The sequence below is a fragment of the Epinephelus moara genome, chromosome 19 (assembly GCF_006386435.1).
Source record: "Epinephelus moara isolate mb chromosome 19, YSFRI_EMoa_1.0, whole genome shotgun sequence".
Classification (NCBI taxonomy): Eukaryota; Metazoa; Chordata; class Actinopteri; order Perciformes; family Serranidae; genus Epinephelus; species Epinephelus moara.
In genome coordinates, this window is record NC_065524.1 from 21,988,344 (window position 1) to 22,110,179 (window position 121,836).

The 121,836-nt window shown below is 41.7% G+C and overlaps 4 protein-coding genes across 8 annotated transcripts in view; 2 read left to right on the plus strand and 2 right to left on the minus strand.

Moving 5' to 3' along the window:
- LOC126407236 (peroxiredoxin-like 2A) overlaps positions 1 to 4,190 on the plus strand; it is a 9,648-nt gene extending 5,458 nt beyond the window's left edge. For all 3 annotated transcript variants that reach the window (XM_050071980.1, XM_050071978.1, XM_050071979.1), the window contains 5 exons: positions 31 to 207; positions 1,007 to 1,098; positions 1,221 to 1,361; positions 3,078 to 3,242; positions 3,330 to 4,190. In XM_050071980.1, coding sequence (XP_049927937.1) covers positions 63 to 207; positions 1,007 to 1,098; positions 1,221 to 1,361; positions 3,078 to 3,242; positions 3,330 to 3,425 — 639 coding nt within the window. In that variant the 5' untranslated portion in view covers positions 31 to 62 and the 3' untranslated portion in view covers positions 3,426 to 4,190. The remainder of the gene's footprint in view (positions 1 to 30; positions 208 to 1,006; positions 1,099 to 1,220; positions 1,362 to 3,077; positions 3,243 to 3,329) is intronic.
- A 1,847-nt stretch (positions 4,191 to 6,037) lies between these two features.
- Positions 6,038 to 18,576, minus strand: sfxn3 (sideroflexin 3). The gene is made up of 11 exons (XM_050071180.1): positions 18,488 to 18,576; positions 15,947 to 16,119; positions 15,389 to 15,559; positions 13,586 to 13,684; positions 12,926 to 13,001; positions 12,723 to 12,808; positions 12,497 to 12,624; positions 11,087 to 11,136; positions 10,861 to 10,910; positions 10,716 to 10,763; positions 6,038 to 10,044 (listed from the first exon to the last, which is right to left on the minus strand). Exons 2-11 carry the CDS (start codon positions 16,108 to 16,110, stop codon positions 9,948 to 9,950), a joined length of 969 nt encoding a protein of 322 aa, XP_049927137.1. The 5' UTR covers positions 16,111 to 16,119; positions 18,488 to 18,576; the 3' UTR covers positions 6,038 to 9,947.
- Positions 18,577 to 22,662: 4,086 nt separating this feature from the next.
- pdzd7a (PDZ domain containing 7a) lies at positions 22,663 to 47,853 on the plus strand. 2 transcript variants are annotated; one of them, XM_050071093.1, is made up of 16 exons: positions 22,663 to 22,708; positions 23,195 to 23,905; positions 24,420 to 24,557; positions 24,687 to 24,861; positions 25,340 to 25,516; positions 27,212 to 27,359; positions 30,189 to 30,249; positions 30,889 to 31,413; positions 34,047 to 34,202; positions 34,658 to 34,830; positions 37,029 to 37,120; positions 37,222 to 37,313; positions 37,476 to 37,544; positions 39,767 to 40,438; positions 41,976 to 42,076; positions 46,056 to 47,853. In XM_050071093.1, exons 2-16 carry the CDS (start codon positions 23,713 to 23,715, stop codon positions 46,230 to 46,232), a joined length of 2,949 nt encoding a protein of 982 aa, XP_049927050.1. In that variant the 5' UTR covers positions 22,663 to 22,708; positions 23,195 to 23,712; the 3' UTR covers positions 46,233 to 47,853. The 2 variants fall into 2 exon arrangements, with proteins under 2 accessions (XP_049927050.1, XP_049927051.1); XM_050071094.1 differs by lacking the exon at positions 22,663 to 22,708 and having other exon boundaries at positions 22,781 to 23,905.
- lzts2a (leucine zipper, putative tumor suppressor 2a) lies at positions 47,514 to 101,384 on the minus strand. Of its 2 annotated transcripts, XM_050071097.1 has the most exons (9): positions 101,068 to 101,384; positions 76,332 to 76,426; positions 55,018 to 55,671; positions 52,676 to 53,338; positions 52,131 to 52,253; positions 51,803 to 51,949; positions 51,066 to 51,581; positions 50,823 to 50,927; positions 47,514 to 50,591 (listed from the first exon to the last, which is right to left on the minus strand). In XM_050071097.1, the coding sequence occupies exons 3-9, from the start codon at positions 55,636 to 55,638 to the stop codon at positions 50,409 to 50,411; spliced, it is 2,358 nt and encodes a 785-aa protein (XP_049927054.1). In that variant the 5' UTR covers positions 55,639 to 55,671; positions 76,332 to 76,426; positions 101,068 to 101,384; the 3' UTR covers positions 47,514 to 50,408. The 2 variants fall into 2 exon arrangements, with proteins under 2 accessions (XP_049927054.1, XP_049927053.1); XM_050071096.1 differs by lacking the exons at positions 76,332 to 76,426; positions 101,068 to 101,384 and adding an exon at positions 70,884 to 71,171.
- Positions 101,385 to 121,836: the final 20,452 nt, after the last annotated feature.

Here is a 121,836-nt window from a genome sequence, read left to right on the forward strand (position 1 = left end):
TCCTCATGTTGCTGCATGTCTGTGCTGTAGTATTGTCCACGCTGGACGGGGAGCTGTTGGGGATGGGGATGTGGTCGTTGGGTCTGGGTGCTGTAGGAGCTGCACTTGCTGGGATCTTCCTTGCCAACACTGATCTGTGTCTGCCTAAAGTTGACCAGGCATCAATGCAACACCTTGAAGAGGCCGACCTGCGCTCCACAATAGAGGGTAGGTAGGTTTTCTGATTGGCTGTTTTATAATCTCAACACCGGCTGTCGTTAAACCCATTAGGAGGAGACTTAACATAACATCAGCACAATCAGCTGTTTGCAGTTTTCTTTACTGTTGCATGTTTGTATGTATTGTACATGCACTGAATGAGGTTTTGTGTGGCATTTAAGGCAAAGCTGCTTTCTCAAATCTGCTGGTATTACAGATTAGATCACTGTAAGGGTCTTTGTCGTAAGCTGAAGGTTCAGTTACTGTGCTATTTTTAATACATATAGATGTTCCATTTGATCATGAACATTTAGCCTTTTCTCCATTTGAAGGCTGCATATTTTATCTTCCACACTGGAGGGATGGCGTTTATTTGTAGATCAACAAGGAAGTTAGTATCGCCCAATGAGATTTTCCCATCAGCAGCCTCTGTAGACTTATTTAGCCACTTGTTAGCAACAGCATTTTTAAGACATATACTGTAGAAGCTTCATAATGTGGGTACATGGGGTATTTACTGGCACATTTTATGTCATAGACAAAACCTGGAAATCTCTTAATCTTGTGTTAACCACAGACCTTATTCTAGGCATCTAATCAAAGTTCAATCAAAAATAAACATTGACTTCAAGACGAGGGAACCAAAGTGCAAAAATCCTAACTCATTTCCAGGTGTTAGGACTCCTGCAGCACTCTACAGCTTTACTGAATGATTGCAGTAGTAAAACCCACGCCATGCTTGTGTTTTCTTTATCAGAGACATGTCAGATTGGAGCCTTTTGACAGTGTCTTCTTGTTTTGTCTGCAGATGACAACGTCATTAAAGCAAAGAGCCTATGGGAAACGAACGGGGCTGTGATCATGGCCGTGCGGCGACCTGGATGATTTTTGTGCAGAGAGGTGATGCTAAAAGTTTCTGAATGACAGAGTACAAGATGTTACTTACAACTCAGAGTTTAAGTGTATACAGTGTACATGAGTAATATGTCCCCTAATGGTATACTTTCTCTGTCTCTCTGTAGGAGGCCTCTGAGCTGTCCTCTCTGAAGCCCCAGCTTGAAGAGCTCGGGGTCCCTCTGGTCGCCGTGGTGAAGGAGAACGTCGGCACAGAGATCCAGGACTTCAGACCACACTTCGCTGGGGACATCTATGTAGATGAACAGGTTAGCAGTGGTCAACAACAACAGATCTTCCACAGTCACTGTAACTACATTACAAAATTAAAACGGCCCCCAGCAGCACACTCTGATAATGACAACCTGCCCCAACCTGTTTCTCTACATTTTTCTTAGTGTTCTATAAATGAAACTGAAATTATTCACATTAGCTTAGGCTCAGCTGTTAAACTATTAAATCATTATCAAAATTGTCACTATTTAATTTCTGTTTATTGAAGTGTTTCATCTTTTGTGAGGTTACCAGTTGTGGATCTGTGTGGTCCATTATTGGAATGAATATGGCCACTGGAGTCTTGGTTAACTAAGCAACCCTCATACATTTTTAATGATCCTTGAATGGGGAATAAGAGACACACTGAATTAATCCCTGAGTGGAAATTCTGTTGTTTTTTTTTTTACTCTGTTGTCATATACACACAGGCCCAAAATACACACACATGCACAAACAGGACCTTTACATGCATTAAATGGAGGGATGTCAGAGTGAGAGGGCTGCCTTGGACAGGTGCCCCCAAGCAGTTGGGGATTTGGTGGCTTGCTCAAGGGCACCTCGGCATTGCCAAGGGGGTGAATTGGCATCTCTCCAGCTACCAGTCCATGCTCCATATTGGGTCCGTATAAGCACTTGAGCTGGTGACCCTTGTTTCCCAAGCTAAGTCCCCATGGACTGAGCTACTGCCGCCCCCAATAGGTTAAATGCTTCACCCTCCACATGATTATTTGTATATCAGACACCTGCCCCGTGTTATGTTGAATTTGTGGAGGAAATGCCTCGAAAGTGAACAAAGAATCCAAAAAAGGTGAACTTTCTTGATGAACTAGATGAATTAGAGTGAATGGAGGCCGAGTTTAACAACAGCAAAACTATTTGGAAGAGTCTGTTTACAAACTCTCACATAACTTGTGCAGCATATCCAAGTCATATTTATCCAGTTATAATCACTTCACTAAAACCTTACTATGTAAAACACTTCTGCTTAAAAAGTCTCTTGTACAGACAAACAGTGTGTCTGTGCTCATTCAAAACCACATGCCCTGTGCACAGCGCTGTCAGTCCTCATAACTTGGGGCAGGTGATGGCAGGAAACCTCAGACTGATGGTAGATAAGCAGATAAACTGCACAGAAGAGGGCTGAATTGCTTCTTCTTTTAATTTAGTCTTCATTTGAAATGTTACAAACAACGTGTTTCGCCCATGGCTTCATCAAGTTCTGTGCCTGGGCTGTTTCTGCGGAAGTGTGTAAAACGTGAGGTTTTAGCAAAGATGCATGTGTTTAGCAAGTAATAAGCATAAAACTGGAAAAACAAGACTTGGATTATACTGCATGAGTGTGTGAGAGTTTGTAAACAGATGATTTGAAACAGTTTTGCTGTTGGTGAACATGGAGTGTTGTTTCTCTAATTCATCAAGAATTTTCTCAGTTTCTGGATTCTTTGTTTACTGGAGAGCCATGCAAGAAAAAAGAAATTTTCTTCATTAGTTCAATGTAACATGGGATGAGTAATTTACATACACAATTAAAATGAGATACATATCTTGAGAACTAGATTATAAGTGATCCTCCTGTTTCATCTGCTGCTTGAGAGATGACAAATGAGGTGATAGAGCAACTTAAAAGAATCATAATGTGAGATGATAAAGCACGAGGACAGTTCATCTCTTATGACCAGGCTGACTAAAACTAAACCGTGTGATTGTAGAAACACTTCTACGGCCCGCTGCAGAGGAAGATGGGGGGTCTGGGGTTCTTTCGTCTCGGGGTGTGGCAGAACTTCATCCGAGCCTGGAGGTCCGGTTATCAGGGCAACATGAACGGCGAGGGCTTCATCCTGGGAGGGGTGTTTGTCATCGGAGCAGGAGATCAGGTAAGCAAACAAACTGGACAATGTGAGGATCACTTGGCTCAATAGAGCTTCATAAAACTGTATTTTAACTGCGTGTTGTGATTGCAGGGGATTTTCCTGGAACACCGTGAGAAGGAGTTTGGCAATAAAGTGAAGATTGCAGATGTTTTAGAGGCTGTTAAGAAAATTGTGCCAGTGAAATAAATGTTTTTTATTCCTAACAAATGGCATTAGACAAAGGTACACTGTAATTAGATCAAAACTAGAACTAAGAATGTGCATTTTTAACTTGAGTCAGTCCATCACTGAAATACTGATATTATAATGACATCCAAGTCTGTGTGTATTAATATCACAATATACCTCTGTCTTTTGCACGTTAATTTATAGTGGGTTGTCAAAGTGGAGCTGAGCCAATATTATTACAGGATTTGACACTGATTATTCCTTTTTACCTCTGCAGACACCTGGAAGCTATTGTTTTTTTAAGACGGGTATTAAAAACAGATAGTAAGGGACTCAAGGCAGTATTTCCAATCAGGTACATCAGCCATTAAATTTACATTTGAAATCTGCCTTTTAAAAAAACACATACGTCCATCTAAAAGCTGCATTACACACTTGATTAATTATTCTATTAGCAGTCTGTTAGAGGTACATTTGTAGTAACGTTCCTCTGTGTTGTCTTTGTTTGCTTCTCCTGGTCAGGCACATGAACGGGCCTCCAACATGGCAAACGTGTGTCTGCAGTCTGTGTGTGTGATAATGACGACTTGACTCCAAACTCAACATTGAGACGGGCAGGTTTGATGCTCAAACACATGCAGGCTCAGCCATTGTCGCCATGTTGAGGAGTGTTAGTGCTGCCTGAAGCATGTGTGTGTATGACAGAATGTGTGTACCTGTACATGTGAATAATAGCTTGAGAAAATAAAATTAATAATAAATAAAGAAGACCTTATCACCATATGTTCACTGTGCTGTGTGTTTGATTTTTTAAAGATTTAATTTGTGTATTGGGACGACATTTTACAGTTACATAGGTGTTGATAGATTCTACCAACTCTCCCGGATGTCTTTTTATTTCTGGCACAACTTTGTCACATAAACAAACCACTGAAAATTCTCCATTCTGATTGGCCTAGTAAGCAGACCATATAACCAGAAGATGAATATATCCATGTTCTACAGCTGAAAACTGAACACTGTTGAAAGCTCAGGATGGGTCCATACACGTTGTTAAAAAAATCAGCTGTTATCACATTTAAATCACTAATCCTGTGCAGTATTTTATCCGAAACATATGTAACAGTTCAGATGACATTATCAGTTTAATCTTAGTTTTATCAGATTGCCTCATACTTCCCTGGTTGTTAACCAACCTTATCAGACCAGAACTGTTTCTCTCTACAACAGTGTTCACTTGTTAAAGTTTATTCTCTGACCTTTACTCAAGAGCAGAATGACAATATTATATTTAAAGGTCCAGTGTGTAGGAATTAAAGGGCATCTATCATCAGAAATGTTTATGATATTCATAGCTGTTTTTTTTTTAAGTGTATAATCATCTGAAAATAAGAATCGTTATATTTTCATTAACTTGAATGAGCTGTTTATATCTACACACGGAGCAGGTTATGAATTTGAGTTTCTCAGTATAGCAAAGGCATGACCTGTCCTACTTATGTATGATTGACAAGTACTCATTGCCTTCGTTGGTTAGGTTGAGGCAAGAGGAGTGAGACTGGTTGAGGTTAGGGTAAAAAGTCAGGGTAAGCCATTCAGAGACAGAGGAAGGTAAAGTAGGTTGGGTCATGCCTTTGATATCCTAGGAAATGCAGATTCACGAGTGGGTCCTCTTCAAGGCAATACATTAAAGGCTGGGACACACTCTTTAACCCCATGGGAGCTATGGGGTATGACACATGGGCGATGTAAGTGGAGCCACCATGTTGGAGGGTTACAGCAGACGTCGCTAGAAATAAAGGGACGGTAACAGCTCAGATGCTCAGTAGCTGTGCTCGGCTTGACAGAACTTTGAGGTACACTCATTTACATGGCTAATGATATTCAATGGTATGTTTGCATATAGAAAGCATTGGTTTATGATCTTTATTACAGACTTTTTAAACAAATTACAGGGTTGAAATTCTCACCCATGTCTTTATTTTTCGTACAAAACTATTCCAACCCAAGGCTGACTGTGGACACCTCTGCAAGTGTGTTGTACCCCACTGGTATGACTTCTCCTCTTTTTAACCTCCTTGGTCCTCTTCTACAGAGGCCATTCACGTTTTCGTGTCAGCCATCATAGATCTCGTACATGTATTGCACATGTGAGAAACTTTAGATTTAAACCACACCGCTAGATGCCTGTTAATCCTACGCACTAGACCTTTAAAGAATATTTGGAAGACTCCAGGTGACTTTTTTTATGCTGATCTGACAGAGCAGAGGAGTCTGGAGAGAGACAGAGAGGAGGCGTGTGCTTTGCGGGGAATACAGTCCGGTGTGTTGGTGGGAATGTGAGGTGCTGTCCCGTTCCTGCTGTGGATCACTGCTGTATGCCATGCAGAGTAGAGTTGCTGCCCATGTTTAGGCGAGGCAATTATACTGCTGTCGGGAACAGTTAAATCATTCCACAGACCAGAAACCATGGATTCCCAGAACCATCCGGAAATGTGGACAATTATAAAGCAGCAGCAAAAATGTAAGATGATGGAAGAAAAAAAAAAGGAGATGTCTAATTCCATGTGACAAACGACTGACTCATTTACAATATACAATGTTTAATAATGTCAAATGAAGCAGACAGGTTTGGACTTTCATGTTACATATTTTATTCTATTGCTCTGAGTATAATACATTCCACATCACAGAAATATATTTCAACACAATACAAAATAGAGGGAGAAAACACTGTGCACCAATACTGACAGGACTACGTGTGTTAAAGTTTTATGTACATGACATAACCAAAACATTCACGGAGTGTAACAGTAACAGATTGTCTTTACATTTGTGCCTTCAGTAAGGAAAGATTTGACATTTTCTTAATGGCAACCAAAGTTTTGAATTAGTAGGTGCCTCTGACTTCACTGGAGCTATGTGGAGTAAGTTCAAGATTTATTTTAATGTCGACAAAATCGCCAAAACATGATTTTTATCTAAACTGCATTATTTATTTATATCTTCAATCTGTTAACTGTGTGTTAAAGGAAATGCTTTGCGATGTTCTTGAAAAATTTGGTGTTACACTGACAAAGTTGAGGACCATTTCTGTAAAAAATAAACATGTTTTTGCATGAGAAAAGCTGACAAAAGGTTCATTCGTTAAAGCTGAAACAAAAACCTCAAAAGCTACACTTTTCCTCTCCTCAATTTCTGTACAACTCATACCCGTCTCATCTTTGGCTAGATCTACTGGTGCAACATGTTACGGTGGTACAGCACAGTCACAAGCTGAGATACATGTTTACAGATGTCTCTAAATGCTGACTACAACCCTCCAGTTTTGTTCTTGACACTTTCGCGCCATAATTCCAAGAGCAGAAAAACACAAAGGACAAAAGCAGAAGCTAAAGCTGTTTGATTATGAGCAATGACAGCTGCCAGACAATGAATGAAATCCTAATTAGCAGTAACCATAGTACCTTCAACATCATCCAGCACCATAAACAAATACTATCTTCAACATACACTTTAAAAAGCTCCTTTAAAATAGCAACACAAATGCGACTACAGCAGCACAGCAAAGGTTATAAAGAGCAGTTTCACCCAATGCAGGAAAACACCCCAAACACAACACACAATGTCTTAGTGATGCAGCGAAGGTTTGTATCAAATATTGGAATACAATCAGTGATGTTAACTCTGAAACACTGTCCTGCAGTGCATGTGATCATGTCTCAAGTGTCACAGATGGAGGTAAGGGACTCAAACAGAAGCTGTCGTCTGGGGGTTTAGTGTGTATATGAAAATATGAATGACAATGGAGAATAAAAGGTGAAAGAAGAGTTTGATATCAGTCATTTGAAAACAATAAAGACATCCCCATTCTCATAACGAAGTGGGAAATCACGTCAAGGGTCATTTATACAATTATCTGGATAGCAAATTAGAATTAAACCCTTCAGTTTTAGGATCACATAAAAACACAATCATGGTGTGTTTCAGTGCAGAAGCTGATAGCAGTTCCTTAACACTCAGTCAGTTTACTTCAAATGAATGACCTAACCTTACATGACCAAAGATGTTTGATGGAGGTGAATTTAAGTGTGAACGTGGCCTGTGCAGTCTTAATGTTGGGCAGTGTTGTAGCCAAGGCCACCTAAACCGAGACCAAGTCAAGCGTATCGAGCCCCAGTCAAGACCAAGTGAAGACCAGACCAGCACAAGTCCGACACTACATGACACACTGACGCTACAATGTGGAACATGCAAACCGTAGGCACTCCTCAAATTGATCTGAAAGATCCACATTCCCATTAAAACAACCACAGAAAACAAATAAGGATTCTTCTTCATTCACCCCTTTTACTGCCATATACTGTATATGTGTGTTTGAAAGAGTGAACTATGAGAAATGTCTGGATAAAACAATGAGAAGACACTGCAGAGGTGAATTTTATGCATGGGAATATTCTTTTGTTTTCCATGAGCAAACAAACACTACGGAGCTGAAATCAACCATCTTTACTCAACACTCCTTTTTTTTGCACTGGTGATTTAGTGATATCCCTGCAGGTGTGGTCTTGACCGGTCTTGAAATAAAATCCAAGAACAAGTCGAAATGTGATGGAATCCAAGTCTGAGTTGCGACATTCAAAAAGCAATCTCGAGAACTACAACGCTGCTGTGTGTTTGATTCATTTTTCTTTGACCAACAAACACAAAACATCACTTTTTCACAAATCATCACAATTTTTTTAGCCCTAAAGGTGCACTTTCTATATTTGCAGCAAACTCCTCTGCTCTTCTAGAATATGAGCAGCTGACGGTCTTCCGATGCATATATGGGGCTGTCTGGTGGATTCACTAACAGAGGCACACCTTAAAGTTAAATTCTTTGAATTTCCTCATGCATATGTGCTCCATATATTGTACATCGTATATATATATATATATTTATATTTATAAACATATCCAAGAAAAATATACTTATTCTTGCATAATCTTGACAGACGACACTGGGATACATTTCCTCACAACACAATCATCACTATCTCACCACACTGAGCAGTCACGTGTTCAGTCGACAGTGTGAATGTAGCCAAACTGTCCACTTTCTCAAAGCAACAACAAAGACGTTGCACACAGTAACCCACTGCCCCGAAATAAGCTTTCAGTATTTTGACTTTGTCACGCAGCATTAGCTTCTTTCATTTGGTACAATGGGACATCAATGGCTCAACGGTGAAGATCGCTAACTAGCTGTTGCACATAAAAACCCTGCATCTCCGACTTTGAGGAAGTGAAATTAGACAGCTTTCACTTCTATTAACTCGCTTGTAAAATCCTTTAGTTCAAGTGAGGACATTAAAACCAACAAAATCTGAGTTACAAAGTTTTAATGTGACAACAGCACGTGACTATTAAAAACACACAAAGGGCAAACTCAAATCGAGAGCATCATTTTGTCTTAGCAACAACATGTTGACACAACAAAGTATATTCCACCGCCTGACAACCATCAAACGAGCACCACCACCGACAACAATCATTAATATGCCACCAAAGATTGCGACTGCACTAGTTTATAAAGTGATCTCAAATGATAAAAGGCCTTCAAAATTAGGCTGCCATGGCAACAGTACACATTTATGTTAATTAGTGTTCACTGATGCTTGTGTATGGCTGTGCTTTTGAGCTTTTGCAGTATAACGTCTACATATTTCCTTTGCCACATTGTACCTAGCACCTAATCAACTGGTCTATAAATATGAGGGCGTAAGTACACTTCAAGGACAGCTGAAGGGAGTAAGAAGCTGCACCTGTTGACAAGGAGCACAACAAAAGAGGAACTTATTCATCAAGGGTTGGACATTTCAGAGCTAATTAACACACTGGTTTTTCCTGTGTAACTACATGGTTGAAGTACTAGGCGGAAATTAATTGCTGGCAAGAATTTGAACATACTAAACCAGGCAAGAATGGGAAGAGGTAATCTAATGGGGTGGAAGGAGAGGGGGGCACAAGGCAAAAAAGATTATGTGACATTCAGAAGCAATTACAGACATGACTTACAAGCACAAGCCATTTTTAACTGGAGTTACAAATAACTTATCAGAGGACTTCAAACTTGCGTGAACCTGAATGCAACATGAAAAATTGGTGAGTGAAACACAAGTCAGTAACTTCATGAACTGCCACCTCTACAGGCAGTTTTGACCAAAGGAAGACAGAAAACACACCACGACACAATAAAAAAAAAGGAGTCTTTTCTAAGGAGTGCAATCTACGTACGCAGAGATCTGTCAGTGATCTTCCTTCTCAGAGTGTTTTGTTTTCCCTTCCATTATTCTTCCATCAACCCTACACTTGGAGCAGCTCCATGCGGTTAAATTCAAAAAACGAATGCAGCAGTACACGCAACAAAAACAAAAAAATGCATAAATAAATTTAGTTTCGCCCTCCCACTTGTGCCCACAGGACAACATACATGTGTATATAACGTGTGAGTGTCTGGATGTCTTGTGTGTGTGCATGGAGACGTGCTGGCTGGTCCTACAGGCCCTTGTTGAAGTAGACGGTGGTGGTGCTGGGGCTGGTCTCTCGTATCCTCTCTTGCAGATCTGCTTCCAGCCCGCTCACACTCATAGAGCTGCAATGAGAGGATTGAACACAATTACAATGTGGCGACATGTTAAGATAACGCTGCCAGGCCAGTTCACAGAATGGATTGTGGCTGCTGATTGCAACATGAATTGTGCATCACTTGCAACTGCTATCAGCACGGTCTCAAGGTCTGATTCACAAAAGATATTGTGCTAATAATAGTGCCACAAAGATTTACAGCTGAGTCCAATTTGCCCTACTGATTGCCATTATCCATTTAGCAAAGTATAAATGTTTTTGTAGCAATTTTCAGATTGTGAGCTACAAGTCCTGACCACTAGACCACTAGTCTGGGTGTGACACCCCTTACAGATGCGCTTCAGTTACCACAAACTCTCTGAAAATGCTAATCATTTCACTGTAACTGCATGTGGCTGTTAGCGCTGATCTTTGTGAGCTGAACTGCTTTGCAATGAGGCTCATCTACATTAAAAAAGGGGCCAGTTTTACACCAAATCCCATACATTTTACCCAATTTAAACACAGGAGCACTGAGACATTTGCTTTGCAGAGCAGTCAGGGGTGCATTTGAGAATTACAGTTTGTTTTTGTCTCATTTGTGTAAGTTTAGCTGCCCTAAAAGCAGCACAACTCATTTGTGAATTTGTACAGGAATGACCTCCTTTTCTCAGAGGAGGGTGATGTTACAGTCTTTACCTTTTCTGTGGGAAGAGGGCGCAGCACAGAGGAGTTGCAAACACCAGGCTGAAAATTAAGAGAAGGAGAAGGATGTTTTAAATGCCGCCAGTTGTCTCTTTTAGTACAGATATGTGCGAGTCCATATAAAATATAATTTACTTACCACAGACCGACGAGCCCCACCTGGACCGGAGCGTTTAGAATTGGGAAGCGCTACAGGGACACAAAATCAGAGGCAATGTGACATGTTTGTCTGTCTGGACATAAGCATACAATGTACATGTACCATGTGGAATGTCACGGGACTCTTTTCAGCCCCACAAAACACCAGCAGACCCAGTAAATCCACTGACTCAAACATAAAACCAACAGTATGACAGTCTGCTTACCCTCATGAAAGCTCTCTTCTCCAGAGCATCCATTATAACAGGGGGAATGGCTGTAAAAAATAAAGATACATCAGCTGAAGTGTTCTGGTTCATGATGGACAATTTTAGACTTAAGTATACGTGCCATCCACTACAGTGAGGTTTAATGCACAAGTAAAGTCAGGCTTTCTACACATTTTCCATTTCAAAATTCTACACTCAAATTTCCAGACTTCTTGGTAAAGTTTTCAGAACATATTTGACACATCAGTACAAACAGCTGTATGTTTATTATGTAAATAAGTAGCTTTAAAATCAAACTGTTAACATGTATGTTACACGCTGACTATGTATGATACTTTGTTGCCAAACGATTGCCAGACGATTGTAGCTTCGACTCTGTAGCTCATACAAATCAATTATCAGAGTTCAGACCACACTCCTACGCAGAAAGGATAAAGAGGACATAAACTAAGCACTGCTACCTACAGTCATACTATTTTTTCTTAATATATTGAATAACTAATATTATGTTATAGTTCCTCCATATTTTTTAGTCTCTTCTATTAATAAGTACTGAAAATGACTGCATAATTCACAGAGGTTAAGTATTTGGTTATTTGTGATGCTATGTACACATGCAATTGAAAATTTTCTTTCAAACTTATTTGGTTGTGGATGTCTGGAGTTGTTTTGCAGGCTGTGATGTTCAGTCATAGAGGCAGCTCTACGTAGGAGTGTGTTTTGGCTGCGCTGGCTGCCTGCTCCACACACCATGAGATAAACTCTGGACCCCATGGCTGCACCAGTTGGGAACCACAGATCTATACAATCACCAGTTTCAAGGTGGGCACCCAAGATTAGTGTCACCAATTCAGTATCCCACCAAATGTTATGACGTTAAATAATGGCCACAAATTAGGTTTTGCAGGACATTATGATGTCACAGTAAAGTTGACTTTTTGGATATAAAATGACTGAATCACTTAATCATTTTATCATATTTGAAAATTGGTATGAAATTTTGTCATAATTAGCGCATCAATTCTTGAGTAACGGCTCAAAATGTGTTTGAGGCCACAGTGACCTTTGACCACTAGAATCTAATCAGTTCGTCCCTGAGTCCAAGTAGACGAATGTGCCAAAGTTGAGGAAATTCCCTCAATGCATTCTTGAGATATCGAGTTCAAGAGAATGGGATGATCGGATGGACAGACAACACAAGAACGTAATGCCTCTGGCCATGGCTGTTGCCAGCACAGAGGCATAGAAACATAATATGGGCAATAGTCTGAAAACAAAAATATTTTTCAATGCCCCCTTGTCTTTTTCCCATACTTATCCAGAACTGAAAATTCGATACTTTTCCATACTGTGTAGGAACCCTGTAAAGTAATGAGTGGCAAACATCACATATAATGTTGACTTTACCCATAGCTGGCACTGCCATGCCGATCCTTGACACCACCACCTGCACGATGGCCTGCTTGGCAGCATTGGGGGACTCTCCTAACCTGTTTCCATTCTCATCCATCACAGGGATACCGTACTTCAACTCCCTGGAGGAAACAAAATCAAAATTCATGTAGAGCAGATGCACCTGTAGCTCCCGGGGGAACAAAGCAGAGGTCTTTGGCTTTTACTTTCAAGGTCTCACCTCTGTCTCATGAAGGGAATGTTGATGCAGTTAGCAGCAGCAACAGCAGCAAAGGGGACAAACCGGCTGACGATTGGGGGGAGACGCTGCAAAGATGCAGAATCAGAAACACATTCAGACAACAAATCTCTGCACAAATATATATGAACATCAGTGTGTCTGATTTGCTTCATCTGTTCATTCACTTGAACCACAGGCATTACCTTAGCTAGAGACTTAAGGCCCAGGGCAGTGATCACAGCTCCAGTAGTAGCACTGACATAGGCTGCACCAAGCTGACTGCAAAGAGATGTACGAGACACATTTCACACTTAATCATCCACTTCCTTTCTCAACAGCTCTACACATCAGAAATAACTCATTATGCCACAGCGCACGAGGTCTGCGGCCGAGACTTTATCAGGAACACTAAGGTGTGAAATTTAAAAGTAAGTTAATTCATGCTATGTGTGAAAATGCAAAGATAACACAAATAATGATAACGCAGAGGAAGACACGATAATATTTATCCTCATGTGACATGCTTAATCCATGAATATGCATTTGCATGTTCTGAAGGCAGTCCTAGTCTTTACAAATGCATGCATCTGATGCATTTCTGCAGGATCTGAAGGATGCATTTTGTGGCACAATAAAAAAAGAGTATGCATAATGCACGCTGACCAGACATGAACCAGGAGCGTATAACCTATGTCAGCATGAGTGCATGGTGACATGGGGCTGAGCATGCTTAACAGTGGAACGTAATACCGCTGTGAGGGAAGGGGAGAGGACAGCAGCTCCCACAGCCTCCTTACAGACACTAGTTTAGAGGGAGGACAGGAATGATCTAGAGTGGAAGTGAAGTGACAAGTCCTCCGTACTTCACGGTTATGGGGGCATCTCCGCTGCGGTTGGTGTAGTTGACGATAGCGTTGAAAGACTGGTTAACCCACTGCCAGAACACCACTGCTGGAGTAGTCCTGCAAACAGAGGGGACAGTGTGTTTTAAGGAAGTGAAATTTAACAACCTGTACTGTACAAAATACAATTTATGGCACTACACTAAGAGTTTGGTGACAGTGTAAACAGTGGAGCAAAAAGCAAGAGTACCTTCCTGTCTAGAATTAGACATTTATATGTGCTGTTCTTCAGTCTCCACAGAAGACATAGTGTTTATTATTTTCAGCACACTGCATGTACCCTTGATTAATACTTTTTTAACACTGCAACTTACAGTTATCAAGATCATCTGTCAACCCAGCAGTTTAGTTTTGATCAAAGCTGGTATGCATAAGTGAAAGATAAAGTTATCTGTTTGTGTTGTGGAACATTGTAAACCACAGAAACACATGTGGCTAGAGATGTTGTTTCTTTATACTGCTGCTGTGAAATGTTGATCACATTGCTAGTTTTTGTCTGTATTAAAGTAGCAGTTTATTCGTTTATTTAGCCGTAAATCACAGGTTAGTCTCAGATAGCTTGACACTTTGCACAACATGCAGCAACCTCAATCCATGTCGCTGTTAACCAGCAAAACAACTGCATTAATATTTTGTCCCTTTAGGAGTAAATAGAGTTTAAAAGTGGAACCTTCTTTCTGATTTGGTCTTTTTAATCACACAGGGCAGATTAATCTACCAGTATTTTGCATATTCTTTCCTTTGATAAATCTTCTGATGTCTTTGGCAACTATGTGTAGAATTTAAAATTTAAGGCTTGAGCTCCCACCAGTGGTGGAATGCAAAAATGATACCCCCACTGATCAACGGTATTATCACCAGACAAACTTCAGGAAGGCAGTCATTCCAGCAGTTTAATTTCAAAATATCTCGTTTCCAAAACCTGTTGCGCAAATTTTTTATATCATAATTCTACTATTCAACTCTATCAGTGTGTGTATCAAGACAAACAGCAAAGCAGCGAGGGTGTTTTTTTCACGCAATTGATTTGCACGTCAATATATTTTTTTGGAACTGCTGTTTTGTACTTATACAGACAATACAAATATTACATGACAAAAAAAAGGAAGCATTTTTTTCTGAACAGGTTTGCTCTTTCTGAGCTTTCCCACCATGAATGACATCATCAAACAATCACATTGTGCCAAACAGACGTCACATCACAACATCATAACAATGTCGGACCTGTTGCCACTGTCATATACAGTATTTGCGTCCCTATCAGTATGAATAGTTTTGATGCAAAATACTCACAGGTGAGTACTTCACATTTTCCTGCTTTTACTTGTTACGTCCCTGGTATGTAAGAACCTTTAGACTAAGTGAGACTGAATAAAAATCTGTGAACAGCTAATATTCACTTGATAAATATCTCAAACTATTACATTAATTGTTGATTAATTTGTTGTTTCAACACAAAGTTATCACATGACTTTGTCAGTTATGACATGATACTGTCCTCTCAGCTGCCCAATGAGTTATCAGTATTCAGCAGTGAGAGTGATATTTTTTATTCTTTAAGAGGATTTTCACTCTGTACAGGGATTAAAATCTCTATTTTCATGCAGTGCTGTATTAAGGTTACATTTAAATCACATGGAAATGGTATTTTTATTCAGTATACTCTATTTTTTTCTTTTTCTTCTATTCCCTGTATTTTGATAAAGCCATTTTCAGTTTGTTGTTTTTAATACACTGAATGACGTATTGACACTTCTGCTGTACCTGTAGAAGGTGAGCATGCAGCCTGTGATGGACATGTTCATCGGCACCTGAGCGGACATCCGGCCAATCACAAACATCTTCTCCCCTGTGTCAGGGTGGAAGGCGGAGTCGTAGATGTACTTGGCTCTCCAGAGCGCATCCTCCGTGAGGCCAGGCTTCACGATCCCCGCTCTGAAGAAGTCAAAACAGTGGAGTGATGTAGGATTTTACACATGTTGAAAAACAGCAGACGTCCAACAAACACAGCATATTTTTGCACTGGAACACAAGTTTGCAACATGATAATTAACAAATCAGTTACACTTTCTTACTTATACAGTTTGTGAAGCAAACTGAGCGGCACAAACAATATGATACTAACTTTTAGATTGATGCTCCCCCATTAAGAAAAGGACATTTCTCCCACTGGCTTTTCCACTTCAGTGTAAGTGTAACAACTAGCCACATCACAACCTGGTTACGCCAGTTCTCCTTTCTATTCACGCTTCATACTACCACAATCTCCCTAACATTATCATTTACCCTCTAACTCCATCCTCTCATCTCCTGACCCTCTACCTGTAGTCCTCCATGATCACTCTGGCCTCCTCCAGAGTCTCAGACGACAGCAGGACGTTCCTGGGATCTGTGACCATGAAGAAGTGCTTGGCGCGCCCCATAAATGTGCCTTGGTCCCATCTTGGCTCCTTGATGTTGATGTTGAGGGACAGCTCTTCAGACATCCTGGCTTCCTTTAAATAAAAGCAGCAGACATCTTTATTAGAATCCACACTATGTTACAAATATCTGTGCTGGATTCAAGTGTAAATACACATACGGATGCAGAATTAATGTTTGGAATAAATGTCATATCAGATGGAAAAACAAACAAACAGGTCCGGTTAGGTACTGTACTTCGACAGGCTGGGCCTTGTTAGAAATTTTACTGAAATGATGCTGTAATAACACCTGCATTTTTGTACAGATTTAATGCCTTACTTACAGAAATACACACAGTATATGTTTTTTTTTTTAAAGCCAAGGTCCTCAAATGTTGAATGCTGTCTTAACACAAGAACTTTGTCCAAATTAAATATAGTCTACAAATGTCAATGGAAATATTTTTAATACTCTGTTCTATTGACACAGTTTGGAGGATATCAGTAAGTATTGGTGATACCCAGCCGTACAGGTGAGATTATCATTATAAAAAAAAAAAAAAAACCCCTGTCTCTACAGTTAAGCCTCCACCTCAGCACCATTAATATCTCTGCTGTAGTACACAGCTAGATTGATGTGAAGGTTTACATGCCATTACATGTTCTGCATCTGTCTAAATATATTTTAAAATATGAAGGACACAGTGAGACATTGATAAAGTGCTCTAATTGTTCTCACCGAGTAAAATTCAAAACCGTTGCAGGCATGCTGTTATCTTTTCAAATTTAAGGTTCTTTAAAGCGAAAGTATGTACCAGACTGAGGCTGAACTCAAACATCTTGTATCAGCTTGAGGCTGTGAGCACAAGATAAAATGAACTACACTGAGAAACAAATGGTGCTTGAAATGTAGGTCAGCTCTCGAGGTGTTTGCGTTTTTTGAATAAACCACCACATAGGGCTACAACTAATGACGATTTCCATTGTTGATTAATCTGCCCATTATTCTCTTGATTGATTAATTTTACTCTAAAATGTTAGCACATTGTGAAAAATGCCTTTTATACAAAATGCTAGTGTACGTCTCAAAAAATATTACTGTTTTGTGGTATCACAGTGTTACTTAATTCATATTATTATCAGTCCAAATGACCCTTAAAGGAATGAAAACAGAAGCATTACTGTTAGTTGAACAAACGCTTCATTACTATAATTAAAACTTGAAACCATTTTCTTAACGGAAGTATGTGTAAAAAGTCTCCCCTTTGAAAATGACCAAAATAAACGGGAGACTCAGCGCCCAATTGCGTTTCTTTTTCAGTATCATAGATAAGCAAATGTACTCAGTATGATAACCATCACCTGTCATATCACAACATACCTTGCAACTGGTATGTCGCTGCAATCCTAATGTCTACCATGATTTCCTAAAGCCCAAAGTGATTTCTTGAAAAGGCTTTTTGTCTGACTAACTATTAACTATTAATTTACAGTCACTTAAGACAAAGAAAAGCACCAAATCCTGATATTTGAGAGGCTGGAACAAGTAAATACCAGACATTTTTCCTTGAGTAATGAAAAATAGCTGCCCATTTCTTTGCGGTTAATTGACTAAGCAAGTAATGACTAATAGTCTCAGCTCTTTACCTTTGTAAGTATTCAGTAGGTGACTGAGACACACCTCTGTGGACTGGAGTACTGTTACTAAACTATTTCAGGTATGTAGGCCAATGTGCTTATTATGCAGCAGTCCTACAGTGTTCAGGCCAAAACAAGACCATGAACACATCTGGTAACATCTGCAAAATACAGATGGGTACAGGAAATACCTTCAGGGCAAGATAACAACAGAGATGGTGCATTCAAAGACACAAATTTTACACATTTTGCTGAACACATAAACAAGCTCTGGTTGTTGCTTTGCTCCTGTCAAATACACTTTAATAACCTAAAAGACAGAGCATCTAACTACTGACAGAGCCAAACTGATTTGTTGTGTCACCTTGAAAGTAGCTGATCAAAGAAATAGCGTGACACACACGGTGACAGATGGGATTGGGGAAGTCACGACACGCTGCCGGTTCCTGTCAGCAAGCCGGCTAACGAATGCAAGCATGCTAACAAGCTAGCAAGCTAGCTGATAACACTACTGAACACACACAGTGGAGTACTGAATACCCAAACAGGACACTAACCCTAAATAACACCCCCATAACATTAAATATTAGCTAGACAAAATATTAAAACAGCATTTTCACGCCATCAAAACAAACCACTTCAGTGCTCTGTGGGTAAACTAACGTCTAGTAGCCAGCTAGCCAGGTAGTTTACAAGCTAACTACTGTGCTAGCAGTTTAGACAGCGTTACAAGGACACACATCAAGGCGGAGTAAATATTAACTTAGTCGTATCGTGGTTTAAATTCACTAAATATGTGAATTCAGTCAGCGCTGAGACTTACCTGCTGTGCTTTCTTTGTTTTTCGAAAATGTATGACCTCTCAATATCACAGCACAACCGGGTAGACCTGGGCTGCCTTCGTGTACACTGAGAAGTATCGTAAAACACAGCTTTACCAAGGTAAATAATTTTCTGTTTCCCTACTCAACCACATTTCACCTTACACAGCACTATATCCTATATCTCACACTATTTTACACAATATAATGTCAATGTGTTATCATGTTTTGTTACATTATATACTCTATATCCTAAAATACTTTCTCTTATACTACTATATTGATAAAGACAAGTATCATTATTTACTCATATATTGGTCTGCTGTACATAGGCTACACTACTTTGCAACTATCAGTCACACCACTGTCACTTCTATTGCTCAGATATGGTTTATATTTTTACTTCTATTCTCATTTTAGTTTTTATGCCTCTTATAATTTATTAACTCATCAATTTATCTGTACTATTTCTGTCCTTGTGCTGCTGCAACAACCAAATTTCCCTTCTGGGCATTAATAAAAGACGTATCCTGTCTCCACTGCAGCTCAATGTTCATTTTTCAAAATTTGAGAAAATTCAAACAGTCAAATCAGTCGCACAGAAGTTGGAACCCAAAAATCGGAGCTTCGTTGGGGTATTTGAAAGCAGCACCATGCAGTGACACACTAGGGGCGGTGTTTGGGTGTTTGTCATGGAGGATATGAGTTGTTGGAAACCATGGGCGTGAGAGGTGGACAACATGTGATTGGCTACAAACATCTGACTGCCCCGAGGATGTTTTCTGCTCAAAAGAATTTGTACAAGTGTCAGTTGATCCAGAGAAAGTCAGATGAATGTCTTTGGCTCAGGTTGATCCAGAGAAAGTCAGATGAATGTCTTTGGCTCAGCCTTCATAAGTGGCCTGTTACGACCGGTACATAGCATGAAAGGATGCTCCCCTCTTTCCCCACTCCCAAGGACGATCAATGCCACACAGCTGCAGTCCAACAAAAGATAATTTATTTAACACTCAACAAGAAAGGTAGCAATAAGCTTCAGGGTGGGCGTGGCCCAAAACAACAAACAAAACAATCTACTTTCCAAAACTAACTTACCTACCAAAAGTAAAGAAAATGAAAATACAGGTCACTTACCTGACTCCCTATAAATAAACAGGAGAAAAAACAACAGAACAGCAGAATCACAAATAAATGACCCAGGGTCATAACAGGCCAGAGACTCATCCAACTATTTGCTCAACATCACATGCAATATTACTTTTTAATATTATGATCACTTGTCAGTGTAGTGCAATAGGCTATCATTTTCTCAGAATCACGTGCAATACTACTTCTCATTGACATATCATATACAATATAACATTGATTATCAGGAAACCATGTTAGTTCATTTTGAGTAACTCTGGTACCTATCTTATTGTTACTCTAGTAGGCACTCTTGTATATTTTAAATATTTTGACTGATATTTAATACTTTATTGAAAAACTGGGACCAGTGTGACCCGGAAACCAACTGGTGGTTCTGGTTGTTAATGGTTTGTGAACGTTAATTATTGTTACTGTAATTTGTGTTACTGTAATTGAAGCATTCTCTGGCACAAGAATTTCCTCCGGGATAAATAAAGTTCTACTGAATTAAAGTGAACTTGATTGAATTCAATAAAATCCTTGACTCATTATGTTTAACAAAGTTTTGGAAAGATTCAGTGGAATATCTGTAATGTAGGTCGTAGTATGCAGCTGCTTTGTCTGCAATCCTTCCATTCTAATAGACATGATTAATTTTATTATATTGCATGTATGTCATTATGTTTTCTGCACTAAGTATGTACTGTGACATAAGAGGTTTTTTTTCCATAATAGGGAGTCTCAGGGGTGTCATATACAGGGAAAAGGGGGACTGATTACCCAGGGCCCAAATGGGAGGGGGGTCCTCGAAAAGCCTGAAATGAAAAGTGTGGTGTTGTTTGCAATTTTTATTTGTAATTTGCACCGTAACTAAATTAAAATTGGCTGACTAAATCTATTGAAAGACTGAACTTTGTATAAAAAATAGTGGAAGCTCTCTGCCAACCCAGTCTCATTCTTAAGTTGTTGAATACTGGCAGTGACTTCTGTGTCAGACACTGACAAAGAAAAGCCATCCTTTCACATCAGCAGGATGTGTAACGGCACTTGATGGAGTCAGGGGGGAAACATGGCAGGACTCAACATAAGTTAAGGGGGCAAAAAGTCCAAGTTGGGTGGTGGATGTACCCAACAATTATTGACTTTCACCTGGCCGGAAGGCAGGAGTTCACTTCCTGTATGACTGTTAAGCCAAACCCTGTTATTTTTTTCTAAATCTAACCACCTGCTTTTGTTGCCTGAACTCAACCACATGTGTGTTGGCTAAACATAACCAAGTACGTCAAAAAAATGTCAATTCATGGTGCTTTATTGACATAGTATGTTTATTTTGAAAGAGAATGTATGCAAACTGTACACTTCCTGTGAAAATGGATGTGTATTTTGAAAAGACACAATGCATTTAACAGGTATCCAAGAACTTCAACAACAGACCCAACCAGCCTACCTTGCACGTCATATGTAGACATGGAAAGTCCATGACCATGCAGCGATATGTGACAAGGTCGGAATGAGAATGCGTTGTCTTTGTGGCCCCTCTCAACCCTTAAAGGCGCAAAATGGTTTACGCCACCCCTGTGCTTGGATTCGTCTCTAAATGCAGCTTATGCTGCTGGAGAACCAATGTACACTGTCATGTCTTTCGTCAAGAGAGGGAAATCGGGGCTCCAAAAATGAAAAGAAAGAAAGACTGAAAAGGGAGCAAAAGAAAATGGTGAAAAAAAAAAAAAGATGCATAAGAGAGACATGGATCCAGAAAGAAAGAGCCACACAGATACTGCTTATGAACAGGGCCCAGAATTTTGTGCTACACCCTTGGAGAGTTACCTCAAAACTTCAGTTAATAGCGCAGGCTATTATTTGGTTACATCACTGAAATTAACAGGCTTACATTTGGGACAGGCATCTATATGGGACGGACCTTTGATTTCTATTACACCAAACAGTTGCTCAGCAAAGATGGGAAAAACTTGTATAAAAATTAGGCTTTGAATAACCTATTAATTATGTGTTACGTTATAACACATTGACATATTCTGACTTTGTTAGCTTCAGAAGAAGGGAGTCACCACTTGTTTTTTCGTCATGCAGGTAAATCTGAATGACTTACAGTAGTCTCTGGTGCTCATGGTTTCAGTAAAATGAAATCAACCGAGCTAACAATGTGTAGCATCTCAATATTGACAAAACTTTAAACATTCATATTTGTATGTGCGATCTAAACAAAATCTCAAGTGGGTAGTCAGCAATCTGGTTCAAAGACCTTCTATAATAATGAACTGCTTGGCAACCAGACCAGGCTTCTACCTGAGACAGGCCTTTATTAGTCAAAATGTGTAGCTACACCTGGCTAGTGAAGGGGACTGGGCATTGAATTAGGACTAGGCTTTTAATTGAAGTTTTATGGTAGTTTAGTTTAGTTTAGTTTATTTGCACATACATGTAGGCCTATAGATACAGGGAAAAAGAAATTAAAAGTTAAAACATTGTGCAGGAGAGGTTAGAAGGCAAAATGGCTTATGATACCTCCCCTATTAAATAAAAAGCAATCAGCCACACCAACGGATACATGAGGGGACAAAAACTGCAAAACTAATACAAAAACCACATGTTCAAGGTCAAGGTTTCCTGTTCCTGTTTAGCCTCAGTATATTGACTGTTATTAATGAAACTTATCAATGGGACCTGCACAGAAGTTGTGATGTAACACCGCTGGCCACTGGGTGGGGTTGTTCACCCACCTCACAGACACGGTGACGGCAGTCAGGAGGATCCACAGCTCACTTTCTCCACACACACCTCTCTGCAATTTTACCGAAAAATACGGACTTAATTATCACATTAATAACCCGAGGACAAAGTGACATAGATTGAAGCAGCGTCACAGTAATATAAGTGCAATTAGTGTACTTAATCATGACTGGTCCAGCGCTAATGGCTGCACAGCTGCAGAGGCTTAAGCAGACGGCTTACACCTCATAAGACAATAATTGTCACCTGGAGAACAACTGAGGTGGCACTAATACACCGGAGGTGTCCGATAATTGAAGACTGAGCGTCTGTCCAGCTCATCCGGCACAACATGGACACAGCAGGTAACCTCCTAACACTTTGTTTACTTTCCTTTAAACGCAATGTCACGATGTTTTAATAGTTTGGCACTCACTTTGTAACATTTCATGGTTCAAGGTATCATCAGGAGTAAGTTTGGACTGAAGCAAGACGCGTTAAAGTTCACCGACACTGCTCGGAAATATGTCAACAAGTAGTTTAGAAGTTTAGTTTTAGTTAATGTGAATGCAGATGATAATTAACTGTTTAAAGGAGGTCACTTGTTTATGGATACTGTATCTTGGTCGCTGTCCATGGTGCTGAATGATGGGAACACGTGAAGTTCAATGACAGTAGGACTTCTGCTGACACACTGTAAGGAGATAGGATAGGACTTTGTATTTAGTTTTATTCTATTTAAGATCCCAGGCTAAAGGTCAGTACTGTATCAAAATGAGTTTGAGTTTTACTATCCCATCTGGTACTTCTGAGCCCACATTACTCATCCCAGAATATTCTCCACACAACAGATATCCATTTAATTAAACATGACCCGAGGGGAATCACCATGCACCGCTGACTTCTCTGCACACAGGCAGTGGAGATGGATTCAGAGGCTGCAGAGGAAACTTGTGGATTAATTCAGCTTCCTGGACCTACAAAGAAAAGTCTACACTTCAATCATGGAGCTCTACTTTTTGCCATGATTTTTAAATGAGTGTTTTTCATTCATCTTTGTGGAGTTTTTCTTTGTCACATTTTCTCTTTTGGATCTTGGATTCTTTTACAAAGCTTTCTCTATGGTCTGGTTTTAATGAAGATTAGGGATGTTACCCACAGGTTTGTGAATTGCCAGCTCAAGTGGGGACCAGTTCCAGTATATTATCATCCACTCTGGATCATCAGGTGCAAAAAACCACAGCTCCCCACCACACCTGTCCCCCACCTCCGCTCCCTAAATCCCAGGCTGCACCTCTTCCATCCTGACATCAGACCCCAGATATCTTCCTGTCTGGATGACTGAGGGAAGATTTGCCAGACACATAGCATGGCTCACTGCTCTCACTCCTCTGACTGGAGGGAGATGACAAATGGAGGGGGGCACCCCCACTTCATCCATGGAGGCCAGGCGGGGGGTTCCCACAGTACTACGCGATACATGGTGAAGAAGCAGCACCGCCACAGACGCAGGTCATCCTCACCGATGGGCAGGGTCATCCTCATCAATGCACCTGTTGATGGTGAGATCACAGTCCTCTGTAACTATGGTAACGCACACAGTGCCACTGGTAGCAGAAGGACATTCAGTTATTCAGTCCGTCATAAATTCAAGTTTAGATTAGAGTTTAGAGCAAGAAAATGTAGATACTAGAGCTGAAAGGATTAGTTGATTGTTTAATCAGCAACCATTTTGATTTTGTCAATAACTCATTTTATTTTCAGGCAAAAATACCTCCAAAAGTGCAGAAGTTCGGGTTCCTGAAATTTGAATATTTGCTGGTTCTCTTGTTCTGGTGCAGACTGAATATTTTGGGGGTTTGCATCACACAAGCAATTTGAGGACATTATGTGGATCTAGGAACTTGTGATGAACATTTTTCACTATATTTTCTGACATTTCATGGACTAAACAATTCATCATTTAATAGAGATAATAACTGGCAGATTAATTGATAATGAAAATAATAGTTAATTGCAGCCCTAGAGGATACCACACAGGTTTTCTCTGTTTTTGCTTTGTTTTTGTTTTTTCAGGAGGGGATGACAGTGAAGACATTCACACAGTGACAGTAGATAAGAGTCCAGATGGGCGTCTGGGCTTCAGTGTCCGCGGGGGCTCTGAACACGGACTCGGCATATTTGTCAGCAAGGTGGAGGACGACAGCTCTGCAGGTTAGGACAAAGTGTGAGTGTGTGTGTTTGAGTGTGTTTGTCAGTGTGCTTACATCTGGGCATGTGGTCTTCACTTTCCATGTGACATTTACTCCTGTGTATCATACTGAGTTCCACCTGTGTCTGTAGCGCAGGCTGGGCTGACTGTGGGCGATAAGCTGGTGGAGGTGAACGGGGTCAGCCTTGAGAGCATCACCATGAGCAGCGCTGTGAAGGTCCTGACGGGCAACAACAGGCTGCGGATGGTGGTGAGACGGGTGGGCAAGATCCCCGGCATCCGCTACTCCAAGGAGAAGACCACATGGTGAGACCAGACAGCTCAGAGGTGCTGCTCGGTACGGGTTGTGTCAGTGTGAATAAGGCTGCCAAAAATGACATCCTACATCTAATATACCATGAAATATTTATACTTCATAGTTAATTTAACAGCTTTATTTAACAGTAACTGAATATTATGACTGTATAAAGTTTGGTGTACATATTATTATGTAATGTACAGCCTACCACCTTGTTGTTATCCCCACTGACCTTTGCATGGCTCTTGTTTTGTGAAGTCTTGTCACTTGACTGTAGCTCACACTGGTTATCTTTCTTTTGGGATATACTGTATCTTGGTTTCATGTGGCAGCAGTGGATGGATTACCGCTGTGACCTTTATGGCTATTTGATTAACAGATACTGACAGGCCCGAGCGCAGCAGAGAAACAGAAAGCAGTGTATGAGAATGTTTTCATGCGTGTGTGTATTTCACCTTTGGCATATGTGTGTGTGTGTGTGTGTAGGGTGGATCTGATTCACCGGCGGATGGTGGTGGAGGAGAGCGGTCGTACACCGTCAGAGACCAGTTCAGACAGCGCTCTCCGCAGGATCGTGCATCTCTTCACCACATCAGATGACTACTGTCTGGGCTTCAACATCAGAGGAGGCAAAGAGTTCGGACTGGGAATTTATGTTTCTAAGTATGAACCAAGAGTGGCTCGAAACACGTTTGACTACTGCTTGTTTTACACGTGGAGAGGCATCAGACAAGCAAAATTATTCAGGGTGGTGCAGTGTGTGCAGAGCACAACTTTCCCATAGGAATTAAAGATCACATAATCTCATTTGCAGTTATTTTTTCCCTGTTTTGCATTAAATCAAAGAAACCAGGCCTTAAATAGAAAGGCCTTGTGTTGACTTCATCGCCATTACATAAAATGTTGTTAAGAAACTGCTTTGGTGGGCTTTTAGTGAGAAAAAGACACAAAGATCTAGTATATACTAAAGGTAAAATTTTCAACATACTATAAATACAGAGTAGAAAAAGAAACAAAAGTTGTATGAATACAAGTCATGTATAACTGTAGACATCAAATGAGAACGGACAATGAACTGTTTACTGTGGTCATTTGAGTAGTACAAAAGAAAATGGCCATCGTTGTTAGTTGCTGTGGTGAAAACATACGTCAGAGGGGAACGTAAAATGTGTCATACTCACTATTGAGGCCTATTTACCTTACTAAACAGAAAAATACAACCACACACCAATACAAGCTTCTCTCCTTCCCCAAATTGAGACTAACTTTTAACTCATAGTATTTATTTAAACTCGACAGAAACAAAATATAGCTCATCAAAATCAATCGTAATTCAGTTCAATTTTATTTATAAAGCCCAATATCACAAATCACAATTTGCCTCAAAAAGCTTTACAGTAAAAACTATATTACAGGAAAAACTCTCTAAAAACCCTTATATGGTAGAAACCTCAGGAAGAGCAACTGAGGCCAGATCCCTCTTTGAGGATGGACACATGTGCAATAGATGTCGTGTGTACAGGACAGATTAACATAATAAATGTACAGTGATCAATATGACAAAATTTGTCTTGTTAGTCATCTAGTTAGTTATTCCACAGTTCCAACAATCTCCAACTTTGGTTTGGTTGAAATTTATCCTGAATTTACTGAGTTAGATGTAAAAATATGCTGATCTCCACACTGTTTATCCCTGTGGTCTCTGCCTCTGCCTCTCAGCTGTTCACTGAGCAGCGACTCTCACTCATTCTGATGAAGCAGCTATAGTAATGTTACATCATGTTTCAACAAACATGCAGCTAATGGCAAAAACGAAACAGGAAAAAATAGTTATGGTAATACGTTAAAAGTAACAGATTGTTAGGGCGCCCATTAGCTCACCTGGTAAAGGCGGCGCCCCCTGTGCAAAGGCTTTGTCCTTGCTGCAGCAGCTGCGGGTTTGGTTCTAACCTGTGGCCCTTTGCTGCATGTCATTCCTCTTCTCCTTCCCTCTTTCACACTAACAACTGTCCTATCGATTTAAGGCAAAAAAAAGCCCTAAAAAAGTAAGCAAGTAAAGGATTGTTTATTTGAGCATGTTACTACTCCACTGCTTGTTTGGTTGTCCAAAACCTCACCTCAGTGAATTTGCCACTTGCCACAAGTTGGTTTGTTTATATGGACATTTATACAGAAGTCAGCCCACTACAATTGTTGCAATAGCAACAGTACACATAAAAATGGCCGCCCCTCTGAACATCCTGCTACGTTGATATCAATGGGGAACTTCCATTCTACTCTCATTCTGTTTCTATGGGTTTAACCTTAAGCTGTAAGTGCCTACAGTTTACCCACTGCCTTTATGCACTTTCTCTTCAGGTTGGATCCGGGTGGGCTTGCAGAACTGCATGGCATCAAAATGGGCGATCAAATCCTGGCAGCCAACGGGGTCAGCTTTGATGACATCACCCATAGCAATGCAGTCGAGGTCTTGAAGAGCCACACGCATGTCATGTTGACCATCAGGGTGAGAGACAATTTTACAAATAAATTTAAAGCTGCACTAAGTGGTAATTTTTATATTAATAATGGATCAAATTATTATGTGCAGAAAAAGGTCACTTGTAATAATAAGCTGACAGTTCTAGTGCGTCTTAGCCTCTTAAAGCTGATTATTTTAGTTTTACGACCCGCAATGTCTGTGATTTTGTTCACTCTCACTGCTCCCATCATCCCTATTGTCAGCTACAAAACTCCAGAAACCCACTGTGTACTACCTGCCCGACACCAAACAGCAGATAGTTAGTGACTAGCTGGTGACTATAGTGGAGCATTTAGCAGCTAGAGAGTGAAATATTTCCCATAGGTGTTGGTTTAGAACAAAATAGAGCTGAAAGGATAGTAAATATTTTACTTACATTTATCTGGTGGACAGAAACACAACCCCAAATGAATGCTGATGTTGTTCCGTGTCAGCTGGATGTGTAAATAAGAAACAAACATGTTAACTTCATTAAGTGATAATATGTCAGTGTTCTGTGTACAGCTTGTTCCCCTTAAAAGATCAGTCGATGCAGGTTAAAGTCTGATCTCAGAAATGTGTCCCCTAGGTCCTTGACACATCTGTGGTGCAGTGTTCTATGGCAGCTTTAATCATTTGCTCAGGTTTAAACATAACAATTGATTGGACGCTTTAAGTGCTGTGACACAATAATAAATGTTACAGCGTGTTAAACAACACCAGCTCTCCTGAGGAGGGGACAGAATGAGCCTGCAGAGCAGAGCAGACAGCTGGCTCACAGCCCTTGAATTCCTTATGTGTGTCTGTGTACGCACGCATGTGTGTGTGTGTGTGTGTGTGTGTAAGGCCGTGCCACTTAACCCGTGTCATTTTTAGATAAAGGAGTTGTGTGTATGTTTGTGTGTATGAATGGGCACATGTGTGTTGGCGCAGTGTGTCTGAGTGCTCTCTTAGCTCACTAACATTGCTGCATGCTCATTTTACTCCTCTGATCTCAGGTTCCACGTGTGAAAAACAGCCAGGGACGACGTTCATTATTCAAAGGCAGTCAGGGATCAGGTTATAATCAACAGAAAGCTGAAATTTATGTCTTCCTTGTGTCCTGTATTAGACCCATTTGTGGGTCAGGGTCACGCACAGTGGAGCCAGGGTTAATTTACTAAACTTTGTCACACCTGAGCATCCAAGGCTTTGGTGGAAAATTGTAGACGTAACCTTGCTGCACCTGCATGTCTTCTCTTTGACCTTAAGCTGTGTTGATGAGACAGTCCCTTAAAATAGACCTGGGAGGCAATCAGACACTAATACGTATCACAAAAGTGCTTCTTCCTTTAACAAACACTACCTAGAGCAGTGGTTTCCAAACCTTAAGCTCAAGCTTAAAGCTGGAATTGTTTAACTGAGGATTGTTGTATGATAATGTTGACTGTTTATTGAAGGTGGGAATAACCAGAGGCCCCATAATACAATATTATCACAATACTTGAGTCACTGTATTGCAATTTAAAACATTTTGCAATGTACTAAGTATTTCAATAACATGTATTGTGTTTTATTACCTTTTCAACTACATATTATGTCCCCAAAGTAAAACTTTGTCTGTTAGGTTCTTAGGCTGTTTGACTTACTTCAGTCATTTTCATGCAGCAAAATCTATCTAGTGGACTAAAAAAGCAGTTGATTTTAGCATTACAGTCAGGTTGCTCTCGGGCACTGTTCGTACATATACCAATGAAAAGTAATCCATGAATTCATATGTAAATCATGTAATCATGATCTAGTAATTTGTATATAGCCTACGTTATTGGGAAGGCTGCAATCCCGTGACCCATGTGCTGACGGGAGTAAAGACGAAAGTAGAATAAAGAGTGAAATGTAAGTTAGGTTGGGGTGGTGGACAGGTAAAACAAACACAGGACAAGACCAGTGTTTGTGTTCCATGTGAAACCAAGTAAACTTTTAAGGTACATCGTCACCATGGGTGTTTTCCTAAACCTAACCTTCATAACTTCACCTTAAGTACTTTACATTAGGTGTGTAACTTTACCTTAAGTATGATATATTTAGTATGTAATGTGACAGTGCCCCACCATGTTTCTTTTCCTAAACCTAACCTATGTAACTTTACATTAAGTACATTACGTTAAGTATGTAACACTATGTTAAGTATGTAACGTGATGACATCCAACCATGTTTCTTCTCCTCAACAAAACCTACTTAAATTTACTTGCCTTTACCTAACCCCATCCTCAACACTTAAACCTTATGTTAAGTGTGTAACTGTACATTAACTATTTTACTTGAAGCTCTATGCCTGGGGCACTAGATTGTTAGATATTAGATATACTGGGGCGGTTGGTTGGCGGTTGAGTGGGTCGTCCACTTATCAGAAGATAGGCACTTCGATCCCTGGTTCCACCTGCCCGCATGTCAAAGTATCCTTGGGCAAGATACTGAACCCCAATTTGCTTCCGATGATTGTTCCATCGGTGTGTTAGTGCGAGTGAATGATTACTGAATAGCAGGTGGCACCATGGGTATGGTAGCCTCGGCCTCCAGTGTATAAATGTGTGTGTGAATGGGTGAATGTGACATGTAGTGTTAAAGCGCATCAAGTGGTCTGAAGACTAGAAAAGCGCTGTACAAGTGCAGTCAGTTTACTATAACAAGAACTGCTGTATGAAGATACGTTGTTGTTGTATTTGTATTTGAATTTGCAGAATTAATAATTAAAGACATGCTTGACTTCTTTGTATTGACACAATATTGCCCTGCAAAATGTTGTTTATGTTCTCTCTAACTATTAATATTATCATGTTTTTGCTCTTGAACAGGAAGCTGGGAGATACCCTGCATACAAGGAGATGGTGGCAGAATACGGCTGGCTCGACAAACGTACGTTGACTTTTTCAAAATACGACTTTACAAGATAGAGATAGTGTTTTTGGTTCTCATTTCCATTTGCAAAGCCACATGTTGGATTCTACTTGGAAATCTAAAAAAAAAAAAGTGGAACAGTGGCCACATGTAGCCTGCTTATACTAAAACCCTGTCATTCAATTTCTTGACAGGACTCAAATTCCTTGTTTTTCAGTTTGATATGAGTACTTCTGAACACAGCCAGGGATTAATTCAGTGTACTCAAAGGCAGCTCAGTCGTCTGGAACAGAGCACGACCTGACATCTAGGTCAAGATGCAGAGTCATTTTGGAGTTTCATTATAAAAATAAAAAAAAGACAGAAAAAGAATAACTCTGGGTTCATGTTCTGTCTCTCAGAAGTTTAGAGGATTAATAGGACATGAGGGCAGACAGACTTTGATCCAAACAAAGCAGACTGCTGTGAGATATAAGGAAATGAAGCTTCCTGTACAAATCTTATTTAGTGTGTAACCCAGCAGCTTCTGTGTGTGTGTGCGTGTGTGTTGTGCTCCAATATAACAATTGGACAGTTTCATAAGGTATTGCACACACACAATGATATTTTAAACACTAATCCCCATAATTCATTCTAATTATGGATTGTTTTCTACAGTGGCCAACGGGGGTCCCGCACCATCCTCCCAGGGTTCAGACTCCAACTCCTCTGCCTCCTCGTTGTCCTCCAGCACCCCTCTCAGCTCCCTCAGTGGTCTCTCCCAGGTCCTTTTCCCTCCTGTCTTTGGCTCAGAGATGGTAGACGTCGCCATCTCCACAGAGGACCGCTCCCGACGTCCAAGCAGTGCAGAGCGAACTGCTGACACCGCCATACAGACTGACCCCCATCCCCCAAACTTGTTGGACTACCCCTCAACTAATGGGTCTCACCCCAGGCTGGTCACCACAGAAACTAGCCGGACTGTAGGTGCCACAGTGCTGCTGAAGGACACGGTCATACGTGGGAAAGGGGAAGGACCTAGGGAGATGGGAGGAGCCGGGGAAGGAGGGTGGGGGCGCACAAGGACACTGTCATCAGGGAACCAGGAAGTAGAGAAACACTCACCTAAGACGGCGGCACTGATGGCCCTGAGCAGACCACGGAAGCCAATCAGACGTTCCCAGAGCCACATCACTGCTTCAGGTGAGAACTGCAGGCTCAATGGAATTGTAAGGAGCGAGAAACTGAGGCTTTAAGGTTGTTTATAGACACAGGTGTCATATTAAAGCAGCCACAAGGAGATATTATCTTGTTGTGACACAGTCTCAATTTAATACCGGTGGCTCTATATGACCTACGTAAGTAAACAAGACCATCAGTGAGAAGACTGGCTATTTCTATAGAGTTATTCTTAATGCCTGTCCCTGGGGCCTCAACGCAGGCTGGATGAACCTATGTTGTTTTGCAGTATGTAAGCCCGTTCAAAGAAGAAGAATAAAGCAGGAGAAGATTTTTCTTTAGAGAATTTTATTTTTGACATTATATTTTGTGGTGATGGCTGATACTAGGGCAGGATCAACAAAGAGAAAAAGAAAAGAATTGAATGGAAAAAAGAGCTAAAAGGGACGGTTATAGTGCCGAGGGACACAAGTCAACCTTGGTGGGGTAATTCAACAGATGGAGCGGATTGCAGTATATGAAAGGATCCTAAATTGGCCCTCCTCCTCCTCGATAGATAGGCTATGTGAAATGTCTAAGATGTGGTCATACATAAAAATATGAATTTACATTTTTGGCTGAAACAAAATTTACTTGTGCGACCTTCATCATATTAATTTTACTCCGTAACAAACATCACCCCTTTGCAATGCATCGTGCAAACAGCTGTTAAAAAAATTAAACCTTATTAAAAATCAATTGTGCCCAGTAGCTCACCTGGTAGAGCAGGCATCCCATGTACCAAGGCTGTGTCCTTGCTGCAGCAGCCCCAGTTCAATTTTAGCCTGCAGCCCTCCGCTGCATGCCATCCCCCCTCTCCCGACCTTCACACACTCAATCTGTCCTATCAAATAAAAAGGGAAAAAGCCAAAAATTATTTTTTGGGGGAAAAAAGTCTTTCTTTCATTTGCTTCCAATACAATTGCACTACTAGCCAGATCTTTACATTAGGCGTTGTTGCCATAGACTGTATAAGTAATCGACAGAGCCACTGTGGAGTCACCCATTGGGTTGTGAAATTCTGTTTGAAGCTAAGAGTTTGGCATTTTGTCCGTTGTCAACTTGGTTTTTGGAGCCAGACGTGACCATATTTGCACAAGAGTGTGGGGCTGTGGAGGAGCAAGGAGTAGATCTTACTCACAGACTGTAGCAAAGCCTCACAGACAGCCTGTCACTCAAGCGGCACCGCCCCTAAATATGCGTAACTTTAAGCCTTAATAAAATGTGAACAGGTGAGTAACATAAAAATTAACCCCCTGTACAGTTGTCATTGACTGTTAGCTAGAAAGACCCAAACTGCTTTGTGTACTGGGCTGCAAATATGATGGGCTTTGATTCACTTTTAAAGCATCCTGAAGTTACCATTGCAGTTTTTGGCACCTCTGTGTCAGTAGCTCAGAGGTTGCTGCCTGGTACGTGCTCACAGAAACACGGCCACTTTTTTTCCACAGAGGCCGCCAAAATCAACACAATGAGAGTTCCTTGTAGTTACTTTAATTAAAAACATTGGCCTGATATATTGGCTGATGAAAGCTTATCATAGATTTATCAGTATTGTTGTTTTTGTTGGCTGAAAAGGAACATTCACAACACGAAACTTGGAAAAATGTTTGAAGCAGGCAACTGCAGTATCAGTCAGGCTGTACTCTGTTTTGTGATTGTTGATTATAGTGGTAGTATCATCCATCTCACTTGAGAAATCAACCTTTCCAGATTCACGGCACCGTGAGTATTGCAGTCACAACCAGGTTCAGTTCCTTAGCTGATTTTTGTGACAGGACCTGCATTCACTGTGTAATGAGATCTGCTCTGAAATCCTCCAGAGATCTTCCTGCGGCCCATCAGTCAGTTTAATGACCCCTCATCTTTCTATCACTCCAGGAAGTAAACAAGAACATCCAGACTGCACATGGCTGATTTAAGCTCCAGACACAATTTGTCCAAGAGCACAAAGTTCAACGCAGACTCATGATTAATCACCGCCCTTTACTCTCACTTGTTGTACCTCTGTGAGAAATGAATAAGAACAAGCATATGGAGAAATATCTCATCCAAGCCTTGGCGGGGCTGTTGAGTTATTAGCCTTTCCTTTTCAATTTATCCGGCTCATTCATACCTCCAGGACCTGGCGAGGGCTCGGGCCGGAGCTCAGGGCTGATTGGACATTTGTTATGTAAGCTGGAGCACTTTGCTGTAGTGCCTTCAGTAGATAGGGGTGTGTTCAGGTTGGTGTAGCTGCAATTCATCAGAATTACTGTGTTACTTTCCACAGTGGCAGATTTACTGCAGCGAACAGAGGAGCTGACTGGAAGAGAAATGAACAGTCTGTACTCATAGCGGAGAGTGTGTATCACCCACTGTTATTGGCTAACAGTTAAGCATGGAGCAATACAAAGCCTAATGAATTATGTTTTCAATGCCATACACAGAAATACAGAATGTCCTATTCTTGCTATGGTTCAACACCACTTATGGAAGATTTTTGTGTGATGTAGTCGTTTAGTTAAACCCCTTTCATTTCCATAATTTAGCAGGTGTTAAAATAAGTCATGGATAAAATGCATCTGTATTATAAGCTGATTTAGAGAGATTTGTGTCTTCTTTTTTTCCACCTTTAGAAGATAGACGAAAGAAGAAGAGGCAACAGAAGGAGAAGAGCTCAGGAGAGGGTAAAACCAGCCTGCAGCGATCTAAAACCTTTGTCAACCTGTTCTTTAAGAAAGATCGTAAAGGGAAGAGTCGCTCCAAGTCACCGTCTCACCATGCTGACAAAGGTGAGGGCACGGTCACAGGATATCTTCTGTCTTTCCAGGCACATATTCTGCATCCAACACTGCAAAATATAGCCTAAGGTTTTGACTGAATTGCCATTTTGTTTCACTTCAATTATTATATTTGAACAAATCTGAGATATGGGCAGCAATTTAGACATCTGAAACCAGGAAAAATGCTGTTTGAGATTATATTTCTGGCATTGGGAGGTATCAGTCCATCCCAGTAGCCATTCACTCATTTCTGGGAGTTCATAAGTTTACAGCATCAGTGATAAGATGGGAAGCTGGGAGATGATTGCAACAGCCTCAATAGAAAGATTTTGGGAAATTTTGCACGGATATCCCTGGGTTCGTGAGGCTAAATCTTTATTTTGTATGAGTGAAAGTATCTCATGACATCTGCACATGTTTCTGTTTGCATCTTGTTGATTTCAGTTTGAACTTTAATCCCCTAGATAAGGAGCGAGGCCGTCCCTTCCAGCTCTTGACCTCCACAAAAGAATCCCGTGCTGGGGTTAAAGACAGCAGCCCGCTGCCCCGACCAGAGACCCTGCAGCACGTTGAGGACATGGCAAAGAAACTGCTCAGTCAGGATGAGGTGGCTGCTGTGATGAGACACTGTCGGCGGGTAAGTCTCTGATCTGAAATTACCATCTCTAACACCTCAGGGGCACTCTCCTGTGAGTGTGTGTTTTTTTCCACCCACTGAATGAAACCAGCTGGACTACTCTCAGGCTTAAGTGTGCAGTATTGTTCCCTGTGCCGCTGAGTGTCCTTTAGTGATAGACGTGTCTGGCAGCAGCTGTGACAAAAGACGGATTTGGCCTGCCATTTATGATTAGGATCAAATATCAGCCGTCATCTGATCCCCTTGTCTCACTCGGCCCATCTCACACTCATCGGCCAATTTCAGGGGATCAGCTCCTTTGCAACCACTGCAGAAGATATCGAGATACTTACAGCACAGTCTGACTCACCTGTTAATACAGTAATTAAACACCAAGTGTGCAGTGGTGTAATTGGAAAACTGAATATTTAATGTACACGCAGCACATCAGAAAACAGCCAAGCTCCTTATCATTAAATGTGCAGTTATGATTTTAACACCTTTGGTTAAAGGGCAACTCCACCAATTTAGTATTGCACTTCCATAAAGTTGGGGGACGCAGAAGAGTCTGATTTTGAAAAGAATAGTAGACTCAAGTATAGTGAGTGCTACATTTCCCATAATGCACCTGGGTAGTGTCTACCTGGGTCCATTTCCTCCTGTGTACTCCATTCTTTCAAACCTCACACCTTCAGTTTGCAACGCAGGCTTTCTATTAAAAGTCTCAAGCACAAGCACAACTCTGATGACATCACCATGACATCATCAGGTTTTTTTAAAACTCCCTTCAGAGCCAGAGTTAAGTACTACATATGTAAATTTTAAATATAAAGCGCCTTTTGACACAAGAGTTACAAGATACTGTAAAAACATTAAAGAAAAATAATAAAATGGAGAGACAGAAAATAAAAGGCATTAAAACTGCATAGAACAGTTACACATTATTAAACAAAGTGCTTATGAAACAATGCATTTTAACAGCTTATAAAATGTCCAGTGTGTATGATTTAGGGAGATGTAGTGGAATGTAGTAGTGAGGATTGCAGATTTCAACCAGTTAAGACTTCTCTTCCTTTAGAGTTCATTATTCAGAAGGTTTTTGTTTTACCACTGTGTTCACCTATTTTCTATGATAACTTAATGTGTGCACCTTATTTCTAAACCAGATGTTTAGGAGGTTTTTATATTGAGACGAAATATCCACAGAGGTCTTCTCTTCTCTTATACAAATGGACCTGGTGATTTAAATAGTTAAAAACACTGAATAAAGCATTTCTTTAGTTACAAAGCAGTTTTTCCGATGCTGTTTGGCATGTCAGACACGGATCGCTAATGTAGCACCTGCTAATCTGTGCCAACCTTTTTTCTCTGATAACATAAGATCCAGAAGTTCAGAAATTTTATATCAGGGGCTGAATTATCTGCAGAGATCTCCACCCCTCCAAAACCAATGAACCAGGTGATTTAAACTTGTAAAAACACAGAAGAAATCAGTATTAATAACCTGTGTTTTTCCGATGCTGCTCATCGCAGACGGGCTGCTAACTATGGTGGCCGATCTGAAAACATTAATGGCCCTATTTAGAGCAAGTGTTTGGTTTGTCTGATCTGGGCTTATCTAGTAACATGGCAGTGAAACATGTCGATCTCAGTAGACAAGGACCTGCTCTCTATAGATATAAACGGCTCATTCTAAGGTAACAAAAACACAATGTTGATTATACACACAAAAAAAGAATTCTTATTATATAATATTCCATATGTGTCAATACGTCCCACTAAATCCTACACACTGAACCTTAAGAATTTCCACTGACTTTTTTATACCAAAAGAAAGACAGTTTCAAAAAGTGGGAGTTACAACTGCAGCCGAAAGGCCTAAGTAAGTAGACCTCAATGATCCCACTGTAGCAAGGGGACACATAAACTTAGCCTGTGTAGTGCTTTAAAGGTAATAAAGAGAATTTTAAATTAAATTCTCTAATCAATGCATACCCAATGTAGAGTGGCCGTCACTGGTGTAATGTGTTAGCTTAGAGGACTGTTTTCACAAACAGAGTAGTACTCTGTGACTTTGTGACTAGTAAACTGAACTCCATGTGTAAAATTGCTGTGTGTCCTTTTAAAAAGTCAAAAATCTCTTCATATTTACAGCCACACTAGTTGGTTCTTCTTATTCATCTCCTCTAATTTGTGTACCAACCTAATCTTTCCCTCAGTTTTTGTCTGAGAATGTGATTGAGGATTTAGTGCGTCCCCTTTTGGCAATCTTGGACAGGCCGGAGAAAATCCTTCTTCTCAGAGAAATAAGGTGAGATACACAGAGTATATGTACAGTATAATAGTGTTTTAATATGCATACATACTGTGTATGTGTTAATATATATGACTGACTGATCCTATCCTCTGCAGGATGCTGATGCCTTCTTCTGAGCTGGGTCGATTTGACAGCATGGTCATGCCCTTTGAGCTGGAGGCGTATGATATTCTCAAGAGTCGCTCTGGTAACAGGATATACTTGACTTTGCCAATTTATTAAATTCATACGGCTCAACATTAAGTCACAATTTTCTGTTTGCATAAAAGAAACAAAATAGATATAGAAGTTGGGAAATAGCTGATGAGAAATCAGTGATATATATCCTGAGTTTTTTATTTCTTCCTAGTTCGCTCTCCAGCTCTGCGCTCCCCTCGCAGTGGAACCCCTCGACGTCACCTCATCACCCCAATCCCAGGTACATTTGCTTTATCTCTCCCTTCCTCTCACCTTTCTCTTTCTAGCCCTCTTTCTTCTGTCCAGTCGATGTCCTTTCTCTAATCCCAGAGCAACTTGAGATAGACGAGGGGCTTAAACCTCTCACCTTTTGTCTCCTTCCCTTCCTGCTCTTACTTTCCTCCCTTGCTTCACTTCTTTCCTGCCTCATCTCATATCTGTAGTGTCAAACTGAAACACCCGCAGGAATGGACTGTATCCCGTCCCTGGCATTCCACACACACACACACACACACACACATTGCCATGCACAAATTATCTCAGGTTTCCTGTGCCTGTGCTGAAGCAGAGGCTTGTGTTACATCTCTGTGGCCAACAGAAAGGACTGAGACGAGCCCGGTCGGCCGCTGTGACACTTCAACAATACAGAGATGCTTTTATCCTCTTCCTCATTCAAGAGTCATTGAGACACAATCAATACAGTCTTACTTTAGACTGACTGCAGCCATCTCACTTTCTAAAATCACAGGTTAGGGGTCACAAGGTCAACATTATTATTTCAGGTTGACGTTCTGCCTCCATAAACAAGCTGGATATTTTTGCTCTGCAAAGACAGTATAAATATAAGATGACAGCGCCATCTCAAAGAGCTTTCAGAGAGTGCTTATTTTATCCATTTGTCCCAACAGTTTATCCCTATTTTACAGTAAAATTGTGTAGTTTTGTCCTTTTATGCCGCAGTTATCTCCAGAATGTATGCTGTCATTGTCCTTTTTTAACACCAACATTTCTATGTGCAAATATTGAAACAAAATCCAATCTATATTTTGTCATTCAGGCAATGTTGTGTGAAATCGTCACCCACTGTTTGCAGTTTGAATACCCTTCAGATGTGTGCATGAGCAAGCATGTCCTGATGTTTTCTTAGCATCAGTATTCCAAGTGTGAAATCCTTATAGATGAGAACGTTGCTTACTTTTTATTAAGATATGTCCACTTGAGAAAATTAGGCTTTTTGTAATATAAATGTCAAAAATGTTTTGTTATATAAACATTTCAATGCAATGATATGGTTGAGAGTAGCTCAGTACAAATTGCGCATGTTTTATCCTCAGCAGCTCAGGATTTAATTGGCAACTCCACCAATTTTACAAGTATAAATCTGTTTATAGGTCTTGGGTAGTACTGCTGCATATGTGAAAAGAAGTTACATAAAGCCTTTATGCAGAAGGAGCTTCATGAAATCTGATAAACTGACTCAAGTGATGTAACTTAAGTAAGCGTTGGCTGAGGCCAAAGACAATCTGATGGTGTGGCGTTAGAAAGAACTGAGCTTAGCAAACCTCTGTAGCATGCTGCTAATCTCTGTTTGAGGCTAGTGGTTCAAGGCTACATTAGCTACTACAAGCATAACACAAATAAATATGCAACCCAAACTGTTGCATTGCGGGTAATGTAGGCACCAGGTTTTGAGAAGGGAACAAGGCAACATCTGGTTCTGCTGCATCAGTTTTGATCATTTCAGTCAGGAACTCTTCAGTCAAAGGAAAACTTTATCTCCATTTGCAGTATTATATTTGGCGGTATGGCTCTGTTCTGGGGCCTCTCTGCTTTTCTTCATCCCTGTGCAGAAAGACTCTTCCAAGCGCCTATGAGGAAAGCCTTAAGGCAAAGAGAGCACACCTTCCTGCCCTTCCATGCGCCTACATGGAAAGCCTAAGCCAGGGAGAGCAGCAGCAAAGACCCCCCGGGAACAGAACAGAGCAGCATCAATGACAAACAGAAATGACATTAATAAGTCAGACACATCATGAAAAGGAGGAGCTGGGGTGGAGGCGGGTTGCAAAGCGGCTTGCAGAGGCAGCAGCAACAGTAGGCAGGCCAGAGCAGTTTAAACAGGGTGCCCTGAATGAGATTTGCAATCAGCTGCTCCATCAGGTGATTGGCGGTTTAAGATCAGCTGATGTAGCTGGGATGTGAGATGAGTTTGACATCATGTCCTGCCTGAACTAACACTATGCTCGGTTTTTTTAACTGTCTGTCCCGAGTCCAACAAAGATCTAGAAGTGCAATTCTAAATTAGTGATGTGAGCTTTTATCTCATGCTGACTGGCTGCTTTGACTCTGAATAATCTTTGTATCACTGTGTTTTTATGCAGATGTTCCACATTTGGAAGAAACTTCTACTTTTGCTGTTTAAAATGTACCATTAAAGCTGAACTCACTGTTGTTGTTTTTGTCCAGACTACAGGGGTGGGTTCCACCTCCAGCCAGTCCAGGACACGCTGCGGGAGCGTCAGCTGATTGAAGAGTTGGATAGACTACGTTTGTCCAGCCAGCAGTCAGGCCATCTGCCTCCATCCCGTGCCTTCACCCCTCTGTTGGATATACCTGTGGACAACTACACCTCCTCCAGTGTGCGCTCCCGCTCCCTGAGCCCCTCACCCACCCACAGCCTCCTCCTCACAGAATCACCACACAGCACCCAACGTGGGCGCCAACCCCATCGCTCCCCAAACAGAAGAGAGAACGGGGCGTCACGGTATGACGAGGTCTCCTTGTTGTCCGTGTCAGACCGAGGAGAGGTGGCTCCTGAACGAGGGAGGTCGCCTGTGAGGAACGGCCATGGGAGAGCGAGGAGGGAGGCGAGTCCTGACAGTATAGATGGCAGAAGTAGCAGGCAGGAGGGCTACACAGAGGTCAGTGTACGTGTTCCCTCTCAGCGGCGAGGGAGAACCCCTCTGGCTAATGTGTTCGAGCCCCAGAGAGACAAGAGTCCATCCACAGGCAAAAACAGCAGCCAGCAGCTAAATGGATTTTCACAAAATGGTCACGGTGTGAAGAGAAGAGCAACTCTGCCACCTGAGGAGTGTGAAATCAGCACTTTGACCATCTCGAAGGCCAAGCAGTCACTGGGTAAGTTCTGTACACAAACACATGCATTTTGCAGTTTGGTTTAAGTTTAATTAATTTAGGTGTTATTCAACTCGGTCTGTGAATATGTTTATTCAATATGCTTGGAAGTAGAATAAAAACTGCTAAATTACTATTGTGAAACTGTCAGTTTTAATGTTCCCATCCTCCCATATCCATCACATCACCAGTGGAGGTCAGGGTAGAGGACTCCAAACTTTTTATATTGGCGGCCCCGTTGCACCTAACTTTTCCATTAAGGTGTACCACCAGATAATTTAGGTGCAACCACATTTGTGCTTTTTAACATTTCAGTTCAGAGTGTACTGTGCCCAGCCATGCTTTGGCCACACTGCAATCAATGCATGATGTTGGTGGTTTAATCATATCTGAGCCGTGGAAATTGGACAAGCCATTCTTTGTAAAATGCATATATTTTGGCCTTGTTGTATGTTGTAGGCTCAGACTCAGAGTCAGATGAGGCCATCTCTGCTGAAGATGCTGAGTCAGGATTAAGCATCTTGCTGGGGATAGGGGAGACAGGTAGTGGGGAGGTTTCCTCTGTCAATGATGTTGGGTCTGGGCTGGGCCTTTCAGGGCCAGAGACAGGTGTTAAGAAGCATTTTTGATGACAAACAAAAACAAAACAACAACAAATAAATGGTTCACTCTTGAATTTTAGGTTCACTTGAGGAGGAGTACAGGGTGCAGTTTCATACATACACACATGCCTTATTTTTTTCCGTGTCGGGGAAGATTCTCAGTCAGCACGTCAGGTCAAGACTCAGCTGTCCATTTACATATAAAGGAGAAAGGACACTATTTCAAAGACAGGCCATGTCCATGTCTTGGCCAGAGAAGAAAGATGGTTTGAGAGAGGCGCAAAAGAAGCCATCTACGTCAAACTGGAATGACCATTGTTAAACAGCAGAGGTGGCCTACAACACCACTTATCAACAACTCACAGGTGACCTTAACGGCTCTGAAACTAAGGGCTCACATGTGACCTCAACGACTCTGTAAGGGTTCACATCCACACAGGGTTTAAAGCCTGCGACTCCGCACCAGTCCTTCAAAACTGAAGAAGCCTCTTGGATGAGAGGTGAGACATCCTCAAGAAACGCAAATATGTCCAGTTACCTACGATATAGCACTTATGACTTATTTTCCCCCCATCTGCATTCAGTGAAGAAGAATATCAGGGTCAGAGCCAATCAGAGGCAGGGTAGGGGCGGGTTTTCGCAGAATGTGGATGGGTAAAGAAAAATAATGCGACACACAGAGACAGAGCTGCTAAATGTAGGGCAGACCAGTGTAACCAATGAAAATACTAAGTTACTCTCGACAGATTTTTGGTTGCATGTGTGAGTCACGGGGTATCACTTCATACTAAACTGAAAGGAAGAGTTAAATGCTTCAGTGATAACTGAACAAGACCGAAGAGAGTTTCAACAATATTAGACTACTTAGAGTACAAGAATCTGGCACTGTCGAGCAATCCCTTGGTTTATTAATTTATAATTTCCCTGTGTGTTTACAGGTATTAGTATCTCTGGAGGTATGGAGTCCAGAGTTCAGCCCATGATAAAGATAGAGAAAATCTTTCCAGGAGGAGCTGCATCTACGAATGAGGCTCTGAAGGTGAGCAGTTATGGAAGAAACACCTCAATATGTTACAAAAATGGGTATTGATTTAATGACAACAGGTAAAAGAAAAAGAAAAAAATAATGATTATGATCCTGAGCCTTGAGAAAAAGTGGTAAACACATCAACAACAACTATGTCTTTTCACCCTAAATAATGAAACTGTTATTTGTTTATAACACCCTGATTGTAAAGCTCATCAGTTTTCCGTCCTGGTTGGAGTATTTTGAAAGAACCTGTCAGACCTCTGCTCTGTGGTTATGAGTTGTTGCCATAAGTAAGCATGTCTATGACGGAGAGCTTGAGGGTGTGCAATGAGGAGTGGAGACGAGAAGAGTGGAGAGCCGTCTCAAGTAGCCCATCACCTCCATTATTGATGAGCCACACAGGTGCCGGTCCGCTAATGTATTGGTAATATATTGCCTGCACAGTAACTTAACGTTGTACGTGATCTTGGCCTGGTTTCACTTAAACACACATGATACACACACTCATTCAATACAGTTAACCACAGGCTAATTCCTGACCAGAGTCAAAGATAGAAGTTTGTTTCCAACAGCTAGATATCCATACTCAGGTGTAATGCCTGATTAGAGTACAACATAGGGGGGGGATCCAGTATCTGCTCAGCCTTTCAAATTCAAAGTACTTCCTTCTTACAGTCTCTCTAGTCACACATTTGGCTGCACAAAGAGTCACACAATACACAGACACATGCTACATTATGCAACCAATCTGGAACAAAAAGAACCTAAAGAAAGAGAAGATAAAAATGGAGAGAATGGAAAAAGTGACTGTAACAAAGCAACAAAGTGGCAAGAATGGCCAAAAACAGACCAAGCAGTCTCGAAGCATGGCTTGCTGCAATAATTACATTTTTTCTGTTGCTGGGAAGCATCGTCATGTGTTTCATGTGGGAAGAAATTCCTTGTAACATAGGTCAACATGTCACAGAAGACACAGGACTCTGTTTACTGATTGGCTGCGGGTATTCTCTGACCACAACTCACCATAAACAGTTAATAATGATACATTTATAGGTGCCTTTCAAGACAGAGAAAATAACAGCACATTAACAAATACATATTCAGCAAAACAAGTTTACAGTGAATAAAATTCTGTGTAAAGAGTGTATGTGTGTGGCTAGACGGACGGGAGTCATATTGAATAGGCGTTTTGAAAGAGATTAGTTTTGAGGTGGTATTTGAGGGTGGAGAGAGCTGATGCTACGGATGTCCGGTGGGAGGGAGTTCCAGAGGCTGGTGGGACAGTGAGGTGGATGGAAGAGGAAGACCTGAGAGTGTGGGTGGGGGTGTGGCTGTGCAAGAGTTCGGAGAGGTGCAGAGGAGCTAGGATGTGGATGGCGGTATTTAACTGGGAGCCAGTGAAGCTGCTGAAGGACAGGAGTGATGTGACTGATGGAGTTAAAGTATCTCCATTTTTTAGTTTTGCCATAGTCTGTATCAAAATAATTGACTCCCAGCTTGACGTCACGCATTGGATTGTGGATTCTTGCTGTGTGGTTGTCCCCATCTTGGATTTTTGGAGCCAGAAGTGACCATATTTGGATGAGAGGGTGGAGCTGTTGAGGAGTGAGGGGTGGCTCTGACTCATAGTCTGTGGTGACACCTCTCAGATAGCCGGTCACTCAAAGCATCCACTGAATAATGAGTATTTTTAAGCCTTGATAAAATGTAAACAGGTGAGTTATATAAAAAATTTACCCCCTTACAGATGTCATGAATGTTAAAAATTAGCTTAAGAGACCAACACCATGTTTGTTCTAGGCTGTAAACATGTTTCTATCTGCTGTGAAGTTTGGCATTTTAACATGGGGTCAATGGGGAATTAATTCAGTTTTGGAGCCAGCCTCAAGTGGCCATTTGAGGAACTACAGTTTTTGGCATTTCGTGTTTTTCAGCCCTGGAGGTTGCTGCTTGGGCTGTACTTCCAGCTGAATGCTAACATTAGCATCATCTCCAAAGTTGTTACAATTCATACTCATGGGAACTTGAATGTCTGCGCTAAAAATTCATGGCAATCCATTTAAAAGTTTTGAGACATTGTACCAAAAAACACAAATATCAACCTCATAGTGACGCTACAGGAAAAATCAGGGAATCACCAAAGTCAGTATGATTTATCCTCTGAAAACCATCAATGACTGAACCAGAGTTCCTGGTAATGCAGGTTATAGGTGTAGAGAAATTTCAGTCTGAACCAAAGTGGTGACAGATCAACAACACACTGCCAGCACACCTAAAAACAGAGAAGTTGTTGCTTAGCAGCCTCACACACAGATATATATATGGCTACTTGCCAGCACCCTGCCGCTATCTGTTGTCTCCACCTCACACACCTCACCACGAGGCTTGTCAGCTCACCAGTATCAGCTCCTTTGCTCAGTGCAATCTCCCCCCCGCTCTGCAGAGGGAAGTGAGAGCAGGGCGGCTCAGTGTTAACATGCATCCTGTCTCCTTAGAGCCACATGACAACAAACAATCAGTGAAGAATGCTGTTTTGTTTGTGTATGTGTGTGGTCATTTGCACACATACTTTCCTGTCCATTAGACTCTGCCACCTGCTTTTATCAGCGGAAACCTGGACAGGAGTGTGTCATGTGCCTGTTTTTAAATGGCTGTGTAAGAGGAGGTCGTAAATAGTGAAACATGTGACAGCTGAATAGACCCGCCTCTTTGATGTGTTAGACTTGTGTGTTTACCCACATCATGAAAAATATGATTTTCTTTGAAGCTTGCTTTCAGTGTATGTTTTCAGGGACGGATATTTGAACCTGAGCAAAGGTTTGGCTTTATACCATTAGAGATAAATGAGTGATGATTTATTTGTGTGCATGGATATGTCTGCTTATCTAGACTTCACTTATGATATATAAGGCACAGAGCCAGTACTTGTCCTTTCCTTAGCTAAATACTCTACTTGAATTTATTTGTAATGGGCTGGTAAACCACATTATGAGCGTCCCACTGTTCCTTCCATGCAAGCTGTAGTCATTTTTACTGGCTGATGTTATTTTTGGGTCGTGACGTGTATTGGCTAGAAAAGAGGAAACCTCATAAATGTGCTCCATAAATGGCCGTAAAGAGGATGGGGGCAGATTAGGTTGCGATCTATTTAATTCAAATAAATTACTTTTCAAAAATGAAAAAAAGCACTTTTAATCCCCTCTTTGGTTAAATGTATCTAAATCTTTTGATACTGTTCTCACGGAAGGCTTTAAGGTTATTGGTGAGCACCAGACTCACTGATGAGCTGTAAGAAAACCTCCTCCTATACTATCCAAATATGTTTGACCCATAATAGATCAAGTGCAGAAGGGCAGAATGAAGGGAAAACAAATCTCTTTGTGTCTAATCACTGGAAAGGAAAAGGGAAAGGAGAAAAAGACATGATTGGTGGAGATGCAACAATGGCCATCGGCCTTGCGTGTTTGTGCTGTGTTGCTAACCTTCACTGAGGTTGAGCACATGAGGCAGGTGCATCCTCATCAAAGGCTGATGACATCAGGGGAAGTTCCTCTCCTCAGGCCTGCACAGTTTTGCCACATTTTGCTCGCATCCTGCAGGAAACAATGAGAGAACAGTCCCAACTGTGTGTGTGTGGTGTGTGTGTGTGGTTGTCTCAGTGTATGTTCTCTTTTCCACAACCTTGTGCTGAAGGGTAAACTTTATATGTGCACTAGTGACGGCCTTCAGTGTGAATATATTAAACTAACGGGAGAGCCCCAATTCTCTCTGGCATAAATCAGGTTCCCGCCAAGGGACACAATCACTGCAGATTTATGGAAAGTGTCCATTAGAGACAGATCGCTACAGAAAAGAGATATAGAGGGGGAGGAAAACATACAGAGATATATGTAATCATAAAATATGAATAATAATTAATCTTTCTCTTATTCTGTGTTTACAGAGAGTTTTGCATGTTAAACTTTTCACCCTGTGGTTGTATTTGCAGGCAGGGTATGAGCTTTTGTCTGTGGACGGTGAGAGTCTGCAGGGAGTGACTCATCAGCATGCGGTGGACGTTATTCGCAGAGCGTTCAGCAACAAGGCCAAAGACCCGATGGTTTTCGTGGTCAAGGTCCCCAAGGTCCTTACCACCCCCACAGGCCCCAGGAGACCTGCAGACTAACCTTTGTGTGCCTCACAGTCAGACTGCAGTCCAGGCATGAAGGACAACAAAACCTGCAGCTCCTGAGGGAGTGAATAAACTACAGGATTCACTCCAGAAGAGGAGAGATGGGACGGGTAGATCTCCAGTCATAGTGGAGAGGCATTTGTCCTATGTAAGGCAGAGTTATGACATGTCAAAGAGAAAGGTGAACATGTTGAAGCTGGTTTTAAAGACTGATGCAGTAGCTTATTTGGCAGGATAGACTGTTATAGATCACTTTTGCTACAATGACATGAAGTACGTTGCAACTGTACGACTTTTATAACATTCTTAGTGTTTTTAGCGAACATTTTACTACATGCATTCATTGCACATAAACTGGACAAAAAGTAAGTAGTATTTTATGATAAGATCATGCGGTTCATGAACTCCTCTTTGTTTAAAATTGTGCCGCTGTTCGACACGTGGCAACCTTGCCGCGACCTCTGAGCACCATCTCATTGGGGAGCCACTGGTCTGCACTTTTCAGTTGGAGCATCTCAGTCCTGCAGCCCCACAGGCCTGCCAGAGGGAGATTACCCCAGCCTGCGTTATGAGATTTATAGATTTATACCCAGATTAAACCCCTGTATTATGTCAAAACTGATAGTTTGGGTTTAGTGGATGTCTGGGGGGATTATTACAAATTGCTGCTCAGTATTTTTGTGCTGTATTTTTCTGGCAGAAGTGCTTGTGCTCTGTAGCAATCCGCCACTTTAGAGGCTTAATTACACCACGCTGTGGACTGAGCTTATGCAGACATGTGGAGGAGTTGGAAAAACATGTCAATGAGAAATGCAGGACATGAAGGCCAGTGGCACAGTTTAAATCAAAGTAGGGTAGAGGAGATGTGGGCAGCAAGGTAACTGGAATATAGTGTGTGCATAGTGCCTTACTTCTGCAGATGGCCAGTGGGGAAAAACATTGACAAATGTTACACAAATAAGAGCTAGAAAAGCTGAAAGTGAAATGTTTCAATTCAGACAAGAAATTAAATTCAAAGATCAAACTGAGTGTGTCTTTGAGTTATTACAGAGCGCATCAGGTATTTGACTTCACAGCAGCTAATGTTCATTATCTCCACCAGGTGGAGGGGATCAGGCGTTTGGACAAATGTGTGTGAGTGTGTGTATCTTTGTGTCTGTTTACAGCTAATCTCGCATACTACTGGACCAATCTGCCTATCATTTTAGGAACATTTGTGACTCTCGCAATTGATGTGTCTCCGTTAAAAAAAGCAGTCAAATCAACAGCAACTTTAAGGTGTGACAACTTGTTCTTTAATTAAAAACACAGTCATTTGTACAAGAAATGTACACATAAAAATATACATGGACAACTACATACTTTATGAATTACTGATGACACAACTTAAGTAAACATAAAAAAATGCACACAAAAGGATGAGAAGAATGCCACAAAAAAGAAAATGTGTTACGTTGCTTTGGTCTAGTCACAGTGGCTACATTTGAAATAGATATTTTGTCTAAATAAAAGACAATGTCACTCTGTTATACTATATAGTGTTTTACATATTTACACAGAAAACGGTTATGCAACACTGAGGAGAACTGAGATGTGTGGGGGGAAAAAAACAGAAGTCCAGGATGCGCACAGTCCTTTTCAGTTTTGTTTGCATCACCTGTGGTTGTTGTTAATGTTAATCTGTTAATCTGTACCTGTGCTGCACCTGTGGTGAGTGAGTTAACAGTCTACGTCTGGTTGACAAATTAAATATGGTTGGACGAACCCAACATGATCCATTCAGTCACTTCCCATGGCTTTTTGTTCACAAGTTAGCAGACCTTTAATATTCTACAAAATCTCTCAAACCACAGTGAATGTGGTAATGTCATGCAAAATATAGACCAATCAAATACACTGATCAAATTCTCTGAAAGGGGTTCGATTGAATTTCCAAGTATAGGAAACGTAACACTTTCTCGGTTTGCTTCAGCTCTGACCTCAACTAAACGAAGAAGTCACTGAAAAATGGCCCCTCTCATGCTTTTAAAAACTAACAACGTGCACGAAACCTGACGACGAAGACATGAATCGGTGTGATATTATGATACTGATGATCAAATGAAAGATCAATCAAGATGGAGAGACAACAGGTCAAAACAGAGCCTAAAATAAAAGCTCCCGACTGTGTTTATCAGCTGCAAAGTTTGGTCATTAGAGTGTATGTTTGTGTCACACAGATTATATAATGTAAACATATTTTCATGCATTACAGTATTAGGTGCACTCTTTCTATGCTGCCGCCTCCATTTATAACTGATCCATCATTTGAAATACTGGTATGTGATATTTATATATATAGATGTCTTTATACTTTGTATATTAAACCCACACTTATATCAGTACTACAACAAAATATCTTCAGGTGCTATATATAAAAAAATATACAACATCTCCTCCATTATATAGATTTCCATTTAACTATTATTCCTTGATATAGACTCTTTGTAAAATAAAAGTTCTCAGTCCATTACTTTTCTCCTGTGAAACCCGCCATGCTCAGTGTTACACACAGCCCTGCATATACTGTGAGAAAACAGCTTCAAATGTTAACATGCTCCTCCCCGCTTAATATTCTGGGCTCTGACAGCCGACCCGCCTTGAGGACATTCAGCATTGGAGCTACTGCATCTGCAAATTCTCATCTCACCGCTACCTTCACCAGCTTCTTCTGAAATCTGATATAACAAAGACATGCAGACATGCCAGTCTTGCTACCTGTATAGCAGTCAGTGAAGATTATAGTCTAGGGGAGACTGGGAAGACTTTAAAAGTGTTACTTGGCTATGGGCTGCCAAAAGCTAAATAAAGAGCACTAATGGGAATGAGGGAGAATAAACGGAAAGTCTGAATAAGCATGCCTTAAATCTCTCAGTGACGTCACGACCAAACTGAAAGAATATGCTCCATTTTTAGTTTCCTGATACCGACTGCCGCCTGTTATAAAAATAGTTGAGTAAGAAGCAGAGATGGAAAGAGAGAGAGAGAGAGAGCAGACATGGAGACAAAGGCAGAAATAGAAAGAGGGAGAGGAGAATCAGCAGCATCCTGGTGATACCTCCTGTGCTACAGTCTGCTTCCTACTGCTACATAACTGTGAAATGTAAATGTTTATGTCAGAGCTTGCTGCGTTGTCTGAATGAGTTGACACATAGGTCAAATGCAGCAACATGAGTGTGAGCAGCGTCCTTTAAACGTGTGGTTTTGGTGTCCTCAGACAAGGATGTCCACATGAGGATGTCCAAATTGGTCTGTTGAAGTTTCATGAAAAGCTTCACAAGAATGACGGTTGTATCCTGAACAAAAGAGCGCAGTGGTGCAACATGAAACCATATTTCCCTTGGTGAGCAGATTCTTTCATTGCCGGTGATGACCTTTTATACTGCATTTGTCTGGAGTGATAACAGTCACTTTACATTCTTTTTCAAATCTGCTGAGGAGCACAGAAATAAAAATATTCTTATCCTTTTATCATTTGTGAAATGCAACGAACTGCTGATCCTCTGAACACCATAAAATACAAATAGCAGATGTTGTAATATTTGGTGATTTTTTCCCTTCAGCAGTTACTTGGAGGACTGGTGCAGCTGTTGTTTGGACGGGTGATGAGATCATCATTAATGGGACTGCTGTCATGATGCATCACTACATGCATGCTGGTGGCCGGGGGTTTAACCTTGTGTGCTACCGAGAAAGGTGTGACTGCACTTTGACCAGACCGCTGTGCCTGTCGCAACATTTTTTGCTTGAAGTTCCCGACGATTTTCGATACCCTGATTTGAACGTGGTTTGAGATAAAAACACTTTCTTCGCTGCTTTTGCTCCCACAGAAGGAAAGAAGTCTTTGTGCTGGCTTTGTAGTGGAATAAAACCCATTAAAAGTGCCGGAGGAAACACTTTTAGTACTTGTCTGTTAGCAGGAAGTTAGGATGCACCTTTGGGAGATCTCCCTTTTTTTGACAGTGACGAGTGGTTGAGTGCTCGCTCAGTGGTCCAGGTAAAGCCATGTTGAGGATAGTGCAGTATTTGGCCCGGAGTTCAATGTTTGGTTTACATCCTCAGAGTCTTTTGGGAGTTGTGTTTCCATGTTTCTGTGCACATATTATTGGAAGTGTGTGTATGTGTGTGTGTTTAGATCTCGGTGGCGGTGATTTCCTCAAAGTGGATGTCGTTGCTGCCACTGTGAACCTCATAGTCCTCCATGTCCCTGTTCTCCAGCTCCAGACTCAGCTCCCTCATCACTCGTTCAAGGTCCCGGTTTCGACGGTACATCTGGATGTAGTTCTGCTGCAGCTGCTTTTGGTAGCGGATTACCTGGGTGGAGGGAAGTATACTGAGTTAGTCAATCAGCAGGAGGATCTGAGTGGACTTTAAAATTTGTTTATTAGCCCTATCAATCTGGACATGTATGACACTGAATGTAAATAACAGAGATTAAAAGTCCGTCATCAAGAAGTTAAAGAAAAACTTCTCCTCTCCTCTCCTCTCCTCTCCTCTCCTCTCCTCTCCTCTCCTCTCCTCTCCTCTCCTCTTCCTCCTTTTTACCTTTTCCTTCTCCTCCTGCCACACTCTCCTCTCATCCTCAAACCGTGACAGTTGCTCCTCACTAGTCCGCCTCTCGTACATGAGTTCAGCCTTCAGCCTGTCCACCTGAGAAAAGGAGACAGAAGAAATGTTGTCAGAAATGTGTGCAATAAATGTAGTGGAGTAAAAAGAGTAATATTTTCCTGTGAAACGTAGAGATTGTCATTACTAGTGCCTGGAAAAGGTGCAGTAACTGATTTGTACCTGTTGTCTGAGTCCCAACACTGCTTCTGCATTCTGCCTCTGAGCCTTGGCTTCATCACTCTCTCCTCCCCAGACCAGATGAGTCTCCTCTGCATCCCGGTACAAAGACGGACTGGGACCGCCCCTCCCCACCACACCTCTACCCTGTTGGATGGAGAGGCTCATGCATTGCCCCTTCATGGTTAGATTCCCAGGTAAAGAGTGTCCGTTGTGATTGGACAGAGTGTCCCGGAGGCGGGATGACTCCTCTTCCAAGCGGCCCACTTTCTCCCGGAGCAGCTCAGCTTCGCTCTTGCGCCTCTGGAGTTCGTTCTCGCAGACCTCTAGTTCTAGAGATCGCGTCCGCAGGGCCACCCCGGCTTCCTGGGATCGAGCCTGGCTGGCTTGCAGTTCAGAACGGGCTTCTCTCAGCTGGGCCTTCAGCACCACGATGTCCCCAGCCTTCTGGCTGAGCTCCGACTGGATCTCCTTCAGCTGCTGCTTCAGGAGGGAGATCTCTCCTGACTTCTGACACACCTGAAGGATTGGAGAGGGAGTTAGAGAGAGGAGTGACGGTGCTGAAAATACAGAACAATTGCTCCTCATGGCAGACCTCTGACTCTGACATCTTTCTTTTGGGGGCATGTTTTGCTTTTGTTAGTGGGTCAAAGTGAAGATCTCCTGTCAGACTCAAAGAGGGATGCTATTGCTTTAATCACCCTGACCTAACACATCTCCAGTGTCAGACTCTCACTCACCTCCCACTTTGTCTCTTCCAGACGTGGTCCCAGCTGGGTCTGCTCCCTCTGGATGGTGGCACACCTCCTTTCCAATGTCTCTCTGTCCTGTAACAGAGAGGAGAAGTCCTCCTGCAGCTTCTTTTTCTCTTGCTGTAGTTGGAATACCTGACGGCACAGAAACCCACATTATACAACTGCCATACATACTGAGACATATTTTAATCCTAGAATAAAACATGCACACTCACAGAAAGAATTTCCAGACTCACAACTTCAGTACAAGATGAGCAAAGTAACAATTTTAACATCTCTAAATGTTTTAAAAGGTTTAAAATACTTAGCATACCTGTAACTGTAGCACCTGCTGTGCCCTCTGGGCCTTCTGAGAAGCCTGCTTCATCTTTGTTGCACAGCTCTGTCTCAGCTCCTCCATCTCTCTTTCACAGCGACGCTGCTTCTCCTCATACACCTTTCAGAGCGAAATACATGGGCGAGAGGTCAGTGTATCATCTGGTATCAGGTTGTGACCGTTAGTTGCTGTATATGTAGAGTGACTTAAATTAGTTAGAAAAGTTGTTAACCCTGATAACAAGTCAGGTAAAGCAATATTTTAGTAGTTTCAGGAAATTCAATGGTGCAGCAACAGCTATCAACATGTTTTTTAAACGCTTTGAGCAATAAAATACAACATATGTTCTTTGTAGTTTCCATGTTGTTTCCACATTATGACTTGAACATACCAAAGTCAGAAGAAATACTTCCCAACTTGGGAAACAGGGCCATCAGAGGAGAGCGTGAAAGCAGCACTACATCATATCAAGTACCGTAGTTTATTGGTGTTTTGAAGGAGGGTTTGTTCAGTGTGTGATGGCATTAGTGTCTATGTGTCACCTGGCAGATTGCAGCTTCATTCTCATCCAGATTTTCCCGGAGCTGCTGGAGCTCCAGGTCTCGTTCCCTCAGCTTCTCCTCAAGCTCCCTCACAACCGCCTCATAGCCCTCCACTGGTGGCGGCGAGTGGCCACAGGACCCGCTGTCCGACAGGGGCTGCCCGCGCCCACTTAGCGACCCAGAGCCTGTGCTCTTGCTGGATGAGGAACGTCCACTGTCTGAGTTAGTGTGGCCATGGCTCCCAGTTCCACCTGAAGTGTTTCGGCCCAGGCTTTGCACGGGCTCCAGTTGGCCCCCGGAGCCAGACCCGGAGCTGGAGCCCTCACTGGGGGCCAGACTGTAGCCTGTGCTGCTGTGAGTAGGGAGGCTGGAGAGGGAGTTCCTTCCTGAATCTGACATGGAGCAGGACTGGCTGCTCCGAGCATTGCGACCTCCGCTATAGGAGTTGCGCTTCCCATCAGAGCTAGAACTGCTGCTCCCTCCGATGCCGGTCGTGCCGCTGGAGCTGCTGGGTCCCCCGAGGGGCAACAGGAGGTTGAGGCTAGCCTGGCTCTCTGACAGACTGCTGCCCGCTGGCCGTGGTGACAAGTACTGCACCGAGTGACGATTCTTGGGAACGACGGGTTTGAACGCTGTTGGACGGATCAGCACTTTCTCCATGTTCTGAAAGTACATAATTATGGAAAAAAACAGCATTAGTGATTGATAAAGGCTAAGCTGGGCTAATTAGCAACGGCTGAATAAAACTCATTAGAGAGGGGTGAGTGATATGCTGGCAGGTCACCCCTCCAGGCTCTGATTAGTTTAATTTGGTTTAATTGATATTCATGGCCTTCGTTAAGCAATTTTCTTAATGATTTTTCCTATCATCTAAGATATAGAGAGACAGGGAAGAGAGGAAGAGGACAGAGGAAATCTGATTAAAGGGCAGAGAAACAGAGAGGAGGGAGAAGAGTGGAGGAAGAGGCAAGACAAAGACAGAGGGGGGTGGAAGCTCATCGCATGTTCTGTAAGCATTTTTCTTAATGATCTTCCTCAGGGTTCACTAAATACGTCAGTGAATGTAAGCGAGCTGTGACATTGATCATGATGTGTCTGCAAGGTGAGTAGCTGTCAAACGATCCATCTGAGCCTGTCAGGCCGGTGATTAAGCTTCCCTCTGGATCGATGGAAATAAATAGCCAATTAGACAGCTGAGGTAATCTGCTGTAAAACATGTCAGCACACGCTGCAGAAACACTCACATCTGCTTCAGTGTTTCAGGAGTACAGTGTGTATTCCAAGGAGAGAGGAGAAAAAAGTCTGCGCTATAGTATTTAATGTAATCTTGAGCTGTAATTAAAGAAGACGTTTTCCTATAAATATCTTTAGGTCAGAGGTCACAGTCATCTTATGGATCTGGGAGGGATTCAGTGTCATGCTTACAGATGCTGTTTCTTTATAACTCTACTAATGTATGTCACATACAAAATGTTATTATCAGGTAAAACAAACAGCATTTTTAGAGCCCATCCTGTGTAGGAGGTTTGAGGCAGATACCAAAATTCAAGTTTAAGAGAGAAATAAACACTTGCAAACTTTTTTGAGAGCTTTCAATCACATCTCAAGGACAGCATAACTGAATGGAGTTTGCTCAGAAGACTACGATGTGGTTAAAAGCTCTGTGAAAAGAATGTAAGTGGACCTTGAGTGTCTTGTCTCAAAGTCAGTGGGTTTTTAGTTAGATGCCTGAAATATGGTCTGTGGTTAACACAAGCTTCAGAGATTTTCAAGTTTTGTTCTACGACATAAAATACATCAGTAAATATCCCACTCGAGAATTTTTAAGCTTTTACATGTCTTAAAAAAGGCGGTTGCTGACAAGCAGACAAATGAGACTAGAGAACGTCATCATGCTGAACTGAAGACTCTTTGAGTGCCTTGAAAAGCGCTATTTAAGTATAATGTATTATTATTATCAACATAGCTTTCCAGCCTCATTGCGGTGGCAACCTTGAGGTCATGTGACCATGGCTTAGTTTGTTTGTAGCCTAACGTTAGCTTTTTACTTCTGGTGACTGCATTTAGGCTTCAACAATCACATAAGTGGTGTCTGTGAGGATTACCCTGCTGAACATCATATGAGTATCTTAAACATTTGTTTGCTGCAGAGCTTATTTTCTGCAATGATCCAAAATCTTATAGAAAAGTCCCATAGGCTTTTGACATGGGAACCAGGGTGATGTCAACTTCTGGGTTGGCCTACAGATACACTTCGCCCTGCACCACTCTATACCTGCAATGAGCTAAATACATCTGCCAGGTTGATTTATTGGTCTGTCTGTACAATCGACTCGTCTTACCTTCTCTAACTGTCCGGACACTGGGATGAGTTTGGGAGGAGGCCCTCCAATGTTGCCGTTCAGAGTCCTGTTGTCCCTTTGGTCCTCCGAATCACTGCAGGGGCTTGCAGCTGCCACCACCACATTGTCATTCCAGTCTCCAACCACCACCTCATCACTCACATAACCAGAGTTCCCATTAGTGCCACCACCTACTGCTCCAGCAACCGTTCCACCGCCTGCCCCAGCAGAGTTCCCAGGCCGGGGCTGCCTCTTGGTGGGTAGCGGTGGAGGCAGAACCTGGGCCTGGGGAAGTGTTTGGTTGCTGATAACCAGCAGCTGCTCCAGGGAGCTCCCGCTGCGGAGGGTGTTATCTTGGAGCCGGAAGCAGCTGGTAGCCGGCGTGGAGCGACGTGACTTGGTGTTGAATTCGCTGGCGGCCCGGCAGTGTCTCTCCTGATACGTCCGGCCTGATATGAGGCTGCTGACTGAACCCATGGCTGTCCCGGAGCTGCAGGGCCCACAGGGGCCAGGGCAGGGGCCAGAGGGGGAGTGGGATGACAGCGGCCTGCACGGCTGGACGTCAAGACCTGGATTGGGGTGGTCAGTCACGGTCACAGGTAGTGCCTGAACCAGAGCCATGGCACCCCGACGGCGTCAGACACACCACACACTCTGATGAGAGAGAAAATAAAATATTCACACTCTAGAAGCATCAGATGTGACGATTACACATGCTCTGTTGGAGAGTTGTGCCCATGCATACAAGGTTTTTCATTCAATATTTATAAGACATAATACTTTCTTCTAACTGCAAATGATGTCACAACCAAGTTAATGGCTTTTTAGCCCAATAAAATGTAATGTAATTCCCCCAAATCATGTATTCTGCCTTTACTGACTGATTTATAATGGACATGTTTGAGGAATCACGACACACACAAACAGGGCTGACACTGGGACCCTGCAAAGACTGCTGTACAGAGCTGCACTTTGGGGAAACCAGTAAAACTCCAGTACAGCAGTGTGGATTGTGGCTGCACATAAAGACAAAGACACGATATGATTAAAACTGACACCTAAAAGCAAAAGTATCTTTAAAATACATTTTATCAGAGTGTAGCAATACCAGTGGCTAAACTGAACTGTCAGTGTTGGTGATCAACTCCCATCGATTTTTCTCAGTAGGCAGTAAAAGAAATGTGCTGGCTGTTAAATTTAAGACACAAAAAAGAATGAGTTAATATTCTGAGCCATTACTGACCAGCAGCTGGTTTTACTCAGTAAAGAGTAAGAACTGAGTGTAGTACTGAATTGTTTTTTGTTATTCTCCCAATATATTTTCAGAGAGGGATAAGGCTGCTTAGGACAGTGAGAGAGAAAAAAAAGGTCACTTCAACAGAAAGTGAATAGTTTGACTCATCCAACACAACCGAAATGATGACTGGATTCCATCTGTGTGTTCCAGTTTAAGGATCTTATTGCTACTCTTGAATGGAACAGACCGTCGTTATCAGTTACACCTGTGCAAAAATTGTCTGCTGCCTCTAGTGATAAAATTTTTATTGACATCACAGAAGACATTTTGATTTGTCACAGTGGGAAAAAGCACAGGTGTAAATAATGAAATTAATGATGACTGAATACCATTTAACTTATCTAGTTCAGGTTGCTGTATTTTGCAAGCTGTCTCACTGGCATGAGTTACTTACTGGGACACTTGAATGCAACAGAGCCATTGTTAATGTTATTAGCAACACCTGTGCTTTTCACACTATGACAACTAAAAATGTCTGCTGTGAAATCATGATTTTTCTTGCTTCATAATCATGTAGAGATCAGTTTTTTGACAAAAATTGTGGCCCGAGGAAGACCTGTAGTTGTAGCCGTAATTCAGTTACAGGGAGATGTGCTTCCTGCGTGTAGGTACTCATTGTATTGCAAAATACACTACACCAAAATGGTGAACACGGTAATAAAATGAAGCTAACACAGAAGTGCAAAAGACTGCAGTTCTTTTAGCCTCTTGAGGCTGACTCCAGAGGCTAGTCAATCCCCATAGAAACCTATGTAATAATGCCCAACTTTGTTTACAGCTGGGTACAAAAAAACAGTTTTGGTCTCTATACTTAATTTTCCCCTTAATGACAACTGTACGAAGGGTGAATTTTTATACAACTCACCCTTTTAAATTTGATTAGGGCTTAAAGTTACGCATAATAAAGGCTGGGCCCCTTTGAGAGACACTGTAATAGTGTCCTTGGCTTCTCAGCCTCTCGCCTAAATATGGTCACTCTTGGCTCCAAATAAGGCTTCAAAATGGGATTCCACAAACCAATGGATGACATCCCAGTAGTTACATCCATAATTTTTACAGTCTATGGGTAATACCTGCTAAAAATCAGCGTGTTAGCACTGCCATTGTTAGTATGTTAGCATGCAGACGGTATCATTAAGCTCAAAGCACTGCTATGCCACTGTGCTTACCTCCCTACAAACTAAGGCCACATTCACATTTTAAGGCCGAATGCTTTTTCATTCTAAAATGGTGTTTTAAAACAAAAACGATCTCTGTACACACGAGTGTATCACATGATCATTCAGCTCCACTGGGCAAGCACGTGCCAATGCAAAGAGGAAGCAGATTGTCTACTCTATGGTTGGTTGCTTGGTTACAGAAGATGGTGAAAAATAAAACCTGAGGTTTCTTTGCTTGAACCGATGATAAGATGGAACTATTACTGAAAGTAATACACGAGCATAAGGCGGTCAAGATGATGTAAAAAAAATTGGGATTGGTCACAAAGCAAATGCGTTGACGTATTAAAGTGACACAGGGAACATCATCCATTGCCAGAGGAAGCTGTGGTGATGGGAAAGGAGAATCCACGCAAGAAGGCTGAAATGACGAAAAGATCTGCAGACCTTGTTATTATGTTTAAACCTGATAAAACTCAGTTGGGAGGTGAACATGGGCGTCTATGTCATTGTTTCCAAAGGTCTCCATAATTGTCCATCCAGACTACAACACAACCCAAGAATTTTCATACTAAAATTGGTGTCAGCAGCATTTTCAAAAGTCTCTTCAAAACACTGGAGTAGTACAGTGCATACAGTATAATTACCACTGTCCTTGCAGGGTGACAGCAGTCGCTAATGTGATTTGCATTTAGCATCTCATCCATGTGTTGAAAACATGTGAATGAGACTCATTATGTGGTAAACAGCTTTTCAGTCAGGTTTGAATTAGGACTAATAGTCTTATCATCATTCTTAAATTATTTAAATTAACATGATTGAATGTGTCATCTTGAATATTTACAATAGCAAAATGCAATACATTTACTTAAATTCAAACGTATTACAATTAAAAACAATCTTCTTTGCAACAATGAAGCTAAATTATTTGTTGATTTTAGGCCTGTTGCCACTCGCAAAACTCATTAGCTGCAGCCACTTAACAGCTGTTTATTTGAAACATTTCTCCCGGGGGAGCACCACACTAAAGGCTCATCCCTCATTAAATACACTCTATGTCTCTGGTGACGCCACTGATAATTGTCAATGTCATTAACGAGGCAGGAAGAGGAAAAAGAGGATGGATTTAGTTGAGGATGAGGATGGCAGACAGAGGGAGAGAGAATGAGTCACGGTCATCACCATCTGCAGCTGCTCTGTGATTTTCCTCAATGTCCCTGCCTGAACCTGGTGAGCAGTCATCTGTGTCTTACTTCTAAAGGGGTTTGAAAACTAGTCGCTTCACTGTTTCGTGATCACAGTGCTCATATGCCTATCAGAAAATCTTTGAAGAAAGGAATAACAGCCTCAACTTGGTCACTGCACTATTTTTAGGATGAGAAACATGGATACATATTATTAACACAGTGAGTGCCAGCAGATTAAGTCTTCCATTTACAGATAGAATTATCAGTGTTAGTTTCCCGGGGGGGACAGAGAGGGGACACATATCCTCAGTCTGTCGTGCCAAGCCCAAATCCGTCTGGCCAAGTGGAATAATCCACGCCAGCTATGTCTGTGCACAGTCTGCCAGGACTAACACAATCATACAGACTGACACTCACACACACACACACACACACACACACACACACACACAAAAACAGATGCATCAACAGGAAGCTCATCATTCATGCAAGTGATGATATTAAGTTTTAGAAATAATGAGAGAAGTTTTTGTTTACTGGAGCACAATTTAATCAAACAGTTAGATCAGATCGTAGTTTATTGCCAGAATCCGCTTAAATATATGTGCTGCAATTTCTTATGAATACAAAACCGAACATTTAAGTACAGCCAATGTTATGAAACAATAGCTTATATTCTGGCAGCGTAGCTTCCTCAGTGTGCTTCAAATGAAGTGGCTGTTGGACCAAAAAGTGTCTGATCCAGCACTACATAAGAATTGAAGGAATAAAATGATAGGGCTGGTCTAATTATTCATTAATCAGTCAGTCCGCGGGGTTCAATTCAGTGCTGCGCATGAACACCCTAAAGAGTGCATTCATTGAATGTGCTCATATGTTTGGCAAACAGTGAACTGAATGCATTAGTTTGCCACTTATGAACTTGAACACAGGTGTTGTTTACTCTCACACAGTTACTGACACTTGTTTTACAGCACCCAAGGATTTATGGCACCTGGCATGCCGACACGATGCCGGCAGACAGCTCAGCCACTGACACTACTGAGGCTATTTCATATAGATATGTGAAGCACTTTTATGAACAAGTCAGTAAGTCACAGATTCCAATGGAAAAAAATCTTACATTTTTATGCCAACTGTGCGTGTCGGCTCTGAAAAAACAAGTCAGACCGTCAGCTACACCGGCAAAACATTTGAAATGGCACATCAAGCTGAAGCATCTGACCAGTCTTGGGAAATATCTGCAAGTGAATGACGCAGTTATGGGCGAAAATGAATGATCAAACCTTTTTAAATGTGACTCTTTTTAGTGTTCAGTATGGGTCAGCGTGTCAAAGGTCAGAGTGCTCATGAATCCGGAAGGTGTCTTAACATAGAACGAACAAGGAGCGAATAAATTAGACTCGAGTTGTGACCTTCACTAGCCAAGCTCGAAGGTGAATTCACATGCTCTATGGATGGTCACCCTTTCGGCTTTGGTGTGTTTATGAGCTTTTAAGTTGTAATGTAAAAATAACGTGGAGTCTATAAAGACAATGCGTGGTATTTTACTGGTCAGAGCATTGATGAAGAGCAATGGAAAGAGATCAGGTGACCATGAAATAAGCTCGGGAGCTAATTTTTAAGATTATTTGGACACCACATGAATGCAGCACAAGGCTCTGGCGATAACTTGGACGTCTGCTACTTGCCCCTCAGTGAGCAACAGAATATGTCAGTGACTCTTCTGTAACATTGTACTGAGATTACACAGCCTACCTACATACAAGTGTGATGCTAAATTAGTGCATTAAAATGAATATTTCATCTTTATTACTGTAAATTTACACATGATGACTAGTCATGTATGTCAAGGTGTCACAGAGAAGCTGACACGAAATTTTGCAAAAAAATATTAACACTCAGAAAGTTCAAAAGGTTTGATACATTCACGTGGTTCAACTTAAAGGAATATACTATGATACTGTGAAGAGAATCAGTCCAAATTTTATTTAACTTAAAAAAATGGAAGACATGGACATAAACTAGCTAATGTTTTGGGACTGTGAAATCAAAATTCCAATTGTGAACTATGAACATGAACTAGTTCATTTTAATCTGTGTGAACTGAACTTGCACAACACTGCTATATACTGACTAAACTGTGAGTCCGCAAGTACATGACAAGGAGTGAGGAGGAGTGAAAGAGGGGAGACAGACTTCATGAGTACACATGAGTCAAGGAGATTAAGATATGTGTGGTATGTGATCTCTTCCCATGCCAAAATGATCACGCCTCACAACCTCCTTTCACCTTTTATCCAGTCATGCCCACCTCTTCTTCACTCCCAGCCCTGACAAGGACCTCTCAGGCAGGGATAATAGAATTAACAACCCCCTGAGANAGCCCTAACCTAGTGACCCCCTGTTGAGTGGAGGGGAGCTGGTCTAATTCTGCCCTCCCACCCCTGTGACCTCCAAGGGTCCACTTTTGTTCTGGCTACTCGGGCAACAAATCCCAAAAGCTAATTTAACCGTCTGATGTTGCTCACTGGTTGTTTCTTAATGTTATTACAGTCCTCCTCTCCTCCACCTTCTTGGGTGCATTCCTCTGACAAAGTGACAATACTTTTACCATCCCTCCATCCACCCTCATCACTTCCTCCACCTTCCTCATTACACACATCCTCCTCTGCTGTCAGCAGCACAAGACAGGCAGAGAAAAACCAGTCATCGTCACTATAAATAGAACACATCTCGAGTGCCTGAAATCATTCTGATAGTCTTTCATGAGGCGTTTCTGTCAGCGAGGCATTTGATTCGACGTTCAAAAATAAACTCCAATAGTGTTGCAGCCAGCCATTACAGGGTCAACCCAGGGCCACTTTACACCGCTTCCTGACACTCTAAAACTATTAAATGATGCTGAATGGCTTAAAACGCATCCTCGCTGCTTCTGACAGGAACTGGAAACACACCAAGTGGTTGTGAGAGTTTATCCTCCACATGCCACCAACTGGCCCAGGATGAGTAAGAGCAGGACTGACAGAAGAAAGAGGTTCCCAGGTAGCTCTCTAACAAGATCCAGAAGTGGGGTCTGTGACGGGGAAATAATCCCGTTATGATAAGTCTGTTCATAACGCCAGTATTACCCAGGAGAGGAAGCCCATTATTCCGCAGCAGCAGATCGCCCCTTACAATCACACGCAACCTCCGAGCTGTTCCGGAGACTCTGCTGGGATCAGGATAGAGTTAGAAAAGCCAGAATAAGGCAGAAGAAAAAGAAGTGGGTGTAAGGGTGAGAACACAAAGGCAGGCTGGGTGGGGGTTGATGGTTGGGGGTTTAGGGGAATTCCAATACCAGGTAGCCCAAAGAAAGGCGCCAAAGAGGCCTGAGCTCTTGGGAACAACGGGCATCTATAATCCTGTTTGGACATTATTTGGCTGGCACACAGACACCTTAAGATCTCCGAACAGGAAAATTAAATGTGAAGGCAGACATCATTTCCTATCTAAACCATCTCCTCTACTGCTGAGCACTGAACACATTACTTATGTCAGTTTTCTTTTCTCTCTTTTATCATCATCCCTCCACATGTCGGCCTCTTTCAGATACTGTCACGATATAATACAAAGAGCATGAAAAAAATGACAATCTACACTTTGGTGAGCTATTACTGTGAAAACAACCTAAGCTGAAGCATCTTCAGTCCTGAAAAACGGGAGCAATTCGTGTTGTCATGAGATCTACAGGAGAGCAAAGGCAGCAGATTTGTTGTGGATGGTTGTGTGGAAGCCTGTTTAAACATGGATAATGTACATACTAGAAAAGTGTGGTGCTAAGCATTGTGCTTATGCTTCTGCCAATCCATAGAGATACAAACAAATGCACTGTTTCCACTGTGCTGGCTTTTAAAATTGCAGAAACGGGAACCAGCAAATGTTTAGCATTCTTACTTGATGAATAGCTTCAAATGATTTGGCGTGAAACATTGACATAAAATCACCTTACAAAGTTGATATGGCAAACACCTTAGGAAACAGTTGCTTTATTTCACATTCTGCAGACTCCCCAACGCATGTAGGCAAATTTTCACTCTTCTTTTAACTCTGCTTGGGTCTCCACCAACTCCTGAGGGAAATATCTGGCTCTTTAGCTGCTCAATGCTCCACTATGTTCACCAGCTAGTCACTACCTGTGTCTTTTTGCTGTTTGGTGCAGAGCAGTTACTGTACAGATGTTTTTTTAGAGTTTTGGTTTTTGCTGAAAACTACAGTGGCCTAAAGGGCAAACGCCCTACAACAGCCCAAAACATCTCCATTGGGAGATACGTGCCATAGCCTCAGACACAATGCCAGTTCAAAAACACATATGACAATACAAAACAAACACAACAGAAATGTGCTGCCAATGAAAAAAATGTGCTGCAGAAAGCCAAAACAAATACATAACCAGTAAACACAGCAAACACGGAAATGATGCAAGGTTATAAACACACATACACACACACACGCGCGCACTGAAAATGAATGCAAAAGAAAACCACTGCATATCCAATCAACACAATGGAAGTTGTCCAAGCCTCTAGGGGGAGTGCAAAGGGAAACAGCTGGATATTTGACCCAAGAGTGAGAGACCAGAGGAGAGTGTGTGTTTGTCTCTGAAGCGGGAAGATAAGTGGATTAAAGGGGCAACATAAAAAAAAGTACATATTCTTGTTTACATTTGGCCATGGTCTTCTCCAATGTTATAAAAGAGTGACAGATTTAAGAAGTTATGTAAATCATTGCACTTAGCCCCTCCCTGGCCTGGAGAACTTCCGTTGTGTCTACTGAGTATGATGCAGTGTTTTATTGGTGCATTTGTTTCAGGGTTTGTGTGCTTCTGCCTCATTTCTGTATTTGCAGTGTGTTTGTTGTACATGTATTTGTTTTGGCTTACTACAACATGCTTTTTCATTTGCAGCACATTTCCATTGTATCATTGCATCATGTGTTTTTAAACAGGCATCGTTTCTGAAGCAGCAGCACGTTTCTCCTGATGTTGTGCGCCGTTGTGGCGCATTAGCCCTTGCTGGCCACCATAGAAAACAGCTGCCTACTAGGCATGAAAACGATGTTATGAGAGCAGCTAGAGTGAACCAAAACATTAGCAACTGCAGGCCATAAAACCAAAACAACAAGCTGAAAGAAGCGTTTACTAGAGCTGAGGAAAACTGCAGAGTTGGTTGATCATTTTCTGTAGGTTCAACACTACAAGCGAACACCTTCACCTTGAGTCATTGTTATTATAAAAACTGGTATTGATAAAGGTGACATCCTCCTCCAAACTGCCATGTTTTTTCAGTTTTCCACCTGCTTCCTTCACTTTCATCACTCTTTCCTGTTCCAGGCTATTTTCACCCCCATCCCTTTCCTCTCTGTCTTACCTCCTGTGCTGGATTATTGCTCCACTGCTCTCCTGTCACTCTTTCCTTCTCCATCCCCCTTTCCTACAACTCCCTGCTCACTGGTGTATGCAGCTAGATTTTCATCTTTAACAGCAACACCACAGCGTGACTAACCGAAGGCAAAGCCAGCGTGAAGACGAGAGCAACAGGTGGAAAGTATAAAATTGTGAGATCAGAGCAGGCACGTATGGACGAGGAAAAAGTATCAGTGTCTGAGCAATAATAAGAACCATTCATAAATAATGCTGTTTCGTTCTTCTTTAATGGGTGGTGACTATGCAGAAGAGATAAACTGATCACAAAAACAGTAGTCAGGGGTACCCAAACACTTCCATAATAAAGCAGGATATTGAAAGAGTGCAGTGTGAAGCTGAGAGCTTGTTCAGACCAGCAGAAATATTCCACTCTTGTACACAAAGCCTGGGTGGCCTTGATTAATGCTGAGACCAGTGATCCCAGTGGATGGAGAGAGTGAGAAAGACAGACAGAGAGAGACTGAGGCAGAGAGACAATCAACAGGCTAGGTGAGTCACAGTAATCCTCCACGGCTGCTAACAAAGGAAAATCCACAAGTACAGGCAAGGCAGCAACACACTGACACGCACAATACCTCAGCAGGGCAATCACTCCACACCTAATCTACTCTACCATTTATTTGTCACGCATCTACTCACCGATAGTCCACAATAAAACTTCAAACAGGCAAGAGAATGGTATTGGAACGATGTCAGCTGACTCCACTGTAAAATGAGTTGAAGTCTTTTAATGTTTTGCCAGAAGACCTGAGGTTATAATATGCCTCCATTCCAACACAATGACTGTCTGTCTGAGTGGTCGCTCACTGTCACCTACCCCCACATGGCTTGGCTTTAAAGTCTTGCACTGTGTGTGTGTATGTGTGTGTGTGTGTGTGTGTGTGTGTGTGTGTGTGTTTGGAATCGCTGTATGCATGCAAACCTTCTCAGCCCTCATTAACCCATCGCCTCACTGCCAAGTCTCCTTTCATTGTCCTCTTTGGCAATGCAACATGGTGGACATTCTAGCTTAACAAAAGTTTTGAGTTCAGGTTTTCTGCAGCAGCACAAACTGAGAAATACGTTTACTAAAAAGTGAGTCTGTGCAGAAGTAATTGGCAACAGGTCCTCCTACGGTCCAGCTTTTTTCCCCCTTCTCCTCTTTTACAACCAACTTGTTGGTGTTACAGACTTTCGCTGCTCCCTCTGTTTGGAAGCGTTGCGATGGCAGCGGAGGCCCACATTTTTCATGCGCGGGGTGAAATGAGATAGAGAGGCAGGAAGAGCGGGAAAAGGAAGGAAGGAAGAAAGCAAAAGAGTGGGTGAATAGGTGAATGAGTGAGTGAGTTTTGTGTGTGTGACAGTCTGACAGCAGACAGTTTGGCTCTTTAGCATTTCAAAGCATCTGGCCTCAATTCGGACGTGAGAGGCTGCTGCAGAGTGGGGTGACCGAAGCCTAGATTTTTTTTCTTTTTCTCTATCACACACACTCTCACAGACACACACACACACACACACACACACACATATAACTGCAGTGAAAGTCCCTGTGGGGGTTGAGTGAGAGAGCAGCCAGCAATCTATTGAAATGGGATGCAGTAGACGTCAATGATATGAAAGTAGCAGTACAGCCTTGTGAAAACACTATGGTCATTTGGGGACACAAACTGCCAATCACATGCTTATTTATGGGTCCAGTTTGCAATGAGTTGTCCTCTTAGTTTCTCTGCAGAAAGCACTCGCCGAGTAAAAAAAGTAAGGTTGCAAGAACATTTTGTCAAGGTAAAATCTTTACCATATAATAATAACTGCATTTATGTGGCACTTTTACAACATACAGTTGCAAAGAGCTTCACATATAGAATACATATACAAAAACAAGTATACACACATACTGTACATACATACTCTCATATGCTTACATAGACAATAATTAATAGAGGTGAACAACCAAAATAAACACAACCACAAGGGAACAGACAGTGTTTATAAAAGGCTTTCCTATAGAAATAAGCCGCGAAAAATAAAACACAGATTCAGCAGATCTGATGGAAAAGGGAGAGGCTGTTTTAAAGTTCAGTAGCTACAACTGCAAAAGCACAGTCACCTCTGGATTTAAAAATAGAAACAGGGAACAGATTAAATGACTCGATCAGATCATCAGAGTAGCCGACAATTGGAATTCAGTCAGGACCACTTTGGTAAAAAAAACAACTTTATTTCCATTGCAGTATTTGGTGGTATGGCTCTGTTCTGAGGCCTCTCTGCCTTTCCTCGGGCCTACGTGGAAAGCCTAAGGCGGAGAGAGCACACCTCTCTGCCCTTCCATGCAGAAGCAAGGAAAGCCTGAGGCAGAGAGAACAAACCTCCCTGCCCTTCCATGCGCCCACATGGAAAGCCTAGGGCAGGGAGAGCAGCAGCAAAGACCCCGCCGGGAACAGAACAGGGCAGCATCAATGACAAACAGAAATGACATTGATAAGTCAGACACATCATGAAAAGGAGGAGCTGGGGTGAAGGTGAGTTGCAAAGCAGCATGTAGAGGAAGCAGCAACAGTAGGCAGGATGCTTGCTTAGAAAGGAATCATGTGATCTATCAGCTGACTCCCTTCCATCAATCAGCTGCTCCATCAGTTGATTGGGCTGTTTGAGATCAGCTGATGTAGCTGGGATGTGAGCTAAGCTTGACATCGTGTCCTGCTTGAACTAACGCCATGCTCGATGAATGGCTAAACAGCTCTGCTATATATGCAGGGGCCAGGCCATGCAAGCCTTCAAACTAATGAGTAAAGTTTTGAAAATTATTCAACATGTCTCATTTAAAATTTGGCCGAAACACAGCACTGAATAACCAAGGCTTTTTTCGCTAATTTAACTAATTTATGGTGTATGAAGAGTAATGCTTTTTCCGCCAGTCACTTGGGGAGGCTCAAGGAAAAATATTTGTATCTTCAGGGAGGGTCAAAATAAAAAAAAATAAAAAACAGAAAAAACAAGTCACACTTCAGCCACTCCCATCCTCTGATAAGTAAACAGTCCTTTAGTCCCGGCACAGCAGAGCTGAAGAGTGCTACAGTCAGCTGGCATCTGAGGAAATTGAGGTAACAGTATGTGAAAAAGGGGAAGATGGCTGACATTCCTAGTGAGCTCCAAATGTTGGATTTTCCAGGAGGTTTTCCAGCCACTGACAGTTATCCAGCGGCGGTCAGTGGTCAGACCCGCAGACACTGGAAATACCAAGAATGCCGGCGGTAGAGACACAGGGATTAGTCTGGTCAGTGGACTGCTGTTTGTGAGGATCAATGGCCAGTTCAGCCTTTACTCTCTGACTTTGACTTAATACAATAATTGGGGCAGCTCATGATCTCTTATCAGTGCAGGTCATTTTGTCTTTAGTGTGGTGTTTACTGGAGTATATTTTGGAAAATCCAGGTGCTCAGGCTGTTCTGACGTCCTCTCATTGTCCCACATGTGAAGAGAAGAGTAAAGTTTTCCCTCCTAAAACTTTCCTTCCTTCCCCTCCCCTGCTGCTGCGGCTGTATGAACAGTGGAAGGCCATTGTTTCAGTTTAACAGAGGGCAGAGAGCAGAGAGAAGGGGCCTGTTATCTCACACTGAAAGCAACAACACTTTGACTGACAATGTGATGTGAGGGAGGATGAGGAGGAGGGAAGCAGTGACGGGAGCCTTGATTGTATGTGAGCAGTTTACTTACTACCAGGCTTCAGTGAGGAAAAGTAGGCCACGATATCTGCTCAGCAAAGGTGTCACAGCTCCAGTGTGAAATCACAGAATATAACACACACAATGCCACAAACACACCCAGTGCTACAAAATACAGCCAGGCAAATGAGTTTCACAGCAGCTATTACATAAGCAGCGACGCCTCACGTTAACTGTGCCAGCCTCAATGTATAATTCACTTCCACTCATCTGAGAAAATATCTGACATGGCAAAGAAGCACATGTGCCGACGTATTCAGACACACTGTCCGTGCCGCTGTAAACTGAAGAGAGATGGAGGGGGGGGACAGACTGGCATGGAAAACACTCATTCAGCAAACTGAACAGAAGCCAGGCCGACGTCTAATCTCTCGCTGTCTCTCGATTTTCCTGTGTTTCTGTCTCTCTCTCTCAGTCTCCCTCCTTCGGTGTTTCACCATGCTTCTCAACTCGAGGCTTTACATAAATACCTGGCATGACATTTAGCTCGACGGGATCACTGGAAAATAACAGAGCCAAGGGTAGGAAGTCGAATCAAATCTGAATCCAGTTTGGAATCCTTTGAAGGGGACCTACTGTGCTTTCCTTATTTAATGTCATATACACAATGTCACAGGTTCAAATGAAAGTGGCCAAAGGTTCAAATAGTGAAGTAAATGTATGTTAAAGTAATCTCTGTGAGCAAAAACCTCAGGCTTCAAACCGTCCAATGGGTTTTCTACTTTCAAGACAAACTGACATCAGCTCATGACAGATTTCATTATATGGTCATCTGCTCCAGGCATGCTACTGCTAGTGTTTACATTACATACAGTGCTACATGAAGCTACATGCTAAGTTCTGGGAAACATGTAGTCTTAGTTGCGGATATAGTAAATTGGATCACATTCTTGCTAAAATATGTCTGGATGTGTTTTGAAGCTTTTAATGGTGATTTGTAATGGGAAAATGTGCAACTATACTCAGGTACAGTCATTCCCCAGCTGCAAGTACACTGCTACATGTAGCTACATGCTAACACGAAGATGCTGATGTTGTTTATCTCTCAGATTTCCAGTCATATTCCTGCTGAAACATGTCCGGTTGAAAAGTTGCTGCTATACTCAGTTACACTCATTCCTCAGCTGCAATGTTGGTGCAGAGATGTCAAGAGTACAGGTATGGAGGACGTGAAATCGCTGACTTATCAGGGCGGACTGTGCTTTTTTGGAAGGGTGGCTTAAAGAGACATGCGCTAAAATATAGTGTTTAGGACCTAGGGAGAATGCTGGGTGTTCCAGCATAGACAGTGTAAGGACAATAAAGTGTTTTTTGAACATTAAAACATGTAACATGTTCTAGTAGAAACCCAAAATGCAACTAAGAACCTGAAAATTAGATAATAGGTCCCCTTTAACAAGTATTGTTGGTCCTACTGCAACACAAGATTCTATCTAAGAGACACTGCGATTGAGAGATTTGATTAGAGGTTGTTGGCAGAGCTTAACAAATTCTCTTATTTCACCAATCTGGCTATCAGACCCTAAGGAAAGACGATAAAACTGAGGGAAAACCAAAAGTAAAAGAAAGCAATCTTGCTATCTTTTATTTGGAGCTACTTTAGTACCTTTTAATGCTGTACATACACACACAGGAGGCCTGAGTCAACACGGCTGGAAAGCGTTACGCATACGTAACCTGCAACACGTGACACGCATTTACCTCATTTGTTTTGTTCAGAGCAGATGAGGTAACCCATCTTTTCTGTCTCTCTGTCCCCCAGTCTCACTTCCCTCAAGTTAAACTTTATGTCAGCGTTTATGTCTCAACACCTGCCCATTTACAGCCGCTATGTTTATGGAGTAAAACGTCAGAGCTTCTCACTCTGCCAAAACCCAGTCTATGTAATTACAGTCTTCACTCAAATGAAACCTCAACATGAAACTGTCAGAGAGACAGCTACTACAAAGAGTTGAGTGAATGGACGGCCCTGGAACCACTCTGACTATAAACATATCTGCTGACACATCACTCATGGGCCATAACAGACTTGATGAGAAACTACAATATGTGGCCCAGGGCACACGAGGAGTCTTGTAATTACACGTGTAGGGAAGACAGAAGAGAAACAACTGCGGCCTGAGTCTCACAAAGTGCTTCGTCATCAAAAGAAACAGATTCCCTTTGAGTCTTCTGGATAAAAACATGTTTTGTTCGGGTCACACTTCTGAGATGCAGCCTAATTGTCTGCTCTGGTGGAAATGTATCTGCTGCCTCATGCTCTTTCTTATCTTCAATATGAGTGTGTGTGCAGACAGATTGAATAACACCCTCCTCCTCCTCCTCCTCTTTCTTCTTCCTCCTCCAGGCCAACTGTCCAGAGGGTGGGACAGTTCTTCTAAAGGCTGAAATTTCAAATCAATACCCCAACAGTCTGTAATGAGCAGATTACCCAGGGTCGGGATTAGAAAACCTGGGCTCACTCACCACCAAAAACCCATTATCACACCTCAACAAATCCAAGATACCTGGTCTGTTTGTCCTGGCTTCAGCAGGCCAGGAGTCTCCAGGGTCATTAAGTGCAGCTACAGATGAAACAACTTTAGAAACTTAAAGCTAACACCAGTCAGCTGACTCTGAATCATCCAGCTGCCTTCAATCTCTGGCAAACTGAAAGGAAACCCAGTTTTCCAGGGATCATTGTTTGACCAGATAGATCACAGTTTATCCACATTTTTAGAAGACATCACCAACTGTTTAGGCTTTCACTGACATTCCTTAACTAGTTTCCAATCCTGTTTAAATCAGTGTTTGTGTATGAATGGGCCTGCCAAGGAACTTTTGTCTCAAACTCTTTCCGTTACATACCTTCCATTATTGGCATTTCCGCAACTGACACCCTCTAAAGTGGCTTCACACTGACTCAAGGTGCTCATGAATACAAAGTTTCCTCAGGCAAATTTGTCTTCAAGTAAATGGAGCCAAACTGGGATAAAGGGCAGTATATAGAGTGCCTGAGTTTGGAGAATTTAAGACACACACTTATGCAGACACATGCAACACACGCTCCACACTCACCCCAGTGAGAGCCCTGCATCGCTGCCTCCACTTGTCTCTGTCTCTCTTGGAAAAAAAAATGCAAAAATCACTCCAGTCTCTGTTGGCTCTGATTCTCCCCGTCTCTCCTTCTTTTTCCTGTCGTCTACCTCTTCTCTACAACACTCCAGCTTCCTGCCGTTGCCTCTGTACCGCGCCAGGACTTCATATCCCAACACGAGGACTTTCAAATGGAAGCCCCCTTATTTTCCTGTCCTCTCCTCCTCCTCCTCCTCTCTCTTCTCACTTCACTCCTCTGTTCCTCTTCTCAGCTTTCCCTCCCTGCTGTCTGCCTTAGCACCGCCTCCCCCCTCCTCCTCCTCCTCATTCCTCCCTCCCCTCTCTCACTTTTGTCTGCCAGCCCCCCTGCCTCCAGTTCCCCTCTTTTAACACACACTCTATACTCTCCTCTGCCTCTCTCTCCTCCCCCTTCTCTTTTTAGCCTGAGCTTCATCCATCCCCTCCTCTTTTACACACTCTGCATCAACACACAATCCTGCGTCAGATTGAACATTTTTAGAAATGTTATCCACTATTTCTGTTTGGTGCGTGTGTGTGTGTGAAAGCAGAGCGGCACACATGCATTCAAGGGAACACCTCCTCTCACCCCACTGTTCAGCAGCTATTCTTTGGCTAAATAACAGTGCAGTTACACACAATTGTGCAATTATCAAACAACATCGACTACATCAAGAGCTGCAGCCGCTACAGAGGGAGGGAGGGGGTCAATCCACTCAGATGGGGTAAATTACATAACATGTTTCTGCTCATCTTTGTGCCAGCACGCTCCACACGCTCTTTTGTGCAGAGTATTATTCGGCAGGTAACAGAAAGCAGGGAATGAATGAGACTGAAAAGCTTTTTTCTTGTATTTTCAGTGAAAGGTTGAAGCTGTTTGTTTGGAGGTTAAGCTGAGAGTGTGATGGAAAGAAAAGTGTGGCTATATAAAGGCTGCAAATGGAGACCATTTTCATTATCAGTTAATCTGCTGATTATACATAATTCTACCTTTTTGGCTTGTGACACCTTCAAATGAAGTCACGTCTACTTGTGACCTCTATTTATTATGGCCTCAGTTCCAACAAAGACACTTTTTCCTTATCTTAAAAAGACATTGCAGCTTAAGGAGATAAATGCATCTAGTATTTCATAAGAAAAAAAAACAGACAATAGACAAATGTCGGAAAATATATACATTTTTGTGTAACTGATGTTTTTTGGGGCAGCACAGTGGTACAGTGGTTAGCACTGTTGCCTCACAGCAGGAGGGTTCCTAGTTCAAACTTGTGGTGGGGGGGTTCAAACCCCATGTCAGTGTGGGTTTTCTCTAGGTACTCCGGCTTCCTCCCATAGTCCAAAGACATGCGGGTTAGGTTGATTGGTGAGATGGTAAATTGTTAAGGCTGTAGGTGTGAATGTGAGTGTGAATGGTTGTCTGTCTCTATGTGTCAGCCCTGCGATAGTCTGGCGACCTGTCCAAGATGTACCCCACCTCTCACCCAGTGTCAGCTGGGATAGGCTCCAGCCCCCTGTGACCCCTAACAGGATAAGCGGTTACGGAAAATGACTGAATGAAAGATGCTTTATTGATTTTCTTTCTTATCCTTTTAACCATTTTGTGACCTCTCAGCTTTATCTTCAAACCTGGTTGGGAGCCTATGAACTAGTAAAGTGTGAGTAGAGTGAAAAAACTTGTAATGAAAGTTCACAGAACCCAAGGAGACGTCTTAAAATTTCTTGTGTGGCCTGACTGATGATCCAAAAGCCAAGGACAACATATTTAAAATGATAAAAAACAAAGGAAAGCAGCAAGTCCTTGCATTTGGGAAGCTTGGAACACTAATTATTTGGCATTTTTAGCCACACTTTTAGCGTAGCTCGTTGGATGGCGATGTTGGACTGTTTGACTATCTCAACAACTATCAGATGGATCTCAATGAAATTTTGTAAAGATATCCATGGTGTCCAGAGGATGAATGCTAAAGACTCAGATGATCACCTGACTTTTCCTCTAATGCCATTGTCAGGTCAAAATTTCAATTTGGCAGAGTTGAAACAAACAGATTTGCACAAGCTCTTCCTGCTACTGGGCACTTTTTTATCACTTCAGAATTTCAGTTTAGCCAATACCTTGCAATGCCGTTAACATGCTGACACACTAAACTAAGTTAGTAGATGACACACAACCTGCTATAAATCAGCATGTTAGCACTCATTGTTTGAGCGCTCAACTACTTACAAATCACACACACAGCTCTGTTGTGTGGTACACAATGCTAACCACTCACTGACCAGTTTATTGTTGTGTGCTTCCATGGAAAACCAGTAGGAGGACTGAGTAATGCTGGAGGAGCGGAGCGTGTGTGTGTGTGTGTGTGTGTGTGTGTGTGTGTGTGTTCCCTCTCTCCTTACTGGAACTGCCCTGTACTCCCAGAGAGTTCCACAGTAACGAGTGAGAAGAGAGTTCACTTCTGTTCTCTGACTTGGCACTTTACTGCCATTAACACAGCCCACCTCTCCAGGCCGAAAATACAACACCAGAAAGCTTTTGAGTCTTTCCTGTGTGTGTGCATGTGTGACAATGTGTGTGCGTGAGTCAGCAAGAGTTTCTATGTCAGCCTCCAAACAGGCAAATATAACTTACCAACTGAGTGCATCCATTCAGTGTGACATGTTAAACCCCCATATGAGTCAGCGCAGAGTGGGAGGCTGAACGTGACGATAAAGATAAGTAGGAGGCGAAGAAGAAACTTATTTATTAAGTGGACTTTTAGAGTGATAAAGCACACCACATAACGAAACAAAGGAAAAATAGGCAAGCTACGCTGGAAACAATGCTGATGAGAGTGGTGAGATTGAACCAAACCAGTGAAGCTGCAGCCCTTTAAACCAATATAGTGTGCTAGAAGATGCTAAAATGATCTGTAGAGCTGAGGGGAACTGCAGGGTCTGGTGATAATGTAAATTATTCACTCCTTCTACATTGTTCATTATCTAAATACTGATTTGTGCAGCTTTAACTTGTAAGAAACGTGTCAAGTAAAAATAAGGTACAAAACAGGACTTGTGTGGAGTCTTTTGTATTTTGAAAGTGACCTTGCCTGAGCAGGCGGTGCGGGACAGCTAATGAAGGAAGGGGACAGCTGGGCTGGGACGGGCTGAGCTGGACTGGAGGAAAGACAGAGAGCAGAGGAGACAGCGGATCTGTAATGGAGACGGTGGAAAGAAGAGAGGAAGACAGCTGCTGCTGTGTGCACCACACATTATTATCACCCCACATATCTCACAAACAGTGCTCTATACTGCGAGGCCTTGAGCTGATAGAAATGATAAGCAGCTCATGTCAGGACGCAGTGTTGTGTGACTGCTCGTGGCCCAAAAACAAACAAAAACAGACTGACACAAATGAGTTTAAAGGAGGCTTTTTGAAAGAGAAGGTGCAGAGAAAATTAGATTTGTGGTAAACAGACCACTGACTTCTCTGAGGCAGGTTTGTGTATTCGTACCAAACCGTCACGGTCCGCTAGATTGATGCACGTAATGTGGAACTCAAGTTCACAAGCACAGGTTTGACCAGACAATTTTATCAACAAAGCTGAGGTTAGCACAACAAGCTGATGAGCGCACAAGTCAGTATGGTGAGCAAAAATGAAACACCAGAGCTGGAGGACCCATGTATGAGTTTCTGTTCAGTCACAAGAGCAACAGTAGAGAGCTGTGTAACGTATGGTTTGTCACTATTGCTCCACCACTGTAGAGTATGTGAATGAGTAGGTACGCCTGTAGGTGACGCAGCTACATCACCCGACCAGCGACATGATTTGCCAAACATACACACACATGAGTAAGCGATCAGCCCCCTTCGCCTCTTGATCCAAAGGTGGAGGGCCTGAAAATGTGAAGTTAGCATTTAGCTCGCTATAAAGTGTTATATTTAAACAATTTCCCCCCGGGGATTAATAAAGTATTCTGAATCTGAATTTAAAAGAGAGACGGTTTGGGTTACGGTAAAAGTAAGGGTTACATGTCATCACTTATAAGGTTAATCATGTCTTCATGTATACTGAATTAAAAAGTGGGTTATTGCAGGGTGCCCAGTGGCTTGGTGGTTGGAGTGGGCATCCCATGTACCAGGCATCGTCTTTGCTGCAGCAGCCGTGGTTTCAATTCTGGCATGCGGCCTTTTGCTGCATGTCATCCTCTCTCTCTCCCCCTTTCACACTTGAGACTGCCCTGTCTAACAAAGGCAAAAATGCCCCAAAATATCTTTTTAAAAAGTAGATTATTGCTACACTTGGCCTCATTTTTATTTACTACTAGGTCGTGTTGTAGCAGGGTTCAAATAAGTGTCGCATTAGTGGGTTTGTCTTGTCTTCCCACGGTTTGTAGGGGCGTGTCATGTATGCTCCAAATAGAATGTGGCCACAGCTATAAACATCTCTATGTGAATGGAAACACATCAAACATCCTAACGCATATTCAACGGCATCACCCAGATGTTCCGATCACCAGGCTGATTAATTTTTTGGTGCTTTGAATGTTTAAATATAGCAAGGGTGTAACTAATTGTAACACTCCTTCTAACGCACAGGTTGTATTTTTATTGTTCTATGTATTCTGGGATTTTCAATTTCATATAATAAGAGATGCTTCCCAGTTTTATAGCCTGTTGTGATCTGTTGCCTTTTGGGAAAGTGTTTGCTTAGTGTTCAGACAGTGTAATACAGAAGTGTTTGAAATGTTTTTGATTCTTATAATGAAAACAGTTTACCAAAGGTGCCAGTGGGGAAATGTTTCCTCAGTCCCCAGCAATAGGACTGTGTCTGTCTGTCTACTGTCTGTTCAAAATAATAGACAGGAACATTAGATTTTGCTCCCTGCTGTACTAAACTCACACCGAAGTGTGACTCCTAAACCAGGGTATGAACCGAACCATGACTTCTGTGTCCCATCACACCCCTACTTTGAGGTACTGTTGTCACCCTGCTGTTGTATGGAACAACACAGGCTCAGGCACAAATTCCTGACCCTCTGACCCCTCATCTCCTCCTCCCCTAAACCCTCCTCCCCCCTGTGTCACACACTCCGACTGCCATCCATCTCCAAACCCAATCCCTAACCAGACACTTCAAAGAAGGAGGCCAAGACCCCCATTTCCATAAATGTGCGTGCATGTGTGTCTGTGTGACAAAGTGACCACAGCGGGTCACTCTAAACTGAGCCCACACCAAGAAGTCAGGCCATTGATCAATGTCCCCTGCGCCCCGAAAGACAGGAGAGAAAAAGAACAACACCGAACGGGAGGGAAAGAGAGAACAAGAGGCGTAGGAGGAGTCAGGGACGCTTGAGTCAGCAAATATTGAAGGTCAGTGTCGTCAGAGAAGGGTTTTGTCTGCAGAGGGTGCTTTATTTTTTTGTGTGGTTCTTTACCTCAGAGTGTCGCCCAGCGTACTCCGCCTGGAGGTCTGGGGGAGACAGGGAACTTGCAGAGAGCTCTCATCCCAGGACCTCACTCCTGTCTTGACCTGAGGGGAAAACACAAGAGTTAATGTTAACCTGTTTGCAGCATTTACACCATATTAAACCTGAAATACATTTTTGGCCACTTGGAGGCAGTGAGAACAGGTTGTAAACACAGCATTGACATATCATCATCTTTTAAACTGATACGGTTAACTAGACTTCATACACTCACCTAGCAGTTACAAAGCAACATTATCATTTGTTTGGTGGCGTGTTTGTGTCCGCCTGATGAATGTAAGTCCAATATTCACTCTCTTTAGCACTGTTCTTAGTTTCTACCAACCCCTGAGGGAAATATCTAAATCTTTAGCTGCTAAATGCTCCACTTTGTTCACCAGCTAGTCACTAACTGTGTCTGTCTGATAATGTACACTGCCTGTGCAAGGTTGGAAGATCACGCTATCATGCCGCCTCCCCGTGCTGCATATAAGGTACGATTGCAGAATGGGGGGACAGAGTGGTCTCGCCTTTAATCCGCGATGGGAGGTTGTAACAGCATTGAAACTGTGTCTATATGAACAGGACAGTCTGTAGGACCAGATCATGTGCAGGATGGATGTGACGTTTTGAGGACGTGTTATGCATGCAACCCACCACGGAAGATTTATAAAGCAGCTGGTGGCAATTGGCAGTTAACTCAAAGAAGAAGAACAGCGGCCGTAAATGTATTTAAATTGGGAAAACATTGAGGTCCAGGAGCTCCTTAACCTCAGAGGACAGGATGAGATCAGCTGCCGTATAACAGAGATGATAAATGATTGTTACTGACACGTTACTGCCATTGTTGTTGTTTAGATAGCGCTGCTGACGAATATGTTATATGTCACACTAGAGGCTGACGCTGTTGTGTTACATATCTCGCCTCTTGATTCAGCAAATCTGCAATGCAGTGTATAGTCGCACACTGAAGCAGCATCATGAGGTCATCATTTGGTTCTGTGTAAAAATGCAAAGGAGGCATAAAGAAGGGACTTTGTAGCGGCCCTATAGCACGATCTCTGTGTAAAAATGGCTACTGAAAACAGTCTCCTGCTATGGCTTATGAAAACTAAACTGTGAGAGCAAATGAAACAAAACAGTAAAGTTAAAAAAGGAGTTGAAACTCATTATAAAGCTCTATAACGCCGAGGGGAGCTGCAGATTGGAGTTATAATACTCAAGTGACTCCTTTCACAGTTGTCACAGTTTTCACATCCTACTGTTGTGGTTAAGGTGTCGACCAGAAGGCGCAATGTACAGAGACCTTTGTGGGTTTCAATATTCTTTTAAGATTGTCAAGACTTGGGCCGCTTTGTACAAGTAATGGATTTAGAAGTGTATTTAAGTGACGTGTGACTATTAGGTAGATCCAGTCTAGTCTATCTCTCAGTAACTGTAAAACCATCCCCTGAACAAGCACCCACATGCAAACAAACAATATAACCAACAACACTGAGCTTCTCCTGATGACCTCGATTCTCACAATGAAGAAAATGCATTTTTTGATAACCTCACATTGTAAACATATATGAATGTGAGTTTGTGTGTTTGCATGTGCTTCCTGCTTAAAAGTGTGCAGAACAAACGACTTCACTGCAACTCATAAAAACAGGAGAAGAGAAAAAAGAGGGAGGAAATTATAGAAGAGAAGGAGGTAACAAGGCAGTAGAGCTTGATCATATATTGATTTTGGTTGTTATGTAATATCCTGAATTAGTGTTTCCTGGTTTTATGGGCTGCCTGAGTTAATCAAATAAAATCCCAGAGCTCATCTGACTTCAGATGAGTGAAATAAGAAGTTAATTCCTCCATGGATTTGCTTGTTATATCCACAGTACTACTGCATGTGTATTCTTGTGTGTTAATATCAGTATAGACTGTAGTGCCAAGGTATTGGGTTAAAAAAAAAACTTGTGAAGTTTGATTTTGTCAGTGTTACCACCCCCTGGTGTCCAATAACAGAAAACATAAGCTCTTTTCTTCCATTCATACACTGGAGGGTTTTATCTTCTCTTCACAAAATTGCTAATTCACCCTTTTTCATTTATGCTTTTTTATCTTCTGATCTCACCCATTATTTCGCTTTGCTCCCCCCCACCATCTCTCCAGTCTCTGCACAAGCAGCCGATGAGGTAATCAGTCAGTTTGTTACAGTCTGATAAGTGATACAATACAACTATTGATTTTGGCCCTGGTGTCCCAGTGCAGGGGTCAGTCCTGAGCCCCAGAGCTGCTTTCAGGAACTACGAACAGATGCTGACCAAGCTCTTTTGCAGCAATTGTCAGAAACAGACAGACTGTAGGAATATGGACAGTCACACAAAAGTATTGTCAAGGCAAACTGTATCAGCTGGAGGTTGATGTGTTGTTGATGCACAAAAAATCAGATATTCAGGTCAAACTTTGATCAACAATGGATGAAATCATCAAATGACTTCCACATGAATGGCATAATGACATTACCCTGGATTATAAGGTAGAGAAATGTCAAAGTGCATTGTTTTCCCGTCCACCACATAACACACAATGGAGGAAAAGAAGAGAAGCTTGACCTTTTTCCTCCATCACCCACCAAACATCTTCAGTTCAATTTCATTTGGAAAACAGGACAAAATACAAAACCTTTTAAACTAAATCAATACATCAATTTGACATATGATGACATAAAGCACAATTATTGATCAACCTATAGATTTCCTTACAGCTCTTATGTAGCTGATGTTTTTAAGAAGCTCAAATATCATCAATATGGAGCAAACATGAAATTAAATTATGTGTTGGTCTGTCAACAGAAAATCTCACAAACTTATGAATGTATTTCCATGAAATCTTGAGGTCAGTTAGGCTTTAGGCCGAAGTACGACTGATTAAAGTGGCTATCAGGATCTGGGACTCCTGCCATTAGATGATTATTGTGTTTCAGCCATTTGAGGTCCGATTCGATGGCCACATGCTTTGAGGTTGTTATTGTGGACACAAGTGAAACACTGCCTGATCATCTGAAGCCAGGCATGGGGTACAGACATACGTGTGTCCTAACAGGGAGCCCCCAGGAGGACAGATGGCCAAGGCCTTCCCCGAGGGACACAGGAGAGGGTTGGGGGTTATTTTAGTGAGATAACAGGGGTTTATTCAGATGCCCCATCCCCCTTTAAGCTGATTCTTTTCTTGGATGTGCATACATCAACATCACAGATATGAGATATATAGAGGACTAAGCAGGGACTCGGACCAAAACAGATCTGTAATAAATCAATGCAGGGTGCCAGTGAGTAGGCTTGGGTGGTATCTATTTTTCCATACCTTCATAGTTTTCTGACCTCTCACTGGGATATATGGTATATCATGATGGTGTTACTGTAGCCCCAACCTCTAGCTCTTTTAGTTTGATAAACTCAAAAAATGTCGAAAAAGGAAATATTCTTAGGCCTATTGTCCTTACTAAACAGAACAAATTTTACAGAACTAGCTTAATAAAGAATGTAGAGTAGACGTCACACCATTTTATATTTTTTGAAGGGGGGCGCCATGTTGTATTGATTGATCGCACTGTGTTATCTGTCCCTGCTATGGTGGACAAACTAATCGCGATTAACAAAACAGATCCATACAAACCGGAGCTCAACGCTGAATTACAGACCCAGATGCACTACCACCACTCTCATACTGGGACATTATAAACTCTCATTTTTGGACTGAGTGCATACACCTTGGTAACAGAGGTAACAGAGCACGTACTTTAGAAGATGGAATCCCCTGTCCTAAATGGCGTGACACACCCTCACACTCTCTACTGTCTTGTGACCTTGATGTAAAACACACCTTATTCAAACTCACCAAAACAATCTCAGTCAGTTTTACCACTTTTACAGCAATAACCAACTCTGATTTGGTCAAAAAAAATAAAAAAAAACCTTAATTCACAGCGTTAGGCGTAAAAATAAGTTTTGCCCCCTGTCCATCTCTGCCGTTGCTGGACAGCTTTAGTCCTGTAACGCTGTCCCCACCACTCACATTGGCCATGTTTCTCAGCTCAGCTGCCTATTCCAACAGTTGACCTCTGGTGGCACATGCTGTGCACTGCATCACCTCGATACAGAAACTCTGTATTTGTCTAATAAAAAGAGGAGCATCTGTATTTTTGACGGTATTACAAATCATACCATTTAGATTTCTAAATACCATGGTGTACTGTAATACCATGATACTGGCCAAAAATAACTGATGAGACAACAAAATTCAGTCCAGGGTGAAATCGAGGTATCACAGCGGTAACTTTCAACAATGGTGAGTGTAACAGTAGAAATACAGCATTCACTAATGTACCAGGAATATGAGCATGTATTTGCCAAATGATGTCACGTTGTGTCAAAAGTTGTGCCACTTTTCAGCTGGATAACCTTGAACTGTTTTGCCAGAGCTGGACTGACCTCTTTCAAATTAATTAGAGGGCTTCACTCCTTTGCACAGTCATTAATTTTGCAGTTATATAGTCATAAACTGAAATATTGATCAAATTAAAATTTTGACCTAATGATGGCACTAGATGAGTTACACTATGGCATCACCAAGGTTATCATACTTCATCATCGAGGGAACATGAATGTTGGGACAAAATTTTATCGATAAAAACAATGCATTCAAAACTGCAATATGACTAAATGTAATATACAAATCACAAGAGCTAAATGGTACAACATACCATCATAAATGAAGCATTGTGGTGCAACAGAGATATTCCAGTCTAAAGATCACACTTCAGACATAAGGGGACATGCTTGTTAAGTAACACTGGCAAAAATGACATATTCATCAAATTTTTTTAGGTTTTTTTTTTTTCATGAAAATGAAATGCAGAAATTACCATTCCCACTAAAATTGCGACTCATGTCACAGTCACAATATCTGTCAAATTAATCGCAGTGATTAATGATTTTCTTTTTCTTTTTCTTTTTTTTTTCATAATTTACAACCCTAATCCATTCAATAGTTGTCAGGACATTTCACTTAAATGTCAACCTCATCATGGCACTAGAGGCAAAGTCAGGGAATCACCGAAGTCGCTGGGATTCATCCTCTGGCAACCATGAACATTATGTGGCAAACTTCATGGCAATCCATCCAACAGTTGTCTGACATTTTCATCTGGACCAGAGTAATGGACTGACATGGCCATCCCTACAGCCATGCTGCTGCTAGTATTTCTAAAAATCAAAGAAAGACTTACAAACGAACAGTGATTTCAAATGAAGGCACACATACTGAACTGTTTGCACACACATGCGTGCACATATAATTCCATCGATATGACCCTGGCCTTTGTGATCAGCTTTACATTTTTTTTAATTTTCATAAATCCACTTCAAGGCCAAAAGACATGACCTGTGATGATCTCTCCAGGGTGTGGAGTTGATGAACACACACACACTGAACCCCCTTTCTGTGCACTATCTCTAATCAGGAGATGACATCTCACCCTGTATGATAGGCTGATGTGAACCCATGGCTGCAGATTAGATAGAGATTATTAATCCTTTAGATCACTGGTAGATAGATTACCTCGCTATAGCAGCATATGTCCTCACCGCAGGGACCACACTTAATGTGAGTACAATGACACTATGATTCAGGGTCACACTCCCACAGGGCGCTGCAGTATTAACTTCAGCTCAGGGTGTCATTAATGTTATGCAGCCCATGTGGTTTGGGTTCACTTTGTTAATCACAGCGCCGCTAACGTTAGAGTTATTGGGTTACTCCAGGTCTCTACTGTGTTTCAATGCTGTGCTGATGAGGGAGGAGTAAAGGAGGGTGAAGGAGAAAGAAGCTGCCGTCACACGAAAGGCGTGGCTAAATCTGTGCCAAGGTGACTCTTGCAGAATGAAACAAGAGAGAGAGAAGTGCTCAGCTCCGTCCTAAAGAATGACAAACACATGGACACATGTATTAGACTTTTCTATGGGTAGGTAATGGGGACAAAAACTCCATGTACCACAGCATACATCATTTTATGATGCAATATCAACATATATGTTATATAGCACATTTTATGAGAAACAGTGTAGAGATGAAATAACTAGGGCTGTGATTCACTATCATTTTCCTTTTTGATTAATTTGCCAGTTATTTTCTTTATCAATCCATTAATAGTTTTCTTGCTTTATTTGTAAAATGTCAGAAAATAATGAAAAATGCCCTTCACAGTTTTCCAGAGTCCAAGGTTACATCTTCAGATGTCTTGTTTTGTCACAAAAACAGTCCCAAACCCCACAGAGACATTAAACTTACAGTGATGTAAAACAGAGGAAAGAGGCAAATCTTCACATTTGAGCAGCTGGAACAAACAGATGTGGCTTTTTTTCTTGAAAAATGGAAAAATCGTTCATCAAATGTCAAAAATAGCCAGAAAAGATGATCAATTTATTTTCTATTAAGAGACTAAATGATTTATGAGCTAATTGTTTAAGCTCTAAAATGAACCAGACAGGAAAATCTGTTCTGGGCTAATCCAGTGATTTACACCAATCACAATAGTTTATCATAATTAGAGGTGTAAGAAAAAATTAATACACTTGAGAATCACAACATTATATTTTGTGATACCGTACCAATAGGCTTACTCTAAAATATTATGACAAATTTTAATTTTATGCAATCTTTTATTTTCTTAATTTTTTTTAAAGAATCCTGCAGGCTGTTTTTATTTTATTTTTTTTAACTGATAGAGGTAAACTAAACTGCCAGCTTTATGCATTATAGTAGCACGACGGTCAGGACAGAGAAACAAGGACTGACAGGGTGTGTATGTGTGTGTGTGTGTGTGGGCATGTGCGTGTGTTTGAGAGAGCAAGTGACAGACAAAATGGAGGAGAAGTTGGACTATTTCTGAGTAAGTTATGGATGCTGCTTTGTCACTTTTTGACCCCTCTGCCAGAGCCTGTGATATTTATACTCCAGTGAATTAAAGAAAATGGCAGCTCAGCATATGTGAGCATATTGATCAGTGATGTTGATGGGAGCAAATCTTCACGATGGTGACCAACTTATTCACTTAAAAAGGTACCACATTGCCCACCTGGCAGCCTACAGTTCATCTGATAAATAAATCTGAATTGTTATTTTATAAACATGCAGCGAATGCCAGTAGCGCCACCACAAACCTGTGCCCCACTATTAGTGTGGAAGGATGAAAGGGTTGAGAGTGGGTTGGGGGTGGGGGATGGCATCATCCATTGGCCCCAATTGCAATATACTGAATCTTACCCCAGTATGGTGATACGTATCATATTGCCAGATTCTTGCCAATGCACAGCCCTAATAACACCGGTGCAAACATTTGGTAAATGCAATGTTGCCTGGTTACAGCTCGAACAAAGTGTTTAGCTTCTCATGATTTACACTGTAAACATAATATTTTGGGATTCTGGACTGTTGGTCAGACAAAACCGACAATCTGAAGAAGTCAAGCAGACGTTTTGGTCTATTTTCTTTCATTCCATGAACCAAACATTTAATTAATAATCAAGAAAATAATACCCAGATGACGAACACAATATAAAGTTGCATCCCTGGTCTGATACAGCCAGAGATATCTAAGTGATAGCTTCCTCTGTGTAAACTGAAAAAACTCAGTATCACTGTGTATATCATCATATTGCTCTTCCCCAGACATATCTATTAAATAATGGAGCATACGAGTCAACAGCGCCGTTTCTACACCAGAATAGAATCAATGGGAATAGTAAAACACTCTCCAGGAATAGAGCAGTCAGGTAATGCAATTTCTATGTATCTCTCTTTCCATTTTCGCTGTCATTAACTGAACACTCATATTGTACTCTGCGCCCGGCACTCTGCCGTCTGCCACTGTGGTTTTTTCCAAGAAAGTGAAAAGCTGCTTTGTTGCCATAATATGCCCTGTGTGATGCTTGGCCCACTTTCCAGCTTGCTTTCATTGTGTAAGCACACATACATAAAACATGATTTGCTGCTTCAATTTCTGACTTTTATTCAGCTGGGATTTGGTGGCAGACAACATCAGAGCCATGAAAAGCAGAGCAGAGCAGCGGCGAAATGCAACTCTCTCTCTGATCCTCTGAGCGAGGGAGGGAAAGAGAGATAGAGATGGAGAGTTGGCTTCGTTACAGAGAACAAGGTTTAATCACTGACCTCTACTCTTACAACTGAAGACAAATGGCCATGATTAATGAGGGCCATTCATCTTATAGGTTACGGAAAAAAAACAACAATGGCGACTGCATTTGCCCGCGCTGCTCTGATAGATCTATCTGCCGAATATATTAAACTCCAACTCTGTTAGTTTGCACTTCACTTCTGATCCAGGAGCTCAGGTCAGGCTCCGTGTAGAGCCAGGGCTGGTCACTAGAGGGCAGCCTGTCTAAGTGTGGATATGCAAAGGTGGCTTTTCTCAATAAAAACTGATTTGATATTCAGACCTCAGGGACACACTGTTGTAACAACAATTAATAGAAGAAATAATTATTTGAATACATCCTGTACCAAACTAAGCCCTCTAGCTTTGTTTTAATTCATGCCTTAAATCAACTATTTCACCTTTATCCAGCAGCAGAAGAAAAGCATGCACTGAGATCAGTGTGAGAAGTACTGTGTACTGTGTATATGCACCAAAATGTTTTACCTGCACCATTTTACTGCACCATTTGGTGTATGAATGTGTCCATCTTTATCTACTCTTCTGCTACGGCTGCATTTGACCGAAATTACATTTACAGTGCAACTACTTCAAATTTAAGAAACATTTTGTGCAGCTTCTTAGTAAAACTAATATAGAAATGTTTTTTTGATGTTATCAAATTAGGACTTCATATGACTGACTGAATATTGACCTTTACTTAGGTTTAAGTACCTAAACAACAATGCCAGTATTACTGGTAAACAGGGATGAGAATTGATAAGATTTATTGATACCAGTGCTATTATCAAATCTGCCTATGGCTCTGTTTCTTTATCGATTCCCTTACTGATTCCGGATCAATTTTCTGTGTGGTAAAAAGTAGCCCTAGACAGGTTTTAAGACTCAGTGCAACTGTCTGAACACAGTGCAACTTTGTGGTGCTATATATCCTCAGAAACAGACGTGCTGCTGGAGCCTATCCCAGCTGACATTGGGGAGAGGCGGGGTACACCCTGAACAGGTCACCAGACTATCACAGGGCTGACACATAGAGACAGACAACCATTCACACTCACATTCACACCTACGGTCAATTTAGAGTCACCAATTAACCTGCATGTCTTTGGACCGTGGGAGGAAGCTGGAGTACCCGGAGAAAACCCACACTGACACGGAGAGAACATGCAAACTCCATACACCTGGGTTTGAGCCAGAAACCCTCTCGCTGCAAGGCGACAATGCTATCCACTGCACCACAGTGCCACGAATCAGAAAAAGAAAAGTTTTGCTACAGATATTTATGTCTACTTGTCTATTTGTGTCTTCACCATTTGAACTTGTTGGGTCTCCAGCAGTGATTTAAAGAGATCATTATTAAAGGTTTTGAGGTAAAATCACTCTTAGACATCTGAAATGTGACTAGAGACACTGCTTTTTTCCATTAGTGTCACAAGCCAAACAGGCTGGAGAACTATGATTTAATCTTTATAAGGTGTTGTAGTTGTCAGATAAATGTTGTGGAGTAAAGGTACAATATTTAGCGCAGTAGAGGTATAAAGTAGCATAAAATGGAAATATTCAAATATCGCTTGAGTAAATGTACTTCTACGGCTGCCAGAGGAGAATGAGCTCATCATGTACAGTACTCAATCCTCCCTGAAGTCAAACGGCTAATCGATACACTCCTCCTCTAACTCTCCTCCCCGACCCCTCTCTCTACTCTGTAATGTTCCTCTAAGATTTCAAATCTTACATGAGATCGGGTGGGGGGATGGCAGCAGCAGCGGCGGCGGAAGTGGTGGGTCAACTCTATCTCTGGAACTGATCTGAAGAGCAGAAGTTGATGCTCAGCCACAGCCGCACACAATCAACTTCTACTATTAAAATCACACCAGAAGAAAAGGATGATGTTGCATGTTCATAGATAGTTGATGACTAATGGGGGTCTTCTGTGGGGACACAGTGAGACGTGGTCAGGAGGACCAAAACCGACTGCACCGAGGAAATGAAGACACCAGGATGAAATTAATGAATGAGGGAAAAAAAGACTGTAGGAAAGTTTTAATTTGACTTTTCAGTGCTTAAACGACAGCCAAAAGCTTTGTCTTGGCTTTTGTCGTCTCCAGCTCTATCAACCTGCCACTGCTGTTGTAAGAATTTGTCTGTCTGGAGGATGTGGATCATCTCCTTTCATTCACACACTTTATCTCCTCTCATATTCTTCTCAGTCTCCCCGTCTTTAGCTTTTCTTCTATTATGTCAAATACATTTCTATGCACAGATTCCTTCTTCCTCAGCTCAAAGCAGAGGGAACATAGTGTGCATGGGGAAGTTGTCACAGAGCAGGGGGTCTGCCAGACGAAAGATCTGCTCATATTTCACGGAAACACACTGAAGCACCTGTCAGCATCTGGCTGCAATTTAACTGCGCGTTGAGCCTAAATACAGAGAAAGTTGAAATGAGACAAACAGCATGAGAGGCTGCTGTCACGCTTCACGCCCGCTGCAGAACTGTGAAAGATTTTTGTCTCTATCGTGTTTCCCCACCCGTGTCACAAGAACACATGGAAACAACTCAGAGGCTGCAGTTCACGGAGCAGTGCTGGCAGAAGTACTAGTAAAATAATGTGAAAATACTCCATTACAACTATAAGTCCTGCATTCAAAAATCCCACTTAAGTAAAACTGCAGCGATATTATCAACAAAATATTCAGTGCTTAAAAATGAACCTGCATTTATCATTCAAAGCGGTTTACACCAAATGCAACTTTCACCCATTCACACACACACATTCATACGCTGATGGCAGAGGCTGCCCTGCAAAGTGCCAATCTGCTTATCAGGATCTAATCTCATCACTCACACACAGACATCCACACACCGATGGCACAGCCTCCGAGAGCAATTTGGGGTTCAGTATCTTGTCCAAGTTCACTTCGACATGCAGACTGGAGGAGCCAGGGATCGAAGTGCCAATCTTCCAATTAGTAGACGACCTGCTCCATTTCCTGCAACTCAGCCAACCAAACAAACCTAACAAACAAGTATGTAAAGTAAAAGTATACATCATGCAGAAGGACCCTACAATACTACAATATTGTATTATTACCTTCGCCAAGGAGATATGTTTTTGTTTCCGTCTGTCTGTTTGTCAGCAGGATTACAGAAAACTAATGATCTTCATGAAACTTTGTGGAAGGTTGAAGCATGGGCAAAAGAGGAAACCTTGAAATTTTGGAGCAGATTTTATTTAAAGGATGGATACACAGATTATTTTTCACTTTCTGTCACTCTTCCAAATAGGGCGTTTGGCCACGGTGGTCTGCGCTCTCAAAATGCCTGTCTCTTCTAGTTATTGGTGCTGCATCAGTGTTTAAGCAGCATTTAAGATGTTCTGCTACACAAATGTGCAGTCTTGTTTCTCTTTAATTTTTGCAGTTTTGTGAAGTATAACATTCTGACCTTTTCTGGGCCTCGAACAGTTATTTAAATGAAACCATATTAGACATTTTAAAGGGGAAATGTCACTGTGGTGGGGATGGGACTGCTAACAACATCTGAAATGTAACAAGGGACTCCAATAGAGCTGCAACGATTAATTGATTAGTTGTTAACTATTTAAGTAATCGTCAATTAATGTGATGTTTTAAGAAAACTAAAAGACAAAATCTCTGATCCCAGTTTCTTAAATGTAAATATTGTCTGGTTGATGTCCTCCTCTGTGACTGAATATCTTTGGGTTGTGAGCAAAACAAGACATTTGATGATGTGAATTTGGGCTCTAGGGAACACCAATCAACTTTTTTCACCGTGTTCTGACATTTGTAGCCCAAACAACTAATTGGTTAATCAGGAAAATAATCACCATTTAAATGGACAATGGAAACAATGGTTAGTTGCCATCCTAGACTCCAAGTAGATGCCGCTTTTATGTAAAGGGGACACAGGCCAAAAATAGACAGTGTTGTGTATTTTATAAGCCTATCATGCTTTAAACATGTAAAATCTTACTCTGAAAACTAGCTATGGTTGCCAAATAAATGCAGTGCAGTTAAAGTATAAGTTCCTTCTGAGACGAAGGACAAACAGTACTTGAGTAAGTGCAGTAGTGTAATAAATTTCCACTACTGTCACAGACGTGCCACTCTGTGTCACAGCAGAGAGAAAACTCTTATTTACAGACTATGATCAGTAAGCAACAAAGGCATGAAGAGAAATAGCTCTAGATTAAGTTCGAGACAGAAGAACAAGGAAATAAAAATGCTAATATTTCTCTCAAGCCCTACAATGGTTCTCGAGCTCTGCCACGATGTACTACACACTACATGGTGAGAGTGAAAATGAATATATTGTCTGGATCTCTGTAAGCGTGCAGGCGCCTGCACATGTGCATATTGTGAATGCTTACGTTCATGTGTGTTCATGAAAGTGTGTCTGTATACATGTGTCCTCTGCCACGGCCACAGTAAGTGTGTTATTGGAGCAGGGTGAGCCGGAGGCAGAGACGGCAGAAACAAACGAGGTCCTGTGCAACCCGGAGACTGTTCCATGAATCATCCAGGAACTTATACAGTCGCTGGCCGGTCCTCACAGCCTTCAGCTCACATTTAATAACTTCCCATGAAATGTTTCCCGTTGTAGGCTGATTAAAAAAATAAAATGTATTTGGTCATATTCCCCTAAAAAAACAAATAAATATACATGGCCAGTGGTTAGAAGTCGCGTTATTGACTTTACGCAAGGAAATGAGAGCTGTTTTTGTGTAGTGGAGCCAAATCTGGGACCGAACAAGCGTGAAAATGAAACCAAAATGACCCTGAGCCAACACCGCTACAGTACATAAAAATAAACAAAAAAAGTTATCAGCAGAACACCACCTGAATTTAGCTTAAAACAGGAGCTATTTCTTCTGCCTGTGACTCAGTTAGATCATGCGTGCGTGTGCAATTGCCTGCAGCAGGTACGAAAAACAAGAGCGCAGATACCATCAAAGTCGGCCAGAAGGGAAGCCCACAGTTCGATGTAGTTGAGGGAACACGTTTCTCTCTCTGAAACACACGCATCCACCTGCACGTGCGCTTGTAGTTGAACGTATGTGTGAGGACAGGAAAAAAAAAATGAGAACACAGATATGCAAATGTGATCTAAGAACAAAAAATAACTTGAAGGACATGGGAGATGGTGCACGGTTAATTTATTCCCAAGATTAAGAGGTAAAATCAGGGAGAAGATGTTCTTTGGTGTGAACTCTCTGTGTTTGATTTTGTGTTTTAAATTGAAGCCACTGCTCTCTGAAGTGCACCATTTGCCTTAAAAGACAATCTTGTCGCGCGCTGAGCTGAGTGGCACACAATTTCCCCCACCTTTCACAGCATGTATATATATATCTCACGACACTGTGTGACTGTTAACTCTAGCACCTTACACACACACATACACACACACACACACCGTCAGATCTGTCAGTGTGTAATTTTTCTTTAACTCAGTGGCAAAGGTCAGCGTACACACGTTTTCGTGACAGCCTCAGCCCCAGGGTATACTATATACTGTTTAGATGTGTGTATAGAGCTAATGGAGACCGACATGAGGACTGACATGGACGCTGAGCTGTGCCACACTGGGCCAGGCGGTCTAACCCAACAGCAGGGATAAACTATAAATAGACTCATCTCATTCACCCCCCCCATCCTCCTGTTTCCTCTTTTCCTTTATCTGCAGACCTTTTATCACATTCACTTTGCTTTCTATTTCCTCCACCAACTCCATCTTCCATCCCTGCATCTCCATCCTAATTTTCATCCCTCCCCCATTTTCAGTCTCCCTCTGTCTTTTGTCTCTGAGGATTTTTGTCCCAAAGAGAAGATGAGCTAAAATAACAAAGAAAGAATGAAAGAAATTCAAAATACTGGAAATACTGGAATAACAAATAGGCCACCGCCAATCTTGTGATCTCAGAAGACAGCGGGAGAGTGTGTGGGATGGAGAAAAGGGGGAGATGGGCTAGTTAAGGGGGGAGACGGAGGGGGAGACTGAGTTATGTAAGCGAGGCTAATCCCCTCCCAACCCTGCATAGTAAATGAGACAGGATGACACTGGCCTCATTTCATCCGTTCATCTCCGTATCCAACCGCCGCTACCCATCCAAACCGCTCCGTCTCCACCTTAATCTATCCGTTTGATCTCTGACAGCAGACAAGAGCTACGTCCTAAACTCCAGCAAATCCTGGTCGGCTGACACTTTATTTTATCCTCATGTCAACAATAACATCTGATTTTTGAAAGCTCTCTCACAGTGGGGAGGAATGGGATATATTCCTGTTCGACAAACTCAGCTGACAGCTACTATAAATATTCCAGATCTTTTCTAGTATCCGATACCAGACATTTCTGTTCTAAAAGTGGAGCTACAGTAACAACATGTCTTAAATTTAGACTCAGACAAAGGCCTAGCTCCCACCACATGACATGACCCTCACCCCTCCAGCCGACAGCCTGACCTCTCACCCACCTGGTCACCCAGACACCCTAATCTGTAGAGGTATGCTTAGCTTTAAAGGGTCAACAAGGCCAACTTAGGGGCCACCTATCAGCCATCGCAGCACACTACTAGTGACTGGATCATCTCACAAGGAAACATAAGGTATCACATAGCATGTAAATGGTTTTAAAATGACTCCCTCTGTGCTTTGTGTTTAGTGCTAAGCATGCTAACATGAGCATTTAGCTCAAAGCACAGCTGTGCAGCCTCACAGAGCTGCTAACATGGCTCAAGTCTTGTCTGATGGTAATTTTAAAGGGTAGGCAATCATGAAATAATCAGTGTCATAAATAAAAGGTGTGTAAGCTGCACATATTTTTATCTTCAAGGGCCCAACTGTAACTAAATTTACATATTTGAGAGTTTAAAGAGTAACTAAACATCAGAATGTAAAGCAGTGTTTTGCTGCCATCTCTGGTTGAAAGTTTGTTTCAGCCTAACACTGCACCCTGCATCACTGACTACGTTCACATGCACACTAATATTCCACTAGTATTCCAATATGCTGAATTTGATATGGGTCATGTAAGCAGAATTAAGATATTCTGAATTTGGCTTTTTTTAATGTAGTATTTTCCAATTAAGACATGTCAGATGTGGCAGTATTATCTGGGTTTTAGGTGCATTATTTGGACATGTATACAGCTAATTCAAAATATGCGTCTCCATTGGGGTTTTGACCCGCAGTTTGCGACACACGGCCTATTGCATGTTTACAGTCAGCTCTGTGCGTTGTATACACACCTAGCCAACAGCTTGCTGGTGTAGAGATACTTGCTAAAAAAGAAAAGCCCACATTTCAGGTTGGAAATAGAAACACACCTACTTTCAAACATTATGAAAGACTTGGATATCAACAAGTTTTTCAATATGTGCAAATATCACAACACCTACATTTTTAAGAAGGCGGGTGAAGGAATGAAGGAAGGAATAGTGAAGTCCACCACCAGTGGAAAACATTGAAAAAATCCTATTTTTACAAAAAGAAGTAAAATGGAACAGCTCTAGCTGCTCCACTTTTCTACATTTTGCTGTAATAAACTACATGCTAGCGCACGTTAATCTGGGTTTGCACATCTGCACGTAAACAGGAACATAAGTCATGTTAACAGGCATACTGTCATTTAGAAATAAGGACAAAATCCAGCATATTTTGTGCATGTTAACGTAGTCAGGAACAGGTGTTAAATGAGCTGTGTTGCACTTGTAACTATTTCTAACCAAATACCTCTAAATCAATATTGCAATGATAGTGTAGGGTTGTGACTGTTGGTGCTTTCACAAAATATTTACACAATGAAATGTCTGACAAATAATCATCAGTAATGTGGATATATATAATGACTAAGTGAGTAAAGGTAAAAAAAAAAACATCACTTAAGTGTAATGCTGCCTTTAAAAGCAGGAAAAGACAACACTTACGATATTACAATATCCAAAATCTAAGATGATTTCTAGTCTCAAAGCAGCATATCAATACAATATACATACATTGCCCAGCCCTAACTCTACCTTGGCACACCAGTAATGTCATGGTGTACTGATACAATGTGCAGTGCTATGTGTCACTGCAGCAAGAGGAAAAGTTGGAGGTCAGCTTAAAAAAAAACAACAACAAAGAAATAATCACGAAGACACATGTTTTCAAAGACTCCCTTAAATATGGTTCTATAAAACTAGGTACATATAGTATAAGATATTTATTTTTTTAGATATTTTATTATGCAGGTGAGACTCTCTTTCTGATAAACATATCTTTGGCATTTCCGTGCTGCAATTTCTTGATATCTAATCAAATCATTTATGCCAGTATAGCTGTGATTAGCTAAAATCATCCCACAAGATTAACCACCAGTCATGTTCTATGACCTTCATTAATGGGTTTTATGAGTTTTTTTACTTTACAATCAGCCATTAATCTTTCTGTGTAAATACAACATTAATAAATGTTTATTGGTCCTGATGATTGACAATGTTTTCATAAAAGGCAGATGGTCAAACTATGTATTTAAGTAAAGCTACAATGCCATTATGATATTGTTTATTAACCCTCCTCCACCTCTCCAATCCTCCTGCTCAGACAGGACGCTCCACTAAACTTTGACCTACTTATGTCTGCCCTCAGTCTGGGCCGAGGGGGGGGGCAAACGCCAAGATTCCAAACACAGTGAGCTTCCCGCTGACCCAGCCTGTTAAAAATAATAATATGAATATCAAAGGCTTATTTGGACAATACATCTTTTGAATGAATCACAGGGGGAAGCCGAGGGAGGCTTGAGGACGCGTGCATGTAAAAGAATCACACTGGACCCATTGTTTAGTACATTTAAAATTCAGCTGGACAAACGCACACACAAACAAACACACACTGGATCTCATGCTGAGGACTTGATTTCACTTTTCTGCTGATCACCCACAAGACAAACCCCGTCCTTCATCTTTCTATCCACACTGTGTCTCTCGTTTCCAAGAAATCTCACTCAGCAGATGGACACAATCCTCCATAACCAATTCTCCGCAGGATAATGCAGAGCAGACAAAGACACTGCAACACAAAGGCAGACAACACCTCTATGATTCAGCTCTGTCGGTGTGAGACCAAGTCCCAGTGAAACTGAGCTGAAATCGGTGACAGCATCACTTCATAAACTGCAACTGTGTTTAAAATCTGCCAAATGTTTCATAAGCGCAGGACAGCTTCCAGGCCAGCTGAGTCCCAGCAATCCTCGTGCGACGGGACCTCTGAGGGATGAGGGCTGGCTCGGACAAGAGGGTGGTGGGAGTTATGTTACCACGTCTGGGACGGCATCCCAGAGGTTCCCGGAAGAATTCTGGGAACATCAGGGCCCAACATGTGTGTGTGAGAAAGAGGGAGATGGAGGCATGGACGATGAGGGGGGAGACATCTGTCAGCAATTTAAAAGGAGGGATCAATCACATATTTTGAGAGTACAGTATGCAGAGATACGCTGGGGTCATGATGCAAACACTCTCTCATGGTTAAAACTTCCCAGCCCCCCTGCTTCTCCCTCCTCTCCGCTTACACGAGACAAGCCGACCACAGTTTACCCAAGCTAGTCAGCTGACGCAGAAAGAGGGGAGGGGCGTAGTGTGGTACGCATTCTGCCGAGGGGTCATCTGGCAGACGCATCCTCTGAGCTGGCTTCACTCCGCCGAGCAAAACACACACACACATACAGGGGAAGAGGCTGGCCAAGAGGGCGGAGGAAATCTAATCTATAAATCAAACACATGTCCAAACAACTGGGTGTCAACAGATCTTTGCTTATGTTATTAGCTCAGAGGTGCCCCTCTGCAACATGTTGAGAAACACACTGATTTGATTCTGCTGAGGTCGTCGTTTTAGACAAGGCTTATGAAAAGAATTTAGTTTGAAAAGATAAAATCGCATCTGAGAGGCCCCTTTAAAAAATCCTGAGGAAATTACAGCTAAAACACACCAGCAGGGGTGGACAGGCTTTTAAACCGGATCAATAATTCATGTTTTGCCTCTCTTGCTGGCACAAATCAGGTTTCCGATAGAGGCAAATCAACAAACAGCTTAATCAATGGTTTTCTCGCTTGTAAGAAACCGGGGTGTTGTTAGTCACATAAAGAGCTCAACTCTGACGGATGGTTTCTTCTCTGATTTTGAGCTGGAGGAAGAAAAATGTCTCTTGACTCAACAATCCAAAGACGCCAGAATGAGTTTTCTCATAAAGATAAGATTGCTACCAATAAAAACATTTGATTGTTGCAGCTGCAGGTCGTCTCCCGACCTCCAAAAACCGTTCATCTGCTACCGGGCAAAGTGCCTCAGTTTTGGACCTAATACTGGTGTCATCCATCAATCTCGTGTTTGTGTGTATCTGTGTGTGCGTGTGTGTGTGGTCTGCTGTTTCAGCACTGGCCATTTCGGTCCTCATACATCAACCTCCTGTCAGCAGTGAAGTGACGCTTTGTGACATATGAGGCCACTTTACCTTCTCCTCAGAAAGAGAGAGGGAGAAAGGCAGGGCAGGGCTCAAATGGATGGAAACTGTTTCCATGTACGATGATGGCACTCAGAGACCCCCTGTGCACCTTAAATTTGCTTTGTGGGTGATCAGACTGCAACTGGATAGTGCTTGACCACAGGAAACTAAGGGTGTAAATGCACCCAAAACGCATTGAGGATGGACTGTGATCAAATCAGCCAAACCACCTCCATAGGTAGTCAGAGATGTGTTGTTATACACAACACGTAATGCAACTGTATTTTCAGTCTACATATAACAAATAAGTAATTGCATGCAACTGTTCCAAACCAGCAGGGAAGCAGCCATTAACCAGATATTCAAGATGGATGGAGTCAGGACAAGCCTGCCTTCGATTTGGTCTGATGAAAGTATACAAGCAAAACTTGGCAATTCATATTGCAACTGAACAATTTATGAAGCAATGGCTAACCAAATGGTGGAGAAACTAAAACTGTATGGTTGTTTGAGCTGGACAGAGCAATCGGACCTACATTAGATCTCTCATCTCTCTCTCACTGGTCTTTGCTGCTGCTCTCCATGCCTTAGGCTTTCCATGTAGGTGCATGGAAGGGCAGGGAGGTTTGTTCTCTCTGCCTCGGGCTTTCCACGTAGGCACGTGAAAGAGGCTTTCAGCGTACGCCTAGGAAAGGCAGCGAGGCCCCAGAACAGAGCCATACTGCCAGGTATAATACTGCTAATGGAAATAAAGTTTTCTTTGACTGAAGTGGCCCTTACTGAAATTAGGTTATATCATATCTAGATACAATCTGGATACGAGACACATTTTGGGGTGAGGTGTACGGGGGTCATACTTTGCATACAAGTTTATAACTACTTCCATAATCACTGTGATTTTTCTTGCACGTTTTTCTTGTAACGTAATGAGAACTTGAAACTGCAATTTCAGCGTGTAATAGAAGTTTGTCTACAGTATCTTCAAGGCAAAGTGAACAAATGCATGAGTGTTGAGCAAACACAGCTTGATTGGGCTGCTAATGGATGTTTGGGGCAGTTGGCAGACTTCAGCACTCCTGGCTCTAATGTGATCTGTGCCAGAGCTCTGCCCACTAATGTCCATTATACACAGACTTACTCCACTCTACATTGATTCTGTCTCTTCTTACAGACTGTGAAGGCTTTCAGAGCCCATCTCCGCCTGCCATCTCAGCTATCAGATTCCAGCAGCAATTTAATTGACCGGCAATCTACTTACACAAAAAAGCACATTTCGAGGCTGTTTCATGTTGAGAAGGCTTCTGCGTGAGCATGATAATAGACAGGCAGGGTGCAAGTTCATGGGGCATTTTATGGCTGTTTTCAAGTCTGTAAAAGTCAAAGGGGGTAATGACAGACTGAGACTGAGGACAGCTTGATGATGATAGGAGCGGTCCACCCGAGTCTGTACAGCCACACCTTGGGGCTGATGAATAGGCTGGGCAGATGTCTGTCTGTACACAGCCCCATATTCCTCTTAACTAGTTAGGTGAGCCGTTATAGCGGCTCTGTGGGGCCCAGTGGTGCTTTGAGCTAAATGCTAACGTCAGCATGCTAATATGCTTGTGTTTAGCAGGCATATTTAGCGTGTGTCCTATTTACTAATTGGATCCTGATGGGAATGTCATCAGTTTTGCAGGTGTTTGGTCATTAACAAGAGTATTCTACAAATAAATGTATTTTTTACCCCTTTTTGACCTCCTGTAGCTTAATGGATGAGCCACCTGCACATATTCATGACTTGACAAATGTTGTGTTATTGTTGCAGTCAGGCGATCTTTATAATCATTAGCGCCAACTCTGGATTCATTGTGTACTCAACTCTCAAAAGAAAAGCCTCCAATGTACATTTCTTTCTTTCTTTCCTCTCTATATAGAAAAGATTGCTGTGCATGAGTTTGATTGTACTGCACAAACCTGGTGGTCAGTACACATGTGACGACCTCTTCTGCAAAACAGTCTATTAGTAGTTGGACGAGTCTGCATAATAAAGACTTAAAACGTCAGTGTAAACACTTCATTCATTTATTTTGAGAGATTTGTGAGATTAACAAAGGCTGTCTTCATTTTTGCAAATAAATAAATAGATACATACAAATAATAATTCAATTGAAAGCATTTGTAGAGGAGAATGGCTGCACTGGTCATGCATTCCCGAGCACACTCTAAGAATTCACTAATTTAACTGCGAGCGGACCTATCAATAACTCAAGAGTTCAGAAAATTAAACTCTGGAAAAACCCTCAGATGTTCTTAAATATTTAACGAGGGAACGAAATGATATTATAGATTTGTAGCGGTTGGCCCTCTTAAAAAGCTGTGAAATCTATAATTTAATCGTCGGAGCAGTTAAGTGTTCGGCACGCAGGATCAGACAGACTGCAGCTCTCGTTTAGTGAACCATCAAGCAGAGTCAGACAGTGGAACTAAGAAAAATTAAGAAAAAAACAGTATCTTACTTCTGACGGATTTTTAATGATGTTTCATGCTGTTTCATAGTGAAATAATCCAATGATGAAAATTACATTGCAAAATGATCATGTGGTTTAATAACCAATTTCTTCTGGTATCTGAAACTCATGAAGCAACAAGATAAATGTCTCTGAAGAAGGACTGTGTAAGTATTTGGGCTTACAGTACAGTGTCTATAATCAAATTCTATTCAAGTCAAATAAACTCCAACTGGGATGAAACTAAGAGGCAAGATGAGCATGTGAATCCAAGGAAATGATTGGTATTTTATGTTCTCCACCTCAATCAAATTGACTCTTGCAAAACAAAAATTCTCACATTGCTCAAGCTTTGTAAATCTGTTTTTCTGAAGAATTCGTTAATGGCAACAGTTTGTCTATTATTAGAGCGTAGACGCCAATTTGACATGAAGAAATTCTAGATGCTTAACTCTGAAATAATTTTACTGTAAATACTAGAGATGATTCATCATTGAAAATAATCAATAGCAGACAAAAGAGGAACGATCTCCTCCTCCGTTTGTCATATCCATGTTGTTTTGTTTATTTCTGGCCACAGTAAAAAGCTCTGGAATGCAAGTTGACAAAATGCATCTACAAATGAAGCACATATGTATGCGCCATTTTAATTAATACTTGGGGAATCATTTTACTGTCAACTGTAGGAGTTTCCCAGTTTATTGTGCACCCACTCTGCCTGACAGAAGACAGATCCATCTGCTGGTGTGTCTCTAAGTGTAAAAAGTTACATGCTGTTAAATGCTGTATATTAGAGACAATATCTTGGTCAGTGACTTTGAAAACGTAAAACGCATGAACATAAAAGACATTAGTGATGTCGCGGCTACACTTTCAGTCCAGAACGGGCGTTTACTTTAAAAGCAGGAAAAGAAAGGTCACTGCAGACCCAGGCAGCTAATTACAGTCTCACATACAAGGGTACTCTTTGTGTGTATGTGTGTGTGTGCATGAATGTGTGTGTGTGTGTGTGTGTAGTCTGACTGACAGCTTGTCTCTCCCCCCGCTGTGCTTTTGCTCTTGTCCTGTTTTAATGGGCTGACAGTGAGAAACTCTGAGGGAAATCTCAATGACGCTCCTCCTGCTGTTAGACACAACACAGCTGAGGGGAATCACAAGCAAAACTGGATCTCAGGACCAACATCACTCCTGCGAACTGTAGCTAGAAAAATGTGGTGGGAAAGTGCACAGGTGACGCTGGAGTGCAGCATAACATCAAGCTTGTCTGATGTTAAACTTTAGACATGAAACGAAAGCAAAACCGAGAACACACATCTGTTGAGCTCCTCCGAGTGCATGATTCCCTCAGAGGAGTTTAAGCTCCCATCATGCTTCCACACATGAGAATTTTCACTTGTAAGCTCAGCGTTATGTTAGAAAACAAAACACACTCCTGGTTTGTCTTAAATGTACCTACAGTGGTGCTTCATAACAGCAGGATGTAGAGGAGTTTCTGTTGTGTAGAGCTTCTCTGCTACATCATGATGAATGACAATGAATTAAACATTGCTGACATGCCACTTGCGTGCTTTTAATCACATCCACCACTCAACGTCAACATCATCACCGCTGCAGCAAAATGAAATGGAAGTCATCTCAGTCCCAGATGGCTGCAGAGGCATTTTGCTAATTGAGCCTCACAGGTGTGGATCAGATCGCTCTCTCGCTATATATCATTCTAATGTGGGATTTTCCTTCACTTGTTATGTAAGAGTGCTCCCGAGCGCACAGATGTGCCCCCTGTGTGCACATTTACGTGCTATTTTCAGTCGAGATTATCTAATGAGCAAATTAAGCTGCAAAAGCTGCAAAAGCTGCTACGTTTTGAGCAGTGGGCGTGTCTGCGATGTTTCGGCGTCTTCAGAGCTGTGCAGATGTGCATCAGCTGTGATCGTGCCTCCGGCTGTGTTCTAGTTTCCAGACTCACACATATTTGTTAACTCAACGTAGACATGAATGGAGATGATGGGAGGTTGGTTTATTCGACAGTTGAAGCAGGATGGAGGCTGTAAAAACGTATCTCATAATCATGTCAAACTTGAGAAGAGCAGGAGCAGAAGAAATGTTTTCAGAGTACGTGCCATCAAAGGCACACTGACCATGACTTTGGTCATGTTCTCACCGGGCTGACTCACACGTCGCCCCCCTCAGGGCTTCTTGTCCTGTGAAGGAGCCATGTGATAAAAATGATCCCTCAGCATCACACCCTCCTCCCCTACCTGCCCCCCGCCCGCATCTTCAGCTGCTCCAATCCTGATCGCCTGAGAGCTTGGTTATCACCTCCCACCACCACCACCACCACCACCAAATCCCCCTCTCCCCCTTCTCTCTCTCTGCATGTGTCCTGCCACCTTCCTCCCTCCTCGCTCCCGCCCCTGCCTGCTCTGTGCTTTGCTGTGGTGACAGGGCAGGATGATGTAGGGTCTCCCTGTGTGGTGGCGTGATGCCTAAACACTGAGTTAACATCTGTGCATGAGACGAGGGAGCATGTGCAGAACAAGGAGAATACATGTCTGCAGCATGCATGCACTCTGTTGTGTATCGTAATGTTTGCATTCAGCTAAAGTCTTAAAGCTGTGACGACTTGACATCAATCAGCTGCGGGAGGGAGGAGGGTTCACCACAGATGAGAAGAAGATGGAGAGCATCTCAGGCATGCTTCAGCATTTATATCTGCTCCTGCGGGGATTATTTATGGTCCAATAAGACCCTGGGCGTTTCCAGTTCAACTACTAACTAATCTATATATTAAAGTGGGCCTTGAGAGCATAAAACAAATGGTGCTGAGGTCTCTCTCCCTCTCTTTGTGTGACCTTTACTTTTCATCACACTCTTTTCATCCTCTCTGCTTCTTTCTGTCTTTATTATACAAACAACAACAGCTGCAGATATCAAGAGACAGAAGTGACATAACGAGGAAGGTGACATGCAGGAGCAGTTGTGTGTGTGTGTGTGTGTCAGTTGTAACCCCATTCACGAAAACAGCTGGATGGAGATAACAGAGCAATGCTTATTCTCTGGTTACACACACACACACTTCCACACACACCACTTCGTAAGGGAAAAACAGCTGAATTCACTGCAAGAAACTGCAGTAAAACTAAATCACTACATCCAACTGGAGCAACTACGCATTAAACTTATAAGTACTTTAATCACTCTGACAAGTCAATCTATCAATAACCAATCAATCACATAGATTAAGCCACTCACACTGTAACGCATCAACACCATAACTTGCCATCACCACCCTCCATTTTGACATAACTGACCATAAACCCCACTTGTTTATGGATGTTTTTGCACAACAAAATAAAACAAGTTACACTCATTCTTCACTACATGTACAAAAACAAGCTTTAAAACAAAATCAATAACTTTATCGAACCCTCCTGTTAATAATACAGACGCAGACATACAGGCTGCCCCACTGAATCACTGTTGCACGCTGCCTGATCTACTCACCTTAACCAAGATGTTCTTTCAGCAGCCCGTGCAGCAGTGTTTCCTCCAGCAGTAAATGTGCGTGTATCCGGTCGCCTTTCCAAAGCGGGCACAACTTTTCTGAAAACAACAAGCAGCCAGAGAAAGGTCTACTCTTCTTTATCTGTAGTTGTTTCTGTAGTTGCTGCTCCTTTTCACACAGACCCGTCCAGTCCACAGCAGCTCCGTAGATCCGACGCTGATCCGACGCTGCTGTCTGTCCAGGGTGAGTGTGTTTGGTACTGTCACCGGCAGAGCCCGGGTTGTTGCCGCTGCTGCTGCTTCTGCTGCTCTGCGGGGCGGGCTGACTCTGTGCTCCACCAGGGGCTCGACTGCTGATCCACAACGGTAAGGTTTAGGACCGGGGAAGGAAGGGCAAGGGGTCCGCGAGGGGGGGCTGCGACTACCGAGGAAGCAATAACTCCAGCGGATGTTTATGTGTTTAATACTTTGTGTTCATCAGTGGTGGAGTACATTTACTCAAGTACTGTACTCAAGTAAGATTTTGGGGTACTTGAACTTTACCTGAGAATTTCTATTTCATCCTACCTCATGGTTCCACTCTTTTACATATTAGAAAGCCAATATTGTTTTTATTTCACCACATTTGACAACAATACTACTACTTGATCTTTTTTTTACTGTTTACTTTTTAGAATATTGATAAGATATTTTTAGAAAATAAATGACGATGTATTATTACTATTTAGTAGGGCCCGACCGATATGGATTTTTTGGGGCCGATGCCGAATGATGATGTGTAATTATAGATTACAATTTAGAATATTAATACAAAATATATTTAAAATACATTATGGTGTATTAACATTGATCACTATTTTGAATATTAATACAAAAATATAAAAAAAATAGTAAATGTTGTATTATTATAGATAACTATTTAAAAAAAAAAAAATACAAACAATTAAAAAAATAAATGATGATGTATTACTATTTAAGATGTTAATACAAATAATTAAACAAAATAATGAATAATCATGTATAATTATAGATCACTATTTGAAATATTAATTCAAAATATAAAAAATAAATGATGATGTGTCATTATAGATTACTATTTAAAATATGAATACAAAATATTTAGAAAATAAATGCTGATGTATTATTATAGACTACAGTTTAGAATATTAATATACAATGTTTTTTAAAAAAGTTGCATTATTAAGATTATAGATTAAACTACACAGCAGAATTAAATTAAAATAATTAAATTAAAAATGCAATAATTCTAATTTAATTAATAAAGATAATCTCCATCTTGGGCGGCACGGTGGTGTGGTGGTTAGCACTGTTGCCTCACAGCAAGAGGGTTGCCAGTTCGATCCCGGGTGTGGGAGCCCTTCTGTGTGGAGTTTGCATGTTCTCCCCGTGTCAGCGTGGGTTCTCTCCGGGCACTCCGGCTTTCTCCCACAGTCCAAAGACATGCAGATTGGGGACTAGGTTAACTGATGACTCTAAATTGTCCGTAGGTGTGAATGTGAGTGTGAATGGTTGTTTGTCTCTATGTGTCAGCCCTGCGATAGTCTGGCGACCTGTCCAGGGTGTACCCTGCCTCTCGCCCGATGTCAGCTGGGATAGGCTCCAGCCCCCCCCTGTGACCCTCAAGAGGATGAAGCGGTTAGAAGATGAATGAATGAATGAATCTCCATCTTTACCAACTGCAATATAAAGGTGGTGTAGACAGCGCATAAATAATTATAGGTCCATAATATACCACATATTTTTTCAGTGATGGGCCATTCCGCGTAATAAGTACTTTTACTTTTGGTACTTTAAATGTATTTTAATGCTACTTTTGTACTTTTACTTAAGTAAAATTTTAAATGCAGGACTTTAACTTGTAATAGTGTATTTCTACACTGTGGTGTTACTGCTTTACAGAAGTAAAAGATCTGACTACCTCCTCCAATACTGCTACTAGAGTAGTTAATAAAGATTAATAAAGTTCTATCTCATCTCATCTCTCTCTCTCTAATTTGTTCTTGTACATACTGGTTTTACTCTCACTATCAATCCCCTTTTAGTGGTTTGATATTCTAAAATATTTAGGCCTATTCATTTAGAAAATTGAGCTATTATTTGTAGTTTTGTAGACAAAGTAAATCACTGCCAGTGTCGCTTGATAGACTGTTAATTAAATATTCAACAGAGTGCAATCAGAATATGAACAACAGAGCAGTTTGGGACACAGAGCTGTTTCTCAGTGTAACCATCTGTTATAAGTTGAGTAGCTGCCGATGCATAAGCCAAGAGGCTCCTTTGGGTCCCAATCAGGCAAAAGTAAAAATCGTTTGAGGTTGCACTGTCCATTTTTTTCTTTGATTACATCTTTTAAAAGTTGTTTTTAAGTACTGCTTTCATTTTTTTTCATTTGAGTGTATAATTGACAGTTTAAGTGGATTTTAAATGCTGTTGGCAAAATACCACAGTGGTTGCTGCAATGCCTCACATACTGGTGGCTGGTTTTGTTTCAGTATTTATGGCAGCTGTGTTATTTTTCAGAATGATTTGAAGGTCCAGTGTGTAGGATTTAGGGGGATACATTGGCAGAAATGGAATATAATATAACAGGTTTGTTTTATGTAGTGTATAATCACCTGAAAATGATCAATCATGTTTTCATTACCACTGACCGAGCCATTTATATCTACATAGGGAGCAGGTCTTTGTCTATGGAGATCATTATGCTGCACCACTATGTTTCTACAGTAACCCAGAACAGACAAACCAACACTGGCTCTTTGCCATTTGCATTTTCGCGTCAGCCCCTGTAGTTGTGTGTTTGTTTTGGAGACACTGAGGGAATTCTAGCTAGGAGAAGTTTCAGTTGTTTGCAATCTGCCGTCTTCACCACTAAATCTCCCCAAATCTTACACACAGTTCCTTTAAAATAAACCTACCACAATAAGCTATTATTCCTTCTAAGGCTTTTACATCCATGTCTTACATCACTGCTTCCCAACCTTTAATATCAAATCAGTCTCTACTACTGCAGACAACATGTGACTAACATTAACTGTGCACAGAAGTTGATTGTGGTTTGACCACAGAGCGACTGTTTTATAAGAAAAAAAGCTAAATTTAGAGAGAAGTTTATGTGAACTTAATTCACAACTTAATTTTGTGCAACAAAAACACATATTTTTCTTGATTATACTTTTATTAATCTTGTGATTCGCTCAATTTATCTTGGGATCTCTTGCCACAGGTTTGGACTCTATCTTCGATTGGACCACATAATGATGCACATTATGAAACAGACATTTATATAGGGCACATTTGGGGGACTGTAGGGTTCAAACTCTGCCTTAAAGGCTTGGACCAAAAGTACAGAAACACATGCAAACCTGTGATCTGACTACTTAAATTGGAGTTTAAAAGATGTGTCACCCATAAGGGATAATGTTAACATAAGAAAACCAAGTAATCTAGAATATTCCTTTGATGAGGCTAATTTGCTGTTTAACATCCAGAACAGGGGAGCCAGGTGAGCTCCTTCTCGGCTCTACTCTGCTTTGAACTCCCAGATTCCCGCCCACTGCCTCCTGTCCACCCACCCTGGAAACACAATATGGGGTCTTCTTGTCAAAACACAATGGACTGCCACCTGCCTGTTTCATCCATGAAAGAGGAGCTTTATGAATGCTGAATGACCTCATTTGTTAGACGGATGTATGGATTTGATTTCTACGAAATCTTAAGGTGCAAAAATCCCTGTCAGTCGAAACGAGCAGCTGCTGCAATGATGTTAATCCATATGGAGTTACCTAAGCATCCGGATGTGTGATAGAGTAGCTGGTCACGACATGCATAAGTTATCATGGGGACAACGGTTTCATCCTAATAAGTTGCATCTTGTCATCAGTCTTTCTGGTAATGTGCTTAATTAATCAGTCAGTTTTATTTAGTTTGGACATGTGGTCTGAAGTGTGAAAAGGTAAAAGAAAGCAAAACTACAGTGTCACTTGTTTTTCTAAAGACAAGAACAAGACCTTGAGATGTGTCAGAATAATAAAAATCACACATTAGTATTGAGAAGATGGGCCTATGCACCATGGCACTGACCATAAACTTTGGTTTCCCTGTTTTGAGTCCCCCTGGGGATCTTTGTTGCATTTCATTGCCTCTCTCTCCCCTGATTTCCTGTCATCTCTCAAAGCTTGAAGTGCCTCAAAAATACTTGAGAAAAAAGGGTTTATATCCAGTGGTTTCTTTTGCTCCTTTTACGATGCAGTATAATATTAAATAACTCATTTAGATGTCCTGCAATCCAATTGCCAAAATAAATGTTGGTATTGTAGGTTTCTGCAATCCACGGATATGTAACATTTGTATGTTATTATGTCCAAGACATGCTGAAATTTCTCCTTTCTTTACATTTCAACAACCTGGTGATTAACATGTGGTTTAGGCGCAAAAAACACTTGGTTATGGTTAGGAAAAGATCGTGTTTTGGCTTAAAAACCCAGTTTTGATTGCACGGTCACAGCAATCCCCTTTGTTGGCACAATCGCTAGCCAAAAAACAGCTGTCGTTAAAAACACCTGCTTTTAGTGGCACAATCACAGCTGAAAATGCTGTTGATGTCTCGCCAAAAAACAACTGTAGATGGTAGCACAATTGCCACTGAAAATGCTGCTGACATGTCACTAAAAACAAGTTGTTGTGGTGGCACAACCACGGCTGGAAATGTCACCGATGTCCTGTTTGAAAACATCTTGTTTTAAGTGGCATGATAGCTGCTGAAAATGCTGCAAGTGTCTTGCTTAAAAACAACCGCCGCTGGTGGCACAATAATGGCTGGAATGGCACGATCAAAGCTGGATATGGTGTTGGTGCCTCGCTAAAAACAAGCACTTTTTGTTTGTTGGTCCCAAACAGTAGTCTGCAGCTTGCCTAGTTGTTGCACCATCCACCTTTACTTCCACCTCCCAATAACAAAGTCAGCTCATTACATGTAATCAGAGCTATGTCACTTTAGAAATGTTGATAAGTTTGAAATGTACAACTGTAATGTATCTGTGCTTTGCAGAAACATACAATACCGACATTTTCCTTTGGCGACTTGGCTGTTCCTTTGCAGTGCAGCAACACATTGTTACAACATATGTGATGTAATCAGTCATCTCCACTATCACTTCACTTGTAAACAGCTCAAACATCAAAGTTAAAAACAAAGTGCAGCTTCAAACTATCTCACAGCCTCCGCAGCATCACCTTATGTCTTTGATGTTGGGCCGGCTCTCCTGCCTGAGGAAAAGGATACTCAGGAGGTATGTCACTGCTGAACTCCAAATGACCTCTCCTCCACTGCGTACAACATGCCAATTTATATCCTGCACCAATGCCAAGTACGTAACCCCCACCTTCTCCTCCGCCTCCCAGTTTCTCCTCCTAATCATCTCTCCCTCCAGATTGTCAACCACCTCTGCTCCTTTTCTTCTCCCTAATCCCATACTGTCCAAATAACCTCCACCCTTCATCTCCCACTTTACTGTACATGAGCTTCATCTCTTCCTTCTCTTCCACACTCAGCCTCCGCCCTCCCAATTCAACACCACAGACCTTCTTTTCTCAATCCCTTTCTCCTTTAAATCGCCTCCATGGTTCGTTTCAACTTCAGGCTTCGGCAGCCCACAACGCTAATATGATTTCCAGCTGAAATGAAACGTGCAAATGTGCTGCAGCCTCTCCTTTTCCCCAGTGGGTTCCCATTGGAGTCTACTTCATTAGGTTGGGGTGGCTGGAGATTTTTCTTCTTTCTGAACTGCAAAAGATTAAAGTTAGACATTTTCTGGGCTTCATGTTTGTGGGTAGAGCATCTTTTATTTTTCCAGCATCAAAAAGCCCAGTGAGTTTATTGTCTTACACAATATGCAAAGTATGTGAGTGTGTGCTGTTGCAGCTGTGTGTGTGCACGCTTGCATAGATCTGTGTTCTCAAGTGTGCATCCCAAAAAGTGTCCTTGCCCTCGGCATCCTGTTAGTTTTTTTACAAGACAAGACTGTTTATTTCATAACAACTGAGAGGAAGATGCTGCAAAGAAATATATGTAAAGAAAGCAGAGTAAAAAGTCCTGGTCATCCTATTTTTGTTTTTAGCAACATTAGCAGTGTGACTCCAGGGATGACAATGTCAGTCGGTCGGTCTCAACAACTTTTGGGTGGATTGCCATGAAAATTTGTACATTGATTTGAATTCTCCAGAGGATGAATCCTGATAACCTTGTTGATCCCTTTCTCTAGCGCCATCAGCAGGTTCATATTTGTAGTTTTGAGTGAAATATCTCAGAACCTATCACATACACTGCCATGAAATTTGGTGCACACATTCCTGTTTCCAAAAGCATGCATTGTAGTAACTTTGGTGATCCTTTGACTTTACCTTTTGTCATCATGAAATCAAAATCTGAATGTATTTAATAATTTGCTTGAAGACCAAATATCTCCAAAACGAATGCCATTCTCATCAGCCTCAGCCGACATTAGAAAATATGAGCATGCTAACACACTAAAGAAAGATGGTAAAAATGATGAACATCAAATTTGCTGAACATCAGCATGTCAGCATTGTCACTGTAGATTTAGCTCAAAGCACAGAGGTGCACAAGTAGCCTGCAGCCTCAGAGAATAGCCAGCATAGCTTGTTAAAGGAACCCTTTATCCCTTTTACCTGTAGTGCTATTTTTCAATTGTTTTGGTGTGAGTTGCTGAATATTAGCGATATCAGCCAAGCTTTTCTTCCTACCAAACACCACCTGCCACCCATATTACTGTGCAGAAGGAATCTCACACTACTGAGTTAGCACACGTTTCAGCTCAGCCAAGGAAGATGCCATTAAGGTTTACATCTCACATGTCATGATCACGAAACCTCTCGTCCATGAGTAGATGCACTAGTAGATGAAATAAAACAGTTCCTACATGAATCTGCTCACAACATAGTCTGTGGATTACCTTGAGAATCTAAATTTCTGGAAAAGGTTTTTTAAAGTTTTCTTGGCATTTTGAGCACCACAAGCCGAGTGCCATCTGTTCCATTATATTCATGAGAAGGTAGACATCTCTATGGTTGATGTCTCCAACACTGTACAACTCACACCAAAACAATCTGGACTAATAAATAGCACTACAGGTAAGAGGGAAAAATAAAGTGCAGTTTTGATTTTGGGTTGAACTGTCCCTTTAAGACTAATTAAAATAAAAAATAAAACATTGAAATGTCTCAAACTTTGATTGGAAGCTTCGCATGTTAAAGTTTTGTACCAACATGTAACAACATGGAGTCAAACATTTGTTTCATGATCTCTGTTTGCTTCTCCTTGTTCTGCTGCTAAAGGTATATACTATACTGCTATATACAGATATATGTACAGTATATATGTGCCCCACTGTAGATACACATGCTGTGTTAGTCAAGCACACATATGCCTCTGCAGCAGCTTTGATACCGTGAGAACAGGCACGGGGCTCCGACAGGGGGTACTCTGAGAAACAACTTTACTTCCCCATCTCACAGTGTTTGGTGTAACAGCCTCATAAAACAAGATGAAACAGATTAATGGAGAATTCCTCACGCTCATGCCTCAGCAGAAATAATACACTGCGAGCCTTTGTTTCCAATCCGCTTTGGTCTGTCTGTGGATGTCTGTGTGAAGGCCGAAAGCTTGGATCATATGACTCACACATGCTCTGTCCCCTCAGGGTCTTCATCCTCCACCAGATACCTGACCAGAGCCTGACCCTCAGCCTCAGCGTGATTCAGAAATATCAAAGTGCTTCCAGCAGAGCTTCTGAAATTATTCAGAAGAACATCATTCCTCCTGTAATGTGCATTATTGCGTTTTTGTTTTCTTGTGTTTCTACAAAAAGCACCCTTCACTTGTCCAACCTTTGTTTAATGACTCATAAATTGTTTATGCCTCGTTTGCCAAGTAAATGAATTTTAGCCGTTCAATAAACAATGAAGCTCAAAGTGCATCCAGGAGGAATCTGCAAAACAAAACGACGACGAGGGATTTTGAATAATGCTCTTTGTTGTGGCCCTTTAAAAATACATCAAGTGCTCTGACATCTCTGTCATGTTCCCAATTAGAGCTCCCCAATCCCAGAGCTACACAGCCTGCACTCTGTGGAGGTTTATTTACATATTTCCATAATGGTCAGATCAGGAGGGTGCAGTGTAGCATGAAACACTTTATTCTCTGAAATTCCAGCTCTGGTCGGAGCCCCGAGCTCATCCAATGTTGAATTCTTTGTCTTTAAGCAGAATCAGTGTGGCTGGGAAGCAGAGGAACTGGGGCAGAAAACAGCTTCATCTCTGTTCTGATACTGCTGTCTGTTCAGAGCTTCTCATCTCGTTGCTTGTAAAGCAATATGACAGCTCTGTTTCTGTCTAATTCTATAAAATACTTTGCTGTTGCTGCAGTCGGGCCATGGCGGCGCAAACTCATTCACACCACACACTGAAGATGGTTATTTAATACCGCTGTTCTACACATGCTCATTAGGAGTATGTCTGTGCAACAAAAATAACCACATAGATAATTTATTCAGTCACCAGCCACCACTTTGATCTTCCTTTTATTCCCCGTCCTGATGTACTTTCATACATTTTAATTACAGTCCCATATGCTCATCCATCCTCTGCTAAACTGGCACTGTGGCTGAACTCTGACCTTCACAAAACCCTTGCAGACAGAGAAGATATCATTAATGCTCATAAAAATATAAATACAACCCGAACACACTGTAGGGATGACAATATGAACTCATGGCATCACACTGAGAACACTAAAATAAGACTTTATCTCCTCATCAAAGTCCAATAAGAAAATGCTCTTCAGAAAGGGGTTATGTAATCTGTTTTGTGTACTATAAATGTATGAATGTATGCATGAGTTTTCTTTTCTCATCTTTCCTATCTGAGCTTCTGAAACAAAACACCCTCATGTCCTGAGACAAAGCTCAAAAGGGATCTGATGTTATCGTTAAAAAAAGTGTGTTTTAAAGTTACAGGTAACAAAAACTCTATTTTGCAATAAAACCAATCTGTTTTTCTAAATTAAGGATTTTTCTCACATTTAATGAAGTATTTCACTGCTGGAAAGATGGTCTTTTTATAACACTGGGCTGTCTGCAGTAGAAAGACACAAATACTTTTGAAATTGGCACGACATGACCAGCAGAAATAGAGAAAAGGGGCTGTTGCATTTGCGTTTTTTCAAAAGAGAGAAAACCTACAACGGCCAGAATACACTTCGCCAGACCCATAAACACACCGCTGGTGGGTGACATTTTCGGTGAAAAATAGGCAACACAGTAACAGAAACTTGGTTCATATTTTATCAGCGCTGCTTAGTTTTACTGTTTGATTGGAGTTTGGTCTGAGTTTGAGAGAGAGAAACAGGGACTGGTCCCTCCCTCGGCGGCAGACATATGAAAATGTGTAAGTACAATCTGTATTTCAACTGTAGAGCCAGCAAAAGTCCACTGGATGACATTCATTCATTCATTCATTCATTTTCATCTGTCAGGGGTCACAGGGGGGCTGGAGCCTATCCCAGCTGACATTGGGCGAGAGGCAGAACAGATCACCAGACTATCACAGGGCTGACACATAGAGACAGACAACCATTCACACTCACATTCACATTAGGCAATTTAGTGTCATCCGTTAACCTAACATGCATGTCTTTGGACTGTGGGAGGAAGCCAGAGTACCCGGAGAAAACCCAACTCCCCAAAGAAGGGCTCCCCCACCTCAGGGTTTAAACCAGGAACCCTCTGCTGGATGACATGTTTTGCATCATCAAGAGGGAGACGAGCAGGGTGATCTGGGTGCTGGTAAGATGGAGGGAAGTTTACCACAGTTCATTTAAACATACTACCCACATTGTCATAATAAAAAGCTGGTCTAAAATCAACTAAATATCTACAATAACTACTGAATTTTGTTGAAACTATTGTGTAAGCATATGTTATAAATTACAGTGTATCCCTAAACAGTGTATAATCAATTTAAAGCAATTAAACAATTATTTGAGGCTGTATCTTTCCTTGCCAAAGAAGTCCAGTCTCATGCACAGTCATTGGTGATGTATCTTGCATTTCTGTTTTGCAGTTTGGTGGTGCATTTTTCTGGTTGGCTAAACACCAATGATGTGACCTAATGTTGACATTTAAAGTGCAGCTACAGCACAAAGTAGTCTGATCGCAGAGAAAAATATGGCAGTCTAAAAGCATGAATATGAGGTTTTGTTGTCAGAGCTGTCAGAATCAGCACACGAGGATCTCTTCCTACATTGACATCGACGTTTGAAAATCATGAAGAGAGAATAAACTAAACTGAGATCAATGGACTACAAGTTTTGCTTTTAAGCCGTGCTCCATTAATAATCATCCCTATTCTGCACCTCTTTGTGATATGTGAACACACTGAGCACAGCAGAGCAGATTTCCAGGCAGCCAGATTAAAGCTAACTACCTCCAATAGCTAACACCGCTTCTCAGCCTCAACCTCCAGATTCAGGATTTTATTTTTTATTTTTTATTTTTTTGCAGCGGCTCATTTTCCACGCTGAGCTGAAAATGGGATGCCAAGAGCAATCCTCCCTGGATTATTTAAACAGCTACTTCAAAGGGGAGCAATTATAATCCTACATTATTGATATGGGGAGAAAAAAAAACAGTGAGTAAATGTCATAGAGAGGAAGTGTCAGAGACATATTTGAACGTGCAGAGTGTGAACACAGGATAAGTGCTTTTTAGGTTTGAGGGTTTAATTTCTTTATGTGACATAAGAAGGTAGGTTGAGTAGAATTAATCTTACACCCAGTTCAAATACACAACAGTGCACATAACCACAATTATGTGCACCCACATACACAGTCAAATGCTCTCCCTTGCTGCAGGAATACATGTTTGGGCCTATTTATGCACTTCAGTGATGAATTTTGTGTGTCATTGGAGCAGCTATTAAATATAAAATAATAAAATGCAGCTCATACTCAAACACAAAATAGCTGTAGTGTCAAATTTTTTTTGGTGAAATGACACCATTATGTGCTTTTCATCATCTCATAGTAAGTGTGCTGACCCAGATTAGAGCATGCATGCGTGTCTGTGTTTGTAGTTAGTAGTAAGTGGCAGTGATTCATGCTGCACGTGTCCCAGAGAACTCACTGCAGATGGTTATTTTAGTCAGGCAAAGGCTGCAGGCAGCACGCTGTCATGTTGTGTAAATCTGGCTGCAGGAAAACGCTCCATCCCCGCAGGTTAATGATGAGATTACTGCACTTTTTTTTTTAAGAAATGATGAATGAGAAAAAAATTAAATTATGTAACAGTCAGCCAAGCAGTTGTGATTTTACATTCTGCAACCCCTGTAATAACTTTGTGTTCATTGCCATCAGCTCTGCATGAATAATAACCTTTCACGCCTCAGTGACCTTGGCGGATTCAGAGTTTACTGACCTTTAAAAATGTCTGAATCAGGACCAAATGCTTTTGTCTTCAGACCTTTAACTCCCTTATTCACTTCTCTCCCATTATAAAACCATAATATTTGTTTTTAAACTGCACACGTGTTATTGTTGACTTCACTCTGCACCTTTCGTACTTTCATGTTATTGAAAGTGCAGTCACAGGATGTGTGCCTGCGTGTGTTGGACATGTTGAAGGTTGGACAGTGACATGTTGATGGTGGGTGACTTATCGCTTCCTGCCGCAATGTCGAGATCAAGCTGCCGGTATGTTTCTAATATCAAAACAGGTCAAGGACGTGGCTGCAGGACAGCTCTTAAATCACCTTTACACCTTTCTCACACAGACATGTGTGAGGATCAAGACGCAGAGCTGCCTCAGAGAGGAGTTTGTGTGTCTCCATACTCATTAACACCACATGCAGAAAAATAATATCCCCAACAAAACTTAGTCTTGCAAACATTTCTTAGATCGAGCTCATTTGCAGACAGATGCTGTGTGGAAAACAGAATCCGGGGTCTTAGTTTAAAACAGCAGCTGTGGAAATGTTTGGATTGGCTGAGGTGATGCAAACAGCGTGACCGTCTCCAGACACTCAGCAGATGTGTGTGTACACACACGAAAACAGACACTCACGCACACACACATTCATTTTTGATGCTTCCTTAATGCTACAGTATGTCTGAAATGGAGCCATAAATGTTGTTGTTGCAGGGTCCTTGAACTCTGAGGAACACAGAGTGAGTCATGCACAGCTTCTTTGTTTGTCACAGTAAAAGGATGTGCAGAGGCTGTGTGTGTGTGCGTGTGCGTGTGTGTGTGTGTGTGTGTGTGTGTGTACATGTGCTGTAACGACAGGGTACGGACAGTCTTTCAAATGGAGGAGTCAGGCTCAAGCCCCTCTCCTGCGCAAGAAATGAAATACATGTTTCTATGCATCCTGACCTTTGACCTGGTGCAGGTCAAAAGATTATTTCCTCACCAGTGCGAGGGTGTTAATGAGTATTATTGTTAATAAGCATTATTGCAGTAAGTGCTCCAGCCCATACAACCATACGTTGTTTGTTCCTACCCTCTAATACGACCCACAGGAGCCTTTTAGTGCCCCAGCTAGTTATGATTATAATTGTGTTATCACTCTTATGCCGACATAAATGTTTGTTTTTATTTACTAAGATCAAATAACAATTGACAATCAACTATTGTCTCATTATATATTTAACAAAATGATTCAAGAATTTATTTTAAACTTTTTAAAATATACAATACCACATCCATTAAAACAGGAACTAATGTAAGATTTTTTTTTTTTTTTTAAATGTATATACTTTATTAATCCTCTGAGGGAAAATTCTTTTTTTTTTTCACTCCGTTGTCAATTACACACAGGTGCGAAATACACACATACACAAACAGGACCTTTTTAACATGCATTAAATGGAGAGATGTTAGAGTGAGGGGCTGCCCACGGACAGGCGCCCTGAGCGGTTGGGGGGATTTGGTGCCTTACTCAAGGGCACCTCAGCAGTGTCAAGGAGGTGAACTGGCACCTCTCCAGCTACCAGTCCACACCATATTTGGTCCGGACAGAGACTTGAACAGGCGACCCACCGGTTCCCATCCCAAGTCCCTATGGACTGAGCTACTGCCGCCCAAGATAATGTAAGTTGATGCGATGTGTCACCCACTTGTAATTCCCAAGCAGGAGTGGCGACAAATAGGTTACCCGTGAAGGATTTTTTTTTTTCAAATCAAATTATATTTTTTAGGTAGAGTTTGCTTCTTTATTAGTAAATGGGTGCACACAACATACTATTACAGTCATAAAGGATTCATTCATACCTTTTTTTGTATAGGCCCAGTTAAATAATAATAGTGTGTGGCTATCACAAAATCCCATGGCACACCTGGATTTGCATCAGGGCCCACTATTGGAGAACCACTGGTTTAGGAGAAGAATTATGGTTAGGTATCATCACATTACATATTTAATAATGACATTGTGATGTAACATGATGGCACATGACGTAACATGACATAACATGACATAACACACATGCAATATTTAGAACTTGTGTAAAAATAAATCAGCGTGGATTCTTGGTTTCACATAGGACACAAACAGTGGTCTCCTGGATGAAAGTCATGTGTTTGTTTGACCAACCCATCCACCCTGATGCCATTTTTTTCCCCTAGGATGTAGAAGACCTGACCCGCACTTCTCTCCCTTTGATTGGCTAGTACTCGTTCCCTTTGTTAGTTGAGTGGGTTTGATTTAGGCAAGAGGAGTGAGATTAGTCAAGGTTAGGGTAAGAGTATCAGTGTAAGTTAGTCAGAGGCAAGTATGGTGGGTTATACCTTCACCATCCTAAGAAAAAAAGAAATTGCCAGCTCCACCGCCTTCCTATACAGACTTTATAAAGTCTAGTTTTGGACAGACATGGTCAAGGTTAGGAAAAGATCTCAGGGGGTGGTGGGGTCGTGTAGTGAAGTTGGTAGTCTGTGAGACTGCAGTTAGACCCTTCTCGCCTTTGTGACGGACGTCCTCCTTTGCTCCCATCATGATTACTACAGCCACTGGAGGTCGGCGCCTACAATAAATGAGACTATGGGTTGCTCGTACGAAAGATCTATGGGTATCGGTATAGGTATCACTTTTTGGGGTTGGATAGTCTCTAATATCATTATTTTAATAAAAACGTCTGAGTGATCAGCATGAGATCATTATTATGAGAAGATGTATCACTCATTCACACACACAAGGGCTTTTTGGATTGTGATTGAACAAGTGTGGGAGTGTGATGTGATATTAACAGGGTGAGTCTCAGCATTCTTGAGAAAAAATACAGTAACACTTTCACACTGACTCTGAGCCACACATTTATTTAAACAGACAGATTGTTTCAATCCCATTCTCATCTTCGTGAGGTCAAACATGGTTACCACACCCATATACTGTATGCATACCATATAATTACGCTCCTTCTATTGTATTCTATTGTGAGTCTTTGCACGCACTCAAGAAATAAATGCTGCTGCTCTTGAAGAAAAAAAAATGTCTGTGCAAAATCTGGTGCCCATCCATTTAGCAGATGTTGGGATATTTCAACGGATAAGTGAGTGAAAACTCGAAACACTGGTGGTGCTAAAAGGAAAGTCTGGGGAAAGTCAGTAGGATTAATCCTCTGGGTACCATAAATGTCTGCACAAAACTTCTTGACAACCCATTAGATAGTTATTGAGATATTTCAGTCTGGACCAAAGTGGTGGATTGACCTTGCAATCACTAGCAAAAAAAGCTAACTTCAGGCCCTGAGAGGTGTAGGAGTGCTGTGGAAGCCTTTATTAGTTACATGGTTTATTCATGAGACAATAAAAAAAAGTCAGTGGATGACAGGAGAAAAATCCAAGAGGCGAGGCCATTCACATCCGAGGCCATCCTTGAACTGAACTTGAAGACTGAATTTGAGAGCTCAGAAAAGCTGCTAACTTTGGAGCTAAGATTATTTTGTTACACTCAGGGTTCAAAGCAAGGCTGCTAGGTACAAGTTTCAAGATGGTTTTGAGCAAAAACAGGTGGCATCAGAGAGAGAGGTGAGGAGGGACTGTGAGATACTTTTTATGTCAGGAGGTAAGAGGTACATGTGAGAGGAAGAGAAAAGGCTAGAGGAGGAGAGGAAGGAGGGTACGCTGCACTAATGTGGGGAGACAGGGCCAGTCTAGGGAGCATCTGTTTTTAGAGTCTGTAAACTCTGCTCTCTGTCCATCCTCCTCTTCCTGACCCCCTCTGCATCTATTTCAGAGTCTCTATTTATTTTGTGCCCACAGTGTGCTCTAAACAGCCAGTCTTTCGCCATCAGAGAGCAAAGACCGGGATCTTCTCCCGGAGGAGTTGGATAACAGCGAGCGGAGACAGCAAGGCTGCAGTTATTTTTCCACAGCCCAGGGTCAGTCAGGACTGCTCTATTTAATGGCAGAAGGCTATAAAAATATTGAAGTGTTATTACGGTGGGGGCTTGAGAAATAATTCAAAGCGTGTGTGCGTGTGTGTGTGTGTGTGTGGACCATTATTACATAAGAGATTAGCATTTGCGGGTCTGGATGCAGAAACAAGGATTGGAAAGAAACAAGGGGAGGTTTCTGCCCTCGTTTATTTCTCATTGGGAGGAAATCTGGAGATGATTTGAGGTCGGGCAACCTCAATCACACAACAGTCATTCAATAATTTAGGGATTATTTAATGCTTGTTGGAAACCAGCCACTTGAACTCTGCTTTTTGCAAAAATTAAATTAAAAAATCTCCCCTCTTGCCTGCATGTCTACTCTAATTTAAACAGTGTAAAGGAGGAGTATCTGCTGAAAACATGCCCAAGCTCCTCCCATGTCCTCCACTGAACCCCACAACTATTTCCCTCTGTTCGCCCAGGACTCTGAGGCTCCGAGTGGCCTCTCCAGACGACTTCATCATTCCATCGTCATGGTACTTCATATTTCACTCAGAGTGATACAGAGTGGGACTGGGAGTGTAAAGGGAACATACTCATGTAGTTACAGGGGCCCCTGGGTCGACCCCTGGGCTCATAACAAACACTAAACTGCAACACCATTAAAACTCCCATCAGCCATGATCAGGGAGGACGGAGTGAGGAGAACTCAGGAAGGAAAGAGAAGAAAAGGGCTCTCCGGTGCTGTAAAGTCTAGAGCTGCGCTAATATCAACCCCGGAGACTCTCTGACCTTCACTTTCAGCTTAAAAAAACACAACCAGCAGTAACAAGCAGAACCATGTCTCATGTGCCTTATGGAGAAAAATCCTGACTTTTCTTTTTAGCATATACAGCTGCTCCACTTGTTTGCATAGATCTCCTCAACCCCTCCTCTGATGTTTAACATGAGCCGAGCTAATGTAAGACCTCCTCGCAGATCCTGGTCATTAAAGTTGATAGCTTTTTTGCTTCCCCATAAAAATAGATGGATCTCCTGCAAAGTATGATGCTTGTTCCCATTAGCCAGTTCACTAACTGCATCATCGGTTATTCGACCAGGTATTGATGATGGTAATGAAGTAGGGAGGTGGAAAAGGGGAGACGGACGTGACTGCTGCAATGCAGAACTCACAGGAACATGCATCACTGAGCCTGAGGTGAAGGTAACAAGTGGAGTCACACAAATACACACAGGCAGGCACACCTACACACAGAAAGTCATTAATTGCTCCCTGCTGACTGGACACCTGGTACTGTTGTTTCTATTAATCAATCACCAAAGCAGTAATACCCACACAGATTTCTTCATTATTTTATGCCGCAGTTTTGTGTGCTTTTGTGTGTGTATATATTTGTGTTGTGTGTGCGTGTGTGTATGTGTGTCCAACTGGGTCAAACCCCTTCGTTGCCTCTCAGATAGTCCATTGGGAGATAAATACAGAGAGATGAGCTTTAATCCAGGATTGGAGCTGGATCCTCTAACTCAGTTAAACGCAGACACACACACACACACACACACACCCCCACACAAACACACAGCATCATCATCATCACTATCATCATCATCAGCAAATCTCCTAACTTCAAACCCAACCCTAAAACCAACTCTAACCCTAATCATCATCCCATCCTAACCTTTGACATTGAGATACACACATTCATGCACCATCTCACACACTCATGTTTGGTCTCTCATACACTTATGAACACACACACACACACACACACGCACACACACACACACACACACAAACACACAGAGTCAGAGTATTAAAACTATTATCTCCATGTCATCTGTGCCCCACTGCCTGTATTCTGGTGTCTGTGCGTGATGTAACAGTAGTCTGTCACAGATTGTATTTTACAGTCTTTCAGTCAAAATCTTTGTGTCCTTAACGCTGATGTCACTGATGTAACACACTGTTGTTTTCAGCCCAAAGTGTGTGTGATTTTTTTTTGTTCTTTTGATGAAAAAATCTCAACTTAGTAATACGCTCTTACTCGCTTGTTCTGGAGCTCTTGATCATATTACACAGTCTTCGTTAGCAGACTGAGTGCACTCAGTTGTCATAACATTAACATCTCAGCAGGAACTGAATGTCTAACTTTAAAATTTAATCACCACTTTTTTAGCACTGCATTTTACTTTGAAAACTATCTATCTGACTTTAAAAAAGTCCCTCTTTGAAAGAGAAAATTCAAATAGATATAAATGAATAAATCAACACTTGTGATTTAAAGTTCTAGTGTGAAGGATTTAGTGACATCTAGTGGTGAGGTTGCAGAACTGACACTTCTGCCATGTGCAAAGTCTGCTGGAGAAGTACAGTGGCCAATGCAAAAACAGAAATGGCCCTATTTAGAGCTAGTGTTTGATTTTTCTGTTTTGGTTCTGGGCTACTGTAGAACAACATGACAGACTTCGTGGAAGAGGACCCACTCTGTATATAGATATAAACAGCTCATTCTTAGGCAGGAATACTCAACTTGCTTTGCCCGGGGGTGAACTTTCACAAAATGACAGGAAATCAGGGGCCAGTTGATAACAAACATTTATAAGTAATATATAAATACTTAGCCTGGACCTCTGTCAGGAGGTCTGAGGGATCCTCCCCTGGCGCAAATTAGCATTTCCTGGGATAACAAAAGAATGACCCACTTTACTCTGCCTCTGATTGGCTTATCCTGACTTTCTTACCCAAACCAATCTCACTCCTCTTGTCTAAACCTAACCAATCCAACCAACAAAGACAATGAGAACTGGCCAGTCATAGGGAGAGTAGGGCAGGTCATTCCTTTGTTGTCCGTAGAAACACGCATTTGCTCTGCTGGCGCTGTTTTTTTTTTTATATACAAGCTCAGTTGTGATGCCTTTTTATGCACTCTGGAGCCTAATTTACAATAAGTGTACAAAAACATTCACAGTGTAAATCAATTTATTTGCATTATGAATGAGAAAATGATCAGCAGGTCACCCAGCACCCTACCTGTACTGTTCTAAGATAACAAAAACACAATGATTGTTATTTCCAGGTGGTTATAACCACTAATGAAAACATAGTTATGAATATTATATTCCATTTTTGTCAATAGCTGCCCCTGAGTCCTGCACACTGGACCTTTTAATGCACATGTGGCAATGGAAGCTGCAATTTGGCTGGCGTGCCCTCCACCCACCATCAGTGTTGACAGTGGTTGTGTACTGTTGCAAAAGTCGCAGTAAGTGTCAGCAGCAAAGGTTATTCCAGTGAAATAATTCAACAGTGTATTGATGCAAAGACAGCGCTGGCTACATGTGCTTCCAATAAATGGCGGGACAAAATGATGGAAGGTGGTAGGAAATGGTGTAAGTCAGCAGAAATGAGACACACATGCATGCATGCACGCACACACAGACACACACACTCACTATGTCTGACTTCTCCATCCACCCTAAACAAGAATGACACTGAAATACAGACAAGTGTTCTCGTCGCTGAAGCCTGAAATTGCCTTTCCTTCCTGCTGTTGATTGTGTTTCACACTCAGTGAAACAAGAGCTGGGACCCCATGACAGATTCAATGTGTGTGTGTGTATATATCTAGTCCTATTCATTTGTGCCACGCTCACACCAATTTGAAAGAGATTTGATATTCTGCTTGCAGGATTGAATTTATGCATGGAGGGTACGCACTGTTCAACAAGAGAGCTTTCCGGTCAGTTAACTAGCCACCAATCTAACTTCTCCTCCGGTTAGCACAGTGGGACTGCTCTGAGTCGTGTGGTTGTGCAATGCTGCAAATACTGTAAGGTTAAGCTTTATTGCAAATTAATTTATCTGCAACACTGTTTCATTGCTAACAGCCTGTTGTTCTCACAGTAAAGGATTTTTCTGTGCGGCCATACTCTTCATAGACATTTCTCAGGGCAGACATCTTGATTTGTCATAGCAGGAAAAGCACAAGTGTTACTAACACTGTTAATGACGGCTCTCTTCTACACAAGTGCTCAGGTGGGAGTGATAGTGAGCAAACATGCAGGATATAAAGATCCTGAAATTAAAGCTGCTATGTGGAATTTTCATTATTTACACCTGTGTTGCTCCTTCTGTGACATGTCAAAATGTCTTCTGTCCTCTGTCTACAGTACTGACTAGGCTGGTGACAGGTGTTTTTTTTTTAAAGATTTTTGGGGGCTTTTATGACAGGACAGTTGTGTCACAGCTCAAGTTTCTTATTTCATTCATTCATGTTGTTTCCTGTTTTACTTTGAAACCCACATCTCCTCTTGTTTCAGATCTCTTCACTTCCTGCCCCTGTGTGCTTTCCCTCCCTTTTGATGACTTCTCCTGTGTCTGATTGTCTGTCCCACCCTAATTAGCCTCACCTGTGTCTCGTTATCCTTCCCCTCCAGAGTGTTTAATGTGTGTCTTTTTTTCTCCCAGTGCCAGTTTGTCTTAGCCCATTGTATGTCCAGAGTTCCAACCTTTTGTTTCCCTGTGTCCTCCTCTTGGTGTTTTAGATTTAGCCTGTTGATTGACTCTGCCTCATCCCCTCTGGATTTGTTTGCCTCCACTGATGGACCTCCTGTGCACTGAACCTACCTTTTGACCAGTACAGACTGTATTATTTTACCTGAACTGTCTCTTGAGTCATGCATTTGAGTCCACTCTCACCTCGTTCACCAGTTGTTACAAGCTGGAAGTATGAAGGGGGAGAGAGGGTGGACTACATGCAGTAAAGGGCCACAGGCTGGAAATGAGCCTCTGGTGTATGCAGCAAGGACATTGCCTCTGTACTGCTCTACCCACTGGGCTACTGGGTGCCCCAAGCCTATATAACTTTTGAAAGAAGAAATAGCACATTCTTCCACTTCCTTTTTTGCACATTCTGCTACTATTAATTGTTTTTAAGTGTTTAAATGATCTGGCACCGTCTTATTTATCAGAGCTTGTACAGCCTCACAGTACTTCTAGAGCACTTAGGTCGTCAAACCAGCTGCTCCTGGCAGTACCTCGGTCCAGACTCTCTACTTGTGGGGACAGAGCCTTCTCAGTGGCGGCCCCAAAGCTGTGGAACAGCCTACCTTTCCAGGTTAGAGCTGCACAGTCTGTTGAGCACTTTAAAACATTACTGAAAACCCATCTTTTCTCCTTGGCGTTCAGTCCCTGCTAGGCGAGAATCCTTGGCTTTTACTCTTTTTACTCTTTTATTTCCTTTTTTTAATCTAATTTTAGTTTTTTAAACTGAGCTCTTACTATTTCCTTTGTTTTATTTATTATG

Bases quoted from the DNA above. Each gene is read 5' to 3' on its own strand.
- pdzd7a (XM_050071093.1), top strand. From the start codon at position 23,713: ATGGCTCACTGCTCTCACTCCTCTGACTGGAGGGAGATGACAAATGGA. The intron at 34,831-37,028 runs GTAAGTCTCTGA...TCTTTCCCTCAG, and splicing joins TGATGAGACACTGTCGGCGG to TTTTTGTCTGAGAATGTGAT. The intron at 40,439-41,975 runs GTAAGTTCTGTA...GTGTGTTTACAG, and splicing joins GAAGGCCAAGCAGTCACTGG to GTATTAGTATCTCTGGAGGT.
- lzts2a (XM_050071097.1), bottom strand. From the start codon at position 55,638: ATGGCTCTGGTTCAGGCACTACCTGTGACCGTGACTGACCACCCCAAT. The intron at 52,254-52,675 runs GTGACACATAGA...TCGCTCTGAAAG, and splicing joins ATGAAGCTGCAATCTGCCAG to GTGTATGAGGAGAAGCAGCG. The intron at 50,928-51,065 runs GTACAAATCAGT...TCCTTTTCTCAG, and splicing joins TGTTGGGACTCAGACAACAG to GTGGACAGGCTGAAGGCTGA.
- sfxn3 (XM_050071180.1), bottom strand. From the start codon at position 16,110: ATGTCTGAAGAGCTGTCCCTCAACATCAACATCAAGGAGCCAAGATGG. The intron at 13,002-13,585 runs GTACGGAGGACT...ATCTCTTTGCAG, and splicing joins GATGCCCCCATAACCGTGAA to TCAGCTTGGTGCAGCCTATG. The intron at 12,809-12,925 runs GTAATGCCTGTG...GCATCTTTGCAG, and splicing joins GCCTTAAGTCTCTAGCTAAG to CGTCTCCCCCCAATCGTCAG.